The following is a 142811-nucleotide window of genomic DNA, read 5'->3' on the forward strand; positions in this document are numbered from 1 at the left end:
GGGGCGGAGGAGTTGGCAGGCACCAAGGGTATGTGTCAGAGAGCACTATAGTGCTCACATGTACTACATTGTGGACGCCAGCACTAAAGAGGTCAGGAATATACCATTACTAGAACAGGGATTCTCAAACCTTTCTATCCTGTGAACCCATGTGAGAGGACTGAAAATTACTGAGACCCACAAAATGGTAATGAAAGGACAAGGCTAGTCACAAAATGGTGGCACGTGGAGGCAGAATTTGGCATAGTCAGTTGGTAATTACAGTTATTTTCCAGTCATATTTCTCACTGTAAAATACTAAATTCTTTGCCGCAGCACTTCGCTTATGACAAGGAGTTCCATTGTTCAGCTTTTCTCAAGCCAAGTACCAGGCATTAGTTCTGCAAGCGTTATGATAGCATCCCAGTTTTAGGCATAAAGTTGGCATTTGAAAGATTTGAATAGATCTATTTTCCCTCCCACCATATTTCATATTCCTACCCAGTTGCTGTCATTTCTCCTCCCCTACCCCTTTCTTACCCTATTCCCACCCCAGTCTGTCAGCTTATTTCATCCATGCGACTTTTTACATTCAGTTCTTCCTCCTATAACAGCTTTCCTCCATGACGTTTTAAATTTATTACATAATTATTATCCTATTGATATTTTTTTCTCATTCTTTCCTTCAACGCTTCCTTTGACACCTCCAAGGCTGAAGACCTCTCTTCCTGAAATACTGCCTCTTGGCCACCTTTAGCATGTGAGGAATTTCTGGTGCTGGCTGGCATTCATTCAACCAACCAAAAGGCTAGGCATAGGCAAGGAGTGGGGCAGGCGAGTGGAAGCGGTACTGGGTGGGTTGTGGCACTGTAGTGCGCTGAGGCCATCCTTTGAGAAGCACTGCTCAAGAGAGAGTTTGGGCTAACTGTGCCTCACGTCCTAGTGGGGTGTTCATCATAAGTGCACACAAAAGCCATGCCTATGTACGTCATTCATGCCGATTAGAAAGCAGAGATCAATGGTGTTGAAGTCTGTTCCTTTGTTAGCATGCTGGTTCAGGAGGTATATGATCTTTGATACCAAAATATGCCATGTTAAAGTCCACGGCAACTATTTGGCTGATTATTTCCAGAGAAAGCCTAGCACGGTACAAGCAGAATTCCTCCTCCTACAAAGAACAGGAGGAGGAGGAGGATCAGAACATCACCCCCAATCCATGAAGTACAATACCAGGAAACAACTCCACTTATCAGAGGACAGAGGGCAGAGGCAGACCGTAAAACTCTCCCAAGACACTCTGTTACCTTTGTATACAAAAGTATGCATTTTTCCACTTTCCTTTGAAACACCAGTACTTCCTCTCACAAATAACTTGTGCATTTTATTTTCACTTAATATGGTAAACACATTATGAAAACAAAAAAATAAAAAATTCCTTCCAGTAGCACCTTAGAGACCATCTAAGTTTGTCATAGGTATGAGCTTTCATGTGCATGCACACTTCTTCAGATACACTGAAACAGAAGTCACCAGACCCTTATGTATAGTCAGAGGGTGGGGAGGGGTATTACTCAGAAGGGTGGTGGGAATGGGTGATTGGCTGATAGGAGTAGTAAACAGGTTTGACAACTGTTAACGATTGTTAATGACTGATTTATATGTTTATATATATGATACGGTATATATACAAGATACAGTGTAAGATTCCCATCTGATTTGAACACAAAACCAATTTTAAAGTTCAAGCTATTTTTTAAAAAATGCCATCCTAGAGCCCTCCAGATGTTTTGAACCACAACTCCCATCAGGTGTGCTGGCTAGGACTGTGTGATGTCCTGGTTGGGCATTTGACTATGCCTGGAGAGTGCCATGTTGGAATCCCCACTTAGTCCGGCATTTCATTGGGTTGTCTTAGGCCAGTGACTACCTCAGAGGGTTGCATTGATAAAAGTGGAGGAGGGGGAAAGACCTCCATATACCACCCTGAGCTCATTAAAAGAAAGATTTTCCACCCTGGGCTCATTTGAGAGGAAGGGCAGGATATAAATTTAACTAATAACAATATATTCATTTACTAGTTGGAACATAACTGTTACATCATGGAATAATGTGGTTCAGGACTTTAGCTATTCCATTTCATTGTCCCTGCCCCTCCCCATTTTTTGCTCCAACAACAAGTCAGCATTCTGTGTCCAGGTTCCAACTTTAGGCTTGTTGTTTGTACTTTTGCAAACTTTGGGGTAGCCCTCAGCTTGCCCATACCTCACCTTTTGCACTGTGGGTGGTGTCATTTTGGATATACTGTATAAGCAATGATACCCAAAGCTTGAACAATAGAAATGCATAGCATCATCTGTATGAGCCATAATGATGGCACAAAGGGGGGGGGTGTAGTAGGAGAGCAGCAAAGGGACGGCCAGTTTGAGTCCTGTTTCATGTCAGGTCCCACCTTCCATGCTACTACAGCGAAACAGCTGCTATAAGTAAATACACACCATAGAGCAGAGGTAGTCAGCAAGACGCCTTTCTGATGCTGTTGGATTTCACCTCCCATCAGCCCCAACTAGTATGGGCAATTTTGAGGGATGATGAGACCTGAAGTCTTTCAACACCTGGAGGGCACCATACTGGCTGCTCCATCCATATTGGAAATGAATAACCTATGACTATGAGTTATCTATAAGCTGCCTTGAGTCCTGTCAGGGGAAAAGGTGGGGTATAAAACAACAACAACAACAACAACAACAACAACAACAACAACAACAACAACAACAACAACAAACAGTTCCTAGGAGTTTAGTCTTGGCCACACTGAAAGACAGGAGATAGTAGATGTGGGGAACCTGTGACCCTCTAAATGTTGCTGAACCTCAACTCCCATCTGCCCCAGTAAGCATGACCAATGCTCAGGGATCATTGGAGTTGTAGTCCAGCAACATCTGGACAGCCAAAGATTCCTTGCAGCCAGGATACAGACTTATTCAATAGACAACCCTTACCCAGATTCAGGAGTATAACCCACAGCAAGGAAGCAGCTTACATGGGAAGAACATTGTCATGAGCTATTATCACTCTACCCCCATGTCTTTGGAGCAAGGAGCATATGTGAGAGTTTGTACTAATAATCAGATGCTGCATCACCAAATGCTTCATTTGAATAAACAGCCAACAGCTGGTGGAGGGGGTGGGGAAGAAGGCCAAATGAAGAATCGTCTTCTTAGGCTCTCTTACAGATAAATATTTTTTCACTGGAGGAAGTTTGTTTACAGACCAATGTACAGGCAATGAAACAGCATTTCCGTGGAACTTGGGTGCATGCAGAAGATATTTCAGCATGTAATAGTAAGGAAGCAGCAATATATTGCAGGACTTGCAAGTGCTTTCTGCAGAAGGGAGGTGGCAGGCCCAGGGCATAATCCAAGTCAAAAGTCCAGTTAGTGAATACTGAGAAAGAGAGACCAAGGCAGAGTGTGTCTCTTCTTGCGAAGGGGCCTGTTGTCGTCTGCTGATTGCAGCCTCCAGTTGTGGGTCCTTGGCAGCTGGAGTGCTTCTCTGGGACAAGGAGGTCCTCCAAATGTGTCTCTGTGGTGATTGCTAGCATGTCCGGCATATGGCAGTGGAAGATGTGTTGCAATGTCACACATAGCAGTTCCCAGAGTACAAGGTTACATACAATAATAAAAGAAAATATGACATTTTAGATAAGTGGGGAAGGGTGGGGGTAAGAAGCAAGTTGTTTTCTAGGCTTTGTGTTGCTTGGTCCAAAGTTGATAATTTGAATTTGTGACTGGAAAGCAGCGGTATGTCCCAGAATATTTCTGTGAGTGGTGGCTGCTCATTTTCTGGAGGTATCTGAGCTGTCTGGGTTGTCATCGCTCTCAGGTCTCCAATAGATCTTGGCATCCACCTGTGGGGAAACTCACTGGGCTTGTTGGTAGCATGGTATTGCCTCTGGCCCTAACACCATTGGAGGAAGGCCAAGAAGCTGGGGCTTCCCACTCATGGAGGAGGAGGAGGGGGGACCTGTTTGTGGCTCACCTACTTTGGGTATAGTGGAGTGAGCCTGTGGTGGCTCCCCTCTTCTGGGTTAGGAGGGCAGGCTGTTTATTCAGAGTCTTCATGGTCTCTCCCCACAGTGATTGTGGGGGATAAACCATTTGTGGTTCCTCCCATTCTAGGGTTAGAGGGGCGAGCCAGCAGCTCGTACTGATGGTGGCCTGTAATGTGTTTGATGTATATGTCTCAGAACAACCAGTTGGCGACTGATATCATCAGCTTGGTATAGCGTTTGCACACATCACAAGCTAACAATACAGGCTCCTTGTCAGGGTCCCAGCCTCCAGAGTATGGGAATGTTGGGGGTGGCAGGAGAGGATATATTGATTATTAATATCCTTCCTAACCTTATGGTTTCTATATTTGGATATTTAATCTTAAAACTAGCAATTATTAGAATTGGATGGGCTATTTTTATTAATGTGAGCAGATGTTGTTTCTTTTTCTTTCCAATAAATTTGCTATATATGAAACTCAAAACCGAGGTACACAGCAAAGAAAGAGAGAGGAGAGGAGAAAGCTCAAGGGAGAGTTCTACTGCAGCTTCCTGTATTGGATGGGTGAGTTTTGTCTTAATTACTACTGCATTCCCTTCTTCAATAGATGTGTCACCCAGTGCAGACTTCATGGGGAGCTAGTCTGAAGCATGCACAATGGAAAAGCAGCCTCTCTCAAGTACACATCCACCAGCCCTCTAACCTTAATGAGCGTCATGTCACCAGACTTATCAAGGTGCACCTGCTACCCCTCACTCATTATAAATCTCATCTCCCAAGATGTGCAGAGGCAAAGGTTTGCCACAATACCATACAGAGGCAAAGGTTTGCCACAATACCATACAGACTACAAGTAGGCCCTCCAGCAGCAATGACCAACAGCAATGAGTGCTGGGGGAAAGGTTGCCACTTTTTTTGTTTTTGTTTCAGCAGGCAATAAATTTAAATAAAACTCCACTATGCACTGTTGTTCTTTGAATCCTGCCCTGTTCCCATAAAACCAGACCGGGAGAGGGCAAAGTAGGTGCTTGCTCCAGGCTGCAATCAGATGCTTGCCATAAAATGGTTTAGAAGTTGAGTGTATGCCAATAGCACATTAGAAGCAAGAATATAAGAGCACACCTTTAAAGGCACCTACACTCCACTTCTAGGAGGCACAGGCTTTCCAAAACACATGCTTAGATTTCTGCTGTATACTGTATCGAGTTCTCTCTCTATACTATATTTTTGTACAAAAAATTGTCATCATGCTGCAGTTCACAGGGCTGCCAACAGACGGCCATGCCAGCTGCAGCGTGACAACAGAGCAGCGAGCAGCGTGGATGGCAGACAGCCCAGGCAAGCTGCTGAGGAAGGAGCAATGTTCAAAGGAGGGTAGAAGGCGGTCCAGAGAGCAGTTTACTCTCTGAGCCCCCCACTTGCATTGAACATTACTGGAGCAACATTCAAGGGAGGGGTGGGGGCAGTGGTTTGGAAAACTGCTCTCTGAAGTGCCCAACTGTTTGTTAAACAGTTTAATGGGGGGGGGAGGTTGGCCAAGCTGTGATGGGCAGGGTAGGTGTGGGTTGGGCAGGTGTAACAGGAAGAGGTTTCCAGGAGTGGGAGCAAGGGGGTGGGGCATTGGCGTAACCAGGGTTTTTGTTAGCGGGGGGGGGGCTAGGCCTTTTGTTAGGGGGGGCATAACCTCAGTTTGCTATGTATTTTTATTGATTTGTGGGGGCAGCTGCCCCTCCCTGCCTCACCTGGGCTACGCCCATGGGTGGAAGATGGCAAGGGGAGCAAGAAGAGACAGCAGCCCCTAGCTTGATAAAAATTAGGTACTGATTGATTGTAAGACAATCTCTAAGCGGTTTGCAAAAACATAAAACATGGAACATGGATTAAAAACAACAACAACAGGTATAGAATAACCAATCTTTGCTAGAGTATAAATATGGACAGTTTGGAAATCTATCTACATTGATATCTCACTTAGATAATGTAACCATACTTTCTTCTTCCAACTCTCTATTCTTACTTCTGCCACAAGTTCATTTATAAAATTCTCTGGTTCTTATGGGTCATTCACCTAACACAGGCAAGCTCCTTGTCTCCGCTTGTTTTATTGTCTGCTTCCACGAAGCTCGAACTCTGGAGAGTTTCTGCCTTTACAGCAGGGGTGGGGCACCTGTGACCTTCTGGCTGTTGCAACACTACAACTCCCATCAGCCCTAGCCAGCCAGTGTGGCCAATGGTTGGCAGTGATGGGAGCTTTAGTCCCCTAACAACAGACTCCCTACCCATTCCTGTGTTGCATATTCGCACCAACCATTTCAACAACGCACATACCATAGTCACTCCAAGAAAGCTACTCCGAAAAGATGAGATGAGCAACCACTAGCTTCTTTCCCAGATCACAGTATGCTAATTTACTGTGCCCTCTGACAACAAAGTGAATGCCTTGCTTTCCAATCTCTAAAGGCCGTCACATTCCTGTTTCTGAACAGGTACTTGCATGCCCTTCACGCAAAGTATTTGGCTGGAGCGTCCCTTTTCTAATTGTCTTAAAGAAGCCCTCTCTCAGTTGATTCAGCCCCAGAAGTGCCTCTTAAGGGAACCTAATTTCTCCCTAATCCAAACTCTCCAGACTGAAGTGGCAGATGGGCCTACAAAGGTCACACATACACATGTGCCTAAAAACTGGGGAGGGGGAGGTCTTAAGCTAGTGGCTTCTTCTCTGCTAACAACGAATCAGCCCATTAGTAGGCCAGGGAGGCAGCTTAGTCCTCTTCATTTTTTCCTTATAGTAAATACATTTCATTGTTTCCCCCCCACCCCAACATAGCACCAACTATTCCACATGGTATGCAAGAGTCAGCTTGGCCGCTGCCAAGACCTTCAAAGCTAGGAATGTGCTTACACAGAAGCACAGCACACATCCCAAGAATAGGGGAGGATTAAAGGAAAGGGAGCAGAGAGGTGTTCTCTGCGCCCCTGTTGCCCTGCCTGCTAAGCACAAGGCTCCAACATACCATTTAATATGCAATTTTTAGAATGAAGTGCCCTTGGCTGATCATTGTTCTTTGAGGTTGAAAACTTCACTTGCTTTAATTGTTGCGGACTGGCCAGGTTTCAGTTATTCCCCCCCCCCTCCCCAAAGTATTTACATAAGATGGCATGTGTTAATGCTGCTGCAGCACAGAACCACAAACCACAGAAAAATCTGTTATAAGAATTTTGAGGTCATATATATATATATATATATATATATATATATATATATATATATATATATATAATAATTGTTCATAAAACATGTACATGAATGTACAGAAACATGTCTGAAGCAGCACAGGAAAACAGGCCTGACTGACACCATTTTGACTCTCTCTGACCAGGTGTTCCTCTGCAAGGAAGAAGTGGGGTGGGGGGAACCTTCTCATTGTCTCAGGAATTAAAGTGATAATCCCTGGCATCCTGATACCTGACTGCCAGACAAAAGGGTGTGATTAACTTGGCTGGGAAACAGGGAAATGTAAATATCTCTCAATTTTGTTGATTAGGTTTTGGGGGCAGGGGGCAGGGTCCAGGATGCTCAGATTACTGCCACCAGACCTCCCCGTTCATGATGTGCCTATGATGAATCTAGGGAGGGGGGGTCTTGGGCTACACCCCTTCTGTGACATATGGATGATGCTTCTGGGGGGTGGGCTGAAACCAATTTCAAATCTCTTTTTAAGGGCAAGACATCTTTGTTTGGGGTTCCTTCCTTGTTCTCCTGTGTGAGAGGAAGGACCCTGTTGCAACAGCGAAAATAAAGGCTTTGCTTCTCAAACTTCTCTGGTTGGCCTCTGTTATATTCTCCAACCGATGGAGAACCCAATAAGGGAATAAAGGCAGATTTTTGCCTATATCAAATCTAAAGAAGAAGTACCGGTATTTGCTGTGCAGTGTGTGGGGGGTGGGGAGAGACCTCTGTTTTTAAACTGTAGGGAATACAGATCCCCCTGAAACAAGTGCCTTCATCCTGCACCTTCCAAGGCAGGGGTAGCTCAAGCACCGTCTGGCAATCCATGACTCTTTACACTCGGTGGCTGACCCCCTGCTTAGCAGGGGGTTGGACTGGATGGCCCTTGTGGTCTCTTCCAACTCTATGATTCTATATATGCACCTGAGGATCTCTCTGCATTCAACTGTTATAAGCAAAAATATGCACTTATTCCCTTATGGAGTACACAAGAGCCCTTATTGGGTTCTCCATCGGTCGGAAAATATAACAGAGGCCAACCAGAGAATTTTGAGAAGCAAAGCCTTTCTTTTTGCTGTTGCAACAGGGTCCTTCCCCTCACGCAGGAGAACAAGGAAGGAACCCCAAACAAAGGTGTTGTTATAAAATCATATTTGGGGGGAACAGGACACCATTATTAATGAACAGAGAGGGGTGACTGAATTTGACAGCTGCAATACCCAGAATCCTGTTCAACGCCATCCTCCCCGTCTCCGCTCTGCTTCAAAGACCCTCACCCCTCCCGCTTGGACTCAACCCTGCCTTAAGGAAAGCTTAAGGATCAGCATATGCACACATTTCCACATGACTAGTAACTTGGGAGCCATAATTCCCTGTCAATGGTATCTCATTCACAATGGAAGACTCCTCTGAACAAAAGACAGTGATCAACTCTTACGAAAATGTTAATTTCTCTTTGTGTTTAGGAATTCACACCTGGGAGGGGTGATAGGAGGACTAGGAGAGGTGTCAAAAGTGCTCAGGTTTCTACCTTGAACCCTCCTTTTTTGTGAGGTATTGATTACATAGCTGTGATGTAGGAATGATGTATTGGGGGTGTTTCTTGGTGATGGGAAAACTGATAAAAGTGGAGGTTCTCTTTTGTTCTGGGTTCCTTCCTTGTTCTCCTGCGTGAGGGGAAGGACCCTGTTGCAACAGCAAATAAAGGCTTTGCTTCTCAAACTTCTCTGGTTGGCCTCTGTTATATATTCTCCGACCAATGCAGAACCCAATAAGGCTCTTGTGTACCCCATAAGGGAATAAGAGCAGATTTTTGCTTAGAACAGTGTCCTGCCCTTAAATAGAAATTTGAAATTGGTTTCAGCCCACCCCCCAAAAGCATCACCCATACGTCACAGAAGGGGTCAAAATAAAAATAAAAAATCCTTCCAGTAGCACCTTAGAGAGCAACAAAGTTTGTCGTAGGTATGAGCTTTCGTGTGCATAGTCAGAGGGTGGCGGGGGTGTGTGTGTGATGGGAATGGGTGATGGGCTGATAATCTCAGGAACAACCCAGACATTATAATTAAAGAGGCGGACAAGGGTGGAGCTGTCGTCATCATGAACAAAACTGATTACATCCAGGAGGCTCACAGACAACTTTCCTTTCACATGAAATTGGACTCAGACCCCACACAAGAATACAAAAAAGAAATGAACAAGATTTTAAAGGCGCTACCCCCACACATCCAAGAACAGATCCTCACAAACACACCAGCGGAACCTCAACCAGGAACTTTCTATCTTCTACCTAAAATACACAAACCAGGAAATCCAGGACGCCCCATCATCTCAGGTATTGGCACTATTACAGTGGGTGTTTCTGGCTATATGGACTCTGTTCTGAAACCATATGCCATCAGTGCTGCAGAGCTACGTACGTGACACTACAGATTTTCTGAGGAAAATACAATATTTGAACAATCTTCCTAACAACACTATACTAGCCACTATGGATGTGGAATCTCTGTATACCAACATCCCACACAACGATGGTTTACAAGCCATAAGGAACACCATTTCAGACAAAATCACAGCGGACTTTGCTACCAAACTCTGCCATTTTGTCCTTACCCACAACCACTTCAGATTTGGTGATGACCTGTTCCTCCAGATCAGCGGCACAGCAATGGGCACCCGCATGGCCCCACAGTATGCCAACATCTTCATGGTGGATTTAGAACGTTTCCTAAACTCCTACCCACTCAAATCTCTCTTGTACCTGCGATACATTGACGATATTTTTATTATCTGGACACATGGTCAACAGACCCTGGACACCTTCCACCAGATATTCAATGAATTTCACCCCACCATCAACCTAACAATGAACCAATCTATGCAAGAAATACACTTTTTGGACACAACTATAAAAATACAGGATGGTCGTATAGGCACCACCCTATACCGAAAACCAACTGACCGACAAACATATCTACATGCTTCTAGCTACCATCCCAAACATACCAAACAATCCATTGTATACAGCCAGGCCCTACATTACAGCCGCATCTATTCCAACTCTACAGACCTCTACAGACCTAAGAGATCTACAGCAAACCTTTTTAGAACTAAAATATCCACCCGATGAAGTTAAACAACAGATCAACAGAGCCAGACTGATACCCAGAGACAACTTGCTTCAAGACAGACCCAAAAGAGAAAATAACAGAACACCACTAGTAATCACATACAGCTCCCAAGCTAAAACAGTACAGCACATCATCAGAGATCTACAACCTCTCCTAGACAATGACAGTTCTCTTTCTCAAGCTCTGGGAGGAAGACCTTTCATTCTTATCTCATTATACATGATCAAGCTTTCTTTAGCACCTCAGCCCTTGCTTTTTCCTGCAAGACCAATTGCAGTCATTAACAGTCCTTAACAGTCTGGAGTCATCAACAGGTTTACCACTCCTATCAGTTGGTCTCTAAGGTGCTACTGGAAGGATTTTTTATTTTTGACTGCGTCAGACCAACACGGCTACCTACCTGTAACTAGTCACAGAAGGGGTGTAGCCCAAGACCGCCCTCCCTAAATTCATCATAGATACATCATGAAAGGGGAGGTCTGGTGGCAGTAATCTGAGCATCCTGGACCCTGCCCCCAAAACCTAATCAAGTAAAAAAAAAGAGAGATATTTACATTTCCCTGTTTCCCAGCCAAGTTTGTTGTTGTTTAGTCGTTTAGTCGTGTCCGACTCTTCGTGACCCCATGGACCAGAGCACGCCAGGCACTCCTGTCCTGCACTGCCTCCTGCAGTTTGGTCAAACTCATGTTCGTAGCTTCGAGAACACTGTCCAACCATCTTGTCCTCTGTCGTCCCCTTCTCCTAGTGCCCTCAATCTTTCCCAACAGCAGGGTCTTTTCCAAGGATTCTTCTCTTCTCATGAGGTGGCCAAAGTATTGGAGCCTCAGCTTTACGATCTGTCCTTCCAGGGAGCACTCAGGACTGATTTTCTTAAGAATGGATAGGTTTGATCTTCTTGCAGTCCATGGGACTCTCAAGAGTCTCCTCCAGCACCATAATTCAAAAGCATCAATTCTTCGGCGATCAGCCTTCTTTATGGTCCAGCTCTCACTTCCATACATCACTACTGGGAAAACCATAGCTTTAACTATAGGGACCTTTGTCGGCAAGGTGATGTCTCTGCTTTTTAAGATGCTGTCTAGGTTTGTAATTGCTTTTCTCCCAAGAAGCAGGCGTCTTTTAATTTCGTGACTGCTGTCACCATCTGCAGTGATCAAGGAGCCCAAGAAGGTGAAATCTCTCACTGCCTCCATTTCTTCCCCTTCTATTTGCCAAGTTTATCACACCCTTTTGTCTGGCACTCAGGTATCAGGATCCAGGGATTATCACTTTAATTCCTGAGACAATGAGAAGGTTTTCCCCACCCCCCTTCTTCCTTGCAGAGGAACACCTGGTCAGAGAGAGTCAAAATGGTGTCAGTCAGGCCTGTCTTCCTGTGCTGCTTCAGACGTGTGCCAATACATTCAAGTACATGTTTATGAACAATTATAATATTTATAACCTTAAAATTCTTACAACACAACTGTGAAATAGATTATGAGGGTTAGTGCTGGATTGGGAGCCCCAAGAGTTAGCATAAGGACAGGGGGACAGAGTTGAAAATGCTTTTGAAACAAATGGGTATGGGGAGGAGAGAACAGAGCTAGAGAATTGGTGGCCCTCCAGATATTGCTGCTGAACCACAAAACCCCAGCACCCCTGAGCATTGGCCATGCTGGCTGTGGCTGGAGTTGAGATTCAAGCTGTCAACTTAATTAATTAATTCATATTGTTATTGTGCGCAGGTGCGCAGCCTGGGAGTCATTTTGGACTCACAGCTGTCCATGGAGGCGCAGGTCAATTCTGTGTCCAGGGCGGCTGTCTACCAGCTCCATCTGGTACGCAGGCTGAGACCCTACCTGCCTGCAGACTGTCTAGCCAGAGTGGTGCATGCTCTAGTTATCTCCCGCTTGGACTACTGCAATGCGCTCTACGTGGGGCTACCTTTGAAGGTGACTCGGAAACTACAACTAATCCATAATGCAGCAGCTAGACTGGTGACTGGGAGCGGCCGCCGAAAGATCTACATTGGCTCCCAGTATGTTTCCGAGCACAATTTAAAGTGTTGGTGCTGAACTTTAAAGCCCTAAATGGCCTCGGTCCAGTATACCTGAAGGAGCGTCTTCACCTCCATCATTCTGCCCGGACACTGAGGTCCAGCACCGAGGGCCTTCTGGTGGTTCCCTCGCTGCGAGAAGCCAAGTTGCAGGGAACTAGACAGAGGGCCTTCTCTTTTTTTTATATAATATTTTTTATTAAGTTTTTCAGAATACAGAAAAAACAAAAAAAGAACAAAAAAGCATTACAGAAAAAGATAAAAAATACAAAACTGAAGAAAAGGAAAAATACAGAATAAAAAGAAAAACATCTGACAAATTCTTTGGATATTAACATTGCATATGTGGACCCCCTCGAGATCCCTTCCTCTGTGGTTCTTAATCACATATCTACTTTAGCAAATTCTAACCCATTTTAATCACCTCGTATAATCTAGTTTTAATTCTCAATTTCACATATTCAACTTTTCCACAGTTTATTTACAACCTAATTCTGCTCTTAATATATCACTTTTGCATATTTTGTTAAATATAACAAAGTATTTCCATTCTTCCTCCACTGCTTCCTCTCCCCGGTTGCGGATTCTCCCGGTCATCTCAGCCAATTCCATAAACTCCATCATCTTCATCTGCCAATCGTCGATCGTTGGTAATGTTGGTAGTTTCCAGTTCTTTGCAAATAAAATTCTTGCTGCCGTCGTTGCATACATAAAAAAAGACACATTTTTCTTTGGTATCTCATTTCCAATGATGCCCACTAGGAATGCTTCTGGTTTTTTAACAAATGTGTTTTTCAACACGTTCTTGAGTTCATTATAAATCTTATTCCAGAAGTCACTTACTAGTGGACATGTCCACCACATGTGGTAAAAGGAACCTTCTTCTTTCTTACATCTCCAACATTTATTATCATGGTTACAGGTAGGTAGCCGTGTTGGTCTGGGTCAATGTGGGGATGGGGAGGGGAGGGGAGGGGGGATCACTCAGAAGGGTGGTGATCCCCCCTCCCCTCCCCATCCCCACCCCCTCCCCACCCCTTCTCTACATAAGTGCCTGGGGACTCCTATTTCACTGTATCTGAAGAAGTGTGCATGCACACGAAAGCTCATACCAAAATAAAAACTTAGTTGGTCTTTAAGGTGCTACTGAAGGAATTTTTTTATTTATTATCATGGTTGTGATAAATCTTAGCCAATTTTACTGGTGTAAGATACCATCTATACATAATCTTCATTATATTTTCCCTTAATAGACTACACGCAGTAAATTTAATATTTTCATGCCACAGTTTTTCCCAATCCTTTATCATAATATTATGTCCCACATCCTTTGCCCACAAAAGGCAGAGGGCCTTCTCGGTGGTGGCGCCTGCCCTTTGGAACGCCCTCCCAACAGATGTCAAAAAGGAAAACAACTACCAGACTTTTAGAAGACATCTGAAGGCAGCCCTGTTCAGGGAGGCTTTTAATGTTTAATAGATTATTGTGTTTTATTTTTCTGTTGTAAGCCGCCCAGAGTGGTTGGGGAGACCCGGCCAGATGGGCAGGGTATAAAAAATTAATTATTATTATTATTATTATTATTATTATTATTATTATTATTATTATATGGATTTGTTTTCTGCATCTATTGACATTATGATTCTTTTCAATTGTTCTTAATTTGTTTTTTTTATTTGTTTTTTGTTATCGTTCCATGTTGTGAGCTACTCTGAGCACCACTGTGGATAAGTGACAGACAACCAATGATGATGAACACCTGGAGGGGCATAGGTTCCTCACCGTCAATTTAGATAATCAGTTTCCGGTGCACCTTGACACAATTACTATGGAAATTTTAGAAAGAACATGGGGCTAAGGAAGGCAGCGCTGCTTTTCTGTGGTCAACAGAGCACCCAGTGTGGCAGGAAGGTCATTAACATTCAAGTTGGGTATTTGGAAAGCCCCAGATTTCTTGTTGGCTCTGAAGTTTACTGAATAGCTTTGAGAAAGCCACTCTAAATCTAACTTGCTTTAGTTTCCACAGCCTGTATGAGTTTTAAAAAAGCTTTGCGCTTTTCGGTGGGAGGGCAGGATGCCAATATAGCAAACAAAGCAGACTCATTCATCACTCAACTAGGAAGGAGTTTGTTTTTGCAGTGTTCCATTTGCTTTCCTCAAGCAGCCAGCCTCCTAGCAGAAGGCTTAGAATGAGGTTAACCTGAGCCATTGTAGAACAATGGTAAGTGGGTATTGGGTGAGGAAGAATTAGCTTTGCACCCGGGCCAGCATTTAAGCCACTTTACTCAAGTCAAGAGTCAGGTGGAGAACTTGAGGAATAGTAAAGATTGAGTAAAAGGTCTGCTCTCTTGCCCTCTATGGCACCTGAATGAGCCAGGTCTGTACTCCAATCAAAGTCTTGAATCAAAAAGGACAGGCTAGATTTGTGTGACAGGAAATTTGAGAAACCCCACTGGGAATTTACACCAGCAGTAGCCATCTTCACCTGCCCCCAGGGGTCATCTGCCATCTCCCCAGCTCTCAGAAAGGGGCCATACTGGTAACCTGGCAAGCATGACCTGTGCTCTGATTGGTTGGGGGTGGGGAAAGCCCACTTAACCCAACTGTTATAAAATCATATTGGGGGGGGGGGGTTGCAGGACACCATTATTAATGAACAGAGAGGGGTGACAGAATTTGACAGCTGCAATACCCAGAATCCTGTTCAATGCCATCTTCCCTGTCTCCCCACCCCTCCCGCTAGGACGTGACCCTGCCTGAAGGAAGGTTTAAGGATCTGCATATGCACAATAGTTAGCATAAACTCACACATTTCCCCTCTCCACCTCCCCTCCACCCAGAACAAAACAATGTTTCCAGAAGAAGGGGGGGGGAACCGCCCAAATCCAAAGTGACACTTTTCTACTCAAGTTAATAATACAGCCTATTATATGTTCTCTTACCATGAAATCTCTATCCACTGCCTCTGTATTAGAATTGCTAGTATCTCTCTGTATTAGAATTGCTGTTTTATATCTTAGAACTGTATATGTCAGGACTGCTACCTTTTAATTAGAAATCCCTGTAATAGGTATGTTTTCCAGGTATATTTTCTGTATGAACCCTGTATGATCCCAACCCACCTGAACCTTGCCCTACTACCACCCTATACCCATTCAAGGACACACGGACAATAGAGGGATTAGCTGGAACAACTTTATTCAAATAAAATGCCATCCTCAACGTAGCCCACCCTTCCATGGCCTGGAGGAAAACACCTGCCGGGCGGACTTCCACCCCACGGAAATCGCCAGGAACTGCCCCACCTCTGCACCCATCTCGACTGATTGCCCCTCCTGCCAAACAACAGGGAGCACCATCAGCGACAGGAGAAGAGCAATTGACATCCCGCCATCTGAAAGAAAAAGTCATCTCCGATCGCCACCCATCCTCCTTGTCCTTCCCCTCCCTCCCAGTCCAGGGATTTTCACGCAGGGACAGGAGGGCATAAAAAGGGGCTTCACCATTTCCCGGGGTTCCTTCCTTCTTTCCAGAGGCAGGGACCCTACAGCTGTAGCTTTGCATTCTGCAATAAAGGGATCAGTTTGTTTTTCCTGACAGCATCGTGTGGTCTCTGTCATTTTCCCGGCGGAGCTGAACTTAGTGCAAATTTTGGAGCTTCCGACCCGCGTCTGTCCTTCTTAAAAGGCAACGCATTTTGGGGTACATTTTTTCATAACACAATGTAGGTGGAAAACCCCTTAAAATGGGCTGTGGATATGCAGTTTTCACCCCACACCAACCATCAGAAAACCACCTGTGCTGGGTTGCTCAAGAGATTAAAAGCCCATTTGTAAATAGCAAGGTTAGGTTAGACAGATTTGAACCAACAGGTTCAATTTATTTTCTAGATCTTGCTTTGTCTATCTGCCTTCCTTTTCATCTTATATATACAGTCGTACCTCGGGTTACGACCACCTCGGTTTGTGAACAGTTCGGGTTACGAACTGCGCAAACCCAGAAGTGTTTTCGCTGCGCAGAAGCGGCACGCGCGCGGCCGCGCGATCTGCGCATGCGAAAATCGCGCTTTGCGCATGCGCAAAATGGCTGCGCCCATCGCGTTCGGGTTACGAACTGCGATCCGGAACGGATCGCGTTCGTAACTCGAGGTATTACTGTATAAAAATGTAAAAATCGTGAAATTCCGTTTGACACTTTTCTCTGTAACCGCTTGACCGATCGTCCTGAAATTTTGACACAATGATCCAGGCCACTCCTAGAGCGTTGTTGGGGGCAAAAATCCCTCAAATCGCACACCTGCCCAGGTGCAGACCTGCTTTTCCACCAAGTCAAACAGCGCCCTCAAGTGGCGTAGTACCCTCCTCCACCCCCTCCCTTCCTGTGAAATCTAAGCCACACCCACAAACCAAATGACATCAGCATCAACCAAGCAAATCAAACCTCCAAAGCGGCCATTATCACACCACTAGGCTTTTCTTTTATGTAGGCCCCTGACAGGCCGGGGGGGGGGGAACCCACAGCAAACCAAGGCTTCCACTAGGGTTTTCTTTTATGTAGGCCCCTTACAGGCGGCGGGGGGGAACCACCACTAGGCTTTTCTTTTATGTAGGCCCCTGACAGGCCGGGGGGGGGAACCCACAGCAAACCAAGGCTTCCACTAGGGTTTTCTTTTATGTAGGCCCCTTACAGGCAGGGGGGGGGGGAAACCACCACTAGGCTTTTCTTTTATGTAGGCCCCTGACAGGCCGGGGGGGAACCCACAGCAAACCAAGGCTTCCACTAGGGTTTTCTTTTATGTAGGCCCCTTACAGGCGGGGGGGGGCATAGCTGCCAAGTATCCCGTATCCACCGGGAAAACCCCTTTTTTCTTACCGTTTCCCGGCGGTCTCCCGTTTAGCGGAAAATCCCGGTATTGTCCCTTAAATCGGGATACTTGGCAGCTATGCAGTGGAGGAGAATGCAAGTGTTACCCGGCCATTTTTCTGGTGCCGCTTGCCCTTCTATGGGCACCAGAAAATGGCGCCGGCGCCGCCGGAAGTCGCTTCCGCGCATGACCGGAAGTTGCGTGACGCGACTTCCGGTGGCACTTTGCCCTTCTATGGGCATCAGAAAATGGCGGCGCCGGAAGTCGCTTTACGTGTTTCCGGTCATGCGCGGAAGCGACTTCCGGCGCTGGCGCCGCCATTTTCTGGTGCCCATAGAAGGGCGAAGCGCCACCGGAAGTTGCATCACGCAACTTCCGGTCATGCGCGCGCTGCCGATCCCGGATATTTACGACCCGGACTTGGCAGGTATGGGGGGGGGGAACCACCACTAGGCTTTTCTTTTATGTAGGCCCCTGACAGGTCGGGGGGTAACCCACAGCAAACCAAGGCTTCCACTAGGGTTTTCTTTTATGTAGGCCCCTTACAGGCGGGGGGGGGGAACCACCACTAGGCTTTTCTTTTATGTAGGCCCCTGACAGGCTGGGGGGGGGAACCCACAGCAAACCAAGGCTCCCACTAGGGTTTTCTTTTATGTAGGCCCCTTATTACAATTCTGTGGATTATACCTAGAATCTGATTGCTTCTCACATGGACAACTATATGTTGCATACTCAAGAGTCGGCAAACCAGATAATCTCTACATCTTCACAACAAATGGAACAACTAAAAATATTGTCTACCCACAAGTAGTAGCACATTAAAAAAAATTAAACAAACCCAACCCATAAACTATCAGTTCCTTCTCCAATGGTGGGGGCCAAGGTATGGAGATACATGGGGGAGGGGCCAACACTCCCCAGGGACAACAGAGGAAAGGCTATCCTACCGAAACACAGGAATGAGCCGGGGTGGAGGGAGGAGGGGCAGGATACGTCATGGATCGGGACAGGATTGGGGGGGGGATCACAGGAAAAAACCACAGCAACGCGTGGCCGGGTCAGCTAGTTCTTCATAAAAATGCACATAATGTGGCTGTGGGGTCTAAAGGGTGTTTATATGAGGGGTTTTTTTTGTAATCTCCCACATGCCTAGTTGCTGAGTGCATACTACTGGGATTGAAAATGTGGGATTTCACAGGGGAAAGAAGGAATTGCACTGAACACCAAGGTGGGGAAGGCAACTAGATGCCAACTCTGCTGTTCCTGATGAATTGAGAGAGATCTGAGAAATGCAGGGTGTGCCGACTCAAGCTACCTTTGGCAGCAATTGCTTTGACCTCCTAGACCAGGCATCCCCAAACTGCGGCCCTCCAGATGTTTTGGCCTACAACTCCCATGATCCCTAGCTAACAGGACCAGTGGTCGGGGAAGATGGGAATTGTAGTCCAAAACATCTGGAGGGCCGAAGTTTGGGGATGCCTGTCCTAGACTTCACTCCACATAGTTGTCAAGATTTACCAGGAAGTGTAGTGGTAGTAATTGCTGGATAGTTTTGGCATTGGCACTGGCTTCCTTTGCAAGGCTATTGTGAAAGGATGTACAAAGCAGGGTCCTAGCCCCCCGCTTCTGTTAAACTTAGTAAGGTGGTGGTGTTGTTTTTGGTAAAGATATAAAAAGAGGTTCTGGCTCTCAAGGCACTGGGTGTGTCCCCCACCCAGGCCTCCTCCCTAGCAGCTGGCCTTTTTGCAATGCCGTCACAGAATCCACAAAAACCTCAATTATTGCGATATAACTGCCTCTGCTTCAGTCCCTTGTTAGTGTAGGACTGCTGATCAAGGCACGCTTTGTTCTTCGGAACGCAGGTCAGCTAACTGGTCATGCAACATACCCCAGTCATTTCTGTGCTCCAGGGCACCCTGGAAGAAGAACAGATCACTGTTGCCAGTAATGTCCCTGGACTGATTCTGGAAGAAACTAGGCTCTCAGCTAGCTTGGCATGCATGGAAAGGATCAGAACCACCATGAAAAAAGAGGAACAAGGGGAGATGAAACTGGGGACGGAGATTGCATAATTTCCCTGGTCTGCTCAGCACAGCGTCCCCTACACGTCTCCTCAGATTTCAGCCACCTAGTAGAAGGGGAGCCCCCAAAGAAGGGGGCAGCAAGCCTTGACAGATTAACATGCCTCTGTAGAAGGTTTCATCAATGACTATGGAAACATAATTTAAAAATTCATTCAGTAGCACCTTAAAGACCAACTAGGTTTTTATTTTGGTATGAGCTTTCGTGTGCATGCACACTTCTTCAGATAGTTACTCGAGGTCTCCTGGGGACACAAAGATCACCACCAGACTTGCTGAAACACTCCCAATGTTGTTTCTGGAGTACCAGGCAAAACTGTAGACCCTGCACTTTAATCTCCCTGCACTCCCCAGAGTCTAAAACTGAAGCACTTTTATTAGACCAGTGTTTCTCAAACTCGGGTTTCCACTTGGTGTTCGACTACAACTCCCATCATCCCTAGCTAGCAGGACCAGTGGTCACAGTGTTAGAAACTGAGTTATGAAAGCTAGGAGCTAAATGGCACCTTAAGCCTAGGTTATTGGTGCAACAACAGAATGCCTAGATGCACTTTTTTATAACAAGAATATAAAGCTGAAAATATATGAACTGCAGCTAAAATATTATCGTTTTCAACATGGTCTAGTCCTTCCCTGGCCCATCCCCCTAATATTCTTAAGAGGGTCTCTTCTCCAGTCTTCAGAGAATAGCTAGAAGTGGAGGCACAGAAAAAGATCCTCCTTTCCTTCCACTCTGCAGTTTTAATCTGAAATCTTAGGAACAGTACTGCACCCAAAGCTCAGAAACTACTCGCACTAATGAAACTCCCTGTTGCAAAATGTGCCTAAAAGGCTGGGAGTTTCAAACACTGGTCAGGGATGATGGGATTTTTATTCCAGCAAAAGTGGAGAGCTAAGTTTGAGAACCCCTGTTAGACTGTGAAGCCACAGCCCACCTTAAAGCTCAGTATTTTCCTACGTGGCGCAATTCTCAGAAGAACAGCAGCATCAGTTACTTGCAAAATCGAAGCCAATTAGGAATTTGCATCATCTCAGCAAGGGAGAACCAAAAGAAGTTAATAAAACGATTTTTATTAAACACCAAAAAATAAAAGTTTCACAGTTAAAATTGTCCCAGGGAAGACAGTAGCTTCCAGTGTGTCATACCCTGAGTGCCAAAATATCTCCACATCCACAAAGTGTAGGAGAGAGTTCTCATATCCTTGTGCCCATAGCTAAGGCAACCCTTAGGAATGTTCTACCAGCACAGGGACAGATTGCAGCATATTCATCTGGTCAGTCTGGAAAGTGAGGCCTACATAGCTAAGCAAAGAAGGTCAGATAATTTCCCAGGATCTTCAGTGAGAGTGCCAGGCCAGTACCTGGATCCTGGGAACAGTCAAGTTTTGTGTAGAATCCAGGAGAGTTAGGATCTCCAGTAGCTGCTACCCAAGAGAAAGTGACGCGTGTGCATGGAACGGCTGTGGAAAGTTTTGTTTTGGCTTTGAGGCCACCCTGAAGCTTCTTCCAGTCTAACAGGAAGTAATATGTGGTCAGTCTGCGGCTGGCTCACCTCTTGGCCCTGCAGGAAGTGACCTACACAGCCACCAAGAGGCCTTGCAACTGACCAGGATTCTGTACTGTCAAAACAGAAGACAGATGCAAGCTTTCCGGTTACAGTTCCCAGATGCCGTTGGGATTTCCAACAGCCGCGAAGTTCAAAATGGTGTCATGCACCACATTCTAGGAAGTGGCTCAAAAAAGAACTTGTCCTTCCAATCCAACAGGGACAGAAACATATTAGTCAGAGCTTCTTTGGTTCAGTCCAACACCTCAAGCACAGTCTTCTGGAGAGCAATGGAGAACATCTCTTCCCAGGGCACACGCAGCCATTCTACCAGATCAGCCAGCAGGTCTGGACATTCTGTTCGCAAATGCCAACTGCTCTCCACCTTCAGGACCTGCAGAGGAAGAAGGCACAGTTCAGATGATCAGGGAATGGGCAAATCCAGCAGTAAGCCCGTGGACTGAATTCAGCTTGCAGTACAGTACTAAGTATTGCTAGGTCTGAGTTATACCTCCTGACCAAGCAGAACTGCCCTTCCTTCCTCAGACCAGAGATGGTCACCTGCCTTTGCAAGGAGCCAGTCAATTTAGCTACGAGCAAGAGCGCAGTCCTGCAATAATGCTCACCTTTCCCAAGGAAGCATTTACCCCCTTCCATACAAGCATTTTAGTATCCTGGAAAGAAGCGCTGATGCTGTTACTTGTACCTCATCGTAAAGTTGCAGCTTCATGTCACAAGGGGAGAAACGGTAAAGTATAACACCACAGATGCTGCTGATTGGTTCACTCCCTTTCAGCCGGGAGCATTTCTTTGCCTGCTTCTCAGCGCCAGTGTCGGAGGCAGCAGAGGGTGGGATGTTTTGCCACTGGTGATCTTCTTCCACCAGGAAGATTTTTTTACGGGTGCTGAGCACAGTCACAGGAAAGGCAGAAGCCCCTGGGAAAAAAAGAGGTTGGGCAGTCAGCTTATGCAACAGAGTTATATCAAGCCACAGAAGGGGCTTGTTGAGGCTAAAAATGACTCCAGGAAAAGCACATCCATACCTTGAATGAGGTATGCTAACAGGTAGAAGAAGGGTCTGGCCAAGCCATGTGCAGCTTCTCTTGCTAGGTCCTTTTCAATAAATGGCCTACAACACAGACACAACATGATTGAGGCAAGTCCTCCACCAAATTCACTTTCCATTGTTGCTCCTATCCTAGCCAACCACTATACCTCGCCTGCATAACTTACAACTTCCCACTTTGTGTCCTTGTCACACCAGCACCACCTGTAGGCTAAAACCTCATTTACACTGTACAATGGCAATAGGAATCTTACCACAATGGATGCTGTGGATTCATTTCCTCCACAGTAACTTCTGGGATTTTCCTCCTGATTTTGGCCGGCAATTCCTGTGTGAGATCTGGAGAGGACATTGAGGGAAGTTATTATGCAATTGTGATACTTGGGCGGTTTCAAGGTAAATTTCCAGGGCAAAGGTCTAAGCCAGCAAGGGCCAATTCTCAAGACTAAATTTTGCTGTGTCAGTGAAGAGAGCGTCCTCCTTCACATAGGGCTTGGATGGGTGGGTGGGAAACCATAGCTCACACAGCAGCAAGCAGGGAGAAGTCAAGTAGCTAGTGTTGGCTCTCTAAGACCATCTGAGCAAAGGCTACAAGGCAGTTAAGCCAAACCCAAAATAAGAGGAATTCTATTGTACCACATTGCATTCGCCTCTAGTCAAAAGGCTTAGCGGAACTGCACTAACCACAGCACTTGTTTGGGATTCAAACCACCATTTTTCTGGTTACTTTTATTCCCTGTCAGCGCAGAGACAAGATCAGGGAAGCTTGTACAAATGCACACATAGCCCCATATATCCTCTTACATGTCAGGCACTGGAGGAATCTTCTGCAGTGACTCTGGTTGCGAAGCAGCAGGTTATAGGAGGCGCAGGGATTCGCAAACTCCATATGCAAGCTTTGATGGCACAGTCCCACCTCCAGGCAAGAGAGGTGAGACAGGCAGTGACTGTCCCCCTTCTTCAGCCAAGCAGATGGCTGTCCCCTGGTGCAGAAGAACCAAATGTGTCAAGTCAACGCAAGGTAGGGCCCACCTTATCCAGCAAGCTCAAGAAGGGTTGTTTTTTTTGGCAGAGACTAACACTAAGAAGGGATAAGAGTTTTCTCAGTCAGGAGCACAGCGCTCAGGAGAGGAGCACGTTTTGGGTGAATGAATATCCCAGGTTAAATCCCAGGAATCTCTAGCTGAAGCTTTCCAGGAAACAGGCGATGGGGGAAGACCTCTGCCTGGGACCTCAAATGCCCATTTCCTAGTTAGGGACCCAGATAACATGGGTTGAAGGCGTTATATGATTTTAATAGAGGTCTTTCTTTATTTGGGAGGCTCTCTTTGCTCTAGCCATATCAAGTGGATGTCAAGACAGGAAACAGAACACAAATGAGAACTGCTCCAATAATAGCCTGTCTCACCTAATCCGTCCTGTAATCTCCAGCATGTGGAACTGGGTGTCTGAAGCCACCAGGAGGACCAAGAATTCCCCAGGTCGGCCATTCTTCACAACAGCCACCTAGAACATGGCAGAAGGCAGGATCTTATGAGCCTCAGGAAAAAGCACCAACCTACATGACTGTCAATGCCTAAGTTAAATACAAATGTGTTCCCACCCACCTTAAATGGTCAGTATTGCAGAAAGCTGCCTTTCTTACCTTCAGAAAGCACTTGAACTCCTCCACCCTGTCAAAGACCTCCATGTCCAAATAAAGCTTGAGCCGATGATCCACAGAGGAGAAGTCCTGCATGCCCATAATACTGTGGGTGGCTGAGGGGGCAACAGAGTTTTTAAAAAGAAGAAAAAAATTGGTTGAGCATTTTAACTCTGCAACCAGGTAGTCATTGGTGCCCGTATCAAGCTAGAGCTATTACCGCAGCCAGACTGGGTTTATTTCAATCACAAGGTCATACCTGAATCAGGCACAGAGTTTAGAATCCATCAAAATAGGGATTGTTAGGCCCATCTCTTTTGAAGGCAATCCTCCCTCTGCTAGACTGTGTTTATCATCTGACTAGGTCCCAAGCTAGATAGATCAATGGAAATGTGGACCACATGCCCTTCTGTGCCATGTAGCTTTCACCCAGACAATATTATGGTCTATGAAACTCAGCTCTAATAGAAAGCCTCTCATGGCTCTTCTACAGTTGAAGTAGGGAAAAGGCACAGATTAGAACCAGGATGGAAAACCTGTGCTGTTAGGAGCACAACCTCTGACCATTGGCCATGCTGAGATATGATAGCCAAATATCGAAAGGGCTGTCACATGGAAGATGGAGCAAGCTTGTTTTCTCCAGCACTGGAGGGGATGACCTGAATCAATGGATTCAAGTTACAAGAAAGGATATTCTAACTAAACATCAGGAAGAACAGTGGTACATACTACTATGAGAGGTGGTGGACTCTCCTTCCTTGGAGGTTTATAAGCAGAGGTTGGATGGCCCTCTGTCAAGGATGCTTTAGTTGAGATTCCTGCATTGCAGGGGGTTGGACTAGATGACCCTAGGGATCCGTTCCAACTCTACAATTCTGTGATTCTATGATAGACAAGTTCAGGGTCACTGATGCTCCTACACAGAGATGGGAGTAAGTTGGCAGCAATGGAGGTTGTTTGGCAGCACCCCACCCCAAAGAGCTCCATCCCCAGCCACTCAACTTATGCAGGCCTGAATTAAAGCAATCTGCCTGCTGTCACCTTCCTTTGGCACTACCAATCCAAATGCAGTCACCACTAAACCTTTAGCAGACATTTACACAGACATTAGCAAGCCACCTGCTCTTAGCTGCATTCAAATTGCAGCTAAAAATGAAACATTTCAAATAAATAGACACACAGTGCTCTTAACAATCAGCAGGTGGAGCTCCTGCTTCACTTCTGCAGGAAAAACACAACAACACTATAGGAATACCAGCCTGGGCAGTGTGGCAGGAGTTAAGGCAGTTTCAAGGATATGATCTAAGGTTAATATGGAGTCTTGGGGCAGAAGATGACATTTCTTTTAGTATACCTCTACCCACTCTGTGCAGAATTCAGCGCTCCCTTTTGCAGACCCACTCCTACCAGGTTGCCAGCACTCACGGGGGCTCAGATTCCAGTGTTCCTCCTGCTCCGAGCTCAGGGAGAGCTGGGAAGGGGTGGGCCCAGGGGAAGGGCCATACTGATAGCTCCCCAACAGGCCCCCGCCATTGGTATCCGTGTGGCTGAGGAAGGAGGAGCGGCCCCTGGAGCTCAAGCCACTCTTGCTGCCACTGCCGTCCACCCCTTCCGAACTGCGGGAGCTGGAATGGGCAGCGCTGCCTTGGTCACTGCTCAGCTGGGTACTGGAGCCAGTTCCCGTTTCAGAGGTAGTCTCTTCGCCAGTGTAGAACTTTCCAGACTCAACCTCCTGCTGGCTTTCCCCAGGAAGCAATGGAGTGCTGGAACGCCCCTCGCAGGGCAAGAGGACCACATGGTCGCTGGAGCAGCTGGGGCAGATGGTGGGCTCACTGAGAGCAGTGGCACCTGAAGAGGAAGAAGAGGAACATAGCAGAACCTGGTCTGGGAGCCGCAGTCCTAGTTGCAAACTAATCAAGCACCAGGCTCTACTCTCAGGGACCCAAAGTCTAACATGTTAGTACCCCTGGCCGCCCTGCCTTCTCCTTAAGGGAGTTTCCATGTTCATCCCTTGATGCTCTGGTCTTGCTGGCTAATTATTCATCTCTCATAATCAACCTCGAAAAAATTAACTAAAGCAAAAGTTGAATACTACATCAATGCATTTCCCCATGCCAAAGGAATTCATCCAAATAGCTAAGACAATGACCTATGGTCAAATAACACAACACTCTCACAAAGATGGAAAGCTAACTAGAAAAAAAAATCAATATAATTCATAGCATTATAGAGAAATTTAACAGCTGGGCAGCAAAAGTCCTACCATAGAAACATGCAGATGTAGCAGAGGACTAAACACATCTAGGAAGAAGGCAAAGTAGCTGCAGTAGCCAATTTACTCATTCAAAGGCTCCAAATCCCCTAGACACAGGTTCAGAAAGTGATGTGACAACCAAGTCCCAAAGAGAGCCCAGCCTACTAATCCATTTTAGATCTCTCTTCTTCAAGGGAGAACAAATCACATTATAAGTGGTCAACCACAGTGTTTTCACATGCCAATGAGTGCTTTGAACTTATACGGCTTTAGCACAACCCAGTAGGTATGACCCCCATTTTGCAAATAGGGATATACCCTGTTCATCCCATACCTTGTTCAGAGAAAGCTGAAGTGTCTATAGTGGAGCCTGGATTCTGCCGTCCAAGTGACAAGCATCCAGCAAATTCCTGTTTGCATTTTAGACACTGGAGCTTTGAACTTCCCTCAGCCTTCTTCCAGTTTTCCTCCAGGGTGGGTTCCAGCAGCCGGAGCAAATCCTTTAAAAAAGAGAGAGAGCAAGAAGTGGGCAGAACAGCTGCAGAAGAATGCGAGGGCAGCTGAGATACCACTACCTCCCTTTACACCAGAGTGAATATCACAACTAGCACCTTTCTTAGCCTTGGACAGAGAGGGCGGGAGGCCAGGAACACCAGAGGAAGCACCACACTTCTCTCCAAGCTGACTAGCAGCTGATTTAGGACAGATAAGGTGAAATGCAAAATTTATAGAATTTGTTGCCACAAGATGCGGTGGCTCAGAAGACTTTAAAAGGGGATTAGACCTTTCGTTCCTGAATTTGTCCAACTCAAGTGGCTATTAGTCTTGGCAGCATTTTGAAACTCAGGGTTTGGAAGCCATATGTCACGGAATGCCAGTATCTGGGGAGCAGGAAATGATCATCAACTTCCATGCCCTGCATTTGGGTTTCCCACACTCATCTGGTGGCGACTGAGGGAAACAGGATGGTAGACTAGATGGGACCATTGACCTGTTCAGACAGGGCTGCTCTTGTGTCCTTAGGAGTCAAGCTGACCCCACCTCAGAGACAACACCCCCTCTAAATTTGGGAAGCTAAGGTTCTGCAGGGGCACCCTCCCCTTCCACTCCAATCTGAGCTGTGTCCAAGCACCTCCTCACCTACCTGCACACACAGCTCAGGGTTGTTATCCAACACTACGTATCGGCGCTTCCGACGGTCCTTGCGGATATAGCTGAAGTGCAGTGTGAGAACAGGAAACACCCGCTCAAGGTCCTGCCAGGAAGAGATAGGTTTCTGGTCAGAACAAGCTTCCCCAATGAAAAGAAACCTGCCCTGCTCGCACTCTCTTCACAAGCACTGCAATGGAGACCGCTTTGTGCTGCCCCTTTAACTTGGACCAACCGGCAACTGCAGCCACTTGCTGATCCTAGCACAGGTTGTGTGCCTCTGCATTAGGAGTTCCTCGAAAACCTCTCTGGCAAGGTAACCCAATAATTTGCATCCTCCCTGTTCTGTTAGCCAATGGGGGAGGGGAGAGACAAGGAAGAGCTACAAAGGACACTGAACTGCTCACCTGCTGCTGCTACTAGTCATGACTATGATCTACCTCCACAGTTGGGAGGCTTCTGAATACCAGTTGCTGGAAACCACAGGAGAGGAGAGATAACTAGCAACTAAATGGCCTCAGTCCAGTATACCTGAAGAAGCGTCTCCACCCCCATCATTCTGCCCGGACACTGAGGTCCAGTACCGAGGGCCTTCTGGCGGTTCCCTCAATGCGAGAAGCCAAGTTGCAGGGAACCAGGCAAAGGGCCTTCTCGGTAGTGACGCCCGCCCTGTGGAACGCCCTCCTATCAGATGTCAAAGAGAAAAACAGCTACCAGATTTTTAGAAGACATCTGAAGGCAGCCCTGTTTAGGGAAGCTTTTAATGTTTAATCAATTATTTTATTTTATTTTCCTGCAGGGCCGTCTCAAGCATGTTGGGCGCCCTGGCGCCGTGGTGCGGAGATCGCTCCAGCGCCCCCGCCCTGGTGGGCGGGCACAGCGTGCAGCACGGCTTCCGTGCCGGCCCCGCGCCACCCAGCCTACCCCTAGAGCCAGCCCTGGTTTTCTGTTGGAAGCCGCCCAGAGTGGCTAGGGAAACCCAGCCAGATGGGCGGGGTATAAATAAATTCTTATTCTTATTCTTAACAACTTGTTTGCTCCAGGTGGGGAGGAGGGAAGGTTTATCAAGACGCTGAATTCTGCAACCAATGTCAGGCTATGTTTGCATGGCTGAAACCAATTATGGAATGTAAAACAGCTGTAGTGAAGTGAATATAGGGAACCCACTATACCTCAGAATGCCTCCTTTGAAGAAACTGACAGAGCACTGCCAGGTACTGGTGCTCCTATTTCTGTATGATCTGAAGGCAACCAAGCAGGCCCAAGCTACCACAAAACCTTAGATGCTTAAAAACAAGGCTGAGACTGTCGTTCATTAAGTTGTTGGGAAATAAGAAGAAAGCTGGACCCAGGGCCAGCAGCTAGTGAGAGAAAGGACTGGTTTTGTCTGGAGCTTTCAAATTTCTGCAGCCTTAAATGCAGAAACTGTGCAAAATGTGCAAAACCAGCTTCCGCTCACCCAGCTGTAATGTGATCATGTGCTTTATAGTAGCAGTAGTAGTTGGGGGGGGTGTAAAGAACTGGATTTGAAGCAGTGGGTATGGACTAGAGTAAGCAACTCTGTTTCAGGGAAAGAAAAGAATGTACTAAGTTTCCTATTGACAAGAATCTTCACTTGCTTGATAGATCTGCCAAGCCTGATCGACTGCTCTACACCATATGTCACGCCCAAAATAATCTAATATGCCTATGCACTGCCTAAAGGAAAGCTCATTGGAAAGAGCCAGCTAATTCTTGCACACAATCATTAGACAATGCTATACTGGAGTTCATGGTGGTCAGTTTACTGTAAACCCTGCCCCCCACAAAAGCAACTGGAACTCACCATCCTTCTCCAGTGCATCTCTGAGGTTTCTATTTTCCGAAGACTTTTCAGCTCCAGCTTGCGCAAAACCTTGCCTTTTCTCAGCTCCACCTCCATTATGTGTCGGGAAGTGATCCGCAAAAAGATCCAGTCTGGTTCTGGGTCACAGCCATCTTCTATCTGGCTTACCAGCACAGGCTGGTAGAGCTCCACTGCCAAGATAAATGAGAGCATTAGTCCCTACCTATTTCAGCACCCAGAGTCCCAGCAACAATGAAAGTCTGCAATTCCCCCACATATTCAAAGACTGCCTACGGTAACTGCAGGGTTGCAAAGCCCACTGAAAGCAAGAGACAAGTTATGCTAATGCTTTAACTAAAGCAGGAATGAAATTGAGGGCACTGCATGATGCAAGCAAAGTAATTTTCTTGGAAGAATCTTGTCACATAATTTAGTCTGCCCTAGGGCTGTGGCTCCATGGGCTTTCACATGCCCATCATTCTCAGCCAATGATACCTCTCCGTCTGTGAGGACTTAATGTCACTCTGAACTCCTTTTGAAAAAGGAATGCTATGTGTCTTACTGTCAGGCACAGAGGGAGCCTGGATTCCCAATTTGTGTATGGTATGACGAGATTTGTCAACACTGAACAGAAAGTATTCCCCTTATGAAAGATCACAGTGAGTCAGACATTTTACACTCAAGTTTATTAAATATATGGGATCTGGTTGGTATTCAGTGGTAGAAAGTAAACACAGAGTTATGAATTGTCAACTGTTAACAAGCAAATAGCTTTCAGCACCCCAATTCAAGGTGTTATTTCGCCGCTGGCGCCACAGCAGGTGGGTGGGTGGGGAGATTCAGCTTCACAGAGAAAGAAAGGGTTTGCTCTGTAAAAGTTATCCAGAAGGTAAATAAAGGTCAAGCCCAAGCAATTTGGGATCTTCTTTTTCCATCAGTAACATGCCAAGGGCTTGCTAGCTTAGAATGGCATTACCTTTTTGCACTTTCTAGGAAGAAGAATCATTTACTTAAATTGGGGTTGGGGAAACCTGTGGCCCTCCAGATATTGTTGGCCTCCAGCACCCATCAGCCACAGCCAGCATGGTCAACAGTCAGGGCTGATGGGAGTTGGAGGCCAACAGCATCGGCAAGGTCACACATTTCCCACTGTTGATATGAATGAAGTGTACTTGTCAATGTGTATCCACACCACAAATACGGTATCACAATACCCAGATTTTGAGGCAAGACAAACTTGCATGTTTTCTTGTCATTCAACTGGTTTTTAATTTTAGGTTTTTTTGGCAACATTAGGAATTCTGCCACCACAGCTTAGGGATGTAACAGAAGCTAGGACTGAGCACATTTAGTATTAATTAAGGGGGTCCAGGCAGGGCCTCTGCACATTGAGACAGACTTGATTTTATTTATTGCTTTATTGCTTTATTTATTTATTTCTGGACTCTGCATAAAGCATTATCATGCACTGTGCTCTACTCGCACCTATGCAGAGTCCAAGGCCATTCAATAAGCTGCATATGAACAGGTTCTAGAATAGGGGCAGCCAACCTCCGCCTCATAGGCCTAATTAGGCCCAACTGGTCTCCCCATAAGGCAGTTTTATCGAAGCCACTGTCCTATATTATGTCAGATATGGGGCAGGTAAAGACACAAAAGGGGCTTGTAGGCAGTGGACAGGTGAATGGCTCCTCCTACCTATCCAATTTGGCCCACAGGCAGTGGGGGAGATCAAGATATGGCCCACATTGGCCAGCTCCGATTCTCCTTCCCTGTACTGGAGGGTTTACTGAGTCCCCCAGTTCCAACAGGAAATGGGCTACATGTGGGCATATTCACAGCTTAAGGCCTTGCAGAACACAATGCTTTAGCCAGGGATAGAACGCAAGCAAAGACATGGGCAAAGGGTATGAGACATGACAGAAGTCAGACAGGAGGGGAAAAAGAAAATATAAATACTATAGATATCTTGCACCGTGGTAGCATATTTTGAGATTTCAGCACTAACCGTATACCAGCCTAAATGCCCACTGCCTCTCACCTACCTATGGAAGTGGACAGTGAGCTATGAGCAGAAGCATTTACCTTCTGGTTTTTCCTCCTGGCCTTTATCTTCTTTAACTGGCATCTTCTCAGTTTCCACTACTGCCTGGGGGCCTTCTGCCAGGATTTCAGGCATAGGCAGCTCTGGTTCCTTTTCCTCTGCGGCCTCAGGAACTTTTTGCTCCTCCACAGAGTTCTTGCTTTGTTGGGAAGCCTCGCCTGAGCCGCCCAGATATTCTACTGTGGGGCTGCCAGAAGGGGTGATGGTTGCTGCCTGTCCATCTGCTTCCAGGTGTCGCCTGTACTGGAGCCAGCGGGTACCAAAGCGATCCCGGAAACTGTCCATGCGCTCCATCTCTGCCTGGTGCTGCCGAACTATACCTGTGGGACGACAGACAGCCTCCCAAGTTTGCAACGGTGTCTTGCACACACCCAGCCCCTGGTCACAGCCCCATTGCCATGTGCCTCACCTGCTGAGACGGGCAGGCTTCTGTACTCATGTTCAGTATCGCTGGGCTCTGAAATGCTGGCCCTACGCACTTTCACTTGCCCCTGAAGGAGAGACAAACTGTTAAGTTTAGGCTGGAAATGGCTCTCTCACATTCCTTAATGGCAGCATTACAGTACCTTAATATTATCGTTAATTGCTTCACGCCTTTGGAAAGAAGGCTTTTTTAGAAGTGTATAATTAATTGTGTTTTTGCTGAAAATCTTAAAGTGTTTTCTTGGCAACTATCCCCCCACCTTTCAAACAATGCAAAACAAAGAGTTTAGGATGCTGCACAAAGTTACTAGATTAGTGTTTCTCAAACTTGAGTCTTCAGCTGTTAGCTTGGGATGATGTGAGTTCTAGTCTAACAACAGATGGAGACCCATGTTTGAGGAGCACTGTAGATGGATATTTGAGATCTTCTTCCATACTGGACTGGTTCAGACATAATGCTGAAGGATGGGGAGCCTGCAATTCTCCAAATGTTGAACTACAGCTCCATCAGCCCCTATCTGCATGGCCAATGGTCAGAGATGATAGCTGTAGGAGTCCAACAGCATGTATAGGGCTACAGGTTCCCTCATCCCTGTGCTAAAACATAGTTTATTGTTACAAGGATGAACCTAGCCTCCCCCTGCAAGCTGCTGCACTCCCTCCTCCTCCTCTGGCATAGTCATGAGTTCCATTTTGGATAAATAATGCTGCATCATCTAACCCTGGACAATCCATGTTTAATCTAAACAATAGCCAGTGGAAACAAGTCAACCTCAAACCATGGTTAACGAAGCCGGCTCGTTTTCAATAGTCATAGTTAAGGTTATCCATAGTTTAGGGAATTAATGAAACACTGAACAGCAGTTAATCTAAGAATGGAAGCAGAAGCTTATTACCTTTGTGTGGCTGCACTGGAGTAGTAGGAGGGGGGCTTTCAAACCCTAGGGAGGCTAGCCTCATTCTTATAATGGTAAACCACATCCAAAGCATTGCTATTGTTTATGTTCCTGCAACTCCTCCTGAACAAGTTAATGTGAGTGATCACATGGTACACAAATCACCAGTAGATGAACAGTCTCCCCTCTCCTCTCCTCCCACAATTTCTGAACACTCCAAGCAGCAAGAACACCTTATTTCTTTTCCGAGGGGGTAATAGGGGTGGTCTGCTCTCTGCAGGGGACTGGCTATCACTTTGGTCTGCAGCACATGAACTTTCCAGGGCACTGCGGTCTGTCGGGGCCCTCTCTGAGACTGAGGTGAAGATTGATTGGACAGCAGCCTGATCCAGCTTTGAGAGGTGCTGAAAGAGACAGAATGAACCCAAGAGAAGTAAGAACAGTGGGTTTGAAGACTTCTCTCTTCTTTTACCCTCTACCCTCCTCTTTGAGAAGTGGCTAGCCTGTGTTGTTTTAGTAGCCTTACATGACGATACATAGCCATCCTTCAGGAGAGAGGCTTCTGGATAAGCAATAGCATCTGAGCCAACAATACCATTATTGGCTTCCCATTATTCTGAAGGATCAAGATATTCTAGATCACACTGAGGATGAGACAGTTCCCAGCAGCAAGAAGTTCTGCACCCCACCCCCTCTTCTTTCCACCACAACACCTGGAAAAGTAATACTTGTATACCCTACTCACCCTCAGGTCAAAAGCAGACAGCGGCTCTTCATCAAGAAGGAACTGTTATTAGAACAAAACATGGCAGTTAAGACACCAATAACCCCATTTCCTAGTCACTCACATAACCAATAAATCAGAAAAACCCTTTCCTACAAATGGACATGCTGTAGCAAAACAAAGCAAAACAAAAAAAATCCTTCCAGTAGCACCTTAGAGACCAACTATATTTGTCATAGGCATGAGCTTTTGTGTGCATGCACACTTCTTCAGATACGAAAGCTCATACCTATGACAAACTTAGTTGGTCTCTAAGGTGCTACTGGAAGGATTTGTTTTGTTTTGTTTTGACTACGTCAGACCAACACGGCTACCTACCTGTAACTAAATTAAACAAAGGAAAGAGTTAATAAATGTCCTTGAATGCAAATAAAACATATGAACAAATGGGCTTTCTTTACCAGGCATTAAACAGGTTAGTCAGATGGTATATCTTATTCTAATTGCCCCAGCTAAAAAAACTGCCATGTTTGCTGCAGATAGACATGAAATTCTCAGGCTCATTCCGGGTATCTTTACCAAAAGTGTGTGTGAAGTCAGGAACAGGAAATTGAGCTTCCGGGCTCAGCAAATGGCTAAATCAACATTACCCCTAGTTGGAGAGCAGGAGATGGCTTCTCTTTGTACAACAGGCCCAAGTGGTTGACACCTCCTGTGGTGGAAATGCAAGTCCTGCATCCTTTTATATGGGACTGAGTAGCCAGCGTAGCCAACAAAGATTTCTGGAGGTACAGACCCCAACTTCAGTTCACAGATGGAGAAGAACATTTTGGCAAAAAGTGGGGGGGGCAACCTTTTTTGGTACACAGTTTACATACTAGTGTGTAAACACACACACAGGGTTTGTTTCCCATACGAAAGTATTTAAATAGGAGTAGACCACAGGCCAGTGTCTACTATGCTATGCCATCTTTGCATCTGAGTTGGGGTGAACTGCAGTGCAGACCACATATACTCACATTGCTGGAGATAGATCTAGGAGACAAGTGACTTATGGTAGCAGGCCGGTGGTTCTGATGGAACCCTAAAGGATTCCCCTCCAGGTGCAGCTGTGGGGGGTGGGGTAAGGAGAAAAAGAACAGTTATGTTTCATTTAACAAAACAGCACTACTAACTGCCAGAACTTTGTCTACCTCACCATGGATGTAGCCATGATTTATGGGGGCAGAACCTCAGTTAGTTAAGTATTTATTATTGATTTACTTGATGGGGAGGCAGCTGCCCCCAGGCTATGCCCATGTACCTCACTGCCTTTCCCCTGCACTCTTGCTAGGGAAATTTGTATTCTACTTTCCAGCTTCCTTCAAGGAGTTCCTTGACCCCTTTTATCTTATAAAACAACCCTATGGAGGTAGGTGAAGCCAAGGAGATGGCAACTGGCCTGAGATTGCTTAGCCCTGAAGAGTTCACTAGAATTTGTACTCAAGTTTTCTTAGTCCTGTACCCCAACCATTATACCACACAGGTATTCAGAACAATTCCCTCCCCACAAGACAGGGAACCCATTGTAAGTTGGAGACCTACCGGTATATGTTAGGAGTGTCATAGGCATCTACTATACTTAAATAACAAGGCCTCCTTCCTCAAACAAAAGACAGTCTTAAGATGTTGTCTTACTCAATGCCCAAACCACTAAACAGACACTAATAATCTGACCACCAATCAGAACCAGTGAAGTGCCGTGGTTATAGCGTTGGGGAGAGGCCTGAGACACCAGAGTCCGAATCCCCACTCAGCCATGAAGCTCATTGAATGACCTTTGGCCAGTCACCCACAGTCAGCCTAGCCTACCTCACAGGGCTCTGGGGATGAAATGGGGAAGGGAAGAAACACGTGCATTGCCTTGGGTTCCTTGGTGGAAAGTTAGGATACAAATGCAATAAATAACCAATCAGGTTGATTGCTCACTCTTCTCAGGTTGTGTAGCGATGACAGCGGTGCCAACGCAGTGTGTTCCAGCAGCAGGTTATAGGCAATGTCCAAGTGCTGAAGGCTGGGAAGCTTTTCCACACCTATGGAAAAGGAAGTAGAGTAATGCCGGAAGAGAACCCTTCTCCCCAATACTGTGCCACCCTGTGGGCCTCCTTTCTTCAGTCTGGTACAATGCAGCATGACCTAGTTTCCAGGCTACCCCTCATATCAGTCTTACCATTAATGTTATCAAGCTGGTTGTACCGCAGGATCAAGGTCACCAGTTTAGCCTGGCTGTGCAGCCCAAGTTCAGGCATCTTGGGCAAGAGGTTATAAGCCACATTTAAATATTCCAGCTCTGTCAGCACCTGTAAAGAAAATCAGGCAGTTCTCAACATTGCTCATCCATGTTCTCGTCCTCCCTGCCACACTGAACAACCTTCAAAGTGAACCCCCAGCCCCGAGAACATGTTGTTAACGCGAGGTACACATGGCGGATCAAAAGAGCAGAACCCAACACACTCAGGCTCATGACAGCAGAAAGATTAGAGAGTTCTTGGCAGAGGGCTTCTTTCACTTAAAACTGTTCAGGAAATCTGCCAGGGCTGCACATGATCTCAACTCTGCTCTTGCTCAGACACATGTGGCACTTGGGGGGTAGGAGAGGCAGCAGCATCACAGTAGGAGGAGGAAGCCAGCACCCAAGGAGGACTGGCAGTTCTCCCAACACAGACACAGCTACCCATTTGAGAAGAACTTGCTGTTAATTGCTACTAATTTAGGTTGTATACCATTTGCATTTTTATGCTGAAGCCGCCTTCAGTTTCGAGTAGGAAGGCAGGATCCAGGCTTTACGCAGAAACAAAATCTATCATGGAAGGAACACTTGGGAACTAGAAGGCATCTATTCCAGCCCTGGCAGAGGGGAAGGCTCTGCCACATAAACAGCCCCTTCAAAGACTAGTAGTATGAAAAAAGAAAAACAAAAAAGCCAGGAGGTGGTGGAATGAGTGCACAGGGTCCAAGATTCCTACCATAAGAAGATTTATATAGCATAAATAAAACAGCCTCACGTTTTACTATAGAAACGCATTGGAAGGTGAAGCTTCCTCTCAGGCTCACAAGCATGTTTGACTTCAAGGGGGGGGGTTGCGACTCAAGTACAGTGGTACCTCAGGTTACAGACGCTTCAGGTTACAGACTCTGCTAACCCAGAAAGAACTTTGCTTCAGGATGAGAACAGAAATCGTGTGCCGGTGGCGCAGCAGCAGCGGGAGGCCCCATTAGCTAAAGTGATACCTCAGGTTAAGAACAGTTTCAGGTTAAGAATGGACCTCCAGAACGAATTAAGTTCTTAACCTGAGGTGGTTCTGTTAAACACAAAGTAGGAAATCCCCCTTCCTCTTACTACTACATCCATAGTTCTCCAATATATGTTACCAAGGCTTGAAAAGAGTCAACCCAGCAATGAAGGAAGAAGAAAGGAAGTAGTTGCTAACTGCTCATAATGGAATTCAAAAGGGTGGTATTGAGCCCTCTGCCAGATACTTACTGTTAGGTAGCACTCACAGTCCTGGATGAGATTGTGACTGATATCCAGGGCCTTCAGGGCATTCAACAATTGCTTATCAGAAACAAGAAAGAAGGGATAGGAGGTTAGTGATGGCAACTGAGTCAATCCCATAAAGCAGGCATGGCCAAACTTGGCCCTCCAGCTGTTTTGGGACTACAGCTCCCATCATCCCTAGCTAACAGGACCAGTGGTCAAGGATGATGGGAGTTGTAGTCCCAAAACAGCTGGAGGGCCAAGTTTGGCAAACACTGCCATAGAGCAAGCAGCCTCAAAACTAGGTGGCCAGTTATGGCACAGCGATCCAGAAGCCCAAGTCCTACCAGACCTACTCAGAAGGAAAAACACTAACAAGAGGACTGTCAGAATGAGAAACCCAAGCTGCCAGAAAACAATTGTACAATTGTCCTCTGTCTCAGTATTCCATTAAGAAAAATGCCATTCTCATCACCTACTACATCTCCCCCAATTCTCAATTATCCAGCATACCAGTGAATCATCCAAGGCTACAATAGAGTTGTAGCTGAAGTTGACAGTCTGTAGTTCTAGCCATGGAAGGGCAGAACTGAGGTCCCCTCCACATGCAGAGATGATCTCCTGCAGGATAAAACACAAGTTGACAAGGAAGAAGCATCTGGCCTACCATCTTATGAACTAGCCCCTGGAGCAAGGTCTAGAATAGCAGTTTCAGCTACAGCAACTAACAGATGTGCAAGCCTCCCTCGATGCCATGAAGAGCGTCAAAAGCTAATTCTTGCACCTCAAGAGCAAGCCAGCTGGCAACTCTACCTGGCTAGCATACTCCACAGGAAATTTTGAGGTATAACAACAACAACAACTTATTATTTATACCCCACCCATCTGGCTAGGCTTCCCCAGTCACTCTGGGCGGCTTCCAACAAAATATTAAAATACAGTAAACCATCAAACATTAAAAGCTTCCCTAAACAGGTTTAGGGAACAGGTTAAATCCCTAAACAGATTTAACTAGTTTTAGTTAAATCACTCCTGACCTGAGATTTAACACAGCATAGAGTTTTCAAGGGTAGAGGAGACATAAAAATCTTTGGAAGCACATTCATGCAACTGAGCAGCATGCACAGTGTGAGTCTGTGACAGCCTCCCTTGGAAACAGCTCTAGCACCTTCCCTCCTGAGGTAGAAAGCAATCAAGTTAGGCATCTTCACTCACCTTCAGAGAGTTCACACATTTGGAACAGGTTAAAGCCTCCAACTGAGAATAGACATACCGCAGGCCCCGCAGATAGTGCAAAGGAACACACTTCAGCTAAGGCAAGGGAGAAAACCGGGAGTCAGGAGAAGAGGGCAAAACACATAAAAAGTCACATAGGCCTAAGGGCTCTTCTACAGAAAAGCGCACTCATTATTTCCCCCTTGAGACATTATCCCATGCATTCCTTTCCTTAACCAAAGACTTCCCTCGCCTGGCTAAATTCAGCATGGCTAAATTCAGTCTTGATTCCTATAAAGGCGATTTCTCTAAATCAAATACTGTATTTTGATTCTAGATTTAGAAAGTCTTACTTTAGTCCAAAGTGCAGGAAAATAAAATTGCTTGGCTACTGTGAGAAACTATGGAACTCCCACTCTAATCCCACCCACCATTCTGTGCATGCTATGGACAGCACAGCTTCTCAGCCCACAGCAGCCACCAGAAATAGGCCAAGCCACCATCTAGCCCCTATTCCAGAGGCTCCTCACCTCAGCATCTGGGACTCACCTCTAAACGTCGCAAAGACTTGAAGGGGAAAATCTTCACATCAACTGGCAGAGCATAATCAGGAACATGAACAAGCTAAAGCAGGAGGAGTGGGGGAGAGTGATAATGAAGAAAGGAGTCACCCAGTAGCAACAGACGTCACCTCTACAAGTCCATTGCCCCACTCCGCAGTATGGTAAAAGGGAAAGGACCCCTGGACGGTAAGTCCAGTCAAAGGCGACTATTGAGTGCAGCACTCATCTCGCTTTTCAGGCCGAGGGAGCCAGCATTTGTCCACAGACAGCTTTCCGGGTCATGTGGCCAGCATGACTAAACTGCTTCTGGTGCAACGAACACCGTGACGGAAACCAGAGCGCATGGAAATGCTGTTTGCCTTCCTGTTGCAGCGGTACCTGTTTATCTACTTGCACTGGTATGCTTTCGAACTGCTAAGTTGGCAGAAGCTGGGACAGAGCAATGGGAGCTCACCCTGTCCTGCAGATTGGAACTGCCGACCTTCCAATCAAAAGACCAAGAGGCTCAGTGGTTTAGACCCCATTGCCACCCGCGTCCCTGCAGAATGGAGCGCCCATCCCACACCCCAAGATTCATGATGCCCAACCCACAACTTCAGAATATAACATCTCTGAAGTTAATCCCCATGCTCTACAAAAGTGGCAAATGAAGCAGTGAACAGGCACCAGGGTAATGTTCTATTATATATATAACTTTGCACCCAACACAAAAAACTACCAAAGTTCAGATACTGAGTGGCCACAGTCTGACAGCATGCCACATGCTATTTAAGGGCATGAGAAAGCAAGTCTTGTAAGGAGATTGCTTTTCTCATAGAGATTAGCCTATCTCACAGAGAACAGTGCTTAGGTAAGCAATAGAACATAAACTAGACTCGTTCTATACTTTCGTGACACTCTAAGATTGGTGATAGCTAAATGTGGTGCCCATCAGATGTTGTAGCGTAACCAATCATGATACCCTCCAGATATGAGAGTACAGCTCCTGTCACCCTTGACAACCACAGACCATGCTGGCTGGAGCTAATGAGGGCTGTCATCCACAGCATCTGCAGGACACTACTGTATATTGGCTGCTGGTGCTCTAGATTCACACTTATTCAGACCATAGACACCAACTCTCAAACGACAAGCCTTGGATATCTGAAGCTCAGGAACAATGGTTTTAAGGAGCATTGTGTTTTATGTCTAGATTTATACCCCACCTTTTATCATTTCTTTCTTTCCTTTATATACTAAAGAAGTATATCCAAGGAGACAAGAAAGAAATGGAAGGTTAGCATTCATCTACACTTCCTCCTGGATTCTCCAAACAGAAAATTGCACCTAGCAGAAGATGTGCAGCTAACAACTATTCCCCATCACACATCAGCACAAAGCCCACCCATGCCATCCCCACTCCTTGTTGCAGGGGCTTTGCCTGCTAGCAGCTGCTGCTTCAGGAGGAGTTCCAGGAGTGTTGTCCCAGAAGCTTGATGGATGCACCTGTCTCTTCCCACCCCGACCCACAATTCAGTTAACTGAATTTAACAGGAGGATCAGAATCATTCTGGCAACAGTGCAAAATAATAGATGAAGTGTCAGACTTGGAACAGGGAAGCCTAGTTTTGAGTCCCTGCTGAGCTACGTGGCTCACTAAGGGCCAAACTGGACTATATGCCAGAGAGCCGCAATCAGATGGTACATCTCTTAAAACTTTTTGTTAAAAGCAACTGCAGAAGATTGGGACCTCAGTGCTGAGGGAATAGGGTAACCTTTCCCAATTAAAATTGCCTCCAAAAGTCACTATTTGCCTATTAGAATAAAAAAGAAGCAAGGTGGGTGGGTATCTCCCAGCAGCTGCTTTATAGAAAAAGAAAATCAAGACAGCAGATTTGATCATGGATCTCTAATGTCTCTGCTTAACAATCACCCAGAATGACTGCAACAATAAAATGGAGGTAAGGAACCATATGTTGTGCTCTGAGCTCCCTGAAGGAAAAGGATTGAAAAAATAAAACACACAATCTTGTCAGCATGGTCAGAGTAAATGACAACTGATTCTCCCACATGGCCTCACCAATCTCCCTGTTCCTCATCCTCCCCAAAGTAACCCGCTACTGTTCCCTTCACTGTAGAATCACTATTATTAAACCAAATGCAACTGCAATCTAATTCACTATAACGGTGAAATTCAAGAATTGATATCAGCTAAGGATGTGGGCCTTTTGCCCAGATTGCTAACCAAAGCCCACATTAAAAATAGAACAAAGCAGGCTATTGCACTAGTAGATCACATCATAGTAGCATGTGTGAAGATAGTGAAAATCTAACCAGTAACAACAGCCACAAGGCAGAAGCTAGAGAGGTTCAAAGTCACTCTGAAGTCAAACAAATCACAGTGCAGGCTGTGCAAGGAACAAAGCGAAGCATAAAATCGCCTTTAAATACTAAGTTGATTTAAAGTGTCTCAACACAAAGGGCCCTATGGGTCACATATAAGGATGGACCTATACAGTATAATCATCTTCATCAAAATGTGTTATCTGGCAGTGTTGGGTAATTACAAACGTCAGAGTTGACACTAGATTAGGGAGGAGGAAAAGGCATGCAGATCAGATACTGTAGTGATGATAGGCTGTCACGAGGGCTTCAGATACAAATAACAGATCTGTGGTTGTATCTGGTGCGTAGGGCTAAGTAAGTCTCCCATCACTGCAAGGATTTTCACTTGCACAACAGGAGCCCTCCTTTCCCAATATGCAGGCTTTCCCCGACCCTCTGGAGCAGATGTGGCGAGGGAGGAAGAGTCCTGTTCTGCAAGTGGAAATCCTGGCACTGACAGGATGTGTTTGTTGGATACTGCCCATGGCCCCAGTGGGAATTCTATACCTGACAGATATCAATGACCCTTCTTGTTGGCTTGAGAAACATCCTACCAACAGGAACAAATCTGAGACCCTGCTCAATATACAGGCTTCATGTGTTCTCACAGACCATCTGTTGGGAATGAGACTGCACCAGCAGCTTCCATGTAGATGCTTTAAAGAACTCTCATATCCCTTTTTATATAAAAGGTTAATCTGGAACTTGGATTTTCCAAACTTCAACACAAAATATCCATCCAGGTGAAGAGATTTAATTTATTGCACTAACCCATGCAAACACCAGAGGCCTACAGCATAGATGACTAAATTGGCAAGCACATTTCAATCCATATCTGTGTGTCATTGCTGCTCTGGCTAAAAACCTCATGACCAGCAGAGCAAACATACCCAACGGAAACAACCTGAACAATGACCCTAGAGATAAAACCCAATATACACAACTCACCTTGAAGGGTAAAAGTCACAAACTAATGAAGTTGGTTACTGAGTGATACAAATCTTATTTCACAGAAGGAAGATTCTACACAGCACCAGATTCTTATTAGCATCTATTATTGACACAAATCTGACTCTGCCACATCCTTTGCCCTTCTTTCCTGCAGCAGAATATCACTTGCTAACTATTACATCATGCATTTTTCAATAATATTTATGACATTTCAATGATATTTTGTAATTATGTTTCATTTTGATGTATATTTATATATTTTGATGTTTTGTACACAATTGATTTTTGTGATTCTTAGATGTTATACTTTATATATATTGGTTAGAGAGATTTAATTTGATGTTACTTACAATGTGAAATTGATAATTAGGAGGAAGAATATATGCAATTTGTATTGCATTTCTTACATAGATTCCTTTCTGTAGGTATTTATAAACTGCTTAGAGATTTCTGTGGGCATATGAAGCAGTATGTAAATTAACTAAATAAAATAAATATATATAAACTGGCTGTCGGCTATGCAAATAAAGTTGATTGATTGATATATAAACTGGTGTGCATACTGAGTGATTATATAGAAAAGTTAGTACTATCACACACACACAAACAGAGAGAGAGCGCGCTACACTGAAGGGATGTAGGTGGTACCACGTTTGGTTGAACTGTTTTCAGACTTCCTGCCTCCTTCCAAGTCTTTGCCCTTCAGAATGCCACATATTCCATCAGAGAACAAGGAGTATACAAAGATGTTGTCCCTTCCCTCTGCTCTGCCACTAACCCCTGTGAATAAGGAGAAAGGTGGGGAACAGGAATATCCTGCACCATCAGAATAAATCTCCAAGTTCAGGAAATGGATACAAATATTCCTACTTAAATAATTGATGCAAGCAGACCTGAAATTTGTAATGCAGATCAGCTGAAGACTTCCTGTCTCCACACTTTAACTTCAGTTTATCAGCTAGATTACTTTTCATATTGCCTTACCTCTACCACTACTGTACATATCTCCTCAGTTATTTTAAGACTAAATTACTGAGCATTCTTGAACAGCAACCACAGTTCATCCCAACTCCCTCAATCTGTTTTTTGTCTGCTTGAACAGATGGCACGAATATACATTTACAGCCAAGAGGAAGCTAGTTCCTTTTCCATTCTTCCACCACCCCCTCAGCCTTATGCCAGTCAGTCCTGGCTGATTCTGCTATTGCCTACACCCTAATCTCCAGACAAAGAGTAGAGAACACTCGAAGACATTATGTGATTTTTAAAAAATGGGAATATCAGCATCTTCCATACTATTTGTTCTGGTTGGTTAAACAAACTCATCTGGAGGCAATATATTATATTTTTCTTATCAGAGCTGTACTGAATCATGCAAAACTTATTAAGCACACCACCAGGCACAAAATGCTGGAGGATACTGAAAGTATGTGCTGCTTCTGTACCAAATCACATGGCTGCCAGTATCCTAAAGAGGTAAGAATGCCAGTTTAGTGATGAACTAAGCCATAACTCAACTGGGTTTGGCATCAATTGAGAAAAAGCAAGTTTCCCAATTAAGACAGACTCTGAACAAGGAATAATGTAAAACATTAACAGCATTGGGGGTTCAGCAGAATAGTGGGGAGGGGCCATAGGTCAGCAGTCAAACTAATGTGTTGCATGTACTAAGGTGCAAGTTTGATCCTGAGCATCTCAACTTAAAAGCATCTGAGACACCATGCTTTCTGGAGCTCTTGGGGAGCTGGTGCCAGTCAGTACTGGGCTACATGGACCAATGGTCCAATTCAGGCCAAGGACAGCGCATTTTAAAAAACGATGCCTTATAATCATATTTTATTTATTTATTTTTATTTCGAATACTTTTCTGCTACCTTTCAGGACAAGTCCTCCCAATGTGACCGATGAAATAAAATACATCTAAAATAATTTTCAAAACTATCATCTGTATAAAAAAGTGAGAAATATAGCTACATCGACACCAGTATCCTCACTGCAAGATAGGCAAGAAGCATAGACCCGCTGCTCCCAGACTCCTACTTTGGCACATACCTTCAGAGAGAGCGTCTTTTGCAAGACATCAAAGAGAAACTGGGCTTGAAGGATGGCAGATGTTTCAGCAGGGTGTGAGGAGAGTGCAATGAAGCCATGGTTCTGGTTTCGTGGTAATAGGTGCTGCTCAAAGATCTGAGTGAGAATCTGCAGTGTGGAGGTGAATAAGGTCAAAGTGCTAGTACCATCCAGAATCAAGTCTCCTGAAGAAAAAGAATAATTAGCATTAATAAATCCATATGTACTCCCTACCATCACAAACCACACAAAGAAAGGTTCATAAGAACATAAGAGCCCTGCTGAATCAGACCAAAGGCCGATGTAATCCAGAGTCCTATTTACTATAGTGGTCAATGAGACACCTACAAGAAGACTACAATGACTGGAATTTAGAGGTCTGCCTGTATGTGGCACCAAATTCTGTAGTTTAACCATGTGAAGCAATACCTTGTTGATGCAGCCCTGAGTCTTCCACTGTTCAGTTTCACTGGATGACCCCAAGTTCCAGTATTACAAGAGAGGCAAATGTCTCTGTCTACACCAAGCATAATTTTGTACATCTCTAATGTGTCCTCCCCAACTTGCCTTTTTTTTCTAAACTAAAAAGCCCCGAATGTTATAACATTTCCTCATAGGCAAATTGCTCCAGCCCCCTTATTGTATGTCTGCCACCATAACTCCACAGCCTTATCACACCTATTGAATGTGAACGAAGTCCTACACGTTAAAGGTAAAGGTACCCCTGGCCGTTAGGTCAAGTCACAGACGACTCTGGGGTTGCGCGCTCATCTCGCTCTATAGGCCGAGGGAGCCGGTGTTTGTCCTCAGACAGCTTCCAGGTCATGTGGCCAGCATGACTAAGCCGCTTCTGGCGAAACCAGAGCAGCGCACAGAAACGCCGTTCACCTTCCCGCCGGAGCGGTACCTATTTATTTACTTGCACACTTTGACATGCTTTCGAACTGCTAGGTGGGCAGGAGCTGGGACCGAACAACGGGAACTCACCCCGTTGCGGGGATTCAAACCGCCAACCTTCTGATTGGCAAGCCCTAGGCTCTGTGGTTTAGACCACAATGCCACTTGTGCCCCTACTACATGTTACAGTATAGTTATTTCTGAAGTAGCTGTCTTAGTTCTGTGCTCATCGCATAATCTTTAAGTACTGGACATTCTTGACTTTCCTGAACCATCACTACCTCTCACACAGACAGAAAATTCCGGTTCAGTGGAACAATATGAAGGGCTTCCTAGACTACTCTCCTAGGCTACTCCACCCACATGCCAATGACTTGCAAATCTCCGAATACAGTTTACAATAAAAAGGAAGGACATCAATAAAGAGCTGGTTCCTAGATTGGAATTACAACCATCTTTCTTTACTTGGACAAGAGTCTTAGGACAGGCTGGAACCCTGCCCTACTAGAGTAATAACCTTGTAACCAACCACAAGAATGGAAGTATGATTTCTCTGAAGAACTTCCCTCAGTGAATACAGGTTAAAGAACATCCAGAATTTGTCCAGTAGTGGAAATTATCCAAATAAAAGTGGCAACATCAAGCACCATTTTTCACTACATACACATGCTGTGTTTTATGCACACATGTTTAAGATATTAACATGGCGCTTTACTGCGTATGTTAAAGGTATTAGCACATGCCAATGAATGCCCCCCATTTAACCTGGTATATGCAACAGGAAATTGGATTAGCTGCATTACCCACCATAAGCATGCGCTGTGAGTAAACTGATGCAGACAAACAAGATGTGAAATGGCTCTAAGGCATTACTGAATAATGTCTGTTAATAAAACTGTGGCATATTGTTTATTCCTCCTTAAAAAGCATAATCATGTCTACTGCAGTTCATCCCATGTAGTTCCTATATTACCACCAACTCTGGCCCCAAACCCAAGGTCACACCCACACCATACATTTAAACCATATGGCTTTCTTCAAAGAATCCTGGGAACCATAGCTGGAAATTCTAGCTCTGTGAGGTGTAAACTACAGTTCCAAGGATTCTTTGCAGGAAAATCATGTGCTTTATGGTGTAGATGTGACCCCAATGTATGGCCATTACATTACCACCTAGAACAAAACGAAGAGCACACTTTGATGTGGAGATGCTTCAAACCACCAGAACCTCACCAGACTCTTGCAGTAAATCGGCTAAGCTCTGGAGCATTATTTCCTTTGGTTTGCCAGGAGCCATCTGCAAACAAAAAGATGAGAATCATCACTTGGGAACCCAAGAGCCCATATCACAGTTACAAGTATCTCAAGGTGCTGCAAATAACTCACTAGTTCACCAGCCAACCAAAATTCCTGCTTAAGAGTCTGAGCCCACTGGGCATAGAGATTTTTACACTAACCTCCCAGTGCTGTGATTTTTTAGAGCCACAAGTTCTCCGGCCAACCTAGTGCAGACCCTCGCAAAGTCAGCAGCTGCGGTGCTTGCACACAGGCACGTGACAGTGACAGGAATTGCCCTTATTTCAGAAAGAGGCAGCCCTTATTCCACACAACGCCGCCCCGCCTCCGACGGTCCAAGGGGCCTTCTCGGAAGCCCACCGGAGAGAGGCGAGGCAGGGGGGGGGGAGATGACCTACCCCAAGCTGGTCACCAAACCCCAGAGACTACCCTATGGGGCAGGAAAAAGCAAGCAGCAGGTACATGATACAGGGGAGCGCCTGCCTGGAAGGAAGGCAGTAACCATAGCAACGCCCACGCAGCCTCTCGTACCAGACAACACCCCCACACACACACATATACACACACACACACACACACCACACACCCGCCCTTACCTGGAATGCCGGCGGCCGGTTTCTTACACAGCGTCCCAACCATAGACGCAAGACAAGCTCCCGAATGTTTTACTCACTTCCGCGTTACAATAGAGTATTTAAAGACATACGAGCTAGAGCGTCCTCGGCTGGCTTAATAAGAGAGCCGGTGCCGCGCCTTCAAAGCTCCGCCCTCTCTTTCTACGGCGTCGCGCTTCGCCATCTCCTTCACTAGGTTGCAGAAAGCCCTTCCTTTTAGGGAGTGCAGTGTGGCAGATCTCATGATTTATTAGCAAGCAGGGCTCCCGAAAGCAGGGATCCTACGCTTCGGAGTTGAGGAAACCTGTCGCTGCAGGTATCCTTGGACTCCAGCTCCCATCAGCCTCCGCCAGCATAGGCGACGGCCAGGGGTGGTTGGAGTTATAACCGACAACATTTGGAGAGCTGCAAGTTCTCCTTCCCCTGCTCTACGCTTTCTGGTCACACCTGTCTTTTCTTTCAATTTTATATTGAATCAGACCTCCAGCTGCAGTATCCACAGATTGAACTGGGGACCTGCTGTTGCACTTTTCCTACAGAGCCAATATAATGGTGGGAAATGATTATTTGCAGGAGTCGATGAGAAGCTGAGGGATATCGTACTTTACAATGTTTTGATGGTCAAGCTTGAATCTTGAGGCTCTCTAGTGACTACCGTAGGGGTGGGGGAACTTTGCCTCTCCAGAAGTCGCTGGACAACAACTCCCATCATTTCTGACCATTGACTATGCTGGTTGATGGGAACATCCAGAGGGCCAGAATTCCCCATTCTTCTGTGGATCACTGTGCTTCAGGTCTTAATAATGAGTACTGTGTAATAATTTATTTGAGGCAGGGTTGTTGGTAGCCTACTCAGTACCACCTTCTGTTTTCAGAAGGGCCTAAACCCTGGGAATTTTGGATCAGGACAGAAATAAATGCACAGCCATGTTTCTTGGATCTTTTGCCAGTTTCCAGAGAAGTTTTACTGAAAATTTCTTCTGTCTTTTGTTTCTGACAATCTGTGCGGAGTAGCCAGGATAGCGCCAGCACAATAGATGTGGGAGATAATACAAAAACATCCCATCCAGAAACTTAGCTGTGACTAAGGACTCATCCACACTAACTGCTCAGACCCATGTTTTCTAGGCACAGCACAAGCAGAAGTGTGGATGAGCCCTCAGCTATGTTTCTTGATAAAAATCCTTCCATTGCTCATTTGGGAATAACTCGCTGCAAAGTACAAATGTTCGGTGGAACTAAGAGTTTTAGGTACTGTAGTCACCTGCAACTCACTTAAAATTATTTAACCCACTGAGGTCAGTTAGATGACTTAACTGCTCCTACTCCATTCTAAGTACAGTTGTTTGTGAATTGTTCCAATAAGTGTGTATGTATGTATGTATGTATGTATGTATGTATAAATAAACAAATGAATAAATAAATGACCAGCTTTGGGTGTGGGAACTCCTGCTTGGTCCATAGAGCATTCAGAATATTTAACACACAAGCAAAAATTATTAATTGAACAGATCTCTCTCCTCTCTGGGAGATAAATTCTCAGTTTTCATGTCAAAGCTTTCCCTTATGAAAAAATTATAATAGGGCACCAACAGTTGCTCCTGTCATTCATGTTAACACACTTTTGAGAAAATAGTTGAAGGTCAAATAATCAGGTCTAATTTGGGTGGGAGCAGAACTACTTTTTGTGTCCTATATTATAGCGCAGGGACAAGGAATACTTTTGATGTATGGTTTATTGAGTTGACAAGATTAGCAAGCAGCTGATTGTGCATAGATCTTAAACAAACAAAAAATCATAGCATGCACCTGTGAATATATGATCTGTGTAGTGTCTCTTTATAAATAATACACTTTTAACATGGCTTCAGGTATGGCTGCTTTAAATTTTTACACACACACACACACACAGAGAGAGAGAGAATTTCCTGTCAATATATTTTTGTTCACACAACATGTGTGATAATTTATTTATTTGTTTGCTTGGTTATTCATGGGGCACCTCTCAGCTAAAGCACCCAAGGTAACTTAAAACTGGCACAAAAATTTGCACAGGAATGAAAATAGTTGAAATTTGTATAGCATTTGCAAGTATTCAAAGCACTTTTCTTGCATTGTCAGAGTTGGCCCCATCATTAAGGAGAATGAGGCAGCCTGGGTATAATGGCAGGAAATATTTTTTAATTTGTTGTTAATGTGTTATTTATTTTTCAGAGAGTGGTGCTGCTTGTGGGATTTTTTGTCTTAGACCCTATGCACCTTGACTTGGGAGGTGAGGCACATTTGCTGCTGTGCCTCAGGCACCACAAAGTCTGCCCTGCCATGCCGGCACCGCGTGATTTCTGTTCTCATCCTGAAGCAAAGTTCTTAACCCAAGGTACTATTTCTGGGTTAGCGGAGTCTGTAACCTGAAGCGTCTGTAACTCGAGGTACCACTGTAATCTCACAACAACCCTGTAAGGTACATCTGAGAAAGAGTGGCTTGCCTAAGTGAGTTCATAACAGTGCTGAGCATAGCTGCCAAGTTATCCCTTTTTTAAAGGGATTTTCCCTTATGCTGAATAGGCTTCCTCGCGAGAAAAGGGAAAACTTGGCAGCTATGGTGCTGAGATTCAAAGTGGGAGCTCTTTGATGATTTATTTATTATTACCGGTATGCTGCCCCATAACTGAAATTCTCTGGGCAGCGTGCATTTTTAAAAAAGGTTAAGATTCATGATAAACAATTTTTAGAAATACAGCTGCAATATAAAACATGGATTAAGAATTCAGTCTTTACAGTTTAAAAAGCCAAAACCTCAAAACTCATCAAGAAGCCCCAGGAGGGCTGAGTCTCTTAGCCACTGGTATTATTCTCAATTTGGTGTGTGCAATCCTTTGGAATAGCAATGCATCATGCAAGTTGGTATGTAGAGATGACATAGGAGCCAACTCCTTGGGGCTGGTGATGTCCCTTCGGTTCCCCCAATAAAATATTTGAGGGAGCTGGGGTCCCCAAAGTTGAAGGGCATTGCTGTTCAAATGGTGTGTGTGTTCTGCGTCTTGTGATCAATTATGTTGGGCAGGGCTTACCTCTCCCTACCCCAATATTTTATTTGTTGGCACCTCTGAGAGATGGAAGATTGTGTGCAGGCATCAAATCAAGTGGCTTTGCCCCAGTGCCATGCTCCTTGGGTGTGGAGGTGCCAGTGAGGCTGTCATAGCAAGGGAGGTGACTTGGCGTCCCTCCTTCCTTCCCACCATCCTGTGACTCTCCAGAATAGCCACGCGGCTCAGCTGCCTGCTGCCTGCTTCGGCGAAAAGCAGGGAGTGACTCATAGCCTGAGCGGCTCGCCACACAGAATTTTAAATAAGGGAGCCAGAGCAGCCAATGTGCAGCTCGTCTCCAAGCAGAGCCAGTAACAGCGGATGGCTGCCTGCAGGAGGAGCAGGAAGCTGCTGCTGCTGCTGCACTGAAGAGGAGGAGGCAGAGGTGGTGGTGGAGAAGAGGAGGTGTCTCAAACAGCCGCCCTACCTGAGCCACTAGCAGGGAAATGGACACATGTTGAGTGATCTCCAGCAGCAGCAGCAGGAGGGAGGGCAAGAAGAGGCCAGTCACAGCAGCGTGAATTCGGTGGACCCCTGGCTGGAGGCAGGCAGCTCTCCTTCTCATCAGCAGCGAGGTACAGTATAGCCTCTTTCCCCACCCCCACTCCTGCCTTCATTCATCCCATCCTGGTCCAGCATCCTCATGTCCCTGACATTGCCAGGTGCAGGGCAGAGAGAGAGAGTCTTCCGCAGGGAGCAAAGCTGTGGATCTCATAGCAGTACTGTTTTAGATGGGCTTGCCTTCGCCTCTCTTGTGCTTGGCACACAGGTTTGGGGCTTTCTTTCTCCGGAGTGTCAAGTCCTTGCTGCAAAAAAATTAAATAAAAGGAAATAAAGGGGGGTGAGGGCTCCCAGGGCAGCAGAGGAGACGGCAGGGTATGTGCATGCTTTGTGAGTTGTTTGGAGAGCAGAAGAAGGAAAAAGGGGAGGGGGGGCATTTCAGAACAGGCCGTGTATGTGTCTGCATTCTCACCGCCCAGCATGCCCACATTTGGGCATGCCCACAGAAGATGCCAGTGATGCTTGGGAAATCTGGAGCCTCCTGAACATGACAAGTGGCAATGCAAGCCCCCTCCCCCAGTGCAAAATCTAGTGCAATAAATCAGCAATCCTTTGATGAGAGAGAGAGAGAGAAGTAATATGAGCTGAGACTTAGCTCTAGGGAACAGGTCTCAGTTTGGGAAAATTTGAAGCAATGCAGATGAGAGTGCCTCTGAGCATGTGTAGAGTACTTCCCCTCACAAAACTCTATGCTTGTGGGATCAGTTGCCAGGGCTTCCAGGTCAGAGGGTGTGGCTGTCAGTTAGGTGCAAGCTCCAGCACTGCTCACACACATAAATTAACCACCACTGCGATCCCCCCAAAATATGCATATGCCAAAGTAGTCCTGGCATAGACATTCTCATTTGTGTGTCTGTGCTTTTGTACGTGTCATGCCTTCAGTTCAGTCCCATCTACTGCACATTATTATCTCAGTGCATGCTCTATGTCTCCAGTTGCTCATCATATTCAAAGGTTCCTTCCTCCTCAGGCAGGGGTTTGAACTTTGGGCATGCGCTAAGTGAGATTTTGAGCCCTTGTCTCCTGCTCTGTTGCGCAGGGCACTGCATCTTGTCCCTCTCTTGGTCCTCCTTTGGCGCCAACAGCCTATCATTTGGGAGTGACGTGCATCTCTCTAATCAAATCTGTCCTTTTCTTCCTCCTCTTGCTTCTCTTGTTTATTGCCATGGGTCTAACAAGGTTCAGGTATGAGCCATGCCCTGACCACGCTCAGCAGTGTATAAATACATGGCCTCAAAGCCCCCTTAGTCTGAATGTAAAAGTGGGCTCAGCTAGGCAGATAGACAAGGGAGTCCAAGTAAAATGATACTGGCTTGTATGAGAGAAAGATACATTATTGGCAAGGCTATAAAAGGTCGTAAGAATTAAGAGCTGCTTTAATCGGCAGCACCAGTGGCCCATCTGGCCTATTAACATCAGCCTTTAAAGGAAGTGTCCACAGCACATGGCTTTAATAGATTAATGTCCTTGTCAATCACTCCCAGTAAGACTTGCTGACTCTTTAACAGCTGTTTGAGCAGCAGAAATGCAGTAGGAGCAGGACTAGCGTGCAGGTACAGTGGTGGGAGGAGTTCCACTTTCTTCCAGCTTCTGGTAAAGAGAAGACAAAAGTTTCCTTGCCAACGGAGAGCATCATGCAAAAATCTGGTTGACATCACAGCCTCTGTCACTGTTTTCCTTCCTCCCCCACTTCTCTTCTGCTTCCAGCTGTTCCTAGCCATGCAGCTGCCCCTTCCCTGCCTCCTCCACTCTGGGCCGCAGTCCCACGGAATGTCTGTTTTGGGCTTTCCACAGAGCCATGTCCTGCTACTGTTACGGACATATACTTTTCTCAAGTTCCCTCCTCCGCCTTAGCCTCTCGAGCACTCCCAGTCCTAGTATGTAGCCAACAGAATGGAGTGGGCGAGGGCAAATGTCAAATGCAAATGATCCCGTTCTTGCATTGCTGCAGTCTTGAACTGCCACTCTTTTCTCTGAGTATGGTCTTGGCGGGGGAAACCCTTGTGAAGAGGATGGGGTGCATGCTCAGTCTCAATCCCTGGCATTTCCAGTTAAAATCATCAGGTAGCAGATAAAGAGGAAGTCCTCTGTTGCAAACCCTAGGAGAACTACTTGCCAGTCAGCATAAAAAATACTGGGTTAAATGGGACCGATGATCTGTCAAGTATAAGGCAACTTCATATGTCCATCTGTGATAACAGAAACGTAATTACATGGTGTGTGTTCCCTTTTATCCTCACAACCACCATTTGAAGTAGGTTGGGCTAAGAGAGAGGGAAAGTGATTCAGTCACCCAATGAGCTTCATGGTTGGATGGAAAGTCAAACTTAGACGTCCTAGGTCATTGTTGAATACTCAACCCCACAAACTATGTTTCTATTTTGGAGTCAGCCCACTTTCTCAGTCCCTTCTCATGGCATTCTGTACATTTTGAAAGGGGGAATTCTTTCATTTTTACGTTCTAAATAAATATTGTGACTCATGACTATTGAGCCTGCATGGAAAGTAACACTCTACAACCCAGAGGTCCACCAAGCATCCCTTATTCATGGCATCATAGACACATACATTAATGAATGGACGAACCCAAGCTCAGTGTTAGATAGGAGAAGGAAGATGTTTCATATGCAGAAAGTCTCCGGTTCAATTTCTGGCAACTCTGGTTAAAAGCAAAGCAAAACAAAAATAAAATGGTATGCAGGTGTTATAGGCAGATATACTTGGTGCTGCATGTGTATGTAACTTAGCTAGAATCACCTACATGCATAGGAGATCCTAATTCGTTTTTAGACAATACCAGCAGCAGTCTTAACAAGCTGCTTGCTCTGGAGGCACCTCATTTAAGTTTACAAAACTTATTTTGGGACTATTCAGGAGGAAATGTTTGTCAAGATCAGCCCAAGCCAACACAAAATACAATGAGTTGAAAGCTACAGAGGCAAATTAAAGCAAGAAATAAAGTGCATGTTTATAATTGCAATTAGCAAAAGCAGAAGATTCACTATTACAGAGGAGGGTGTTGGTCATCAAAGCTACACAATAGCTATTATCACTCAAGGAGCAGTATTTTGACATTCAGGGACAATTAGATGTTGATGCAACAGCAGGCTCCAGCTCAGTGATTGCAGAGGCATTCCTTGTCTCAGAAATCAATTACTGTCTTAATTATGGTTGGTTTTAGTCAAATTCTTAGCCCAACATTTAACAGAATTTCTGCAAGCCTGCACCAGTATGTTTCTGACACTCTTCTGTGCTGAAATGTTGTTTTCAAGAGAACTGTTTGCAATGCTTTTCCAGGAGCTCTAACTATGTAGGACTAACTGAGGTGTATTTATTGCATGTCATTATTTCCTCAATTTGTACACTAAGAGCAATCCTATACACGTCTGCTCAGAAGTAAGTCCTATTAAGCTCAATGGGACTTACTCCCAGATAAATATGTATAGCAGGGGTGGCCAACTCTGAAGAGACTGCGATCTACTCACAGAGTTAAAAACTGGCAGTGATCTACCCCCCTTTGGGGTGTTCAGGTCAAAGTTGTTAAGCTTTTTTTAGGGAGGAGGAAAGCCTGGTTTTTTTAGGGGTTCAGGTCAAAGTTGTTGAGACTTTTTAGGAAGGAAGAAGCCCCATTTGTTAGGGGTTCAGGTCAGAGTTGTTGAGCTTTTCTGAGGCGGGAAAGCCCTGTTTTGGGGGGGTGAAGGGCTAAAATGTTGAGCATTTTTTAGGGGAGCCAATGTTGTTGAGCTTCTTTGAGGGGAGCCAGTGATCTACCAGTGATCTACCACAGACATCCAGTGATCTACCGGTAGATCACGATCTACCTGTTGGACGTGCCTGGTGTATAGGATTGCAGCCTAGATCCACAAAAGCAGTTTAATGTTACCTGCAATCCTATTGCTTAGAGACTTTTGCAATTCCTGTCCCAGAGGAGAGTTTACCGGTACTTCCTCTCCCAGACAAAACAACCATTTGTATGCTTTAATGTACAGAGACATACACATCTTGAAAGCTGACCAGCACCTAAAACTGAAATGGAGCTCTTTTTAAAAAACCTAGCCAGATGGGAGGGGGGACCCTCTCATGAGTCCTATTTAAATCCAGCCAGGAAGCAATGCTATCCACAGTCTACTTTGTCAAACTATTTTGAAGAGAAGACAGAAAATCCCCAGAGGGCTATTAAGAGACCAAGTCTCTGCTCAGTGAAACCCAGTAGCTACGTAGGGCTTACGCAAACAGAGGGATTACTCAGCTATGCTTCCTTGATTAGCTATAAATTACTGCATTTTAACCCTTGCAATCCTTTTCCTTTGCTTTGCTGTTTATTATTTACAAACATCTGTTGTGTCATCTCAAGCTGTTTGCCTGTGCTCTCAAAGTCCTCTTTCTATCCCCATAAAGAGGCTTTTCCTCCACATAACCCAGTACACAGCACACTCCCCACCCCCATTTCTTTATGAGATTGGTGACTGGAATGGCACATGACTCTCCAGAGGAGGACATCATTAGACTATCATTATTATTATGCCACACGACATTCCTTTTACATCCTGACACTTAGCGGCATGCAATCTGAGCCAAGCAAGTTGTTGAGCTGTCCATAGCAATATCCAGGTCACTTTTCTGAGTGCTTATAATTCATTTAGAACTCAGTGTCTTGCATGAGGTGTCGCATGATTCTGAGCCGTGGCTCTTAACTTTCCATTAGCTCTTATTCATCACAAATATAGCTACACACCCTTGCCATTTCTCTGGTCCAGATGTCCATGTGTTCTATCCTTTCTCCACAGGTTATGCCACGCCTCAGACTTACTGGTTGCCTGCTAATGAAAGAGAAGGGTTGATATTTGCCCAAACATTGCATGACGGTCCATAGATCTTAAACCAAGATGGCTGATGGAAAAAATGCTCCTTTGGGAGGCATCTTCACTACAGTGCAGCAGGTGATTTTGAATATATATATATATATATATATATATATAATAGATTTGCTTTTCAAGCACTGGTACAACGTTTTTGCTGTGGAAAATGAGATTAGTGTACAAATTACTGCAGTTCTTTTGACTGAAGTTCTTTGGCTATGAGCCCTGCTCAGAGTCTTCTCAGTTCACACATTATTGTGGGAAAATCTATACCCTAACTGGTTCACTGGTCTCAAGAAGAAAAAGCATAACAGATTTGCACAGCCAGTGAAAACAAGTCTTATAGCACTTAAGACTAACCAAATTTATTTATATGATTCCATTTATGAATTGCTGCCCATAAATATCTCTAAGCAACTTTACCACAAATACACAGACAATAAAAACAACTTTAAACAATTCCGTTTTCTAAAAACAAAAACAATTTCACATTAAAAATTTTTCAGATCCTATACAGATTGGGATAAATTGTGACAGAGCTCTTTAAATCTTTAAGGTGTCACAAGACTTGCTTTTTCTGCAGCAGGGTTTAATCTTTGAGGTTTGGTATTCCAGAAGTGATAGCTCAAAGCATTTCCCCTCTTTAATGAGTTTTAAAAGACATTGGCTTTGATCCTGAGTTAAGTTAACTCAAGGGAGGTCATGGAATAAAAGTGTCCAGTTCCCTTACTTCTTCCTGAAGTAAACTTCACGTCACAAAAGCCTCTCCAAAGGGTGAAGGCCTGTATGAATAATGTGCAATGGGGGCACAGGAGGTTTCTGGGGAAGGGGAAAACGGACCAAAAGAGGGCAGGCCTCCACCTAATTTTGGGCAATCCCCCCTGATATGTTTTTCAGTGGGTGGGGGTAGCTGCAGGGGCAACAACAGGAAACTTTAATTCCATAGCTTTAAAAAACTTAATTCTCTTGAGATCCAAGCTCTCCTATTTTTAATATATATTTGTGGACTGGGCTTTCCTAGTGATGTTCAAGAGAACAGAAAAAGCCTCTGTCTGTCTACAGATTGGTTGCATAGGATCAACTTTTTCTATATGGATCAGTGATACTAATCAGCCAGTCATTTTGCAATATTATAGAATATATCAGTATAGCACTATTTATGATATGGTGCTTTACAAAGAATGAGAGGGCAATGTGACATAGATTTGTTGCTAATATGACGTAATAACCCATAGCCTTTATCAGGCTAGTGAAAGCTAGTTATCTGATAGGAATCTAGAAATACTGAATGTAAGATTTTGGAGGTGGAGTCACTCATTCTGCAACTATTGTTACAAGGTTGTCCCAGGTGATCAGGTACTCACTATATCACTGGTATTCACTACTGTATATAACAGTGTTTCTCAACCTTTTTTGGGCAAAGGCACACTTGTTTCATGAAAAAAATCACGAGGCACACCACCATTAGAAAATGTTAAAAAAATTAACTCTGTGCCTATATTGACTATATATAAAGTAATTCTCCCACGGCACACCAGGCAACATCTCACGGCACACTAGTGTGCTGCGGAACAGTGGTTGAGAAACACTGGTATATAACGTGGATCAAAAGAACCATGAACCAAATAATTGTGGACTTGAGCAACTGACTTGTGTGATTTTGTGATATTATGAAATATTCATGTCTGTAAGAAATGACCAATCTTTACTTTGTTTTCATTCTCCATGTGAAGTCCTCTGAATAAAGCCATTTAAAAATTATTATTTTTTTACATTTGGAGTGTCTATATCACAATATGTCTGCAACTTTGATTCCCTATATGGAGGGGATCTAGTAATATATTCTCTGCCCTGCACCTTAGACCAGGCTCCTTCAAGATCCACCAGAAATGATGCTTCAAAGTAATCCTTAATGTCTAAAATGATAGGTGCAGGGCTTCAGGCCTTTAAAATCCTTTATCATACTTCCTGCTGTGTAAGCTCAGCTGTGATCACTCCATGTTGAGTGAAATGTGCTTCCTTCACAACCTTGCAGGTACTCTTTAAATGCACCAGGAATTAGTCCTGTAGCTGAAAGCAAATTCCAGGGCTGAGCCCTGTCTCAAATTAAGCCCTTTCCAGGAGCAATGGCAGCACTGTATATATACAGAGGCACAGTAGCACAGATATTGTAGCTTTTCTCGACTGCTTATCTAGGGGTGGGTGTTGGGAGCTGTTCATCGGTTTTACTTCCTATTCTGGTTCAGCAAGGACCTGTCACTGCTGGGCCTACTGTGTTGCCATGGTGACCGAGGAGTCCACAACAGCCTGGCACCAGCATTTCAGGCTAAATTGACAGGAATTCTTTTTCTTTTAACCAGTGTCTGCAGCTGAGGATTGGTAAAGGGTAAAACTGACAGAGTTCATAGCTGCAGGATTGAACTGTGGCGCTTGGAAAAGGCACAGGAAGGACTGAAATGGATCCAGAAAGAAAGGGGAGGTATCCAGAGCTGTACAGTAAAGTGGCCATAACAGATATTCCAAAGTGGAGAGCATGGCATAGGGTCAGAGCCTGTGGTAAAGACTCAGGATAGAAGAAGGCAAGATGGAAGAAAAAGACCAGAGGATTAGATGGGAGGGGAGGGAGACTGGGATTACACAGATGTGCTCTGCAGGCAACCAATAGGAAACATCAGACAACTGTGACATGGGCTAGCCAATATTGGATCTCTAGATCCAAGCCTTTGTCGTGTATTTCCTGTTCTACCTGTCTCCTGAGGTGAATCGCCATTTATTCAATCTCTTTTTGGCTTTGCTCCTCCCGCCCCTCAAATAAAGTGGAGACCAAGGGATCTTCTCCTTTCTGGAATGCAGGAGGGGATGAGAAAGAACTCGACAGTTAAAATATCAGATTGTGAGAGACACTGATCATAGAGGAGTGGAGAGAGAACAAGAGGAGAGAGGATAAAGGATGGTCTTGAACGGATGGATTTGGACACTGTCTGTTGTTCACCTTCTGGATATCTAAAATTGTACAGTGCACACGACAATAAACTTCACAGTCCCAATCTGGGGAAGAAGGCAGACAGGATTAGGAAGGCAAGTTCGATTTAAATGGATATCTGGGTGGACAACCCTACCAAGTATTTTGCTTTCTGTTGTTTTGAGGGCTCTTGTGACCCCATCGTTGTGAAATGTTAATGTGGGTAGTATTGGGGAAGTAGACTGGGAACAGGGAAAAGGGGTTAGCATTTTTCTATGCCTCTCTGTATTAAGAGACTGTTTTCAGGCACTGTGTGATTGATCAGTTCTGTGGATTTCTATGCAGGATGGTGAGGATGCTGAGACGGCCTTTCCTGGCACGGAGGATGAGGAGGATTTGGACAAGACCTTGGCTATCAAACGGTTCGGAGACTTGATCAGCAAGTCTGTGCTAAGAGACCAGGAGAAGCTAGGTCGCAGCTACAGCGAGAGCGACTTTGAATGTACGTATGTCTTATAAACAAACTGGCCACAGCTTACAATCAGAGCACAGACCAAGCACAGCCTTCAGGTAGGAACCATCTTTAATGATATGGAAGGCCTGCTTACAATAGCCTATTTTTGGGTTGCCATATTTCAAAAAGTGAAAATCCGGACACAAGTTGTTGGGCTTTTTTTTTGCAATATCGCGCCCCCCCCCAAAAAATTGCGTTTTGGAGCTTTTTTTAAAAAAATATATCTGGATTTCCCCAGGAATTGTAACCGATTTATGAATGTTCTGCCCGGCTGCTATTTTCGGCAGATGAAACCTGGGTATGTCCGGGAAATTCCGGACGTATGGCAGCCCAGTATGTGTAAAACATTTATGGTCTTTCCATACCATCAAGCTGGGAAGTACTAGAGTTTACCCAATCCAACTAGAACTGAAACAAATGGAAATGATATTTTAAGAAGTGAACTTTAGATTCTGCTTTTCAAAAAGTTATTCTCAACTTTTGCAACATTGTTTGGAGAATTTGGTGAAACAAGTGTGTATATGTCAGTAGTAACATTTCAGTGGCATAACTCAACATTTTCAAACTGAAATCTGATATCTAGGGAGGAAAGGATTCACAAATAAAAGTTTCAATTATTTGACTTCAAAAAATGCCATTAATTCCAAATATAGACAATATATCATATTGATGAGTTACTGTACAAATTATCCATTTGTCTCTCTGACTGGTGGCAATTGATTTTGAGTAGCTAATATCCCCTCATTCTCCCCTTAAGTTTATTGTGAACTTTCACTACAAAACCTTATTGGAGGTTGCTTCATGGAAGCCAAACTGGCTATAGACAAGCAGCTTTTTCTGTTGCTGCCTAGAATTTATCAAAGAAATTAGTCTCACATATTCATCCAGCTATCCCAGATATCAGGCTTCAACCAAATTATTAACTTTGTTTATTTCTGTACTGTTAGGAAAAATAGAGGGGGGCAATGGGAGATGACAAAGTTTCTTTGTGCTTGCAGGTGAGGCATATTTTCCTTGTTCATCTATCCTGAGAGAGAAAGGAAGCAGCAGCATCTTTTTTTTTCTTGTGTAGAGGGTACTGTGAATACACTTATTCACAGTATACGGTAATATTTTTAGAACAAGGAGGCTGACCTGGAAGCACTCTCGCTGGTTTCATTCTGAATGTAACTTTCCATTCCATAGCTGACTTCTTAAGATTTTTTTTTTTGCAAGTTTGAGGTGGAAGTTTGCCAGTGTGATTTGCTACTAGATACATGCAATATCATCAAGAACCCACCCCCCACCCCAAAAGTAGTTTTGTACTTAAAAATATAAGTACCGATAATGAGGCGATCAATCTTATACACATATACAAAAATGTAAAAGGTCCATGTTTGTGTTTCATGACCTTTCTCCAAAACCGCTTGACTGATTGAGTTAAAATTTGGACACAACGTTCCATTGCAATATGTGAGTGTTTCCATAAACTTAGATTACACAGATGTGACACCTGTCACAGGTAAAAACATGGATTTGTTAAAAAATAGCTCCCTCCAGTGGACAGCAAAGGAACAGATGCCATTTCTGTACTGGCGCCACACCCCACCCGCCCCCTCCTCCTCCTACCTCACCACCACCTGCCCCCTACTCCTACTCCTCCTACCTCACCAGGCCGGTCCAGAGCCAGGCTGGGCCCACAGCTCCCCTCCGCCGCCTCCACCGACGGCAGGAGAGACAGGCCTGGTCCTGCCGCCATGCCGGGCCCCAATCCCACATCCACCATCACAGACGCCGCCTCCACAGCCAGGCCGGACCCACAAGTCCCCTCCGTCAACTCCACCGACGGCAGGAGAGACAGGCCCAGTCCCACTGCCAGACCATGCCCCGAAACCACCTCCACCACGGGGGAAATGGGAGACCCTCTCCAACATTACCTACAGGTACCCCCCCTACCCCCTCACCCACCAGGATCCATTGCCCTGATGGATGACCTGTATCAGGAGAGGGGCAGGTGGATTGTGACCTTGTTACCCTTACTTTTTCTCTCAGTGACCTTTGATACAATTGACCATGATATCCTCCTGGATTGACTGAGTGGGGTGGACATTGGAGGCACTGTACTACAGTTGTGCTGTTCCTACCTGTGTGGTTGAGTCCAAAGAGCAACACTGGGGGGTGCACTTCAAGCCCCTGACACTTGTGCTGCGGTGTTCCACATTGTTTCCAATGTTATTTAACATCTATATGAAGCTGCTAGGAAGCTTAGGGCAAAAAAACCCCTAGATAAACTAGTTATCAACTGCAAAGGGGACTTGGAGATTTGTACATTTTGTATGAGAACTACCTTTAATTTATATAACAAAGAATTTTAGTTGATTTGACTATGGTTTTACTGTATATGTAGTGACTGTTGGTGTTTTTGGATGCTGCCATGGCCTTTGGCTAGTGCAATAAAAGTTTATGAAATTTATATGAAGCCGTTGGGAGCAGTCATTTGGAGTTTTGGAGCATGTCGCCATCAGTACCCTGATGACACACAGCTCTTTCTCCATAGTATCTGAAACAGGAGAGGGCATGCAAGCCCTGGTAGACTGGACGATGGTCAATGAAATGCGTTTGAATCCTGGGAAGTTGGAGGCCATGTGGGTGGGTGGTTCCTCCTGTGTGTGTAAGATAAGCCAATGATTTTCATAGTACATATCATTCCTTCCTCATTTCCCACCAATTAAACATTTCTGACCAACATTTATTCTGCTTGCCCCAAAATGCTGGCTTTTGCAATTCATGATTTTCTGTTTCCAAAGACATGCTTGGTTTGTTTACAAGCAAATGACAGCCCTTGCACATGCTAACATGTTTAACTGCATGTGCAGTTTTGGTGCTGATGGGGACTAATTCTATGTTATGTTGCTAAGCTGCACAGAGCATCCTTCAGCTTCATTGCTAAATTCCAAATTAAATGCTGTCAAACTCCATCAGATCTTCGACCTCAGACATGCAGGGGTGCCTGGTAACATCCCCCAAACCAGAGTGCTCTGAGCTGTGAACTCAAAGCATTTCATTTCTATTTTAACACCGCTGTCCTTACCCTCCACAGACTAAATACTATAATATGCTATATTAAGACTCAGCCGCTTTATAGAAGTAGAGAGGAATGTGGTGTAGACAAACCTATTTTAGAATAAATCCTGAGCAAAGCTTTGATATACCTTACCCAAAAGGAATATTTATTTTAGAAGAACACAATGGTCAAATTCTTATTGTTGTTTTTTAAATTGCCCTAGGAGGTCATAATAATTGCCACAGTTCTAGATCCATTTCCAGCATGACTTACTCTCTTGGCCTAGACAGTAAAACACAAGTCTGAGCCTATGTTTGGTAGGCAGTATCTAGGTATAGTAACAGAGGTGTAGGTTAATGCTAAAGCTAAAAGAATATAGCTTAGGACACACCTTTTGTATAAGCCATGGTGTAATTTGGTATGATTGTCATAATCAAATCCATGTCATTCTAGGCCAATTGTATTGCAGTTCCCATGGAGACAGTGCTTGAGCTAATTTCCTTCAGCATCAAAGCTATAATAAACTAGCAAATAAGTAAAGCATTGAAAGGAAAAACATAAAACACAATGAAAAAAAACCACAGGAATATTGATGGAATCTGATCCATCAAGTTATGATCCATCAAGTTATTTGGGGGCTTTGCTTGGCAACATGTAGGAACTTGGGAGCAGCCGCCGAGACCACATAACACCGGTCTTGAAAGACCTACTGTGGCTCCCAGTACGTTTCTGTAAGGGGAAGAGAGTATAGAGAACCTTCCCCCCTCATCAGAAGCAGTTCCTCCCCAAGCAGCAATGGCAGCAAGGACGCTGAGGAAAGCAGTCAGGAAGTGGGGAGAGAGGGCCAGGGTTCTGGCAGCACTGGAGAGCCCCTGCTACACAGGAGGGAGGAAGAGAGAGGGGGGGAAAGGGGGGAGACGGAAAACATGGAGCGTAGACCCTTCCCTCCGGTTCTGGAATTACGCAGGAGAAGGAGGGGAAGGAGGTTTGCTGTCCCAAGACTCTTATGTTGGAGGAAGTCAAGGGGCGGTTCAGTGCCGGATTCTGCATCGGACTGAGCAGACATGTTGTATATACCCAGCTCACTGTAAATAGCCTGCACTAATAAAAACTGCTGAAAGACAAGCATGCGGAGCGTCATTACTCTAGAGTAGTCACAAGAACCTCTGACAGTTTCCGAGCACAATTCAAAGTGTTGGTGCTGACCTTTAAAGCCGTAAGCGGCCTTGGTCCAGTATACCTGAAGGAGCGTCTCCACCCCATCGTTCTGCCTGGACACTGAGGTCCGGCGCCGAGGGCCTTCTGGTGGTTCTCTCACTGCGAGAAGCAAAGCTACAGGGAACCAGGCAGAGGGCCTTCTCGTGGCACCCGCCCTGTGGAATACCCTCCCATCAGAGGTCAGAGAGATAAACAACTACCTGACATTTAGAAAATACCTAAAGGCAGCCCTGTTTATGGAAGTTTTTAATCTGTGATATTTGATGTATTTTAATGTTTGTTGGAAGCCGCCCAGAGTGGCAGAGGAAGCCCAGCCAGATGGGCGGGGTATAAATAATAAATTATTATTATTATTATTATTATTATTATTATTATTATTTATTGTAGATGTTATGGTACTTCTTTTCCATGTATGATGATGGTAGTTTAGGATGTTTTATACATGCTGGATCCTTCAGGTTGTCTTGTCACTTTTTGATGGAGGATATTAGTCAGGAGTATAGCTATGATACATAATATAATTTTTATATGATATCTGCATGTATTGATGAAAATTACAAGTATGCATTTTAACAGTCTTTGAGGAAGTTGTTGTTGTTTGGCTGTAAGAAGTTCAAGCTTCCTACTTGTGGCACACACCGTTGTTTAGACCACATAGCCTGATTAACAAACACTACTAATTCAGATCCAGAGACTATGGCTTACTGACAATAGAAATACTTTATTGTCACTGTACCACTTCTTTACAGTGAGATTAAACAAAAGGGAGACAAAGTGAATGCTAAAAAGGACTGGTAAAATTCAGGGTTGTTTCTTACTTACAGGATTAGACTGATAGACCTGGAAGCAAGATGGCAGCTTTGGATGGTGAACAGAGTTGTATGGTGCACTGTTTGAGGGAAATATCAATACTGTTTCTTGGATTGTTTTACGGACATCTGATGATTTCTTTGTATTTGGGGCTTCTCAGCAGTGCTCATTCATGTGGATGCTTCCACTATCACAGTCATGAACTCTACTGCATTATTTTACAAGGCAGGTCTGACTTTGGACAACTAACTACATCAGGGAGAGTAGTACTCCAGAGAGTACTACTCCACAGCTGAGCCCAGGAACAAGAACAATCAAGATTCTTCTTTCACAAAGCATCTCTTCTTTATAAGCATGGCTTCACTCTGAAGGCAGCCCCCTCATCAGTATCAGACCACGTCTAAGGGGAAAACAACATATTACACATAAATGTGGGCAATGACACAATGGTGTCATTTAAAAGAAAAAGAAAAACAAGTTGTTGTTTTTTAATGAAAAAGAGGCTGCAGATTTGATAGAGTTGATGAGGAGGAGAGGGTATTTTTTAAAATCTTTCCCTCCTGCTGTCTTCCCCTGATTCGTTTATCTTTTTACCCCATGGGGGGAAAAGCAGCTTAATTGGAAAACGGCTAGTGGGAAAGGATTAAGCACCCTTTTCTCACCACTCCTCCAGTCAAATTTGTGACTTCCTGGGGATGGTTTTTCATCAATAATAAAATGATTATGACTTTGTGATTTGTGTGTAAAGTGTAATTTGCCTGGTAGAAAGTTGAGCATCCTAGACAAAACATTAAAGCTAATTCCTATTGCTTCCTTAAAAGATATTCTGGAACTCTTCTGAGCCCTGCAGCCATTTCTCATACATTTTGCTTTGGTTTGATAGGACTACTGTGGCCACGAGCCCTACTTTACAGAGAAGAGTTCTCTATTTGAAGGGCTATCCGGTAAAACTCCAGTTTAAGGATAAATAACTATGGGAATGGAGAGCAGGGGCCTTGAAGTTGCCCATCACCAGTTAACACCTGCTCAGCAGACTGCAAGCATGCAGTTCACCTTGCCCAAGTCTTCCCACTATGGTGAAATCTATTGTACTTCTGTTTAAATGATACCGGTAGCCTCAGGTGTCGCTATGATAGTCATTCTGTGCCCACCCGCAAATAATTTATCTCTACATATAAATCTGTTCCCTCTTCTCTTTTGGGTGATATGTTTCCTCTTTTTTTGACAATGTGTAAGTGGCTACCCTAGATGAAGCAGTGAAATCCGCACACCCAGGACTAGTTGGAGTCCCTGCCTCTTCACTGTGCCAGTAAGCTGTAGTTTCTAGAGTCCATTGACCGGCTGCTGCTACTTACTCAGTGAAGTGAAATTAGTTGTTTTTGTCCCTTTATATAGCATTCATCTGTTGCTTTAGCAAAAGTCTTGCCCTAGGCTGCCACCTACAGCCATGTTGTGGTAAAGCTGATCCTGACTCAATTTTCTTCTTTTTCTTAAAATAGATCCTGGTAATGCTTAATGGTTGAGATAGAGTTACAGAGTTTTGCAAAGTTAGATTGAGGGGAAATACTGAATCCAAGCAGGATCGAGTGGCTTTCTGATAATTGCAGTTTACTGATGTATGCCTGATTTCATTTTCAAATCGCTTTCCATGTTAAAGACTGAGAATGGCTAATCTGTGAGGTCCACTGCTTAAATAGGATATTATATTTGGTGGGAACACACATGCACACACACACTTTACTGAAGAAAACTGGAAATGCTGTATCATGGAGGCAACAGGAACTGAGTTTGGGCTCAGGACAGATAAAATATGCAATTCTGAGATATTTTTGGGGTGCCTTAGGGGTTGTTAGACTTCTCTTAGAAAGGGACGCGGGAGCGCTGTGGTCTAAACCACTGAGCCTCTTGGGCTTGCCAATCGGAAGGTCAGCGGTTTGAATCTGTGTGATGGTGGTGAGCTCCCATTGCTCTGTCCCATCTTCTGCCAACCTTGCAGTTCGAAAGCACACCAGTGTAAGTAGATAAATAGGTACTGCTGTAGTGGGAAGGTAAACAGCTGTTTCCGTGTGCTCTGGCACTCATCACGGTGTCCTGTGCACTAGTAGCGGTTTAGTCATGCTGGCCACATAACCCGGAAAGCTGTCTATGGACAAATGCCAGCATGGGCATAGCCAAGGGGGGCAGCTGTCTTCCCTAGATCAAGTAAAACAATCAAAATAGTTAACGAACTGATGAATCACATTGGTTCTGCCCCCACTAACAAAGGTCCTGCACCCCTAACAAAGTCCTGCCCTCCCTAACAAAAATCCTGTCTACACCCATGAATGCCAGCTCTCTCGGCTTGAAAAATGAGATGAGCGCCGCACCGCATAGTCACCTTTGACTGGACTTAACCGTCCAGGGGTCCTTTACCTTTGCCTTTACCTCTTAGAAAGTTTAAAGCCATATGAAGCTGATGATGTAGTTTCTTTCTTACAGTGACTGAGAAAGAAATGCCTGTGTTGCTGGAGGGGGGCATTGCTCAGTGGTAAAGCACATGCTTTGCATACACTAGGTCCCATATTCAATCCTCAGCATCTCCAGCCAGATCTGCAGAGTCACTGCCAGTCAATATAGATAGTACTGAGCTAGATGGACCAGTGGTCTGACTCAGTATAAAGCAGCTTCCTGAGTTCTTTGCGTGTGTTGCAGTGGGAATCCTAGCAGGGACAAGAAAAGGTTGCTAAAATGGAGTGTAGGTCTTTTCTGTCTTTTCTTCCCCAATCCCCATCCTGCAGGATGATTTCCTGCCCTCTCTTCATGATGCAATCCCTCCCTCTGTTTCTTTCCCACAGTCCATCGCCAGACATCCCACCACATTCATCACCCCCTCTCCACCCACCTGCCTCTCCCCTACAAGAAGAGACTTCCCCACTCTGACAGAAAGAAGAAGAAAAAGAAAAAACCTAGAAAGACCTCTGTACCTCCCTCTGATGTCACCCCCACCATCCAGGAGGTGGAGGAAGAGGAAGAAGAGGAGGAGGAAGAAGAGGAAGCAGAATCTGAAGGGGAGGAGGTTCTAGAGAAGGATGCCTCGGCAGAGTCTGACCTTGAAGCCTCTCCCAAAGGAGAGTCTCATGGCAAACCAAAAGCAGGGCTGGCAGAAGGAAGCATTGAGGTGAGAGATTTCCTGCTCACGCAGCAACAAGGGCCATTGGCTTGGAGATGCATATACAAGAATTAGGTACGGTGGAAACAAGGTTGAAAGATTTCCAGTACCCCCTGTGTTACGATGAGGCAGTGCAGATATTTTGTAGTGCTGGCTGACCCAACCATTAGTCAAAGTGTGGGTGTTACCTCAGGCAGCTGGTTTTTAGCATCATGAAAAGATAGCAAAGTATTAGTTATTTCATGTATTATTGTGTATTTATTTATTTATAGAGGAGGTGGTTTTGACCTTTTCTGTTTCAGACGCCAAAAGAACTTGGCCAGCCTTGACTTGGGTATGTGTGTGTCCCATTTGTTGTTCTGCCATAGGCAGCAAGTTTTTTGGGGCCAGCCCTGATTGTATGTGATTGTGTGCATATGCATTATCTGTTAAAGACTGGTGGAATAATCACATACAGTGGTACCTTGATTTAAGAACAGCTTAGTTTATGAAGAACTTGGATTAAGAACGCGGAAGTAGGTGTTTTGGTTTGTGAACTTTGCCTTGGAATAAGAACATGTTTCGCTTCCCGTTGAGTGTGTTCCATTTGTAAATTGAGTCCCCTGCTGCTATGGGAAAACACGCCTTGGTTTAAGAACACTTTGGTTTAAGAACAGACTTCCAGAATGGATTAAGTTCATAAACCAAGGTACCACTGTAGTATGAAACAGCTGGATAGAATGAAGCATATGGAAATTTTTTGGCGTAGATGGCAGTTTTCCAAATGATAAACACTCACAGCCTTCCTTCTTTTTGTCAGTCTTAGCCAGGGCAATAGGAGTTGCATTTCTCTGGCTTCCTGACTGCTGTGCCAGATAGGCTCTTTGCTTTGCTTCATTACAGTTTATCATTGGGAGTGATGAAGAGGAGGAGGAGGAGAAAGCCTGTGGCAGCCCATGCCCTTTGCCATTTCATGTGGCAGAGGAATGCAGTCACCTCTCTCCACTCCCTTATCTCTCCGATCTGCTGCCAGAGAAGGGACCTATTTCTTCCAAAAGGTAAGCGAGCTCAGGTCTTTACATGGTTTGGGCTTCAGATGGGATGCAGATGTTGTGGGTAGTGAAAGAAAGGTGCTTGTATGTACCCAATTCATGACCAAAATATTATTCTGAAGACCCAAACATAGATGGGACTGGGCTTAATTTGAGTCATATGTAATCCAAGTTTAGTTCTAGAACCTATTTCCAATTTTCAAGTTCAGTCCTGGAATTTGTAAATTGCTAGGTGGCTCTTTCTTTTCATAACTGAGAAACAGGTGTGATGCTTCTGGGCTTGAATAAGGGAGGTATAAGCTCAAATCTCTGCTTTGCCTTGAAGCCTTCTGGGTGACCTTGGCCCATCTCAGATTGTCCTATCACTGAGGGTATGTTGTGAGGATATTATGCAATAACCCCTATGTACAGTGCCCTGAGCTCTTTGAAGAACATGTTACAAATGTGATTGTTAACAATCATCACAACAGGCCCTCATGCACCTGAGATTAGAGGTCAGTTTTCCCAGGCAGAAGACCTGCTTTCCAAGCAAGCTTAAGCAGTGAGCAGCTTTGGTTTTTAGAAGTGCAATTCTTAAAAAGGAACATGAGAGCTACCAGCTCTGATGTAACAAGATACTCCATCAATTGGATGGAGAGGGTTCGTTTGCAGGTTTCATCCTTCCCGCTAGGAAATAGCTTGTTTCTGCTGAGGCAACATTCTCCCTTGCTTCCAGGATTGTTTAGGAGAGATCAAAAGTACGTAGCCAGTCTCATTCCCTGGCTCGTCTCCCTTCTAGGAACAACTTTTCCTATTGTAATGCCTGTGCCAACATTACACCCTCTGTTGCTGGTCTCCACAGTTTCCCTGGATATAAAGATAACAGAGTTTGGGACAAGCGCAAACTTTGGAGTCAGGTGCCAAGTGGGCAACGGGCAAGCTACGACCTGAAGGAGAGGGTGTGTATCGGCAGCATGACCGCCATGGAGAGTGCCACCTACCAGCGAATTCCCACAGATGAAGCTGAGGCTCAGATGCTGGCTTCTGCTGACCTTGATGATATGAAAAGTGAGGTTCTGATTGGGTCCCTGGTGATGGGGGTGGGGGTGATAGTGATGGTGTCTGTCTGCCAATATTCTCTCCTAGTGCAGCACTGAATGAATATGGGAGGCTTATAAATGCATAAATATTGCTATGCTGCATAGAACAATAGCCCTTTGTACTAAAAGTCGGCAATTAGATTGCGCAGTAGCTTTCACAAGAAAGATACAATGAAGGTATATGTACCTTTTGTTTATCCCTCATATATTAAGTACTTAGATGGATACCGCCTCTAAAAGAGGTTGTGTTTTTGGCTATCACAGCATGCTCATTTATATTAATGGCTATTATAATATCTTCTAGCAATTCCTTAGGCTTCCATAGGTTAATTATGCATTGTGTGAAGAACAGGTTCTTTGTTTGTCTTTAAGCCTACTGTTTCTCTGTATTGATCAATAACCACAAGCTTTTGCATTTGCGAAGATTTATGGTCCAATCCTCCACATATTTACTCAGAAATAAGCCTCTGAGTTCAATGGGACTTAAGTAACTCTTAAGCAAATATGCATAGGATTGTAAGCAGAGAATAATTGTTCCTGTTTTCTCTGTCCGCCCCAGTCATGATTCTGCCAACCACTGTTTGTACCTCCTCTGACCACCTTTTTTTATGAAGAGGTAAAAACCTAACTTGTTCCCTAGACCCCAATGGATCCCTCTACTCTCTGAGATCAGCACAAAGAAGTCCTACTTGCACCTACTCTGGTGTCAAATTGTTTACCCAAGCCACACAAAAATAATTCCTCTTGAGCTACTGTAAGAACTGCCTCCATTTTCCAGGCAGAAATAGGCACACAAAATAGCAACCCTGCTGGATCAGACCAAAGGCCTATGTTGTCCAGCATCCTGTTTTTCACAGGGATGAACGAGATGCCATTGCCTATGGAAGACCCACAAAAGCCCTTTCCCACTGTTCTCCAGTAAATGGCATTCAGAGGCATGCTGCCTTTGCTTCAGAAGGTAGTATGTGTAGCCATCATGACTAGCAGCCTCCATGAATTTGTCTAAATAATTTTTAAAGCTTGTCCAAATTGGTGGCCATTCCCACAGCTTGTGGTAGCAAATTCCATATGTGATGATGTGTGAATAAGTAATTCGTTTTGTCTGTCTGGAATCCCCCACCATTCAGTTTCTTTGGATGATCTCTAGGCAATAGCAGACAGTGTGGTTGGGCAGTGATGCTCACCTGACCTCGCAACAGCTGAGTTACTGCTGCTAAATGGGAAAGGAGGGGAGTGGGGGAGCAGTAGGAGATTCAGTATAGTGCAAACATACTGACAGGAGTGGCAGATTAGCTCCATCAGTAGATTTGTGCTTTGCCGGACTTCCCACTGCCTCTCCCCCTCCTTCCTGGTAAGCAGTAGGGACTCAGCTATTGGGAGGTCAGGCAATAGACTCAGCTATTGGGAGGTCAGGCCACCCTGCCATGCCTTCCACTACTGCCCCCAAGTTCAAATATTACTGGTATATGAAATTATATGACATATTCCTTTTGAATATGTCAAAAATATCCTAAATGTTGCTGTAAGTCATTAGATAGTCTCAGTGTATAAACACTGCCTTAAAGGTTTATTTAAAGTGTACAATGACTTTACTGAAATGAAAACAACAACAACAACAACTTATTATTTATACCCCGCCCATCTGGCTGGGTTTCCCCAGCCACTCTGGGTGGCTTCCAACAGACATTAAAAAGCTTCCCTAAACAGGGCTGCCTTCAGATGTCTCCTAAAAGTCTGGTAGTTGTTTATCTCTTTGACATCTGGTGGGAGGGCATACCACAGGGTGGGTGCCACTACCAAGAAGGCCCTCTGCCTGGTTCCCTGTAGCTTGGCTTCTCGTAGCGAGGAAACCGCCAGAAGGCCCTCAGCGCTGGACCTCAGTGTCCGGGCAGAATGATGGAGGTGGAGATGCTCCTTCAGGTATACTAGACCGAGGCTATTTAGGGCTTTAAAGGTCAGCACCAACACTTTGAATTGTGCTCGGAAACGTACTGGGAGCCAATGTAAGTCTTTTAAGACCGGTGTTACGTGGTCTTGGCGGCCGCTCCCAGTCACTAGTCTAGCCCCCGCATTCTGGATTAATTTCAGTTTCTGGGTCACCTTCAAAGGTAGCCCCACATAAAGCGCATTGCAGTAGTCCAAGCGGGAGATAACCAGAGCATGCACCACTCTGGCAAGACAGTCTGCGGGCAGGTAGGGTCTCAGCCTATGTACCAGATGGAGCTGGTAAACAGCTGCCCTGGACACAGAATTGACCTGCGCCTCCATGGACAGCTATCCCAGGCTGCGCACCTGGTCCTTCAGGGGCACAGTTACCTCATTCAGGATCAGGGAGTCCTCCACACCTGCCCGACTCCTATCCCCCAAGAACAGTACTTCTGTCTTGTCAGGATTCAACCTCAATCTGTTAAGGTGGGAGAGTCTGGAATAGAGGTAAGAAAAAGAACTGTGCTGAAATAAAATAATGGGAACTTAGCTTATATTTTGAAATTAACTCGTAGGATACCTTTGTGAGGCTTAAATAAATTTGTGCTGAAAATCTATGATATGAATGTAAAACCTAGTTCTTCTTCGGTGATGTATCTCATGTTAACAACATTCGTATGTAACACAAATGCCACATGGAATGAGTAAGTGGCAGGGAAGCAGGAGAGCAAGATCTGGTAAAGTCTCTTGACAAATTATTCAGGCATGGAAGGGAAAAACTAGAACTTGCAAGGAAAACACAGAATTCTCAAAATAACAGTAATGTGGGGAGGGGGGACATTTGCGGGGGAGAATCAGCAGGCAGGGTGGGAGTGTGTAGCCTTCCACCTGCTGATTCTCCCCTGGAAGTGTCCTTCCCTTGGACTGATGAATTCCCTTCCCTGGAGCTAAAAACTGGAAACTGGAAACTAGCCTAATTGGAGGGGGGGATAGCTACGTAGGGGCATTTTCAGAGGATAATCAGCAGGAAAGGGATGGTTTGAACACTGCTTTCTTCCACCCACAGATCCTTCTCTGTGAGTGCCAAGCACTGCCATTACCTCTGCAAAGGTGAAGTTGGGTGCTTGCTTTTGACAACATAACCTCTAGTGTGGCCCAAAGCCAGGAAGGAAGCAGACTGAAATAGGTTGTGTGGGAAGATTGATGGATATGAATCATCTGACTTAAGCCTACAGGCATCTATCTGTGACTGCTTGTAAAGTGAACCTTACGTTAGTACCACGCTATACCCTAGTTTGCAATCAGTGAGAGATTTGTGCCCAGTGCAAATAGCATCTTTAGAAAAGGGATTTTTCTCAGGACCACAGCAGAGAAGCAAATGGTTAAATTTCCTCTCAGGGCTGGATGGGATAATCATTACATGTTAAATGCAAAGACACATTTAGCGTCATGTGTAGTTTTGCCCTTACACAGGTAGTGCAGTGTGTCACGCTCCCAACTTTATCTCCCCAAAATCAAGTGTTTAGAACCCCTTCCGCATTTCCTCTCCACTCTGGGAATATTTTCCCCTTCCTTCCCCCTCCTCTCCTGTCCCCATATTAAACATGGTTTTGCATTATTGTGTGCTGACACAAATCATAGCTAAATCAAACAAGGTTCCCTTATAACTCTTGTTTACAAATCCACTTCCTTTTCAGGATTTGATTCCTGCATAATATCCTGTTCATACCAGAGTGAGGTGGGTCAATGGCAATGGAAAGTAGTTCTGTAATATCTGCTGTATCCTCTTGCCAGCCCAAAACTACCAGGGCAAATAATTTCTGAGTTGTTTCTTTCAACAATACTTTAAGGAAACACCACTGTAATCACTAGGGCCACAAAAATGCATGTTCAGTGTCTACATGGAACTTTGCCATTCATTCTTCAGCTTAGTTCACACCTACACTCCCAACACTGAATTCAGAATCCACTGGTGAGGATTCTCTGGGCCTTAGTGCACTAGAGAAAAAGTCTTGAAATACTTAGCTTCCTTTCTACCTCTGGCCAGTGACCCACAGTCTAGATGTGGTCTTCTGTTGCCAAGGGCTCAGTTTTGATTTATGAGTTTATGTCTTAAGATGCTGTCCATCCATAATTGACTGGATGGAATTCTAAGATGGTCAGGCAGGCCCTGTATCTTCCCAGGGCTTTTATTTTCCCTACTGACTTTCTTGGCTCAGAGTTATCAGCAAACTTTTGTCTTCTGAGAGATCTATGCATTTTATCTCCTGAAGGGAGCGGCCACATTCGATCCAGTTTCCTGCTCAGAGGGTTTAGTGTTGTTGCAATTGCTGAAAAGTTTCAAAGCCATTAGGATTCAGTTTATGTACATGTACATGTACGGGCTGTGCTCTATGGCATGTCCCTCCCCATATGCTGGTTCTTTCTATGTGAGAGCACAGAATAGACGTCATGGAAATGCCAGCTCTGAGCCCCAGGACACAGAAAAGCCAATAGGCTGCTTTCCAGGCTTCAGTGGGAGGAGACACCAAAAGAGTATAAGGGGGCACAACAGGCAGTGCCACAAGCCAAGGAACCTCTTCCAGCAGCACATGTATTGGATCTCCTACAGCAAACTTCCTGCTGAGCTGTGGCAGCAAGCAAGGATACATATATGCTCCCTTTGACTCCAAGCAAGCTGGGGAAGTCTTTACACTTTTCACTTGCCTAGATGATGTATACTGGCATTTCCTCTCAAATCCTGTCAGAAGAAATCCTGAATACTGGACCTAGCAGCTTCCTGGATTGTGTGCTGCCTGAAGAGCTTCAGTCAGAAAAAGGGTCCACCTGCTAAGTCCTGCTCCTTGCCAATGTTGTGATTGTCACATGCCCCTCGACTCCCACCTTCTTAAGGACATAGCAATGGCTGTTCCAGACAGAGAGGATGCAGTGAAGGAGACAGGAGTAGGAGACAGCTCGGAAGTAGGGATAGCCATCTGTGTCCATAACTCTTTTGGCTATGAGGACTTTGAGGAGTTTGCACTCAACTTTGAAGACTATGACCTATGGGAGGCCATCCAGAACCACTTGGGCTATCCTAACTTGGACCCCACCCGTAAGTACCTGCTGAAACTTATACGCGGACATATGCACATTCCCTCACACAACCTGATCTCAACTTTGCTTAGAGTCTAGTCTTGATTGGGTGACCAGGTTCAAAAGAGGCCAGGACCTTTAATTAATTTAAAAAGATTGTGCAGACAATCTCATCCCTGTGTGACAATTAGCAAAAAAAGAAAGAAAAAGAATTCCTTCTACAGAATTATTAAAGGTACAGGAATGTTGTCCTTCGTTGCATCTGGTCACTCTGGGTACATATAGAGCACAGGGAAATTATACCTTGCCCTATCCCGTAAACATACTTTCAGGCATTTGTGTTATTTTGGCATGGAGTCTATCTGTACAAATCTACATGAAACAAACACATAAAAACTAAACCAAACCAAATCAGGGTTGGCATGGGATGTTACATTCACAAGAAGAAATCATAAATCTGTTTTTCCTGATATATGAGCATAATGTTATAACATATATTATAAAGTGCAACGTATGCTGATTCTACTTAAGACACACAGTGAAACATACATCTTGTAATCCTACTCATATGCACTAAAACCATATTGTGTCACAGAAAACCCTGGGTCTTAATATATCACCCAGGAGTTCCTATTATTAGTGCTGGACAGAACCACATAGTGTACTTGCTAGAATTGAGTCAGCTCAGGCTGAGAAGCAGAGTGGGGGCTTGCAGTGTTTATTTAGCCAAAGACTTTCCTTTGGGGCCCACAGCCTCCCAGGTCAATTTCCATCACGAATACATAGTGAGAGAAATAAGTGAGCAGCTCTGATCTTGGGATGTAAAGGAGGAATGTTTTCTACGCTGCTCATTGGAGTTCTGGCTGATCTAGAGCATGTCTAAATCCTACAATTTAAAGCTGCTATCGGCCCTTTTTGGGGGGCGGAATATAGGCACCATACATGTACTTTCCCCGTGTGGTGCTAGTGGCAGAAGGGTTTAAAACAGCACTGGGGGAAGAGAGTTAAATCTCCTTTCCCCCACAACTGCTGCAATCAGAATTGCAGCTACCAAATGCCATTTAATATTTTTTTAAGAAGGCAGGAGATCTTATTATGGATCTCTCACATCAGATCTGTTTGTTCTTGAAGCACCAAACTCAACTTCTGTCTGCACTGCTCAGTCCCTCTCCAAGGGGATGTCAAGCATGGGAGGGGGACACAGATGTATGTGACTGACATGTGAGTAGGCTAATATTATTCTCTATGTTTATAATGCAGTCAAACAATCACACCTGACATGCTTTATACATTTTACACAAGTACACGAGTCATACACCCGAATCGCACATATATTTGCCCTCAGATGTTATTTCTGTCTCCAGATGAACTGTACAACTTGCCTGTAGAAATTATGAGCACTACATATAATATGACCCCAGAATAGCAGCTCCAAGCAGCTAGAGTGCATTAGTATTGATGAGCACTTATTGGTTTTTGTCACTCTTGTGTAGCTGTAAATGGGATGATGTGGTATCCAGCTGTCAACAGGCCTCAAATCAGGCGCACAGCCAGTGGGAGGAAAAACCCTCCAGCAATGTATAGATTTTGTTTATATTTAATTTACAGTGCAATTTGTATATGTCTACTCAGAAGGAAGCTTCCTTAAGTTCAATGGAACTTACACTGAGGTAAGCATGCATAGAATTGCAGTGTTAGTGACCCAGATTCCCAAGGTGTCAGGCTGTAAAATGGTCCTTCCCATGAGAATGTGGAACAGGGGAGTGAATCCTAGCATTGCAGAGGAGACTGAGAGGAAATATGATGACCATCTTCAAATATCTAAAGGACTGTCACGTGGAACAAGCTTGCTTTCTCCTGCTCCAGAGGCTAGGACCTGAACCAATCAATTCAAATTACAAGAAAGGAGACACAACATCAGGAAGAGCTTTCTGACAGTGAAACAGACTCCCATGAGAGGTGGTGGACTCTCCTTCCTTGGAAGTTTTTATGCAGAGGTTGGATGGCCATCTGTCATGGATGCTTTGGTTGAGATTCCTGCATTGCAGGCCGTTGGGACGACATGACCCTTGGGGTCCCTTCCAACTCTATGATTCTATGATTCTACTGCATGTCATACTCCCAAGATTTATTAAAAGCAGGTGAAGAATAGAAAGAGGGCATGGATGGCTGAACTATCCTGAGAACACTTGGGCAATACTGTCCAGAAGTGCTATATTGCTCATAATTTATGCTACCTTTCAGTAATTCCACTGCTGTTGGGAAAAAATGAGAACCCCTGAACAGTTGCCCTTGGCATGAACCATTAACTTAATCAACCCCTCTCGGCTGTTTTCTGAGAGAGACCACATCACAGCTCCCATTTTAGGTCAGAGAAGCCCTCAACTATAGCATTTGAACCGATGGCATGAGAATGTCTGTCCTGGTGTTAGCTCCCAAGGCCTGTCTAGACATTGGCAGACACTACCTTAAACACTGCCTGCTTTTTGATGTGGGAGAACAGGAAGGCAGAAAAAAGTTGCTTTTTAATTTGTTCATAAATGATCTGGAATGAAGAGTGAGCAGTGTGGTGACACCAAATTGTCCAGGGTGGTAAAAGCAAGAAGGAGTTGTGAGGAGCTCCAAAAGCTCCACACTGGACATGGGTAAAATAGCAAATGAGGCTTAGTTTCAGCAAGTGTCAAGTGATGAACATTAGTCTATTTCCCCCACCCTAACTTCTAGGGTCTGAACTGACAGTGACTAACCAGAAAAGAGATCCCGAGGTCACGGTGCAGAGCTCAATTAAAATGGCAACCCAATGTGCAGCAGCTGGAAAAAAGGCAATTCCATGTTAGAGATCATTAGGAAAGAGATTGAAAATGAAACTTCCAGTTTGATAATGCTGTTACAATACTCTGTGGTGTAACTGCATCTGGAGTTCTGTATACTCTAGTCACCTCACCTCAAAAAAGGATGTTATAGAGCTGCAAAAAGAGCAGAAAAAGATAACCAAATGATCAAGGAGGGGGGAGCAGTGATGAAGAACTCCCTTTAGAGGAGAGGTTACATTTGAGGCCTTTTAGTTGGAGAAAAGGTAAGTAATTGGGAACATGATAGAGGTATAGTCATGGTGAGGAGAAGGTAGATGCAGAAAAGTTTTTCTCTCCATCTCAAAGTACTGCAAATGAGGCTAAATGTGGGGAGGTTCTTCACATAGCTATCCTGTGGAGTTTGCTGCCATCCAATATAAAGACAGCCAGCAACTTGGACAGGGGTTTAGGCAAATTAATGATGAGGCTATAAGTGGCTACTAGTTATGATCGCTGTGTGCTGTCTTCAGTATCGGCATGCCTTTCAGTACCATTTGCTGGAGAACGTGAGGTGAGAGAGCTCATGTTGTACTTGTGGGTTTCCCATAGGCATCTGGCAGCCCCCCTGAGAGCAGGATGCTGGATTAGGTGGGCCTTTGGTCTCATCCTGCAGGGCTTTTGCATTCTTAACCTTTGATAGATTATGCCCTATTTATTTATGTGATGGAACCACAAAGCAAAACAGAATAAAGTTTGCTCTCTAACATCTCATCTTGTGAAACCAAGTTCAGCCTTGTGTATTCTAAACTATGCAGTTATATGAATGATTTTGTCACTATGTGATAATATGCAAATAGAACACATATGTATGTGAATATTTAGTTCTTCTAAAATTTGGACTGTTTTCCAAAAACATGCTGATCAGAGGGGGCAAATTATAATATTCAAAAGCATGACAATCAGATGTCAAGATGTTTGTTGTGGGGAGAGTCAGCCTGGTATAGTGTTGGACTAGGACTAGGACTAGGACAACCCAGGTTCAAATGCCAACTCAGCTACAAAGCTCACTAGGTGACCATGGGGCAGTCACACGCTGCCTTATCTGCCTCACAAGGTTGTGGTGAGGATAAAATGGGAGCAGGAGAATACTGTGTACTGCCAGAGCTTCTTGGAGGAGATGATGATAAAAAATGTAATGGATAAAATAATAAAGAGTGTGCCTATATAGCTGTGATACAATAAAATTCCCTTCCTATACTGTCTCGTACAAAGCCCTGAAAACCCTTCTCCCCACTCCCTCACAGCCACAGATAAGCACATTATGTGCCCCCACTGCCTTGACATTGTTCCTGCAGCTCCCAGAAAACAAACAGCAGCAACAAATTGTAGCTGAGCAGAGGTTTTGCCATGCTTCATGAAGTATATCATAGTAGTCATCTGTGTCTCTCTTGAGATAGAGATCTATTGCATAAGCACCTGCACCTGCTCAAGAAGAGTGTTCAGGAACAAATGTGTGGGAATAAAAGCTTCTGTTTCCTGGCTGTGTTGCAGACTGCTTCACAGTCAGAATGTAGAGCAAGACAAGGACAGAGAGGGGCCATTGCTCAGTGTTGGGCATTTGTTTTGCATGCAGAAAACCCCAGGTTCAGCATCCAGCATCTCCTGTTAGAAGCATCTTGGGTATAAGGGCTGGAGAGCTGCTGTCTTTTGGAGTAAACAGTACTGATCAAGAGAGATCAATGGCCTGGCTCCTTGTGGGACATTTTCATAGCTACCTTGAGACCACAGCAATCCTGAAAAGAGAAGGGCTGTGTATGCTCTACTTTAAAAAGGAAACATAACACCCCTGGTCCATGCCCAGGTTATCCAAGCTATGCACTAAGAAAAGCTCAATTCTGTGTTTTGTATAAATTAAGCAAATTAGAATGAATAGGCTCATTTTTCATATTTTTTCCTGCTTCTTATAGACATGCTGGGGAAGGAAGGAGCTATGCAGAATGCTGCCTCCATGCCCCAGCCTGAGCAAGCAGAAATTCTGCTCATCCCTCTTCTGACTGCTAAGTTTTCACCTAGTATTGCTTACCCATCTCAGGGCTAGAAACATGGGGCTGAAAGCTGAGCTGCTCAGATTTCTGACTATGCTCTCATGGTTGTAGTCATGGCATACATACTACTGCTTGCCCTTGCTCCTGCCCTGCCTTTTTTCTAGGCCACCGTTTTGAAGATAATCCAGGAGTAAGAAGACATCTGGTTAAGAAACCCTCCCGGAGTCAGACTACCAGAAGCAGCAAGAAGTCTTTGACTTCACAGTCTGTCAAAAAAAAGAAGAAGAAGAAGAAGCTTGACAGGAAACCCCACGAGGTAATGGCCCTGCCTTGTGGAGACCTCACAATCTGCAGGCAAAATTGGCAGCTTCAATCAGGCGCTGGCCATGTTGCCTGTTGGTGAATTGTTTCCCACAGAGGCAGTAATCATAGTCATTATAAGACTGTGTGACCCAAAAGTGGGGCTGAAGCAGTGTCTACAGAGTTCATGGCAAGTAGGTAAGTATAGGTAAGTAGTCTTATCCTAATCTGTGCTCTTTGGGTCTCCCTTGATACAAGATGCCCTATTTTGAGAGGGGAAATGGCTGGCCTGGAAGGGGAAACTAAGGGCTCATCCACATTTTCCCTGAGTAATTTTCCCTGAGGGAAAGCAGAAGTGTGGATGAGCCCTAAATCTTTAGTGACAGTTGAGATGATATGAATCTAGACCTCCTCCAGTTATATTCTTTGTGTACTCTTTGCCCACAGGCTATATCAGATCCACAGGATGAAGGCAGGCATATATTTCCTCTGAAGTTCTCTCATAGCAGATCTTAAGCATTCTGTCATCAACAGGGATCTCTGGTGCTAAGAGGACAGAGCTAAAGAGCACCACCCCATGACAGCAATAGGTGCTAGGTAGGCTATTCTCATGAAAGAACTTGGACAGAGGAAGCAACTGCAGTTCAGTTCCCTTTCTTTCCTCTGACAGGTATTTGTGGAGTTGAATGAATTAGTGGTGGAGAAGAACCAGGACATGCACTGGAAGGAGACAGCGCGCTGGATCAAATTTGAGGAAGATGTGGAGGAGGACACAGCACGATGGGGGAAGCCTCATGTGGCTTCACTGTCCTTTCGCAGCCTTCTGGAGCTCAGGAAGACTATTGCCCATGGTGAGTAATCAAGGTGGGGCTGGGCTTTTGTCCTGAGATGTATGTTGACAAGACCTTGATAAAAGCTACCGTATATCCCAACCTGCAAACAAAAGACACAAATCAACAAGATCTCTCATGATTCAGACTCTCTCAAGGGAAAGAGAGAGAATGGTAGACAATTGTGGGTTGTCTTCTGATTGCCAGGATATCTTTTCCATCATTCATGGCAGCCTGGTCCTGCAGCTGAATGTGCAACACTGAAGTCTTGGGCTAAGAAGGAGGCCACCAAAAAGGTTTGCTTTTTCTCACAAGAGGTTCGGATCCAATTGAAGATTTAGGGCAGGATTCAACTAAGTTGTTGCGTGCAAAGAATGAGGTCCACTCGCACAATGGGACTTCCCTCCTCTTGCTCCTGTGCACTCCCTATGCCCCCTAAATCTGCTCTGGATGGTTGAGGGAGCCCCTAGAACAGGTTTAGGATGTGGGGTGGGAAGGTGAGGGGGGAAGTCCTGTTGAGGGAGAAATACCCCTGGGAGATTCTGAGGAGATTAAGTGATGTGTGAAATCCCATGCAGTGGGGTACAGATACATTTTTGTGAGTGAGCAACATAATGCCCTGAGTCATTGAGATACTGTTATTGCTGTCAGAAGCAAAGTGGTATGAGCTAAAATTTCCTTTGCACAGGAAAAATGATAGGAGACAACAGTCTGAGATACTTTGTGCCTGGGAAATCTCTTCAATGATCTTAAATGACCTAAACCTATTGGTCTTCCTGATCCCAGGAGCTGTTCTGTTGGACCTGGAGCAAACAACATTACCTGGCATTGCTCACCTGGTGGTAGAGACCATGATAATATCAGACCAGATCAAGGCCGAAGACAGAGCCAATGTCCTCAGGGCCCTGCTGCTCAAGCACAGGTAAGTAATGTGCTGGCATTAGAAAGACCGCAGGTTGGGCTTTGAGTGGCAGGGTCACAGCTGCTGAATGTTAAGGGAAAGTGAACAGTGGCATGATACATAAAAGACTGCACAAAAAGGCCAGGAATGGCAAGAGGGAGTTGGGTGAGAACAAGATAATTTTTCAGTGTGGAGATGATGAGGTTCCTGAGGTCCTCTTAGGAACTAGACATACATAAAGATGTTGGCTGTCTTGGGGCAGTGAAATGGATATCTCTAAGTGAAGTTGTGAGCTCATAGCTTAAGATATATATGGGCAGGGAGACCAGGACTTTGGGGTATATAAAAGTCAGGAAAATGGGGGTAGGGAAGCAGGGAAATAGATGAGCAGGGATTTGTTGCTGTGGACACAACAGGAATAAATGATGTGAAAGGTATATTTTCATTTTGGTCAAGCTCTGAGCTGCAATAAACTTTAGCAAAGAAAGTTGGCCACTGTCCTGTACTTCCTTTAACATCTGCATTATTTCTTCAGCCACCCTAATGATGAAAAGGAGGTATTCTTTCCCCGGAACCATTCCAACTCCAGCATGAACTCTATGGTAGGAAACCACCATCACCACCACAACCATGCAGTTGACACATGCATGCCATTGATGGGGGAAGAGCGCATTGAGATGACAGAGCCCAGAATCCATGACCCTGATTATAGAGAGGTGAGTGAGGAACAGGCATGGAGAGCTGAATTGTTCTGAAAAGTACCATATTTTTCTGTGTATAACATGCCCCCATGTATAAGATGCTCCCTATTTTGGGGGACTTAAAATTAAGAAAATGGGGGGGGGAAGATTGCCCCTGTGTATAAGACTACCCCCCTTTAAACATTTTTTAAAGTTTTTTTTTTTTAAAAAAAAAACCCTAGTCTTATGCACAGAAAAGTACAGTAAGTAGAGTGAAATCTGTGTGTGAGTTAAAGAAAACACTGAGACCTTCATTACTAACTGGGCCTTACTAAGAAATAATGAATTACAAGCAAGGTGCAGAGATTTCAATGTTTTCCACAGCTTACTTTATTTCTGCTGGTCACAGGGAAGGAACAAGGAAAAGTAAGATAAATGGCACTGGTCAAGAGGTGGGGGGAAATAGTTGTGGGAGTCATTGGCCTAAAGGCTTAGGAACTCTCTGAATTTTCTTCATTTTTATTACGATGTATATATATCACTTGATTGTAAAAAAAAAACAACTTCAAAGCAAGCAAGCAAGTGAATGAATGAATGTTATGATATGCCAAAACAATCAATTTCTAAATTTGCCTTAAATGAGCATTTAGAATCACAGAGAGCAGCAGGAAAACTATTGGACTTCAGCAACCAGAATGCAGCCTGCCTTTTTATGGTCCTTTCATTTAGAGAGCGAAGTGGTGCTCCAACAGTGTGGGGAGTAAATGTTTTCATAGGGAGCCCTGGCTAATGAGAACCTTTGTTGTTGAGACAGAAAAACATGCACCTTCACAGCTCTGAGGGACATCGTGGCAAATATCTCAAGCTGATGGAGAAGATTCCCGATGATGCAGAAGCCACTGTAGTGCTTGTTGGTAAGGAGACCTGGGCCAAAATCTAGTATTGAGGCCTTGATGAGGTCTCATCAGGAGACCTGTGATTTTAACAACAGTAACATTCTTCCTTTTGCTGGCATTGTCTCATGAGGAGTTCAGGGGTTCGGTGCTGCTGCTGTACTGGCGGTGCAGCCATCTTAACCTACACACTCCCAGGCCAAGTGGGGGGGAGGGGTTCAAACCCCACCATGGGCTAAGAGAAATAATATGGCTTCACTCACCTTTCATATGCCTGGCTGAAAACTGTCTTGGCAAAGGCAAAAAATGTATTGCCTAGCATATTTGAAGCGTTCTGCTGCAAAAGTAGGGAATAGGGCAGTAACCTCAAACTCTGTGTGCTCAGATATTGCGTCCTGTGCTACTCACACTGCCCACTGTTAGCAGGTGTGTAGAGAGGGCACTGCCAGGTGGAACTTGCAGCTAAGGGCTCATCCACACCTCTGTCTGCCCCACCACTTTCTTCTGGGAAAACCCACAGTTTACCTCCAAATTGGACCAAAAAGAAATTGGGTTTTCTGTAGACTGCTATTTGTTCCAGTTCAGCCATAAAAAGCATATTTTCCAGGGGAAAGCTGTGGGTCAAATACAAAACCACTTGCAACCATGCCTAGAAATCATGGGAGAAACCATGCCTAGAAATCATGGGAGAAGGGGAAGTGTGGACAAGTCCTAAATGTGTTCATATGTGTCATTTTGCCAAGACTCCCTAAACCTGGAGCATGCTTCCTGATCTCAGAAGCTTGTTGCTTCCACACTGATCATCATGGTCTTATGCTTCCCTTCCTGAAAGGTTGTGTTCAGTTCCTTGAGCAACCAACGATGGCTTTTGTCCGTTTGAATGAGGCTGTGTTCTTGGAATCAGTCCTGGAAGTCCCAATTCCTGTTCGCTTCATCTTTGTCTTGCTGGGGCCAAGCCAGTCCAACATGGACTACCATGAGATCGGACGTTCCATCTCAACTCTCATGTCAGACAAGGTGAGGAGGAGCTGAGTGTTGGTTCAGGCTGGAGAAGACACGAGAAGGGTAGCAGCAAGGGTGCTGAAAGATGCATTAGAAAGGGAACATCATGAAGACGCAGCACAATGCCAAGGGAGCACAAGTCAGGAAGGGTTTGTAGACTTGTTCTATGCCTAGAAAACACAGGTCTGAGTGGTTTTCTGCTTGTTATGCTCCTTTCCCAGGGAAAACCCACTCTTTAGTGCTAAACTAGAGCAAATGTCAATCAGGAGAACACCCAAATTGCTATTTGCTCTGATTGAGTAGTTTTCTGGAGGGCGGGGAGGGCAGGGAAGCAGCAGGACAAAAGGAAGCATAGATAAGCATGGTGGGGGTAGGTTGGGAGGCAGGGGGTGTTTGCTCCTATCTGGCACCACCTTTGTCAGGCAATTGATCCAGTAATTCTGCACCACAGACTGCTCTGTGTATGAACCCTCTTCCCTTTGCCTCCAGCCATTTTCCTCCTTTGGTTGAATATTCTGCTAATGATTTATGCATGCCCACACACCCCCTGACTTGCCAGCATGGGGGATGTGGGGAACTGTAAATATGGATGGGCTATGCAGTCTGCACAGAGGAAGGAATGCTCCCTTGGGAAAACTTCTGATGCACATTAAAGCATAGAACCCAGGGAAGAGGAATGTGTTGGGTGGACATGCCCTTTCAGATGCCCCAAATAGCTCAACTGGTGCATTCCTTCACCATGCTGTCCAAACACACTCTTCTAAGTGTGAAGGCTCTTCCCCACTTGCTAGAAGTTGTTTTTATTTGCTCTGAAATACTCTGTCCTGAATTGGTTTCTGAAGAAGGTATGCTAGCAAACTGACCATAGCAATTTCCTTAAAAAAAAACAAACCAATGTTTTTACAATTTTTAATTTTACAGTACATCCCACTGTTCAAGGGTGGAATAGGTGCAAGTCAAATACATTCAACAATATTGCACACTTGGATAAATCATTAGTAAGGGAATAGAAGGGAAATTGTATACTTTTGTGCGTAGACAACCAAGAAAAAATACATGGATATCCACTGAATAAAAAATTCATTAGATTTAGTGAACAGCAAAATAGACATAAAATAGTGATGATGATATGCCAGGACAGGAATCAAATGAACAGGGATAAGTGGAGCATATGCTGTTGCCATGACACTGGATTAATACAGCTGTCAATCTGAGAAGAGAGTTATAGGGTCCTTTGATGATACTGAGATAATATTGGCTTTGAAAGTAGATTGATGAGCTCGTCTTGGGTCCGAGACAGCATCACCAAGCAATGTTATACTGGAGGACAGAGGATAAGTGATGGGCTGCTCTTTGCCTGACTGACCATCTTCCCTTGTTGGCTGACAGCATTTCCATGAAGCTGCTTACATGGCAGATGACCGCCAAGACCTGCTCAATGCCATCAATGAGTTCCTCGACTGTAGCATTGTCATCCCTCCATCAGAAGTGGAAGGGAAGGATTTGCTCAAGTCAATTGCCACCTTCCAGAAAGAGCTGCTGAGGAAGAGGAAAGAGCGGGACCAGAAGAAGTCCACTAAAGAAGGGAATGTTCAGGAAGCCAAAGGTCTCTTCTCTCCTTGCCTTTTGTACCTTACTATTCTGCTTCATGGCCTGGGTAGGGTGGGTGAGGAAGGATTAGCACAGTTCATGTCTTGCCTCTGCATCAGCTCAAAAGAGACACAGCACAGTTTAGTTGATGCTGAGGGAGGGGGGACTTTCTGAAAGTTGGAGTAGGCAGGTATGAGGAACTGAGTCCGCCCTGTCTAGGGATGCTGGAGGCTGGCACTGGGTGTGAGGTATCTTGCGTCTATTTCCCTCTCCCTTCCCCTCACCCCCACCATGCTGTTCATGTCTTTCCAGAGATCTGTGAGGTAAAAGCTGAGGAGGAGGAAGGCGGCGAGGAGGAGGATGACCCTCTGAAGCGCACTGGCATTGTCTTTGGTGGTTTGGTGCGGGACATAAAGCGCAGGTACCCCAAGTATCTGAGTGACCTCAAAGATGCCCTGCACAGCCAGTGCCTCGCAGCTGTGCTATTCATCTACTTCGCTGCTCTCTCCCCCGCCATCACCTTTGGGGGACTGCTAGGTAACGAGTCCACCCTCCTCTTCCTTCCTCACCTCAGCTCCCCTGTCCCACCCTAGTTCCTTGCTCAAGCTGGTTCCTGTTCAGCTAGGCTGCCCAAGAGATTGAGCACATTAGTTCAATTTTTGCCTGTGCTTACACTGGCTAAGTGGCTGGGATTGGTTCATCTGTGCCTGTGCCCTTGCTAGGCAAGTGGGTGGGCTCAGTTGGCTCTTGCTATGTTCAGATGGGTTTGGCTCTGTCCCATTGCACTCTTGCCTGGCTCTGGGGCTTTCCAGTCTATGCATGTTCCTTTCTTGTTCTCTATGGTAACAATAAAAGCATTCTTCTACTCTTAATAGTCACTCCCCAATATTGCTAATTTGCACACAACCCAGAGTCCTACATTGGATGGGCAGAGGCCTGTGTAGGACAGGAGAGGGTCTGAACAAATCTCTGCAGAGAAACATCAGTAAGGGTCAAGATGGCCTCCTGCAAGCCACCAAAATGTTGGGGGCCAAGGCTTGCACATGGCATTGCTCTCATATCCCTGAAAGCAAATAACAGTGCACAGACACTAGCCCTTAACTATTGGGGTTAGGAGAAAGAATTTGTTTAATGGTGAGAAGAATTGTCCCTTTGTTATTGAACAGATTGGGGGTATCTTAAGCCCAATTACCCACAACCCATTCTTCTATACGTGTTCATGGGCGCCAATGTATTTATTACTTCTTAAGCACTTGATGCTACAATATTGCTAAAGCAAAGTAGGTCTGATTTTGATTAGTTGCTGGATGGGACACTCTGCTTGCGAACTCTATGTATGCTGCCTTAAGTTCCATTATGGAAGAAAGGTGGGATATAAATGTAAAGAAATAAATGATTTTTAAAGGTGTCATATAATATAAAAAATAATAATAACTGTAGGTAAAGGTAAAGGGACCCCTGACCATTAGGTCCAGTCGTGACCGACTCTGGGGTTGCGGAGCTCATCTCACGTTATTGGCCGAGGGAGCCAGCATACAGCTTCCAGGTCATGTGACCAGCATGACAAAGCCGCTTCTGGCAAAGAAGAGCAGCACACGGAAATGCCATTTACCTTCCCGCTGTAGCGGTACCTATTTATCTACTTGCACTTTGACGCGCTTTTGAACTGCTATGTTGGCAGGAGCTGAGACCAAACAATGGGAGCACACCCCGTCGCGGGGATTCGAACTGCCAACCTTCTGATTGGCAAGCCCACAGCACTACCCACATCCCATAATAACTGTAACAGAGTCATATATCCATTGGCTTACATTCTGCACTTTCCTCTCATATTAGAGGTAGATCCAGACATCAGTTTACCCTGTTCCAACAGGGTGGGTACCATTCTCCCTAGGACACTTACTCTTCAGAAAACTGTGTTCCTTTCCCCCCATGTTTATGGGTAGGGACCAGTGCAAACACTCCCAAGAAGGTAACTGAAATAAGCAGAGGATTCAAAATCTCTGCAGCTAGAATATATCTCACATCACTTGCTGGACTCTCTAACAAGGGTGCATTTCTGTACAGGAAATTATCTGTTAGAATGTAATATGAGGGAATTTGTTCATGTTGAGGTTCCTTGGCCTAACTGTTCCACCAAACAGTAGCATATCCGTGCATGGAGGGACTCATTGGCAGTGGCAATTGAGAGAAAGGGCTATGAGTTTTCTCCTGTGGTGAGCCCCACCCACCAGGGGGAGCTGGGCACATGTTTCTGTCTGCCACTCTGCAGTTTGTCCCAGAGACATTGCTCTTTCTCTACAGGTGAGAAGACAGAAGGTCTCATGGGCGTTTCGGAGTTGATCATCTCCACCTCAGTGCTGGGCATACTCTTTTCTCTGCTGAGTGCCCAGCCTCTCCTTGTCATTGGCTTCTCAGGGCCCCTGCTGGTCTTTGAAGAAGCTTTTTACAAGGTACCTGTAAACTGGTGTCTTCCTTGGTTCTACATTGCCACTTTCACATGCAGATGTCCCACATACCGCATGCTGCTGTGCACTGCTTATGAAGTGCCCATATAGGACACTATAAGACTTAAATCTGGCCTAATTCACACATTACTTGAGTGGCGAGGGTGTCACCAAAATCCCAAATGACATGGGGGCAGAACTGTGTGCGAAACTGTTTTTGTTAACTTATTTTCACCTATATGGATGGGGCTTTAACTACCTCAGTGGAATCACCTGAAAATGAGAGGTTTGTGCTCCCAGCTCCATGGGAGTCACTGTACACAAATGGATTTATTTCCTGCTTACATGCTGATCCCACACTGCTTAGGTAATATCATAATTTAGTGACTTCAAGGCTGGAATTGACTCCATGCTGAGAGGTGACTCCTCTCAAATAATCCCCATCATCTTCTGCACCCTCTCAAATAATCACAATAACCTTCTTCAGCCTGCGAATAGGGCTATTTGGTTTATTAAACAACATTATCCTTGTTGAGGATATGCTATGCCCATACCAGAGAGCGCCACTGCACAGGATAGGAGCATGTGCTCTCAATTTAATGATACAGGATGCATGCATTGCTTTAACCAAGGAGGCCCAACTGCCTCAATCTGCCATGGTGGGCTGAAAGAGTAGTTATTGGCCAACACTGCTGCTATTTCTGTTGCTTTGGGCATTTCTGATCTTTGCTTGCATGGGAATTTGCCCACAGAGTGTCCCTGAGTTACTTCAAGAGGGTTTGGCAATTATGGTGGGGCAAGACTCGAGCACAAATTTCAAAAGTGTTTGGTGATGGGTATGCAGTACAGTGTTTATGGTGAATAATAGTCAAATGTGCCTCAAAATAGCCTGGTAACATTTTGGTAGCACAAGACACTGGATGCTGATGACCATGTAACTGAACAGAGAATGAAGCCTGATGATTTCCTTTTCTTGCTGGGTTGTTTGGCACCTCCCCTCCATCAAACCAGGAGGGGTTTATAATGCCTCAACTGCAGGCTTGCATACTTCCCAGAGGGGTTGCACTAAAGCTCTATTTGTGTTGCCCTCCTGGGACTGCAAACACAGTGAGCTTGTCAAATACGTGCCAGTCTGCAAAATTTAGCAGGCCACATGTTGTGCAGACTTGCTCTTCAAAATGAGCCAAGGTACAAAGACTAGAAGGGAAACATGCTGAAGTCAGTTCCCTTATTTCTGTCACCTCTGTTTCTTTTTTTGGCAGTTCTGCCAGAGCCAGGGCATCGAGTATCTGACAGGCCGGGTGTGGATTGGCCTCTGGCTTATTGTCTTCATTTTCATCATTGTGGCCGCTGAGGGCAGCTTCCTGGTGCGATACATCTCCCCCTTTACCCAGGAGATCTTTGCCTTCCTCATCTCCCTCATCTTTATTTATGAAACATTCTACAAACTTTACAAGGTGAGCTTTGGATCTGGATCTGCCTGGCTGACCTGCTGGTATCAACTCTGTGCCAGCATTATGAGACAAACTGTGGGTTATTGATGACTTCTCGCACACCACCCTTGAGTAGGAAGATTTACAACTCTTCCGTCTTTCATGGGTGTCTGTAAGTGTCCTCTTTTCTGACACTATATTCGCAGGTATTTACAGAGCACCCACTACTGAGGTTCTACCCACCAAATTTTCCAAGAGATCTAAATGGCAGCACATTGCCTCCCGATTCCATGGCTCTTGACACTCAGATGCAGCCCAACACTGCCCTGCTGTCCCTCATCCTCATGTTGGGAACCTTCTTCATTGCCTTCTTCATGCGCAAGTTTAAGAACAGCCGTTTCCTAGGAGGAAAGGTGAGGCTCCTTCCTAGGAGGAAAGGTGAGGCTAAGGTCTAAGGTAGCAAGAAGTGTGGTGGTGTTTCCCCATACACATTTTGGTGGGGCACCTAGTCTTTCCATTCTACATGTTCAGTGAAGCAGGGTTTTTTTTCCTGTGCTAAGAGCAATAATAGGTGGAAATATTGTTTTGATCCCCTTCCATGGATAGCTTTTTATAGAGAGAGCTCTAGTCAATACCACGGAGGCCAAAGGTACAGTACTTCCCCCAGGATGCTGAAGTTCAACCACAGAAATGCAGAGCCTCAGCTGGCCACTCCACAGGGCACCTTTCCTCAACAAAGTGCTCTTCAGATGTTTTGGACTCCAACTCTTACCAGCCTTGGGCTCCATGGCTAACGGTAAGAGATATTGGTAGTTCTAGCCCAAAGCATATGGAGGGCACCAGGTTGGGGAAGGCTGCTCTGGGGCATGCCCAAATGTTATCCAGATACCATTTTGAATCTGGCTGGCATCCCCATATGATTGACATATAAGGTGACCAGGGACTGGCAGTGTAGAGGTGGAGAGAAGGGTCAGACATCTTAGCATCATCTTTAAGAACTTTATTCTACTATACCAAACCTCATCACCAAGCATTTTCAGGCAGAGTCATATTCTTTGTGCAATGGTGAGAAATTCTTCAGTGGATGAAAGACCAAATAGGGTCTTTTGGGCTCAGCGCCCGGCAACATCTCCAGCATGCCCTGTGCTTACTTTCATCTTGGTCTGTAGGCCCGGCGAATCATTGGAGATTTTGGAATCCCTATCTCCATCCTGGTCATGGTTCTGGTGGACTACACCATCACTGATACATATACCCAGGTAGGTACTGCCTGTTCCAACTCTTCACCACCCAGCGGGTATGAGGGACATGTGTTTTTCGATGAGTTTGGACTTTAATCTGAGACTTCCATTGTCTATGTGGGTGCCAGCATCTGTGTCTTCTCAATCAGTGTAAATTTCACATGAAAGCAAGACTTCTAAACAGGAAACAAATCCAGTTCAGGCCATTCTGTGAGTTACATTATTGAATGTGTCCCTGTTACCTCTAGCTGGATCGTCTGTGGAATGTATGGTCACCTAAAGACAGAATGCATGTCTAGCTGGGCTTCCGAATAGTGTCAGATGCTATATTGGCCTAGGGTGTTCAGGTTGGCTGTGGTGGCTGTGCTGAGAGAGGCATACATGTCTTTTATGTGCATACAAGCTGTAGTTTAGAATTGCTATCTACAACTGGTAGTTTTATCATGTTAGGCTGGGATTCCTTCTAATCTGCAGTAACTTCAAAATGGGGTTGTGTTTAGGACCATCAGTCTTTGTTGAGGACCACCAAGAAAAGATGCAAAATCTGCCATGTGAAAACTCTTGTGATCCCTGATCAGTGTTCTAAACTAGAAATAGAGCAAGGGAAGTGGGATATTACAAAGCAATGCGGATGTTTTGCATCCCAGCCACAGTTCCCCTGTGTGACTGCACAGCCCATCATTATATACATATAGAGAAGTAGAGCCCACTGCAGACAGTGCACAGGTGAATGCAAGCTCAGTGAATGCATCTGAGACCCATTAAGACATACACCCATACGCCAGTACAGGCATGTCCAATTAACGTGACTTTGACATAGATGCCAAAATAGAACAGCACATTCCAAGCTTTCTGTGCCATTCCTAATGGAACTGGGACCTACTGGTGAAGGGTGGGTAATAAAGTTCTTGTTGATTATGATATCTATTCCATGCAGAAAACAAGACTGATGTCTTTTCCTCCATGTTTTATGCTGTCACCACAGAAGCTGAATGTTCCCTCAGTGCTGTCAGTCACAACCCCCAACAAGCGTGGCTGGTTCATCCATCCCTTAGGAAGCAACCAGGTGTTTCCCATGTGGATGATGTTTGCTTCTGCCATCCCTGCACTTCTGGTCTTCATCCTTATCTTTATGGAAACCCAGATCACCACGTAAGTGCCAGGCCTCCACACTGGGGGCCAGCTCATTTTGTACCTATCACCCTGTAGAAATGCTAAATAAAGGTAAAGGTAAAGGGACCCCTGACCATTAGGTCCAGTCGTGACCGACTCTGGGGTTGCAGCGCTCATCTTGTGTTATTGGCTGAGGGAGCCGGCGTATAGCTTTCAGGTCATGTGGCCAGCATGACAAAGCCACTTCTGGCGAACCAGAGCAACACACGGAAATGCCGTTTACCTTCCCACTGTAGCAATACCTATTTATCTACTTGCACTTTGACATGCTTTTGAACTGCTAGGTTGGCAGGAGCTGGGACTGAGCAGCAGGAGCTCACCCCGTCGCAGGGATTCAAACCGCCAACCTTCTGATCGGCAAGCCCTAGGCTCTGTGGTTTAACCCACAGTGCCACCTGGGTGGCTAAGTAAAATTAAATAATTGCAGCAGCTATAATTGGAATTGGTGTTGGGTGGGAAGAGAATTCAGAATCAAGGGGATGCACAGAGGTACCCCTTCTGAGAGGATGTGACAACAGGCTACTAATTTCATTTGTCCTTGCTGTCTACATTGAATAAGGGAATACTGTTTCCATAGCTCCCAGGAGGTCTTTTCTATAGTGTGATGCATGTTATTTGTCTTGTATGCTCCCTTTGCTGACCACATGCCTTGATTCTTCCAAGTCTCCCAATTTGAAAGAGCTGCTGCAAAAATAATAACAATAAATTCAAAATACCGTGTGCCACTGCTCCCCTTGCTGGAGCAAAAATCTGTTACATTGGTCACTGAAACTCATGTTTGTTCTGTCCCCCCTCCCTTCCTATCTCCTTTGCAGCCTTATTGTCAGCAAGAAGGAGCGGAAGTTGATAAAGGGATCGGGCTTCCACCTTGATTTGCTGCTCATTGGTACAATGGGAGGGCTCTGTGCCCTTTTTGGGCTGCCTTGGCTCACAGCTGCCACGGTCCGCTCAGTCACCCATGTCAACGCCCTCACAGTCATGAGCAAGGCCATTGCACCTGGTGAGAAGCCAAAGATTGAGGAAGTGAAGGAGCAGCGTGTGACAGGAGTGCTCATCGCTGGCCTTGTTGGTGAGGTCCATACAGAGAAGCTTGTTTTCTGAGGTGGTTGTGTGCATCTTAGATCATTTGAGCAACCTGAATTTGTTCTGCAGGCATTCATTCCCCTGTGTTGTAGTGACACTCTCTTCTTGTGGCATACTGTGGTGGTGGTGGGGTGGAGCTTGTGGGAACATGGCTCTGTGAAGCTAGTGGATACATACAGCAAATCTCCTTGTTCTTTCTAATCATAGTTCTGTGTCTCTATATAAGCACCAGGCCTATTCAGTATATATCCAGGGGTGTACATGTGTGTCAATGTCAGGCATTGCCCCATGTTCTGATCGTGAAGTATGGGTGTACCTGTGTGTAGAAAGAGAATGCAACACTGTATCCTGCTCTTCAGGCCTGTCCATCGTGATGGGGAATGTCCTACGCAAGATCCCATTGGCTGTGCTGTTTGGGATTTTCCTATATATGGGTGTGACGTCACTGACTGGCATCCAGCTCTATGAGCGGCTCCTCCTTATCTTCATGCCATCCAAGCACCACCCTGATCATGTCTATGTTGTCAAGGTAGGTGCACTGGGGGAGTGGGGAGTGGTGAAAGGGGTGGCAAGTTCAGTGGGTGGCAAGTTGAGATGGGCCTGTAAATAAAGATGGGGAAAGACATGCAGCGGCTGGCTTGACTGGCATGGGGAGGAAACCACTTACTGAGTGGTACCAGCACAGCTTTATGAGAGATAACCCTTCCATAGAAGGGAATGGAGTATTACACTGAAGGTCTGGTACTTTGTCAAGTGCTAAAAAATAGAGCTGCCCAAAGAAGGTGCATCATCTGGCTGGCTTACCTTTAGGTGAAGACCTGGAGAATGAACCTGTTCACATGCATCCAGCTAGCCTGCATTGTGCTGCTGTGGGTGGTGAAATCCACTGTGGCATCGCTGGCTTTCCCATTTGTCCTGATCATGACAGTCCCCCTGCGACGATTCCTGCTGCCACGTTTCTTCCATGAGAGAGAACTCAAAGCGGTAAGCAAATGCCATTGCCTGTTATGGGAGTCCCAGTCCTTATTCAGCCATTGGTCTAAAGTGTATGCATCAGATTGGTTAAATGGTCAATATCATATCATAACTAAAAAACTTTTCATGGCATCATGATATAATGTTTGAAGCTGGAGAACAATACTGTCCTGCAGTACTGTATTGGAGAACCAGTTTGGGGGGGCACACATTGTGAATTTTCCCAGAGACAACCCAAACCTGCCTGTAGACTCACTGTGCTCTGAGGTCTCTACTCTGAAAAAGATGGCCTTGGACCACCTTGTATTTGAATGGCTGCTTAACTCTTTTCTTCTGTCCTTCCCTCCCACTTGCAGCTGGATTCCGAGGATGCAGAACCAAACTTTGATGAAGATGGGCAGGATGAGTACAATGAGCTTCACATGCCTGTGTGAGAAGTTGGCATGTGTCTACTGGCCCTGGTACTCCCTTGGCTTCATGGGATAAGCCTTCTTTCCTTGAGCTTTCCTTGAACAACCACCAACCCGAAGTGGCTTTGAAATGATTGTGGGCCTGGACCAACTGGCAGCTGTGTCATAGCCCTTCAAGGAAGCTCCAGGCCACAAAGGAAGTTTGGGCCAAGCAGCGCAAGAGATGCTGCCTTCTGGACAGACACAGAGTATTGGGCCAGCACCACCACCCCCGATTTCCCCCAAGCAGAGCTTGCTGGTGTTTGTGCTGTGCCATGCGTAGGCCAGAGTAGGTACCTTAGCCAGCTCTCATTAGCCTCCTCCCCTCAGAAGAGAAGTAGACTGCACTGTTTTGCTAAGGGGAGAACAGCAGCAGGCCGGCAAAGGAAAAGAGCAGCTAGGTCCTGCCAAAAATGCCAAGCCTGATAGCATTCAGGCAGAGCCAACAGATTCCTGGGGTGGGAGATTTCACATGCACCAACTGGTCTCTCCATGCGAAACCATTGCTATTCAGTCCCATGACTGTGCCCATGAACATTCAACAGCCTGTGGTCCACCTGCCATTCTGTATGATGTCCTTAGCTAAGATTTCCTGCCCACAGAAGACTCTCAACCTCTTCCATTTGAGGAATGGCAGTGATGATTGCTGAAGCCAGTAAACTGCTGGGTGAGTGAGCAAGGGCCTTATGCACCCTGATTTGCTCTGCAAGTATAATGCAGGTACTTGTGCAATATCCATGTGCACATGCGTCTGCTTGTGCACGGTGATGTGCCTGTTCTCACCATCTCTCAGGACAGCCGTAAAGGTTGCCCAGAGTGTAGACAGTGATTTGTGAAGTAGATCTCCACCCCTCAGACAGGAAAAGGAAGTGCGGGTAAAACTTGCCAACATAACCTGGAGACCAGGAAACAGCTAACCTAATGATTGAATGAAGACTATGATCATCTCACGGTCAGGAAATCATCACACAGATTTGACACCACTCTTGTGGCTCACTGCCCTCTTCAGGCCCAGTGGAAAACAGGAACTCCCAACATAGTGTAGTAGGCAAGCGGCAAAAAGCCACACCAGGTATAAACACTGGCACCTTGGCCTTTGCCTGATCACATAACAGAACCTCTTACCTATTGTACTAGACTTTGTGCTTCAGACTACAACTCCTTCAGTATTTCCAGCTTCATCTTGTTTCTTGCTGTAGCCTCTTCCTCACAGCTCCTGCTATATTCTCCATCCTCTGCGCAGCTATTGCATTTCTCACCTTGTTCTTGCCGTGTAGTGGCCCCAGCTTAAGCAAGATTCACTACCAGATCCAAGTCTCCAGGAGGCCACCCCCTAGCCTGGCCTTGGCAACTGGAATGGGGATGGCTCTGAGGAAGGTTGAGGTACTCTGTCACTGTGGCATTGAGCCATTGCATTGTATGAGCCCTCTGTAGCAGTTGGGGCTTTTCTTCATTCATCCCTTGACGTTTCCAAGTTGATGGCTCCCCATTCCTGGCTCCTCCTCAGCCCCTCACAACCACTCCCCCAACACCATCATCAGCTGCTTTCTTGTACTCTTAAAACCTGCTATTTTCATATTTCCCTTCAGCTGCCATATAAAGAAAATTCAGATTATTGTGATAGGACTAAATTGCAGAGATATATGCATTTGTTTCAGTCACCGAATCTGATTTTTAGAAACAGAATACTGTGCTCCCTTGTACTTCATTGGTGAATGTCGTGTATCTAGTCCTGGGCACTACACAGGTGGTGTGTTCCTTGCGGTTGAGCACATGCACAAACACCATCAGTGCAAGGTTTCAAAGATCTGCTCTCCCACTGGGCCATCACATGGGGACTCTACACTGTGATGTCCTGTAGCTAAATCTGTTCTGTTAGATTACGTATATGGAATAATGGGCTGTGCAAATGTGCCAGCTGTGACTCCTGCCGTGGCCACTCATAAAACCATGAGGCTTAAGAGTTTGGCTCATGGAACTACTCCGGGCCGTTGCTTGCTCCCTGTCTATAAAATGGAGGCTGTCCCTCCCCACCTACCTCAGGGGCTGCCTGCTGATGGCTGGATAGTTATGAGGCCATGTTTTCCTCTACTCATTCCCAGCTGGCTGCCAGCCTGCCCCACCCATAGACAGTGACCTCCATTGTGCCCTGCATAGCCAGGATTAGGAAACTTGAACTGTTGGGGGCAAAGTCCCTGGTACTCTGCCTGTGCATTACGACTCCTCTGAATGTAATAGGAATGGATATGCACCAATAAACCCTTCACTGGAGCATTGCGCCTGGGTTCTTGATCTGCGCACCAGAAACAGACAACTCAGGAATAGCCACTGAAGCAGGATCATAGGAACAAACTGGAGTATGGTAGCCCCTTCCTAGCATGACATAGATGCATGTATTCTTAACATAAGGCAACATCATTTGTCAATATGCTGGTCTGAGGCTTCAGAAACCTGAGAGATTCCAGCAATAAGGCCGTGTGGAGGCATAGCTTGCTAACTAGGTCTGTTTCTAGAAAATGCACATCCCTGTGCATACATTCCTGTTGCTGGAATCTCTCATGTTTCTGAAGCCTCTGTCAAGCATATTAACAAATTGACGTTTGGCTGGCAGTGTCTCTTCAAGGTCTATCAAGCTCATGATATTGAGGCAAAAACTAACATCAAATCATCCCTCCGCTTAAATTGCACATTTAAAGGTGGATTTTCCTTTACATTGCATAGAGAGGCATGTAACAAAGGAAAACAGCCTGCTTGTAAGGAAAGAGAGGGGAAGCACACATCTGGAACCCTGCAAGTGTGTTTTGTGGAGCAGCGTGAAAGCAGGAGGTCCAGCAGAAAAGAAGTGGGCAAGGGAAGGGTAAAGAGCCCCTTCTGAACTGCTTCTCCACTCCAAATCATCCTTTCTCAAAGCTGCTTTCCCCTAACAGAAGTAGCCACTCTAGCTTTGTTAAATATGGTTGTAAAGTGCAGTTCCACTCTAAACAAGGAGCTTTTCACAGCCTTCATGAATGCCTGCAGGAATAACATTCTGTAGGCAATTTCCCTCCAAACACCTGGGCTGTGCCAGGAATGGCCCTTCTCTGATGCCTTCTCAGAAGGAATGAATTCTGGTGAAAATCGAGGCTTTCTCAGATGACCTTGGTAGCAGAGGCTGGTCAAAGAGGTCTCAGGCTATCATCAAGGGAAAATTTAATAACATACAGTTGTACCATGGCTCCCAAATGCCTTGGGAGTTGAACGTTCCAGATCCTGAACGATCGAAAACAGGGAGTGTCCCAGTTACAGGTAGGTAGCCGTGTTGGTCTGAGTCGAAGCAAAATAAAAAAATTCCTTCAGTAGCACCTTAAAGACCAACTAAGTTTATATTTTGGTATGAGCTTTCGTGTGCATGCACACTTCTTCAGATACACTAGAAACAGAAGTGTCAGACCCTATATATATACAGAGGGTGGTGGGGGTGGGTGGGAATGGGAGATGGGCTGATGGGAGTGGTAAACCTGTAGATGGGTGTTAATGGCTGCTGATGGCTGCAATTAGTCCTGGGCTGAGGTGCTAAAGAAAGCTTGATCATGCATAATGAGATAAGAATCCGATATCTCTATTCATCCCAGGTGCTTCCATGGTTTTAAGCTTGGTAATGATTTCCAATTCAGCAACTTCCCTTTCCAGTCTGTTCCTGAAATTTCTCTGTAATAAAACAGCTGCTTTGAGATCTTGTATAGAATGTCCTGGGAGATTGAAGTGTTCTCCTACTGGTTTTTCAGTCTTATGGTTCCTGATGTCAGATTTATGTCCATTTATCCTTTGGCGTAGGGTTTGGCCTGTTTGTCCAATATAGAGAGCTGAAGGGCACCGTTGGCATTTGATGGCATACACAATGTTAGAAGATGAGCAATTAAATAGTCCTGAGATGGTATGTTGGATGTTGTTGGGGCCAGTAATGATGTTGTCCGGGTGTATGTGGCAGCAAAGTTGGCATCTGGGTTTATTGCAGGCTCTGGTACCAGTGTCCATGTTAAGTCTGGTGGTTGTATTATTGTGGGTGAGGAGTTGTTTAAGATTGGGTGGCTGTCTGTAGGCAATGAAAGGTCTTCCTCCCAGAGCTTGAGAAAGGGAGCTGTCATTGTCCAGGAGAGGCTGTAGATCTCTGATGATGCGTTGTACTGTTTTAACTTGGGAGCTGTATGTGATGACTAGTGGTGTTCTGTTATTTTCTTTTTTGGGTCTGTCTTGCAGCAGGTTCTCCCTAGGTATCAGTCTGGCTCTGTTGATCTGTTGTTTAACTTCATCAGGTGGATATTTTAGTTCTAAAAAGGTTTGCTGTAGATCTCTTAGGTGAGATTCTCTGTCTGTAGAGTTGGAACAGATACGGTTGTAACGTAGGGCCTGGCTGTATACGATGGATTGTTTGGTATGTTTGGGATGGTAGCTAGAAGCATGTAGATATGTTTGTCGGTCAGTTGGTTTTCTGTATAAGGTGGTGTCTATACGTCCATCCTGTATTTTTATAGTAGTGTCCAAAAAATGTATTTCTTGCATAGATTGGTTCATTGTTAGGTTGATGGTGGGGTGAAAGTCATTGAATGTCTGGTGGAAGGTTTCCAGGGTCTGTTGTCCATGTGTCCAGATAATAAAAATATCTTTTGGAATTCTTTTGGAATTCTTTTCCAAAATTCTTTTGGAAGTCGAACATCCGATGGGGCTTCCAATTGGCTGCAGGAGCTTCCTGCAGCCAATCAGAAGCCATGCTTTGGAAGTCAAACATTTCAGAAGTCGAAAGGACTTCTGGAACGGATTCTGTTCAACTTCCAAGGTACGACTGTATTTGTTTTAAAGTTATAACACCACTTTGCATGTATATGGTGCTTTTTCAAGTTATCAAAGCCTTTCCCATACATTACATTGTTACCACAGCCTTGTAAGATGTCAATAGGGACGCTAGGGCTTGCCAAGCAGAAGGTCGGCGGTTCAAATCCCTGCAATGGGGTGAGCTCTCGTTGTTCGGTCCCAGCTCCTGCCCACCTAGCAGTTCGAAAGCACGTCAAAGTGCAAGTAGATAAATAGGTACCGCGACAGTGGGAAGGTGAACAGCGTTTCCATGCACTTCTCTGGTTCGCCAGAAGTGGCTTAGTCATGCTTGCCACAAGCTCCGGAAGCTGTCTGCGGACAAACGCCGAATCCCTCGGCCTATAGAGCGAGATAAGCGCGCAACCCCAGAGTCGTCCGCAACTGGACCTAACGGTCACGGGTACTTTTACCTTAAGATGTCAATAATACCACCTCCATAGTATAGACTGGAAGCTGTAGGTAAGCTGTGGCTCTCCAGACCACTAATGAGGAACCTGTGGCCTTCTACAACTACAACTTCCACCATCCCTAACCATTGGCCATGCTGGCTGGGGTTAATGAGAGTTGGAGTCCAACAACATCTGGAGAGCCACTTGTTTCCCCCATCCCTGGACTTGCCTGAAGCTACATCCTGTTACTTGGGTGGGATTTGAACCAGGGTTTTCTCTGGTCAAATTCTCAGCTACTGCGCATCAGAACTCTCATTTATTGTACAGTAATGGCAAGGTCTAATTGCAACAGAAAGGGTGGTAGCCTTCTCAGGGTAGTAAAAAGCACTTCTGGCCTCCACCACACTCTTAAACGAGTTCAAGGTGCAGCAGTAGCTGCAGGAGCACCCCAGGTCACAAACTTGAGTAGCCAGCGGTGGCTGAACTCCATCAGCAACATGTGTCCCCGTTTCCCCCCATCATGCAGTCCACTGACTATCATGACTTCAAGTCATGATTGATTTCATCACCACCACAGACTGGTTCTCATTTGGAATTTGGTCAGCTTCCCCACCCAGATTCTGGTTCCTGTTTTGCTTCCCTTTACTTTATCGGAAAACTTCTTGGTGGCTGATACTCTGGGGAAATACTTGTCACCAAGTTCTAGTTCTGTTTTATAAACAGCTGCATGCGCCGAGTGTATGGAAACCCAGACAAGTGAACAAGGAATACGCCATGTTGAGCTACTAACAGTCTCTGTGTGTGTGTGTTAAAAACAGCATCTCAGCAAAATATACACATTGTGTACTCGCTACACTACAGTGGAACAAGGTCCTGTGCTGTGCAAGCAAGAGCTATCCAAACCCATACAGAAGCTAGCAATTCTCACTTGCATCCTACCTTGCACAACTGTAGCTATTACTAGAAACTGGAATTAAAGCTGCTGCTACTAGATGCTAGACTAGAGGATGGGTTTGGGAAGGGTGTTCTTTGCAGGTTATGGACATTCCAGGGGCAACAACAGATCTACCTGAACAGTTTTCACCAACAAAAGAGACACCATGCCGAATTGTTTTATTTAGCAATCAATATATATAACCTACCCCATCCCAAACTAGAACACCAACTGGTGTAAAAAAATATATATGTTAAAAATCCAAACTCTCTACCACATGTTGTTGGATTCCCAACTCTGACTCTCAAAGCCAATGATTAGTAATGATGGGTGCTGGGAGTCTTCTGGAGGGCTGCAGATTTCCCACCCTTGCTCTACCAGCTTAAATCACGCCTCCCCAAGCTACCTCATTCAAAAAGGCTTCACAGTGCTTCCAAATAACTGTTCAAGCTTTGGTTTCACTGACTCTGCAACAAGACAGAGTTCCATAATTGTTGTGCAACCTTTAGGTATGTTGGCCCCAAGTCATTTAGAACGTTACAGGTTAAAACTAACAGCCCAAATTGCGCCCAGACGATCACAGAAAGCCGTTACCAATGTTAGAGCAGTGGTTTAAAATGCTCCCTGTGACAGGAGATGGATCACTGTGTCTCACACTGAATGGAGCTTCTGGATAGTCATGAATGGCAGCCCAAAGTAAAATACATTGCAGTGATCAACCTAACGAAAGCTAGGCTTGGGGTGGTATATATTAAGTGATGCACCCAGAGGCAAGTCGACCTTCATTTGAGAGGCAGGCAACCAAGCAGAAGGGAGAGTCTCTGTTTCATTGGCACGCTGAAGATCCAGGGGAACCTCTTCCCTACCCTGCAATAGCTGTGCAAGCCCCTGGCAGCGTTCCTGCAGCTGGAAGAAAGATAAAAGGACACACATTTCATCTCTCAAAGGGGACTGAATTTTTCCATCCTTTGTCCCAAGATTGCTATTCTCCCTTTTGAATCCCTGCGTTCATCGCCCTTTGGTTCCACCCGAGACCCAGTTCCATGCAGCCACAGGCCCACCACCTTCCAGCTGCAAAGGATCTAGCCCACTCTGTTTCTGGGCTGGCAGCATACTGCCCACCTTTGGGTCCCACAATCGGTTAACTTCCTAGCTTCTTACTGTATTTATTGGTCGCATAAGGACTGGCCTGACCTCCAACTCTAGCAGCCAGTCACCTTGCAGGATGCTCTTGCGGTATTCTTCCAGCCTCAGCTGCCTCCCCAAGGCATCCAGCTCACAGAGAACAGCCTGGCGCTGTGGGCAGGGCACACTCAAATGTTCTTTCTCCAGTTGCTGCTCAAGGGCTTCCAGTTCCCTTTCCTTAGCCACCTGGTGATGCCGCAGGTTGGAAATACTCTGGTTTACCTCCTGAATCTCTGCTTCCAAGCTCAGAGAACGTTCCTCCCGCCACAGCAGGGACATGAGTTCCCCACGGATCTCGTGCAGCTCGTTCCTTCCCTGGCTGGCACTTGTCAGGCAGGTGCCCCTCTCGTTGCTGCACCTGCTGCTGCTGGCTTTCGGTGGCAGCCAAAACTCCAAGCAATCATGTTGGGCTTGAGGTAACCCAGGTTGGCAAAGGGAACTGTTGTACCCATGGTGTTCCGAGCTGTCTGCAGCCAGTCCTTTGCCTCTCTTGGTTGAGCCTAGATCTGAGGGCACTGGGCGGGTGCCGTGGCTGCTGGCATGGCGCTCCACCCACAGCCTGGCAAGCTGGGCAGTAGCCAAGCCCTTGTGAAAGAGGTCAGGAACCAACCTCAGGACCTTCCCAAAGGGACAGGCATTGCCAAAGCCCTGCACATCAAGCCAGCTTTGGGGGCTGAAAAACTGCGCATCAATTGTGTCCCCTTTCAGGAGCAAAGCCCATTTTCTCCTGACAGAGAACAACTGCTTGGCTGTGCGTGCAACGGATGCTGGGGCATGAAGGCCATGTCCTCTCCTGTGTCCAAAGGTCAATGCATCAAGCGAGTCATCATTAACGTACAGGTTTTCACACAATGGAAACACAACCTTGGTGTCAAACGACCCTTTCAAGGAGCCCAGGTACCGCACATAGGAGACAAACCAGGAGATGTAACTGGCAATGTCACACTTATCACAGCCAGCTGTGATCCTCACTCTATCCTGTCCATCCTGCTCCCTGGACTCAACAAGCTGTTCCAGCTGTTCGAGGCTCTGGATATCTGCAGCAGGGGACAGCAGCAGCAACACATTGTAAAGGGTGTCAATGTCAAAAGCTTGCTGGCAGCTTCTTATGTGTTCCTCAAAGGACTGGATCTGATCTTGCAGAGCAGTATACAGGGCTTCCATCGATGCCATTAGCAGCCTGAGAAAGTAGAATGGGGAAAGGTTAAGTAAGTTGTGAAAAGCAACTCGGCAGGCAAAGCTTTCCCTGTCACTGCAGTTGTTAAAGACACAGGATTGTGATCAGAAGAAAGCAACCCTCAAAATAGAGGTGTGTAAACAGTGGAGTCAAACGGCAACGAAATGCAAAAAAATTGCAGCCTGTGACAATTCACTATTTACAAAATCTCTTCATACCTTTGTGCAGATCCACTTAATACCAACTAAGGACAACACCTCAAGCATCTGATATGGTGGGCCCTGGGCCACCAAAATTCAGTGCTTCTGTTGCTCTTGTTTTCCACTGGAAGCTATAACCCTCATGTTAGAGTGACAATGCAACCAGAGTAAGTATTGAGACACAAAGGTGTCTGTGGTCCAAAGAGGTGCCACCCCCACCCCCCCTGTATGAAAAGTATACCCAGTTCCCCCTTATCTCAAACTCCTCCACGGCCCCCAACACTCTCTGCAGTTGGGAACTTACCTCCTCCAGGAACAGCAATCGCCTGCAGAAAGAAGAACCAGGTTATGTCTCACTGCACAGAGGGACAAATAAACACCCTTTGCCATGGACACAACATGTTCGGACACGCTTTCAGCAGTGCAACAGGGGAACTCAGTCCTTACAACTTTAGCTGTAATCAGTGGGGCAAAACCTGCAGTTGGCATAAGCCAGCCACGCTAGCAAGGGAGTACTTGTAATAAGGGAAATTCCTGTGCCACAACTAACAGGGTCAAAGGACCGGATGCCAAGGAAGACAATGCTCCTTTAGCATTAAAAGTGAGCTTTTCCTCATCCCTGTGGAACAAGCCGAACATGTACTCCTAAGGCAGCAGTGCCACACAGAAACTTACTTCTTTTCTTTACCTAGTGACCCTGTTGCCAAGGTCTGCTTTCCCTGGTCAGAATGGATGTAAAAAAAAAAAAGGTAAAGAAGCCCTGGATGGTTAAGTGCAGTCAAAAGAGACTATGGGGTGCAGCGCTCATCTCGCTTCAGGCTGAGGGAGCTGGCCTCTGTCCACAGACAGCTTTTTTACGGAAATTTCCTAAACTGGAATCTTTTCTCCACAACACGCATCTGAATAGCCTACACCTGTCCTTTTCTCATTTCACTTCCACTGCCCCCCCCCCCCGCTGCCTTGGACCCCACGTCATCTTCCTTTTGCCTAGTGCTTAAAAAAAAGTCACCTGGAGAGAGAGAAATGTTCAGGTTTAGAAGACGGACATGCAAATGAAGAAATGTTCCCCTGGCGGTTGGTAACAGGGAAGTGATCAGATGCCTGGATTTCTGGAAAAAAAAGAGGAACTGCTCTCTCTGTGTTAGAATCAACATCCTAGCACAGCGACACAGCAGAGGCCCTGTGGAATGAGGATTTGTTGCCTTCTTGGAGAAACGAGAGGGAAGGCAGGGGGCCTTAGCCAGGAAGAACCACCAGAGCAGGCTCTCTGGCAAAATATGCACATAGTGTGTTCTTTGGGAGAGACACCGTCCAGGGACAGTGAAGGGTCTTGTGCTGATTAGTGCTTATAGCAGGGGTGGGGAAACCTTTCCAACCCAAGGGACACATTACTTCACACGCAACCATTTTTCTACAGTGGGCTTCATTCCAGCCGCACAAATGTTAGAGGGCTCAACACACACACACACACACACACACACACACACACACACACACACACACACACCAGGCACAGCTCCCATCCTGCATCTATGTAAGCAAGAGGTTTGGGCACAGTTCGAAGACACATGCCAGCCAGGCAAAAGCACACGGGGAGGAGGGCATGGTAGAGGGGAGAGGTGAGCAGGGTGGCCTGAGGAAAGTTCCAAGGGTTTGAAGGTCTGCGTTTGACTCCTGGGCCTGAGTTTCTTCACCCTTAGTCTTTTTAGGTGGGCATCATAAAAGTTGTGGTAAGGATCCCTGTTTCTCTAGCATAAGCACTGGATCCCTAATTGAGAACCAGGATCCTTTTTCTCCCCCATCCCAATTTGTGTAACATCTTTCCTGATTAAGAGTTCTGCAGAGTGCAGACCTCAAAACTTGCCATGATTTTGTGGCCTTTGGGTTGATCCCCCAAAGAGGAACTGTCCAGCTGTGGATTTTGGATTGTGCTTATGAACCAAAACAGCTACCTTTATTTTTATGTACTTCTTGTGAATTTCCCTAGGAGGCAGCAGAGTGCCAGAGCTGGCTCTAGTAGCATAATCTTGGGAAAAGATGCAGGCCTGGATGAGGGGCAGGGGGAGTGTTTAGGTAACTTGCAATTACCCTACACACGCACTGAGGAATATAATGTTTATTTCACTTTGGTGGTTCTTAAGTGTCACAAGGAACCACATTATCTCTTACCTTTAGTGACTGGAAAATCCTCTTTTTAGCACAGTGCTGCCAATTTATGAAGCATGGCGCAGGGCCAGGCAATAACTAGTTAATTCCACACCATGATTCCAAGAAGGTGAATGGGCACTTTACTATTTAGTATAAATAATGGGCAATCTCCACGCAGGCAGTATGAGGCTTCAAAAGCAGTTTGCCCATTGATCCTTCCATCCTAGGGCTTACTGTGCTTCAGAGCTGCTGTTAGTGGGGTGGGGGTGGGGGTAAACAGCAACTACAATGCAGGGAGGCCAATGAAGGAGATGGTTGCGAAATGTCCCAGGTGAAATGAAGATGTTGCAGAAGCACAAAAGATGTATAGCCCTGGCCAAGAAAGGCACTACAAATTACTGAAAAGGTGGTGGTGATTTCAGCTGGATGTCCTGCCTAACCTTCTGCAGTGAAAGTGCGTTCTGACAGCCCAGGAATGGAAAACATGTGGCCCTCCAGATGTTGTTGGAGTCTCAGCTCACTTCAGCCCTGCTGTAGTCCAGGGGTGGGGAACCTTAGGCCTGCAAGATAGTGCTGGACTACAACTCCCATCATTCCTTGCTCAACAACATTCGTAGGGCCACAGGTTCCTCATCCCTGCTAGTTGTAGGAAGGACAGAAATGTTTCCTAGGTCAACCCAAACTATTTATTCTGCAACTGCAATTGCAACAAGAATGTGGTATCTACTCCATGCACAAACACACACACTATGCATGACCCACATCAGCCATTACATCACCAACTCATTTCTGCTTCCCTTTCTGAGTATGAACTTATGCAGCCAAACAACAATGCCAAGCCAGGAAGAGTTAATATGTACCAGAGACAGACACATTTAATCCAAGCTGGCTTGAAGAGGTGGAAAATATGCCAAACTTTGGGAGATACATTGCTTCATAAAGAATACAATTTCAGCAGTGCATATTTTATTTATTTTTTTGCCACTTGTAAACCTGGTTCCTCTCTATGCACCCTAAGCCAAATATTAGCATATGGTGAAACTGGAGAATCTTTTCCAATAGACCTTCTGCATACTGAGTTTACAGGGACACAAGCAGATGTTCAGCCCCGCTAGGTAAAAGCAAGGATAACCCGGAAGTGTGTGTTCTGGTTTTTGAACGATTTTCAGAAGCCAAATGTCCAAAGCGGCTTCCAATTGGCTGCAGGAGCCACACTTTGGTTTCTGAACGTTTTGGAAGTCGAACAGATTTGAACAGATTCCGTTTGACTTCCAAGGTATGACCGTATATTTAAAATAATATTAGGAACAAGCTGAAGTATATCACCTCATAATGAAGGGTGTGCAACTGAAGCACGTTCTCACCAAAGCTCATCAGCCATCACAAATGGAAACTGGAAGGAACAAAACCCCATCACCCCGTCCTACGCCCAAACCAAAAGAGTAAAGGCTTAGCATTCCACACAACCGAGGAGACCACACTTTCTTCCACACCCCTCCTCCAATAAGGGGAAGTGTGTACAAGATATTTCCTCAAACAGTCGTATGATTAGCAAAACTTCTCATAAAAATGGGGGGCGGAGGAGTAATTAATCACCCTGTGCGAACAAAGCACGTTTGCAGCTTGTGGATTGCTAAGTGAAACGATTGTGAACTGAGGATGGTCTGGGATAGGGGATCAAATCCACATTTCGTTTGGACGATTTTGGACGGGACAAGCTTATAACTATGGAGACAGGTGATGGCACTAAGCAGCAGTTTCTCTTCCCTATAAAGTTAACATTTAAAGTTAACATTTAATAATAAACAAGCAAACCATGGTCTAATGTCATCATTAACATTGCTGCTGCTGCTGTTTTTATTGCTGTGGTTGAAGTTAGAGCTCCTTAAGAGTTAGGAGGGTCCTAGAGATACCAGGGTCTAAATGATATCCACTTAGGCCAGACCACATCTACTACAAAGTCAGCAGCCACTGCCCAAGCTATTGGAAGAGGCAGCTATTGCATTGCATTGTCCTTGCCTGTTCTCGGCTTGCAGTCAGAGACATTTTACAGTACATTCGGAATGTCAGCCACTGGGCAGCTTTGACTGGGATAGCAATGCCCTTTAGGCAACCCCCTTCTCTTCTGGTGGGAGCAGGTGTTACAGGTCCCCAGTGTGATCCTGTGAAAGCCTCTCACACCCCCTTAATCTCATTCCACCGGAGCAAGGGCACAGCTGGTGTGAACACGATCCTATCTCAAGGGAGCCAGGCCTAATTCCTACAAAAGCAACACAGAGAGGGGGCAGAAACAAGTCCAGAAAAGGTCACCGATTGAAAATGCAGAAGACCAGAGCTGAGCAATGCCCAAGCCTCTCTCTCTCTTCCAGCACTGTCAGAGCAATGCAGCACACGTTTGTAGCCAGACAATGTGTCCAGTAATGTTGACATGTGTTTTAATCTGGTTTTTAGCATACTTTTAAGTTCATTATTTTTGAATGTTCTTAACGTAGTTGTTTCTAACTGGGTTTGGTTTTTTTAAAAAAACCCTAATAATTTTATTATTTTATTTTTATTTTTGGAAATCTCTTTGAGGTTATATTGCAATGAAGCAGTGTAGACATCCTGTGAAATAAAAAGACAATAGTTTCCAACTGGTTTTTGTTGAACCCAACACATTTTTATTGCTTTTATTCATAAGAAGAGCACTACCCTGTTTCTCCGAAAATAAGACGTAGCCATAAAATAAGCTGTAGCAGGATTTTTTTTTTTTACCATTCAAGGAATATAAGCCGTACCCTGAAAATGTACAAAAGCAAACCAGCAAATCACAGAAGTCTCTAGCATAAGCAACAGTTGTTACAGGAACATCAGCAGAGGACTGCAGAACCGTTCTGGTTGTGAAATTATCTCTTTTGTGCATAGGCATTCCTTCACATTCATTTCTACCACAAACACACGTTCCTGGGGCAGATAAGAAAGATTTGCAGGATCTGTTTATCCTGAGGTCCAAATCTGAAGATTGGCTAGAGACTATCTCATGACACACATTCAGGGAGGTGTCCTTTGAGCAAGCAGAGTGCACATTCACAACCCACCATGAAGAGTGGACACATTGCAACAAGTAGCAACAGTTAAATAAAACCTCTCTTGCACAACAAATCCACTCCCTCCTGCTTGCCCTGGCAAAGAAAAAAGTCAAATTTTTGAGGGGTAAGAAAAGAGACAGAAAACTACACTGGAAAAGCAAAAGATAGCAGCACCTTGACGGCAACATCGTATAACCTTCACACAACTCTTATGGAAGCAAATCAGGCAGATTGCCCAATGTACGCTTGGTCTGGAAGAAACCAGAATTCATCTTCACATTGGAGATTTATGAGCTGACACATTTTAATAGCCATGCAAGCCGATCAACATGAATACAGTAAGCCTGAAACTTGCATGCATTTAACTTGTGTGCATTCAGCTTTACGTGCATGGAGGGAAAGTTGAATAAATAAGAAAGGGGAACAGAAAAGGGAGGGGTTCTGGGAAAAAAATGTATTTGGCAATCCCCACCCATCATTGAACCCAATGGGTTTTGACTACAGTATACCCAGTCCCCAGAATGTAACACCTGTGTAAGTTGTGGGCCTATCGTAAAATATTAACCTCCCCAAACTTCCTTTCCCTGCATTAGTTTCCACGCGCGGCTCTTGAGGGAAACAACTGAGTGTTGGGTTCATATCAACCCATTTCTCAATACAAGAAATATGTTGGGCGATGAACAAGCCCAACAACTGCAGTCGATTAATAAAATATTGAAGCAAATCTTACTCAAAGTAACACGACTGCCATGGAATATGTCTGAGATTATGACAAGGATGGGGAACTAGATGTTGCTGGATTTCAGCTCTCATGTCCTCAGCTAGCATCGCCAAACGCCAGAAATGATGAGAAATGTGGCCTAGCAGCACCTGCAGTGTTGTAAGTTCCATGTCTCTGGATTGTGAGATGACTCAGATAAGTTGTATTCCTTTGCTACAGCTGTGCACGCAAAGATCTATCTTATTTGTGCAGAGCTGTAGAGCAACAGCTGCAAAGCAAAACTATATGCCGCAGATGTTAACCATCCAGAGGACAATTCTGAGGAGTCACCTCAACTAAAGTAACCACAATTACGTGCATTGCTAAGCGCTAAAAGATCAAAACCTAAACCCAAAGGAAATTCAATCCACTCTTATGCATCATTACCATGCAAGGCTAGATAACCTCCTGATTTGCTGAGACAGGCGAGAAACACACAAAAATGAGTTCCCCACCACAGCTAACTAAGGCAGATTCATCAAAGCATACATTCCGGAGGGGTATCCCTGTTAAGTCTTCTGGTAGCAAAAACAGCAAAGCGTTTTGTGTCACCTTAAAGCCTTATCGTGGCATAAGATTTCATGGGTTAGAGAGTTCATAGCTGATGTGGGCTTTAGTCCAAAAAAGCTTAAGCCACAATAAATCTACAATCTTCTAGATGCCACAAGACTCTTGGTTGTTCTTTCATAACAGTACAGATGTGGACTATAGGAGTTACAATCGGAAACCATTAGGAAAAACTGGAAGAATCGTGATCGGATATAGGGATTTGTAAATATAGCTATGGGCATGGAAAGAGTTGGTATTTTTCATTTATCTCAGACTTCATATACATTTTGCAAAATCTGAGTGAAACAGTACTGAACTTAGTTACATAAAAATATTATCACTATGCTCAGGATGTCAGACTGCAGAGGCCTTGGGTTCAAATCCCCACTCAACCATGAAGCTTACTGAATGGCCTTATGCCAAACCTACCTGTCAGGGTTGTTGTGAGGATAAAATGGAAACGGGGACAACTATGTAAGCCACCTGGAATTCCTTGGAAATCTGGGAAATATATGCAAGAAACCAACAAAACAAACCATAGGAGAAAGTGTATGACTTGGTTAGTGTGCCAAAAAGAAAGAAAGAAAAATAGGCAGAGGGATAAATCTTTTGTTCAGAGATCTCCAAAGTTAGGAATTTCAAGATTGGACAACTTCTCCCAAGGACCAGAAAAGGAGGTCTGCAGTTCAAAGGGCACAGCACCTCCCATGGATGCAAAAGGTCCCAGGTTCAGTTGCCAGCACCTCCAGATAGGCCTGGGGACAGCTCGGCTGAAATCCCTGAAAGCTGCTGCCAGTTGGTGCAGACAACATTGAGGTAGATGGAATAATGGCACGACTCGCTACAAAACCATTCCCTATGTTCTGATTGAAAGGAGATACGGGAGAGCTAGCAAAAATCGGGAGAGCCTCACATTGTGATACTAAAATGATCCCAGACTGGGAATAGGATGAACAATCTACCTAGAGGCAATCATAGAATAGTAGAATTGTGCATCTGGGGAGATCCCACCCCAAATATGGCGCATGAAGCCATCATGAGTAAGGTAGGTGTCGCCCGCAGGCAGAAGCTCCTGTCTATTTATATTTTGATAAAGCAGGTCTGACTCATATGGAGCTAGTGACATCATTGAATTGAAGTTGTTCATTCAGGGCATGTCTCATCTGCTGGCAAGCTTACACACCTTGAGATATGGGTTGGCTATGCACAGACATGGTACCCATTTCCTGCTGCAGCCCCCAGCAGAATGGGAAATTCCCTCTCGGCTGCTTCCTGCTAAGGGGGAGGGAGCATAGGTGCTGTCCTATGGTGGGGGATTGCAGGGGTGTGTGCATTTGGATTGAGATGCAAAAAGTCCATGAGTGCCTCTCAGTGATCCAGAGCAGGCAAATCCCTCTTCTCTTCTCTCCTCTCCTCTCCCTTGCCTCCCCCTCCCCTTCTTGAATGACCTCATCTAAGGAGCTGCAGCAGGGAGGCAGGAAATGGGCGCTCACCAGACCCTCCTTTGATGTGCTGATAGGTCTGTGTCAGTGACCAGGCGCATCTCCAGGCCCTTGCCAATCCCAGGCAGACAGGATGGCTCCCTCCCTGCAACAGGAGAGCATCCTAGATAGGGATCGCACACTTGTCATTCAAAATGCTTGATAAGGAGGGGGCTCCCAGAAGGAAGAAAAAGCTAACCTAGGCAGGAATTGGGAAATAATGACACAGGATCCAACAGAGTCCTGGATGATCCTGCCTCTTGCCCAAAGCCCAGCTGTTAACCTCTCCCAGCTTTGTCAGTTCTTCAGTCTCCTCTGCATCCGATTTCTACTCTCTGAGGCTTAGGTTTCCCATCCCTGGCTCTTGATGGTGCATCTAGCTGCCCTCCTCCCCGCCATGCCATCCCTGAGCTCTTTCCCCCATCGTCGTCCCTCCCTCCATTTTATTTGCTTCAAATCTCTCCTCAAAACCCACCTATTTATTAGAACTCTGGCAGAACCATGGGCAACACCAGGGGGGGGGGAAGCACCTCCCCCCCAAAAAGGAGCTCACCCTCCAATTTGTAGACTGTTATTAACATACACTGATATATTTCTTTCAGAGTTCTTAATATGTGGAACACAACTCACCCACATACCATAGAAATATATTTTGCCCCTTCTATTCCCACCCATCCGCCCATTTTTTTCTGGTGCCACCACAGGGCGCAACTCCTTCGCTGGCATACCCTACTATAACTCTGTAATTTAAGCCTAAACACAACTAACTGAAACAATCACTTATTGCTTTCCTAATCACTGTCCCCCCCCCTTCCCAGCTTTCCTTTTCTTGGCCATTTCCTTGCTTCCTAGCAGATCCACAGCACCCATTCAAAGCACATTCAATGCACATGAGTTCCTGCAAAGAATCCTGGGAGCTGTAGCTTCCTCCTCACAATTCCCAGTGCCCTTAATTTTTAGATTGTAAGCCCCTGAAAGCAGGGACCTTCCCTCTTATGCTCAGTAAGGCATCACACGCCCTGATGTGCTATGTGTCTGATTTTCATAATGATTCAGTGATGAAAGTTCCAGTCACAGGAAAAGAGTCAAGAGGAACAGAATGAGTTTCAGTGTTTCAGGTTACAGTGGAAATGGCCTTGGATGGGAGCCACTATTTTGCCACCAGGCACTTAGACTGAGGTCCTCTTGGCTACCTCTAGTTGTGGCTTTGTGGCTGCCCTTCATGGAGGAAGTGGGAATCGCCTCATCAATGACTGTAACACTCCAGTTCTTTCACTATGGTGTGCCCCACCCTCTCATTCATGGGCATTTGGCACTTGAAGGAAATATCAAGGGGGTAAACAGCCCATTTTTCTCTTTACAGACCAGAAGAGAGATAAAGAGAGAGGGGAGGGATAATGTTTCCCTTTTTGGGTTTTGTAGTTTATGTCCTTATCCATCTAAAGCTGCAATCTGACATACTACGAGCCTCTGCACCTAGCGCAGATTCCAGATAGAAGTCTCAGCTCTGTGGAATGAGGGACAAAGGGAACAGGATGTTTCCGTTCTTTTCCAGAGCTGGCAAAGCAAGTGACAGGAATCCCAGCAGCAGTGTTTTCTGTTCACTCCTTTGGCACACAAACCTCTCCATACCTGCTGAAAGACATCTGTGCCAGAGCCTCATTCCTGGCGTTCTGAGGAACTGCATCACAGTCTGGAGGGTTTTTCTGGAAGCAAAACTCCTCTGAAATAACTAGAATCATGTGCCAAATTTTGCAGCCAGATCCTAAACTAACTATGCTCTCAATCCAAGGGACCCAATAGAAATTTACACCTCTCAAAGACGCCTTTCTTATCACTGCAGACATAGAGAGTTATTTGAAGAACTGGTGTTCAAAAGGTTGTGGCACTTACGTAGCTCTTTCTGAAGAACTGACCCACTGGGGTCAGAGTGAGTGCTCAGGGATGCTGCCAGACAGGACTACTGTAATTCTATGAGACTTCCTAGCATTCATCATGCATCACCATGAGTGTTAACAGAGGCGCACTGGTGGAATCTCCAGTATCTCATGTGCACTCTCATCTGATTGCACAAAGCCACTCTGTTCTCATCTACACAAATATATAGCCTGGAGTCAGTATTGCTCTAATATAACATTTGTTCTCCTATTTTGCTGTATGCTGGGGGTGGGAAACCGTGGCTCTCCAGATGTTCTTGGACAGCAACTTTCATCATCTCTGCCACTGCCCATGTTGGCTGGGACTGATGGGAGAAGGGAGCCCAACATTTGGAGGGCCACTGTTTTGTTATCCCTCCAGCATATGTAAATATCTTTATTCTGTTGCGGAACCTATTTTCTCAATAAAATGTGTGTTTGTTTTTTAAACAAAACAAATCTTGGCATTCTGCATTCCATTTTGGGAAATTTCTACATTTACCTTCCATGTTGCTGGCAATTCCTTTTTGGATTTACTCCAACCAAAGTACCGGTAGAGACTACATGGGAGCCTGAAAAGGAAGTACTTCAAGGTAGCAATTCCTCCTGGGTAAAAGAGCTGAATTATATGATAGGTGCCACATGGGTTAATCCACTTGGACTGCAAATGATCGGCATTGGACTTCTCGACAACCTAAGAAGAGCATGTTGGATTGGTCTAGGGGCCCATCTAGTTCAGCATCCTCTTCTCACAGTGGCCAACCAGATGCCTATGGAAAAGCTGCAAGCAGGACCAGAAACACAGAACACTCCCCCCTCCTGTGATTTCCAGCAATTGGTATTCAGAAGCATACTGCCTCTGACCATGGAGGTGGAATGAGGAATCAGGCTTAGTAGGCATTGACAGCTTTATCATCTTAAGAATTTGTCTAACCCTCATTTATACCCATCCAAGTCTGTGGTGATCACTGACTCTTGTGGGTGCAAATTCCATCATTGAACTATATGTTGTTTGAAGAAGTACTTTATTTTGGATGTCCAGAATCTTCCAACATTCAGCTTCACTGGATGTCCCCAAACACCAGCTGGTGAGAGCATGGTGCTGATAATGCCAAGGTTGCAGCTTTGATTCCCGTATGGGACAGCTGCATATTCATTCCTGCAATGCAGGGGGTTGGACGAGCTGGTTCTTAGGGTCCCTTCCAACTCGACAGTTCTATGATTCTAGTGTTATGAGAGATGGGAGAAAAACTTTCTCCACATTAGGCATAATTCTATACACTTTTCTCATGCTGCTTTTCATGTGGCGTGTCAGTGTCATGTATAGTGTGAGTTGTACTTGTTGCTCACAAACATTACCTTGAGGAACCATCCATCCATCTTCATCTCATATACAAAGAACAACTGACACATATAAGGGATGAAATAAGTAAGACAGAGGTTACAGAAAGGGAAAGCATTACCATTTCCCACTGGGTATTGTGAATGTCTCCTTTTAGGTCACTAGAGAGGCCGCCTTGAACTGGAGGACTCCTGCCGCAAATTTCCCCGCAGAGACCCTAAAACCCCACTAATGGGTTTACCACATGACTAGCGGCTATGGACAATCACTTCCCGGCTCTGATACAGACACCAAGGAGCAAGCTTTGCATCTCTTTTCATCCTTTCTTTCACCAGAACAAAAAGGAGTTCTTGTGGCAGATACATTTTGGCAGGCGCTTTTCATGGACTTGCAACCCACTCATCAGGTACACGAAGCGCCCATCTTGCTCAACACAACCACCCAAACATGAGTTGCAACACTGAGTCAATTAATAGATTAATTGGTTTAAAATATGGGGAGGAAATTTGTACATGTTTTCAAACAGCCAGTACTTTAAAAAAGATTGTGGTGTAAATGCCTGCTGTATTTTTGAAAAGGATGCCCCACGCGGGTAGCAGCTACAAACAATGGGTGCCTTGCAAAAATCAGAATGTTTTTCTTCTTATAGGCAAACATATTCAGTTGAAATTGATGAACGTATTGCTTAACTAAACAAAACTCAAAATGATTAATCAAATCAGTCTCCTTTAACATGCAACAGCTGCAATATAGAGGCAAACCTCTCTCTGAGTTATGGCATATTGTTGGTGTTTCAATGCCTACCGAAAACTCTTTTATTCCCCGAAACCTTTGTTGGCAATTATTATCCGTCTGTTTTTAATCTTTTTGCATTGGATTACTAGTAACTATAATTGTTGTTATTACAATACAGGTTGTGGTTTTGTGGTAGTTTTTATATTCTGCTGTACACTGCTTTGTGATTTTTAAATAAAAAGGGGTATAAAAACATTTTTTAATAAATGCATACTAATGCATACACACATATACAGTATGTCCCAACTGTTCCTAATTATAAGGGTCAGTCCTTTTTTTATAGTCCCCACCCCCAATAAAGAACAATCTTTATTTTATCCCTTTTTTGTCTTTGGGAGATGCCTACTTAAACATTTGGTAACTAGTGTGAGCTGACTCCCTTATAATAAATAATAATAACAACAATAACAACAACAATACTCTGGGCCTTGCCCATTTTTCATGGTCCCACTTCTTCCCTTGCTGACTTCCAGATATTTTGGACTACAACTCCCAGCATCCCTCTTCACTGGCCATGCTGGCAGGAACTAATTGGAGTTGTAGTCCCCCCCAAAAAATAAAATAAAAAATCAGGCAGGTGGGGAAGAGTGTCCCAGGGCCTCTATTCCATTTCTGAGTGGGTGGGTGATTGTTTCTTCTTTTCTAAGAGCACATGCATGCACTTGAACACTATGCCGCCATGCGGTGCACAACCTGTCATTTCACACACTACATCTGCTGGTGGATATTTTAAACGCTGAAAACATACTGAAGGGCAATTAACACACATACCCCACATATATTTAACCAAAATATTAGAATCCTCTTGTATTGAAATCAGTGGAGACAAGCTGTTGCAGAATGAAGAAATACAACAGGCACATACCCTCCAACATTTCTCCATTGAAAATAGGGACGTCCCTTTCCATAATTATAATTTTACTATTTATCATCCATACATATTACTGGTTTGCCCCAGCCACTCTGGGCAGCTTCCAACATATATAAAAACATAATAAAACATTAAACATTAAAAAATACTTCCCTATGCAGGATTGCCTTCAGACGGCTTGGGGGCTGGATAATTCCATACCCTCCAACATTTCTCCAGCAAAAATAGGGACACCTAAGGAAAAGTGGGACATTGCAGGATCAAATCAGGAACAGGGTCGGCTTCTCTAAATCAGGGATGTTCCTTGAAAATAGGGGCACTTGGAGGGTCTACAGAGCTCACAACAGTGTGTAACAGGTACAACGAACCTGTGGCCTTCCAGGTATTTTTGGAGACTATAATCCCTGGTTTTTGCCTAGGCTGACAGAGACTAAATAAGAGAACTAGAGAACCCTATCAGACACCTTAAGATCCTTGGGAGGAAATACAGTAACAGAATCAGAGTTGGAAGGGATCACGAGGGTCATCTAGTCCAACCCCCCGCAATGCAGGAATCTTTTGCTTGAACCCACGACCCTGAGATTAAGAGCCTCGTGCTCATGTATGATACAAATGTGAAAATAAATAAAAATTACCAGCCTGCGCGTCGCTATGTCCAACTTAGCACTTCAGAATCACCCATGGAACATATACTCGGCGCTAAGCACGAACAAGAGAGCTTCTGAGCAAGTGCAAAGTGCTTTCCCGCTATCCACAAGGGGGCAGGCCTTCCAGGCCAGCGTTCCTCGGAGTGACCTCCCTGAGCCCTCCGCGCCTGGAGGCGGGCGGAGGCGAAGGTGGGGCAACTGGCCGGCGCTGGCGCGAAGCAGGCGCCACCCAAGGCGCTCTCGGGCTCCAATCAGGCGTCGGGGCGGAGCCGAGGTTGGAGCCGGCCACTGGGCTCGCTTTGCCTGCGGGATGCTCGTGCTGCGGCTCTTGCTACCGAGCGCGCCGGGGAGGCGCTGAAGATTTGGAGCGAGGGCGCTGCCGCCGCCGCCTCACCAGGCCAGGTGGACGCCTATGAGGGAGAAGCGCCACCGCCTTTGGAATCGGCGTTGCCTTCGGAGCAGATGGACCCCCAGCTGCAGGAGGTGAGAGCGCGGCGGGGACGAGCCTGAGGGCACAGTCCCGCCCCCTCCAAGCTTCTAGTCCCTGGACACTAGGACTCTTCTTCTCTTGCCTTTGCGCCCCTCGCCTTCCTTCAGGCGCGGCGGCGGGCGCGCGGGATGGCTTTCCACCCGGCCAAAGAGGAGGAGACGCCCCCCGGTCCCCAGGCGCCCCTGCTAGGCTCGGCTGGGCTGCCGTCAAACGGCTGAGCGAGACTGCCCGGGCGGGGTGGGTGTGGGTGTGCCGGGGGTCGGGTATCGTTTTGATCTGTGGCGGAGGGTCGAGGCTGAGGCCCCCTATAGATCCAAGGAGCAGTGGGGGGCTTCTCTGCCCATGAAAGGTGAAGGAGGGGCACCTCGTTTCTCTCACCATCCTCACACTTAACCCTGGCATTGGGAAGAAGAGGGAGGGGGGAAGCTGCAGGGTCTCCAGCGGAAAACAGAACCGGGTCCGGTGGGGACCTTTTGGGAGCAAGGGGTGATGATTCGTTTGTTAGACCGGGGCTATGCTTGTCAAGCTTCGCTGGAGCAGGAGTTTCCTTCTGGGGCGTGAGACAATCTGGTTGCTGTGGGTGATCCTTAAAACTGGCCCCGAGAATCTCCCACCCTTCAGCTAGTCTGTACAGTCTATTGGTGTCCAAGCCTCTCCAGTGATGACAAGGGAGGCTTTGAACCTTGACTTGTTGGGATCCAGGGGGCAGATTTGGCACATCTGATTTCCTCCTTTGCTTCTGTGAGGATGGGTGCCTCCTACTGTGTGTGAATGAGTAATATACCCCAACAGACGCATTAAATCCACAACTCATTCTGAAATGGATGAGCCATTTGGGGATTTTATGTCTGTCTGTGTTACTAATTCGAGCGCTGGATTTTTGCTATGCTCATGTAGCATCTCTGGGGAGAGGAGATGACAGGGTGCTCCCTTGATTGAAAGTGGCACTCAGCTGCAGTTGTGTGTGGGTTTTTTGTTTTGGGTTTTTTAAAGCAAAAACAGTCACCTTACCCTCCTCCAAATGAGCAAATTTGGGCTCTGTGCCCAAGGAATTCCCGTCAATACAGTTGAAGAGGGCTGGTGTGTGTGCGCATGTGCACATGCATATTTCCACATGTCCTTATTCAGGATGCTGGACACAGGCACCACCAGAAAAAGAAATACCGGGGAGGGGAGGGGAAAAGGGAGAGCAAAGCAGGTAAATTTTTTAGTCATGAATAGTCTTGCCTCTTGATTTCTGAAAGAGAAATAACTGTACATTTCACATTAACAGTCTCCAATATTTCCTCCAAAGTCAGTCTTGTTGACTTTGATGGAGTAAACTTTCAAGTTTTAGGAATCCATACTTATTTCATGTGCCAGTTTGTTATTCAATTATAATTTATACAGTACTGTATGTGAAAGGTAAAGGTAAAGGTAAAGGGACCCCTGACCATTAGGTCCAGTCGTGACCGACTCTGGGGTTGCGCGCTCATCTCGCGTTATTGGCCAAGGGAGCCGGCGTACAGCTTCCAGGTCATGTGGCCAGCATGACAAAGCCGCTTCTGGCAAACCAGAGCAGCACATGGAAACGCCGTTTACCTTCCCGCTGTAGCGGTTCCTATTTATCTACTTGCATTTTGACGTGCTTTCGAACTGCTAGGTTGGCAGGAGCTGGGACCAAGCAACGGGAGCTCACCCCGTCACAGGGATTCGAACCGCCGACCTTCTGATCAGCAAACCCTAGGCTCAGTGGTTTAACCACAGCGCCACCTGGGTCCGTATGTGAAAGGACCTTTTCTTTAAGTAACCACCAGGGGTCCAGCAACAGTTTGTGTATGTTAGATGAGGGGGGGTGAAGTTATTTGTCTGGAAAACACTTGCTGCCTCACTTGGCCTCTACTATTGCCTATGTGTATTTGAGCTTGGACTTTGTAACCCAGAACACTTACTCTAAGTGCCATTGGTGGCTGCTGCTAAGTCATACCAGGGGCAACTTGGCCTGTTGCAGCCTGCCTTCAGGAGATGGAACCCAAAGCCCTAGTTTTTCCCTGACCATTGTAACCTGTATACCCCTCTCTTCGCTGCAGCTGCACAGACACCTGGCAGGTATCTTGTTAATGCAGCAATGGGCTACTGCTGTGCAAGCAAGAGTGCCTTCTTACTCAGGCCTAGAAGTGCCCAAGGAAACTAAGGGCTGACAGTGGCCTTGATGTGAACAGTGATGCTGCGTGCTGCACGGTTGTCGCTGCCCTTTCCTGAAGCAGCACCAGATGACTGAGCAGTAAATGGCTAGCCATGGCAGTCCTAATTCTGTTTTACAGGACCAGAGTGCGGAAGAGTTGTGTGGGAGCACAGCTAAGCTGTGGCTTGGACTGGGGGGTTGACAGTCTTTGGGCCACTTTGGCCTTTGGCTTTCCCCTTGACTGATGCTAGAGGTTTTCCCACCCTCTGTTAGTTTCTGGGCCATTAAGCTCAGTGTCTGAGCTGTCCAGGCACTAAGGGAGCAGGAACAGATAATGGGTTTAAGGGGCTCCATCTTGCCCCCACCCTCTCTTTGTTTTCTTTATCTGAACAGATGTTTTTATGGATTCCACCCTCCTTTCCCCTCCTCACACAGCAGGCTGTGTCTGCTGCTCCCTCCCCCAATTCTCCTTGCACAGAATGTGGCAGGGAGCTGCTGTTGCACCCTTTAACTGATTAACCTAATGCTGTGCAGAGCGTCTGGTGCCTGGCTGTAATTGTAGGGAACCCCATTAGCTCGCAAAGGAGCATCTTGCCCCCTCAACCCTCTGCGCCCCAGCCAGTATGGAAAGGACTTGAAATGCAGGCAGAACAAAGTATCAGCCCTCCTTTTACATCCCTGACAGTTCTTTGCAGCCCTTCACCCTAACACACACACAGACACACAGACACACACTGCTCAGTAGAAGAATGGCTCTATAGGGCAGACATTGCAGGGAACAGGGCTTTTCTCAATAGTCTTCAAGCATAGTTGCAGGTACCTCCAGTGGGTAGTCAAGTAGCCAAAAAGGATCTGCATAGGAAGATAGAAAACTGTCTTATTCTGAGTCAGACCATTGGTCCATCTAGCTCAGTAATGTCTCCAATGACTGGCAATGGGTCTCCAGGATTTCAGATAGGAGGACATTGCCAGTCCTCCCTGGTGACCTGGGATCTTCTACATGCAAAGCAGCGTGTAGCTGCCCTTGGCTGGAATGCCTAAGTTTATGATTCTTTTTTATTAAAAAAAATACAGAAGGGCACTCTAGACCTGGTTAGAGGCACTTTCCAAATTATTTATTTATGCATCTATTTTTACATTATCCAAGAGCTACGCTTGTTACTGGAACAGATTCTGGCAGCCCAGCACAAATGCCAGACACAGCAACCAACAGGCTAAGTTTGCTCCTTTGCTTTTAAATTATAGCCTACTTTTCTGTTGAACAACTTTCCCTGCATGTCTGTGGGCAGGAAGTGGGTGACACAGAGGATGTGATTCTCTGTCTTGTCTGCCTTTTTGGACTGTGGCTCTTTGGGATGAGTAGGGAGGTCTGGGTCAAGCTCTGAGAAGCTGATTCTCTTTCGACATCCATTTCTGGTTTGAGCGGCTCATCCAAAGCGGTGAGTAAAATCAAACCTAAATACAGGCATCTGCAATTTTTAAAATATAACTAAACAGAAGGGTGGGGGGAAAGAAGAGCAGAAACAGAAATGAGGCATAGCAGACCAAACAACAACTACTGTAATCCTCTTCTGAAGTCCTCTAAAACACAAGAGTTTGTGCTTCCACAATGATGGAAGGTCAGGAAAGAGGTGGGCATCTCCCCCTCCTCACCTCCACTGGGGAAGAGGGCTCCCAAGGCCTGTTGGGTGTGCAGTGGCTGAAAAGGTGTCATGTTATCTACCTAACCTTCAAAGATGCCCCTCAACAGTGAGAGCAGATAGCCTTATATGGAGGAAGATTAGAGAGGGATACAAATCCCAAAGGAAATGCTTCCTTTGGTTAGGGAGAGGGAGGAGGAGAGCATGTACAAAGTCAAGACTGAGAAAAGCAATTTGGTGGATGGATGGAGGCTGAGATGAGGAAGTCGACTGTGGCAAGAGGGACAGAGTGTGAACTGAGTGGGATATGTGGGCATGGGACTGCTCATATTTGCTTGCCCTCTTGCCCAGCTGGCTGCCACTTCTGTGCTTGGCATGATAACTTGGCTTCAAGCAGTAGCTCCGTACTGTGTCTTGCGTTTATGAAACAAAACCAAACCACACAGCAACACTCAGAATGGGCTCAATGGCTTGAAGGGCATCCCCTGTGGTGTTGTGGAAGTCCTGGGTGGCACAGAGCCCATTGTGCCTTTTAGTGCCTCTGCATGTACGGTGGGCAGGCTGCCCTGCTTTCTGGAGAAGCCTGCCAGCAGGCCCGGGCACTTCCCTTTGCAGGCTGAAAACCAGAGCAAACGTTTGAATGGCTGCTTTGATCTCCCTTCCCCCTCTGATCATGGAGAAGCCAAATCTTCCAGGGTCTAGTCATCCTGATCTGGACATATAGCCAGAAGCACAGCTCAGCAAGGGAGAGGTAGAGGTGGAATGCAGGAAGGAAGATGGCTGCAGCTCTGTGCCAGGAGGAAAGTGGCTTGCAATCCCAATGAAAACACCTGCACAGCTGGATGTGTGTGTGTGTGAGAGAACCGGGTGGTCGGGGAGAGAAAATGGTGGCATGGGGTGTCCAAAGGGAGTTGTGACTATGACAGTGTTTTCCCTGTACAGTGGTACCTTGTGTTACAAACACTTCGGGTTACAGACTCCGCTAACCCAGAAGTAGTACCTCTGGCTAAGAACTTTACCCAGCGCCGTCTTAAGCGCCCCTGTCGCCATGGTGCGCCTGATCTCTCCGGCGCCCTTCCACCCCGTTTCCCAGTGCGGCGGGCGGGTGGGCACGGCGCTGCTGTGCGGCGGGCGGGCGGGCAGGCACAGCGCGATCTCTCCGGCGCCCTCCCGTCCCGTTTCCCAGCGCGGTGGGCAGGTGGGCGCCCTGCGCAGCGGACCGGCAGACCGGCCGGCCAGCGGGCGGGCGCAGCTCGTGGCACCCTCCTGGCGGGCCGGCGCCATGGTGCCCTGCGCCACCGGGGGTCTACGTAGAGCCGGGCCTGACTTTACCTCAGGATGAGAACAGAAATCGTGTGGTAGCGACGTGGCAGCAGCAGGAGGCCCCATTAGCTAAAGTGGTACCTCAGGTTAAGAACGGTTTCAGGTTAAGAACGGACCTCCAGAATGAATTAAGTTTGTAACCAGAGGTACCACTGTATATCTGTGGGCAGGAAGTGGGTGACCACAGAGGATGTGGTCTGCCTCTTGCTCTCTGCCTTTTTTGTGCCAGGGCTTTTTTGGGATGAATGGCACAGAGGCCTGAGAAGAGGCCTGAGAAGTTGCTCCTCTGCTCTCGTCATCCATTTCTGGTCTGGATGCTTTGTCTAAATGTTCCAAAACTTTTTGCCTCGCTTAGCTCTCTGAGGAGTTAGGTGGCTGCATTTTTCCTTACGCCATCATCTTCCCAATTGACTATTGTTTGGTTGAGAAGATGGTGGAGCCACAGAGGATGGAACAACCTGTGTCTAAAACCCCTTTGTTGACTCCTTTGGCTCCCAAACAAGTAGCTTGCCACCATAGAAGGGAATAAAGCATGTTCAGCATAAGTGAAGGTTGGATTATTGTAGATGGGGCATGTTTGACCAGGGAGAGGTTGCCTCACTGCTCTCTTCCTGAAAGACAGGGGTGATTGATTGATTGATTGATTGTGTGTGTGTTAGGGGTAGGAGATGTAGTACCCTCCAGATGTTTTGGTCTATGACTCTCATCAGCCTTAGCCAGCATGGTCATGGATGATGGGAGTTGTAGTCTAGCAACATTTTGAGGGCACCACACAACCCTGCTGAAATCTGGAGGCGAGTGTGGCACTGACTGCCTTTATCTGACTGGCCATTTTTTGATGTAAGAGTGCTGAACCAGATGCTGGTCTGATCTCACAAGACTAATTATTTTTTGTTCGCTTATTACAACCCAGTCCTTTCTTCCAGAGAGTATAGGGTTTTCCGTTTTATACTAACAACAACCCTGGAAGGTAAACTAGACTAAGAGAGAGAGAGTGATAGGCCCAAGGTCACCCTGTGCAGTTCATGGCTGAGAACCTCCTTGGTCTTAGCCAGCACTAACCAGTATATCTCACTAGAACTGAATTGTTATGTTCAAGACACACACCTTTCTGGATATATGGCAGGGAAGATAACATGGGCCAGAAACAAAAGCCTCAGGAGTGGTGATCAAAGAGGTTCCCTATGGGAACTTGAAGGATATTAAAGGTGATAAGGAGGCATACAGTGTGATTGGCTGAGCAATTGAACTTGCCTTCAGAAGTTGGTGTACAATCTAATGTACAATCTAAGGCTGAGTGCTATTGCGCTCAGGTCCTGCTTTCAGGCTCCTTTAGCTGGCTGCTGTATATGCAGGATATATGGAGTAGATAGGCCAGTGGCCTAATCCTGCAGGGATCTTCTTGTGTTCCTATTTCACACGTGTGTGTTTTTCACTTGTGTGCAACATCAACATTTTCCTGTGTAAAATGCCCCTTGTGGTTCATAAGAGAGCTTTCATATTGTCAGACACCAGCTCGATACACAAATTGGCAAGTTAATGAGTGTTGAGTATTTGGCTGGGGAGAAAGAGAAGTGAATCAGCTCCTAAGAATTTCTAACTCCTTCCCCACCCCCTTTTAAAGATACCAGTGTGTCATTCATTGTAAGGCTACTTAACCATTCTGAAAAAATAAGTTTCCAATTAAATAATAATAATAATAATAATAATAATAATAATAATAATAATAATAATTTATTATTTATACCCCGCCCAACTGGCTGGGTTTCCCCAGCCACTCTGGGCGGCTTAGGGCTGCCTTCAGATGTCTTCTAAAAATCTGGTAGCTGTTTTTTCTTTGACATCTGATGGGAGGGTGTTCCACAGGGCGGGCGCCACCACCGAGAAGGCCCTCTGCCTGGTTCCCTGAAACTTGGCTTCTTGCAACGAGGGAACCACCAGAAGGCCCTCGGTACTGGACCTCAGTGTCCGGGCAGAACAATGGGGGTGAAATATCACTTCAAGAACACGGGGTAGGTGTTGGGAATGCTTTTTTAAAAAAATGTAAGGTGCTGTTGCATTCCATTGCTTTCTATGCCACCTCTGTCTATTAACACTCGGGTTAATTGCAAGGTGGGGTAGTACGTTTAGTTATTACACTGTGAATCCAACACCATCACATTAGCAGTAAACAATTAGCAAATATAGTGGACTGCAGTTTTTGTTAGGAAGAAACAACTAGCAGCCCAGGATCTCACACTGGCCTCCATAGCATCTGATCCCTGGGATGTCCTCTCATTATTATGCACTTTCGCAGCCCCTCTTTCTGAGGCAAACCAACTGAAGCCTTGTCCACAGCTTGCGTCTTCTCACCTTCAGAGGCTCTTCCAGAGTTCATGCAAACACAACTGAGATGCTGAGTTGCATAAGGGAGAGAATTTTAGCAGAGTTTCTGTGGCTGTTCATGACAAAAAGGGATATAAATAACGAGCCTTTTGCTAGTGACTTGGACTAAGATGCTGATGTTCATCAGGAGGAGACATGAGAAGATCATAAGTAGAGCTTGCTTGCTGGATCAGGCCAATGGCCCATCTAGTCCAGCACCCTGTTCTCGCAGTGGCTAACCAGGCTGCCTGATAGTTTTTCCAGAGCCTGCTCACCCTGGCAGGGAGAGGGTTAATAAACCCTTGTCTGTGTTTTGACATGTAAGTGAACCCATATTTTAAAAAAGTAATAGCTGATCATGAATCTAGGTCCCTTGTTTGTTCCTATCCCCTACCTAATCACCCACACACCGATGTACATTTGGATTTTTTAAAACCTTGGAGGCTGGGATGGGTAGGTTTCTGTCCAACATCTACTGCTTTCATTTCCTTTGGATTTATTTTCCCCCATTATAGAGAGCTCCAGTGCTTGAATTTTGTCAAGGTCATTCTTGAATTTCATTTGTGTCCTCTTCCAGCATTTGTGATTCCCTGGGGGACAAGAGGGAGAATGAACCTTGCATCTAATCTTAGGCAAGGGAGAAAGGAGGATCCAACAAATCATGAACCTGTTTGGTCCCAGCCTTTTTGCTAGAATGAATCGTAAAACCATCCGTCTTGAGGACGGAGCTGATGTCACCCTGGAGGGTAACGTTATGGTGTTTAAAACAACAGCAGCCAGCACAGCTCTGATGAGGATGGAGGATGCTTCATGCCAACCGGCCAACCGGCATGCGCTCCCTCCTCTTTCGAAAATGTGACTGGCCTGATCTATGCGAGGAGATGGGGGAGGGATGCAGTTTGCAAATGCACCTTGTCTTTCAGTAAAGCACTTTGGCACAGCTCCATGCGATGTGCTCATGCAGAAGCTCAGAAATGTGTGGCTGCCTCACAGCAGCTCCACCAAGCCCACGTTTACCTCTATAACCCAGCTCCCTGCTAATGCTTATCATTCTAATAGTCTCCTATAAAAATAACAGCTGGAACATTCACCCAAATCTTATTTTGTTGTGCCCAGAGCATCCTAGTATGGAGAGAGAGAGAGAGAGAGAGAGAGAGAGAGAGAGAGAGAGAGAGAGAGAGAGAGAGAGAGAGAGAGAGAGAGAGAGAGAACTCTTGGAATGATGAACGTCCCATAAGATCAAAGTCAAAATGCTACTCTTTGATTGTAACAGAAATGGAGGAAAATGTGTAGTGCATGACTGGTTCATAGCCACAAAGAAAGAGAGTGGAACGGGGCACTGGGTGGGATTTAAAGAACACTTGCGCCATTTTTAACCAGACATGTGGATTCATCGAAAGCTCCTTTGACATGCCAGTGTTGCAAAAGAAAGTAGGTGTTCAGCCTCTTCATCAGAAGGTGAAGGTTCTAGAAGCACAAACAATAAAACATTAAATAATAAAATTCCAGAGAGCTGTTTTTTGAGAATTTGATAGTTTTCCATAGAAACACATGCCATTTTTGGATCCAGATATCTGTTTTCACTTCAATCAGTGCAATGCCAGTGACACACACTGTTCTGCTTTTTCTGATTTTGCCCCACTTCTATTCTACTAGCTGTTTGTACGGCTGAGAAAGGTTCAGATACAATTCTTTTTGGCAAGCGTGGAAAAAAGAAGCAGCAGTTTAAGCTGAACGAAACTGGAATAAAAGACCTATAAGTCTGAAGTGGGCAAAAATAATTCTGTCACATCTGCAATGGGATCTGAGTCTGACCCAAATCTGAAAAACATTCATTTTAAAAAAGGGAGAAAGGAAGGGGGGCACTGAACAGACTATTGATTAAACTGCTGACCTTCTTTCACTTGTGTGTTAACAAAGGAAACTAGTAGTGAATAGATGTTTTAAGAAATATAAAGCTAGGAAGCCCTGTAGTTCTAATACTCTATTGGCTTTGAAGCAAAAAAGCAGCTGTTAAACATTTCCAACGTTTAGGAAAAAAAACACCCTCATCCTTCAGACATGGCCAGGTGAGCTGGTTGGTGCAAAACTCTGATGTTGGCGATGTGTTCAATGGATTGCCCAAAGACATGAATTCACCTGCCACAGATCAGTGGATGCAGCAGTCTCACCCAACTCAGGCAATGCCTTATGGTGACTTGCTATGCACAGTTCTAGGAAAAGGCTGTGGCAGATGCGCCATTGACTCCAGCACTAACCTTGTAGGGTAGCCTGGAAGCAACAGGGTGCCACGTCCTATTTCTCTCTCTGTTAGCTACCACCCACACATGCGCCCATTTATTTTATTTTATTTATTACATTTATATACCACCTTTATCTTCAGGAGCTGAAGGTGGTGTACATGGTTCTCCTCCTCCCCATTTCACCCTCGCAACAACCCTGTGAGGGGGGTTAGGCTAAGAGATGGTGACTGTCCCAAGGCCACCCAATAAGCTTCATGGCCGAGTGGGGATTTGAACTCTGGCCCTTGACCCCTGTGAGTTCTGACTGACAGACGACTTCGTCCAGTCAATAGGAGGAGTGGCACACAGCCAGGAAAATGGCCAAGGGTCTAGATTGAAGATGAAGCAAGCAAGGTGGCTACAGCAGGGCTGACCAGGTGTTAGACATCAACCTTTCCTCTGAGTGTCTATTGGGGAGTTGGTGGGAGTGGCCTGAACCTTTCCACCAAAGGGAGGGTGCTGGGCAGTATGCCTTTGCCTTCATCCTGGATTGTCTGTACCAGGGGATGTTGTTCTACTGAACAGGACATTGATCAAATACCCAGTTTCAGACAACTCCCTATATTCTGAAGATTGACATTTCTGCAAGAGCTTGCAGGATGAGGTATTTGAACAAAATGGAAAGAGTTTGGGTCACAGAATACAAATTTAACAGGTGTCTATATAATGACCCAAGTTCACACATGCATGGCATTCTAGTCACTTAATTATTTAATGCTTGTAGTACTGTTCCTTTGACCAGCCTGTGAAGTTTGAGTTTGTATATTAGGGCATTTGGATTGCAACTGCAAACCCCACCCATTCAGTTGGTTGCATGACTACATTATTTGTACACATGTAGGGTTTATGTGCATGATGAGGGATCCCATAAAAAAGCAACCAATCAAATGGATTCAGGGTGAGGGAGAGATTCCCCCCCCCAATCCTATTCTCTCTCCCTGTTCTCCCCAATTTATTCTATCCTGATTGGTCATGTGGACAGTGCTATTTGTTTAAACTGGTTTGTGCTTCAAGTTGTACAGTATATACATGCTGCCTGTACTGTTTGATGCCTGTAACGACTTATTCATGCATGCAGGCCACCAGCTGATGTAGAGATAATCACACAACGAACATTCATGTGTCAACTATTCTTAAAACGGACATGGTTCGATATTGACACAGTTCATTATTCAAAGACACAATCAACAGTTGGGAGAGCATCTGATGGGCCAGGAGAGAGCTGTCATTTGTGCCTGTGTAGATGGAAGCAAATATCTGTACATTCTCCTCATTTTCAGTGATGGAACAACTGCTTGGTGTAGCTCAGCGTAGGAATTAGAATAAATTATACATATTAGAATTCTACCAAAGGGCCTTTGAAAGTAGCATCAAGCACCGGGTGTCTTAATACCTTGCTGCTGAGTAGTCTCCACAGTCATGATCATCAAGGAAGTCTGGATGATCGTGGAAGGAATTTCAGCCTCCCTTACCAGACCTTTGAGTACAGTACAGTAAGCTGAATTCTCACCTCTTCTATATTATGGAGAGGTAATGCGGAAGAAAAGTTCAGAGGGAGTCATCAGTGTGGAGATGAGGACTCCTTTCCAAACAGGCTACCTCTTGCAATCCACTCATCAGAGAATTTGTGTGTATGTAAGAAGATGGCAATGGTTTTACTTTGATTTTGTTGATGCTGAGCCCATGCGACATGCTGTCACTGTAGATAACAGTGAGGAGTGCATTTGCACGTTAATTGCTGTGAGGTGACTGAATAGATGTTGCTCTGTGTTTTCTTTTTTTGAGAGAGAGCAAAGCAATTGCAGAGTTTGTGTGGAAGCAGAGTGGAATTTAATGTCAAAGGTAACCCTGAACGCTCACTCTTCAGCAAAAAAACCTCCCTAGTTTCTTTGCTCCAGCAAACCTTGTTTCTTTGATGCACGATGAACATGCAGTGTTGCTCAGCAAGGTGCAAACACTTGGTGGATCTGGGCAGAAGGGTGATACGGGAGCTCACCTGCAGCGCTTTAAGATCCCAGAAACGGGAACACTAAGCAATTTCCCATATTGCCATTTGTGGGAAGAGCAGCTGCAGCTGCTACTACAGTTGAGGACACTTTTGAACCAGTGGACCAGGGCGCTGGAAATTAGATTAGTTTAAAGGCATTGCTTGATTCCTGTTCCCTGGGCGGTGAGTCTCCAGCCAGATCTCGCTGCCTGTGACCTTGCATGGATTTGCAAGCTAAGCACAGCTGAGGAGAGTGGGTGGGTCTCTGTGCTGCAGGGAAGACCTCCAAGAAAGGAAGGGAGGTGTCAGCTGATTCACCCTGACCTGCAGCCACTGATGGCGCAGCCTGAGTTTGAGTTTCTCATCTCCCTTGTTATTTCCTTGCTGCTTGCTGACAGGGCAGCATCCCTTTTTTCATATCAATTGCTCTTTTAGGCAGGTATGTTGTCTCATTCTTGACTTTTTTAAAAAAAATAATAATGAAGAAGGTATGTCACCTCACGATTTGTTAGTCTTGCAAACTGGGAATTGCTGCAGTCCCCTGCAACCCACCTTTCTCTGCCGTGAAAAAAATGACACTGACAGAGAGGAGCAGGATAATTTGTACTTGGTTTCCCTACTGTCCCATAAACCTAGTTTATGCATGGCAGTATCACATATATAATTACAATTGGGTGTATATAGTGTGAGCAGAACTAGTAGGTTCCACTTAAAAGATGTAAAGGGATAAAGTCTACCAGGTAAATGCTGGAAAAAAGAGTATCAGAACATGTCAGGCTAACAGGTGGAGCTAACATTTTTAAAAATACGGAAAATAAAAATGAATGTGAAACTGAAGATAATCATGAATAAGCATACAGGTATTGACTATTGCTCTGCCATCATCATGAATTCAGTGTCTCTTATGAATGCCAACTTAGTATCTGTTTCAGCACAAGTCTTATTCTTAGGCTAAAAACAAGTAGCTGTCATCCACAAACAAAAAATAGTGCAGTCATTTACCATAAGTCAGTTCTAACTATTGTACGCTCTTGTATCCCCCTCTCTCAAAGCAACTCTAGAGAGCCATAGCAGAAGATTTTTCGACACAATAAAACATTGAAGTGGTTATGAAATGCAGTATTCATACAATAGAAGTGCCAAGCAAATGGATAAAAGCTGTATACTGTATTCATTACCGCTTTTTCTTCTGCAGGGTTCAAAATGTGTTTGCAAGGGCACCCTTTTATTGCAAAACCGACCACTTAAGAAGTCTCCTAAGCATTATTGCCTTGAAGCTTATACAGTGGTGCTTCAATTTACGAATTTAATCTGTTCTGAAGGAACCTTTGTAAGTCGAAAAATTCATAAGTCAAAATACGCCATTGGAAATGCGATTTCCCATAGGAATGCATTGAAAACAAAAAAATTCGTAAGTCGAAGCAACCCTATCTAAAACCGCCGCAGTTTTTTTCCGGATGTCGAGACATCCGTAAGCGCGCGGCCATTACCCCCATTCATAAGTCAAAAAATTCAGTTGCCGAGTCATTCGTAAGTCGAGGTACCACTGTATTAAGTTTCTAGCTAGCCCTTACTTTTGGAGCGCTTCATCTCCTGCTGATTTGCCTCCTACCTCTATATCCCTTCTTTCCATTTTGCAAAAGCTCATCATCCTGGCCAACCTGCTTCCTCTGGTCAACTCCTGATTGGTAGTTCACTCTTAACTGTTTTGAATGGTGCGTCTGAGCCAGTTCCTAGGTAGGACAGTAGGGAGCATTCTAAAGGCTGAAGACAAGCTCTGATTTGTATGGAGAGAGGCAACAGGTCTCCAGCCTAAGAGGGAAGGCATGCTTGTTGAGGTTTAGAAATGGTGTTACTAGCAAAGGGGAAGGTGTTGGCTCTTCTGGTGGGGAAGACCAGAAAGCAAGACGATGATGGTGATGATGATGGTGGTGGTGGTGGTGGGTGTGAGATCAGGCTGTGGAAGCGCAATGGTGTTCGAGAAGTATAAACTAAAGTCCCCATCTATGATCCTTGTGGTGTGGCCTCCCTTTCTGAAAGCCATTATTGATTCCCTCCTCTCCAAACCTTCCTTGGGGACTGATCAGATAACCTTTTTTTCTCTTGTGGGTATAGTGGATGCTCTTCCCCCTGGCAGTGCTCTTACTCCTGCTTCCATTAGCTAATTTCTGTTTATATGTATCCATCACTTATTCATGATCCATTGGATCAATCAGAAGATGCATTTGTTGAAACCTGATTCAAGCCTCATGTGGAGACTGTAGGCCTCCCCCAATGCTGAGGCCAGGAGGATAGGTTAGTTTTTTGATAAAATGTCTTGTAATGTGGCCATCAAACCACAGGGCAGGAACTTGTTCTTGGCCAACTGTAGTGGTTCAAAAAGCTCTTTCTCCCCAAGAGATGCACCATAATGCCCAGGGTGTTGGACTTCTACTAACAAAGACAGCAGGACAGGGATCTATCCCCTGCTTCAGATAGTGTACCCCCAGGTGAGTCTTTCACTGTACATCTTCTACTATGGGTGAACCATAGTCGAGAGAAGGACCACCATTCACTTGTAAAGCACACAGAAGGTCCCACATTTAATTCTTGGTGTTTCTGGTTAAAATAATTGAGCAGCAGATAATGGGTTCTGCCTGAGCTCTGGAGAGCCTCTGCTAGCCATGTTAGCCAAGACTGCCAAGACTGAGTGACTCCACACTGTATCCTGATTTGTCATCTTATTGTTGTGACTTAACGCATCTCAACAGATAAAAAAGCACAGCACTTACCATTGAAATGTGATACAAAAAAGCACACAGAGAGTTCCATCACCTCTCGAGTCACAGGCCAGAAACCAAATTGAAGGCCGCTGTGTTTTTTTTGATGAAAAATCCCAACATTCCCCACCCTTTTCATCTTCTGGTGTTTCAGCTTTTCAAGTACACTGCATAATGGGCATAAGCTGACACATTTTTAGCTCTTGAGTCAGGATCCTATGAAACTCCGGAATTTTGCAAGACGCTGAGGTGTCTTCAGGAGAAAGGTTCCTCTGGTACATCTTGTCATGCAGCTCATCTGCAACCAAGAACAAACATGAGCTAAATCACCATGGAGAGGCATAAAGGAAGCAGGCTCCCTGCATTCATTGCCATAGCTTGCATTGTAGCATCTTGGCTCTCGACCAGCCCCACACCCAGGCTGCCCTTCTGCTGATAACCACAGCAGCTTTGCAATCAATCCTTCCTCTGTAGGTTTCCCATAAACCACCTTGCCTCATGCTGAAATCTCTTTAGAGGTGGTGCAGAGCTAGACATGATTTGAATGTTGATATTCATCAAACTGGATATTAAATCTCTTTTGCTAGACACTTTTTAAAAGACAAAAATGCTGTAAAGATATTCATATGTAGGTCATACTCTCTCCCTATAACATTTCTGTGAAGCCACACAATTTGGTAGCGACGAGGAGTGGAAAAATGGAGGGGTTGCCTAACCTCTTCACTGATTTACTGCATCTGTGCTCCAAGCTGCCCTTGTGAGTTGCATTTTCTCCTGCGGGGTTGCAGAACATATTGCTCAGTGCTTTTTTCCCTTAAAAAATGTTTAGGGGTACTCTCATTTTCCTACTCATATTGAAATACTGCCCCTCAATGAAGCCAAACTTGTTTAGGGGTATGGGTACCCTTGCGTCGTCACCCCCCCCCCCAGAAAAAAAAACACTGATTGCTACATTGTATTATTGCAAAACTGTTAAAATTCACTGAATACCCTTTAGAAGTAAGAATTTGCTTGTTCTGGTTTTGCACACTTGGTTTAAATCAATATTTCCTGCTACTGTAACTCTAGTCATGTCTGACCTCGGAGGGAAGAGCAAAAGTCCCAGCTCCGATGCGTGAACTGTTTCATAGGGGGACATTTGCTGCTTTTATTAGTAGCAAATTAGGAAACACGTTTCTGAGTGTGTATATCAAGTGGTATCTTTTGGAGGTCAGGGAAAGCCCTCAATTTGGTTTCACACACACACACCCGCCCCAGTTTGGCCTTGTTTCCCATTTCTGCTCAATTTCCTCATTTCAAGAAGATGGTAAAATATATGCCATTTAAAAGGAGGATCTGGGACAAGTATTTAGTGGATACTTGTCTGTGTTCACAGAGCTCTTCCCTCCTAAACCTGGTCGATCCTCACCTGTCCTTGGCCAAGCAGGGTCCTGTGTTTCCTATGGGAAGGTGTACTGTATTGAACTGGTGGTGCTCCGCTGCAACCAGCAGCCATTTCTACAATTGTCACAGCACCTTCCCCAGTCACTGTGTGAACGTAAGAATCGTTGCTGACTACCTACACACTGCCGGTTTTGTTATCTGTTTCTCCACACAAATGTCTGCCTGAGGATCATCAAAGCCGCATGTAGGAAGATGGTGGTGAGGGAAGTATTTTTTAAATATTGCAGCTGGATCCCACCTCCTGCCAAGAAGGTAATAGTGGCCTTTTCACCTCACATGAGACCCTGTGAAGTACATTGGGAGGGAAACAATGTAGGGGCAGTTACAGGTAGGTAGCCGTGTTGGTCTAGCGTAGTCGAAACAAAATAAAAAAAATTCCTTCCAGTAGCACCTTAGAGACCAACTAAGTTTGTCATTGGTATGAGCTTTCGTGTGCATGGTATTTGAAGAAGTGTGCATGCACACGAAAGCTCATACCAATGACAAACTCAGTTGGTCTCTAAGGTGCTACTGGAAGGATTTTTTTAATTTTGTTTCGAATGTAGGGGCAGTTGAAGGTGGAGTGGGGATTTGAATTTGCATTTCCTACACTAGCCAAAGGTCACAGCTGTGTAAGAGATGTGATTGGGAGAGAGGAAGGGCTGCATGTGGGGATGGGAGAGGTCTCATTTAGGTCTCATTTTAAGTCAAATCTGTCTGCATTTTATGAAATGATACACAGACTGAAGCACAGCTATCCTTTGAAATTCACACTTATCCAAATGTTGCTATGAAGTTTCCCAACTGAACAATGTTTACAAAAATGCAGGTATGAAGGGAATGTGTACGTGGGTAGGTTCTCCTATTCATTTATTAGTTTTCATTGGCAGTGGGAGTTTGGTGGGTCCTGGGAAGACCTGATATATGTAGACTGCAGCAACGGGAGTAACTGAAGCCCTGTTTACTGACTAGGTCTCAGCATTCATCACATGTGTGGGCCTGTCTGCAGTGGGCCTGCAGGTGTATGCTTGAAGGTGCATTGGAGGCATGTATAATGGGTGGGGTACAGGGCCTGGCCCCCAAATCTCCCCCTTCTTGCATTAATTGAACATGGGAGCTACACTTCTGGACATTAAAGTCAGCCAGTAAAGTTTCACACACTATATTTTCACAGCTTGCTACAGAAATGTAAACAAAAAAGAAAAACCCACCACAAGGCACCATGTTCACTGTGATCATGCAGTTGGCTCCTCCACACCAGTCATGGCTAACTGGTGCAGTCATTCAGAGATGCCCATGTGTGAACCAGCCCACAGGCTTCATTTCTGGAAGGGAGTCTGCTTCCGCTGATGGTTGAGGGCAACTGCAGGAAGCAACATTAGGGGTAGATATGCTCACGAGTGAACAGATAAGTGTGGTCAGGTGTAGAGCGTATGGCTTAAATCCTGCTATGATTGGTTGCAGGGAACACGTGTGTGGCTGCAGGAGCAGGACCGGCTGCAGCCCTGCACAGTTGGCTCTTGTGTCGATGGATCCGTGCTCTTCACTTCAGACTATGGCGAGGTAAGTGAAATGGGAACGCAGCATTTTCATGAGCCACCAAAGGAAACCCTTCCAGGTCATTCCCTTGCACATTTGGGGTAAAGAAAAGCTGATGGCTCAGGAGAATCTCTCCCCCCCCCCCCCGGGCCATAAGGCACCTTTAAGGTTGCCAAGTTACAAAGAAAAAACCTTCTTTGCATTCCTCCCTAGGAGGCTTTGGCAGGTATGATTTTCTTAAGGCTTTGTCCTCCTTTTCTTAAGGCTTGCAAATTGGTTTTTCCTTGAATTATCTCTCCTTGTTGACATTGCCACAAAGCACTTAGATGCTCAGGAGAGGCGTCTGCAAAAGCCAGACAAACTGAAGGCTTTGGAAGCAGCTGTATGCAAGCAATTCACACCTCTTAGCATTTCTAAAAGTGGCTGCCTCTGAAATTGGTGATAATCCCTGTAGTGATGTGGAGTCCACCTCCACCCCCCTTTCTCCTATAATCTCTTTGGTTTATGTAAGGAAGGGAGATTGGCACCTTTTTCAGACCCTCCCTACCATATAAAACAAAATGACTTCATGAAGATCAGTTATTTTTATAGTGTTACTTCCAACTATTGGGGCCTGTTAACAGAGTGGCAGAAGGGTGGGGTTTCTTCCAAGCCATTAGCTATCAAACTTTCCAGGTGACGAAAATTTGTATTCTGATTCCCCTTCTGATATAGGTAACTATAAAAGGTAAAGGGGCCCCTGACCATCAGGTCCAGTCGTGTCCGACTCTGGGGTTGCGGCGCTCATCTCGCTCTATAGGCCGAGGGAGCCGGCGTTTGTCCGCAGAAAGCTTCCGGGTCATGTGGCCAGCATGACAAAGCTGCTTCTGGCGAACCAGAGCAGCGCACGGAAACGCTGTTTACCTTCCCGCCAGAGCGGTCCCTATTTATCTACTTGCACTTTGATGTGCTTTCGAACTGCTAGGTGGGCAGGAGCTGGGACCGAGCAACAGGAGCTTACCCCGTTGCAGGGATTCGAACCGCCGACCTTCTGATCAGCAAGCCCTAGACTCTGTGATTTAACTCACAGCGCCACCTGGGTTCCACTATAGGTAACTATAGATATAGATAATTGGTATACACCTAAAAGTGCAAAGTGTGAGCCCAGTGGTGAGTCCAGATGTGTTCACTGAGAGGACTCATTCATCGAATCCTGCTCAATGTGTATAAATCATGTAGGATGGCATTCAGCTTAAGTTTTACTCAAGAGTAGACTTGTTGAAATGAAAGGACCGAACTTAGTCATGCCTAGTAATTTCAGTGGCACTACTCTTGAGTAAAACTTGGTTGACTACCACCCATGGTTTTATTTTATTTCTTATTGTAGAAATAAAAGTTTAAAATAGATGCGAAAGGACAAGGTAAATACAGGAGAGGGGTTGACCCATCCCATTTCCTGTTCCTTATACCTCTCTACACTTTAGTCTCTTTTCAGCCTCTGGAACTGAACTGGGAACAGTGAAAAATGGTTGGGGGGAATGAACAGAGGGGATGTTAAGACATGGGAGAGGAGAGGGTTCAGTGCCCCTCCCCCTTGCATTCCTTTTACTGTCGAGCCCACCCACTTAATAATAATAATAATAATAATAATAATAATAATAATAATATATTATTTATACCCTGCCCACCTGGCTGGGTTTCCCCAGCCACTAAATAAACAGGGCAAGAAACATGCCGGCCATCATTGCATTTTGTTCAGCCCGAAGGCACAGAAGAGAGTCAACTGGATCAACTGCCGGGAGTTACAGCCCCCAACAGAATCCTGCATCTCTACATGCACCATCTTTTCCTTCCCTCCAGGTGTTCTGCTACCCGTGGGCCTCTGTGCCCAGAGAGAAAGTCCTGCCGATGCATCGGTCGAGTATGGAGGGGGTGGAGGACATGTCCCTGCTGGGGGACCTGCACGAAGCGGCCATTTTGCTCAATCTGCACCAACGCTACCAGCAGGACCACATCTATGTGAGTGTCCAAAGCAGGCAGATTCTTTGCTAGCCCACCCACAGGTTGCCAGAGCAGAAGCGGTCTGAAATGAAAGCTCAGCTGCACGACTGTTCTTTACCCCATCCCACCCAATTTGGAGGTCTCTTAACCATGGCTTGGACAGGAATCCGTGTCTCCTCCTGGTTGTGCTGAATCCAGTTAGTATTCCTGGGTCACTTTGCACACATTTGGAACACAGCATCACAAGGGGATTTTATGCTGAGTATAAGGCACAGCTAAGGCCCTGTCTACACATGCAGATTTTCGGGTGTGTGTGTGTATATGTATAATAGACTATACCATTTCAGATTGCAGGTGGGGAGTGATACACACACACACACACACACACACACACACACACACACACACCCGTATATAAATATGGGAGTGCTGTTTTTAATGTTTCCCTATAGTAAAAAGAAAAGTTTGGAAAAAGACCCACCCAAAATTAGCACACCAGTTTTTACCCTAGCCTGTTTTGTAGGCACTAGTTTTCTACTTGCAATGGGCATTTTTACAAAAGGGAGAATTCAAAAAATGCTATCCCATCATCTGCATTCCAGAGTGATATACTCTGTTTTGCCATTTCGGAAACTACCTCGTTCTATTGAATGCCTAGTCTAGGCTTGAGTGTCCAGGAGTAGCTACTGGGCTACCGCAGATGAGAAATGCAGTCATGTTTTGCCATGCCATCAGTGGTTGGTTCTCTTTGCAAGAGGATTCTCAGCAGCTGGCATTGAAGATGCTCCAGGTGTTTCTTCCTGGAGGTTTCCTAGGTTGAATGACGGACATGTGCACCAGAGGCAGTAAACGTCTCTTTCATCCCACTTCAGGAGCCGTGCAGCGAGATGCAGGGGGCTTGGTGCCATTTATGGTGTTTGCGTGATTACCTGGGACCGTGAGAAGGGCCATGAGGCATGCTCCTCCTTCTTTCTTACCTGTGTGCAAGCCCGTTCAAATTCTGATATTGAAATGTGGATCTTAGGCTGTGTTGCATAGCAACAGTTACTAAGGCAACAGGACCGTATGCATCTTGTATTCCAGTAAATGATCAATTAAGTGACCTGATTTCTGGGAAGCATCTTCTCCATTTTGGGCAGACAAGGAAGTTGCAAAGTCTGTTTTGCATAGTAATGAATCTTTGCTGTCTTCTGATGGACATGCCTTCTCTTTCTGCTCTCTTGACCCAGGTCTATCTCCATCCTGCAACCTCTCAAGTGTTCCCTGTTTAAACAGCTCTTTACTGCCCAGACCTTAACAATCGGATCTTACCCTCTTGAACATCCCTTTGACAACTGCCTACCTTAATTTCCTCAGTTTGCTACTTCTTCCCTCCCTCCCCCATCTCTCTTTTTGCTGTAGGGAAATAGAATAATAATGATAATAATTAGCATTTACATATATGTTTAAATGATCAGAGAGTATTTTGCAGACACTGTATTGGGGCCATCCTAGAACTTGTATGAGACGCAGCGTTGTGGCTGCTCCTGCTCTCTGTTTCTTGTAATATCTAAGACAGATAGTACGTGACACGATGTCATTGCACTGTTCATTTCCCCATCCCTGCCAAGCAGCGATGCGAGGTACAGGCAGCACACAACACACACACACACACACACACACACACACACACAGCAATGATACCCCCACCATACGTGGTTTATGTTGGATTTTTCCAAGGAGGGGAGAGTGTGAAGAGACTCAGAAGCAGTAGCTCAGAGTCTCTTGTAAAATCTGGTTTCAGTAATTCAGTGACAACCCTGTACATTCAGTGTTATTATCCCCATTTTGTAGATGGTGGGCTGAGAGAAGATTTAGGCAGGAGGATGTATGCCTGTGGATACTTTTTTAAAATCCCAGGAGGCGCTTAAAGATTTATTGTGAGAGACAGTAAGTCCTGACACATTTCAGACCCATAGTTCTACCTTGGGGCAAAAGAGATTATAGAAAATTAAACTGATCTTTTCTTTTTTAAAAAAATAAAAAACCCTTCATTTTGCTGTAATTCATTTTCCCTCAGAAATGGGGCTACACTCTGAAATGCGAAAGACTTACTGGTTACCAGAGTAAACCAGAGTTTAGTGTGGCAAGTTGCAATGAGCTTTCAGTATGTGCACACACACACACACACACACCCCGGCAGCATAGCCAAGAGGAGGGAATTGGAAGCTTTAGCTTCTGTTTTCAGTTAGCCACAGTTTTAGTGTGTCGTCTATACCCCATGATTAACTATGGTTTGTTGAAACAAGCCAGCTTCATTTGAAATTGTGTTTCAAACAAAGCATATTTAAAATTAAGCACACTTTGCTAGGTTCAGATGTCATAGCAAGTTGCAGTTAATTTAATCAAGAATTGAAAGCTTCTTGATGGCCTCTTGTGACAGTGCCAGAGGAGGAACAGGAGAGGGGTGCACAAGAAGGAAGCTAGCCTTGTTCCCACAATGCTAAACTATATTTTTTGACATCAAAACGAGGCCAGCTCCTGCCGTGCGACTGAAAAACAAGACACCAATTGCCTTTAGTGTTATGTCATGGTTTGCCTCCCTCAAACAAACCATGAGCCAAGAACAAACCTTGGTTAGAGTTCATTGCTTATTTGGAGTGAGGCAAATCAGAAGCCTGGATTTGGATGTAACATTGGCTTAGCTCTCAGCAGCATTGCAGCAGGAGGAGATGAAGTAGATTTTCTCAATGTGCTCCAGCATTGTTGCTTGTTTAATGAACCAGGCCGAGTGACTTAAAGACTACTGAGCAGTCCCCACCACCACCATGAAACATAACCACCAGCTCCCCAGCTTGCTTGCTTTTTTCAAGAAGAGTACATCTCTAGCATCTTGTAGAACCTGACATATGAGGCAACATGTACAGGCACTGTTCTTGTTTTCTGAGAAACTATCCTGCTTCCTCCTTTCAGCGTTTTTCTTTGCCCACCCAACTCCCAGAAACATCCCGGCAGACTCCCATTCAGCCAAGCCTGCACAGTAGTGCCCTGCTTCTTCAAAGCATGCTCAAGGAAAGAAAGGAACGGGAGAGAGGCCAGCCAAGGATGATTCCCTTCCTAATCCTTACAAAGATGAGGCTTCCCATCAGCCCAAGGCCATGACTTGTCAAGAAATTCTTAAGAATCCCATAGAGGTTTCCTTGCCACGTGAGCACTATAGTATTGTCCATCTAATGTCCCATCTCCAGTTGTGGTCATCTCCACCTCTGAGGAAGGGTATGGGGGGAGCACTAAATAGGAGGAAAACATTCTTCCTCCACCCTGGTAGGCTCCAATGAAACTTCAGGTACATCATTTAGCATCCCTAAAATGTCCTTAGCTCCATAAAAAAAAAACTAATAAAAAATTCTTCATTGCTGAAGGCCCCCTAGGGAGATTCTTCCCAAATATGAATTCTTCTGACCATTAGAATGCATCCTGCATTTTGTTGAATGGGCAGCTTATATAATAGTTTCTTCTTGTTCTCAGTAATGTCCTGTACCCTAAATTAGCATGACTCCCTCTACATTAATAGCTACCTCCCTCCAATTATTTTTAGAGAGCTGTAATGTACCCTCTTAGCTTCCCTTTTTTTCTTTTCTTTTCTCGGCTGGGCTGAAGAGGCTCAGTCCTTTTAAGCCTTCTTTCAAGACCTGGCCTCCACTTAAAACCATTGATTTCTGTCCTGTGAATGATGGATCCTTCCCACCCTCAGGTATATAATAGCCTTTGGTGTTCCTTATCCTCTCCAGAAGGATATCAGTGAGCCCAAAGTAGGTCTGAGGGCCAAACTGTGCGATAGGTGGGAGATTTGTGATTGTTGATCTTACAAGATCTGTGCTTGTGTCTCTTTTTGAAAGGCCTCTGGCTGGCCTGAACACAAATGGAACCATCTGTAATAATATGGCGATTCATGTAGATATTTGCAAGAAGGTGACTGAAACAAACCACCCTGTATGGAGCTTATTAGCATATATGAGCAGTGTCAGATTTTATGGGTTCAAAGTGCCCAGAGGGAGGTAGAATGTTGCCCTCTTGTGGCAAACGGTGAGTGGCGGCTCTTACAAATGCGTACAAATGTATGGAGTTGGTCCCTAGCAGCTCACTAAAACCGCTTGTTTATTTTGCTGTTCATCCCACATTATTCTCCAGACAAACATCGGCTCCATCTTGGTCTCTGTGAATCCCTACAAGCCCATCACTGGATTGTATGATGCTGAAGCCATTGACCTGTACCGCCAGCACTGTCTGGGTGAGCTGCCACCCCACATCTTTGCCACAGCCAGCGAGTGCTACAGCTGCCTGTGGAGGCGACATGACAGCCAATGCGTCCTCATCAGGTGAGGGAGGCACTTTGGATCAGGAGGGAAGATGAATCAAAGCACTCCCCCCCCCTCCCCATAGCATATAGTTAAACAATGGAGGATGTAGTGATGGCCACCATCTTTAAAAGGGATCGGGCAAATTCACAGAGGATAAGGCTCTCAGTGTCGTACCTCCATTCTTGAAGGCCGTATGCCTCTGAATACCAGTTGTTGAACCAGGGTGGACAGCTGGCCTGCTGCACCAGGGCTATCCTTATCTTTTTATGCTCATTGCAGCAAACATCTCCCCAACCATTAGTCGGGATTTTTTTTTTGGGGGGGGGTGCCATTCTTTATGACCTGCCATTGAGGCTGGCATTCCCTCTGTTGGTGCTGTCCTGAGCAGATTGTTTTTGGCTGTCCATTTAACAGTGGCGAAAGTGGAGCTGGAAAGACAGAGAGCACCAAGCTGCTGCTGAAGTTCCTATCAGCCATGAGCCAGACCTCACTGGGCGGCCCTGCGTCAGAGAAGAGCACACATGTGGAGGAGGCCATCATGGAGAGCAGGTACAAGCCCACACAGCACAGGGCTGGCTTGAGTGTACGATTTGGAGGTGTCTCCTCTCAGGGGAGCCATGGGCAAGGGGTTGGACTGGCACTGCAGCTTCCCAACTATCTGCCTTCTAGATTTGGCCTGCAAACTTCAGCTAGGGGGCTGTATTGCATAGAGAGAGTCCAGCAAAAGTCCTTATTCCTTGGGATATTTCCGCACTTGATATGGAGAATCCATCTGCCTGACTTTTTCCAGGTACCCTTCAGAGGTCAGAGGTCTGTGCTGCTTTGAACCAGGGGAGCAAAGACGGGAAATCGATAATGCCTGCCATGCTCATTCCTGGTGGCTGTTTCCACGTCCATTTCCTCAGGTGTCCGACATGTATAAGTGGGACTGCTTGGGGCACTAAGAAAAGCAGGGTTGTGCAGCATGCATAAGCTGCATTAATTGAAAATGTTTGCATGTATTTGGTTGATTCTGCTTCTGCTGCTCAAGGGGGAGGAGCAAGTTGCAGTAAACACAGACTTTGGAAATATCAAGTCTGTCATTGCAGACATGAGGGCTAGAAACATGAAAGGTTGTGTTTTTTGGAGGGTGTGGTTGTTTTTGTTAAGAGAGAGCTCAGTTCCTCAAAATTTGAAAGGTCTCCACAGTAAACTTATGCCTAGAGTTAAAGAAAGTGCATAGTCTACCCTTATTATACACCCCAAACATCACTACTAATATTCTTCCTTCCTACCTTCCTTCCTAGCCCAGTACTGGAGGCTTTTGGAAATGCCAAGACAGTCTACAACAACAATTCTAGCCGCTTTGGCAAGTTCATCCAGCTGCACTTTTCCCAGCATGGGCATATCCAGGGTGGGAGAGTCACTGACTGTATCCTTCTTTTTCGTGGTTTTATCACTGATTACCTTAGCGCACACCCAAGGCCAAGCGGAACTGGTGAGTTGGTTATTTCTCCAAAGCTGTCTTAGCAGGGTATAATCATGTCAGGCAAGGGGACATTCCTCCCTATTTTTCCAGCTCATTTCCAATTCTTGTTGAGTTTTCCTTTGCAAAAAAGGGTAGCTCTCTAAACATTTAGAATCCAGGAGCGAAACAATCCTGGCCCATATAAGCTGGAGACACTGTTCTTTGCAGCCAGATTCCCATGTCATTGACAGATTCTTTGCCAGACATTGGGAAGTCTTTCTAGGAGTCATCGTACCATTGCTTCCTCCTTAACTCATTGCTCAGATTTATTGGAGAAGGTAAGTAAAGTTTTTTTTGTTTTGTTTTTTAAAAATTATTCAATTTTGAGATACAATAAGAATAAAGATAGAAAAAAAATGAAAAAATAAAAATAAATAACAGGACATTAAGAAATTAAACAATTATCAAACATTAATAACATAAAATAATCATCAAAACAAAACAGAACATAGGAACATAAAGGATAGCCCCCCTTACCCCCCCCACCTTGTGATACCTTCCAGCCTTTTCTCTATTCCGGTTTCTGTTTCCAAATTCTTTTGTATACCTTTTTTCTCGTTCTCTTCCATTACTGTTTACATTTTCTTGAGCCCTTCACCTATCTGCTAAGATATCGACATTTTCTACAATTTTTGCTTTGTATTCGTTAAATTTTTCCCAATCCTTATCAATTTTCTGTTGTAATATCCCATTGGCTTCTCCTAATTTCCTCTCCATGTTCTGATATCTTATCATTTTAGTTTGCTAATCCTCTATTTTTAAAATTAAATCATTTTTCCATTTTTTTGTGATAAGAAGTCTTGCGGGTGCAGTTGCATACATTACTAGACATCTGTCTTTTTCCTCAATTTCCCCACTTAACATTCCCAGCAAGAACATTTCTTGAACTTTTTTAAACGAGCATTTCATAATTTTTTTCATCTCTATATAAATCTTTTCCCAATTTTTTTTTATTACTTTGCAGTGCCACCATATATGAATGTATGAGCCCACCTCCTCATGACACCTCCAACATTTATGATCACTCCCTTTATATATTTTCGCCAACTTCGCTGGGGTCAGATGCCACCTATA

The 142811-nt window shown here is 45.3% G+C and overlaps 4 protein-coding genes across 13 annotated transcripts; 2 read left to right on the top strand and 2 right to left on the bottom strand.

Moving 5' to 3' along the window:
* Positions 1 to 20423: 20423 nt before the first annotated feature.
* Positions 20424 to 46607, bottom strand: STK11IP (serine/threonine kinase 11 interacting protein). 4 transcript variants are annotated; one of them, XM_035126543.3, is made up of 25 exons: positions 46467 to 46607; positions 45808 to 45871; positions 43660 to 43862; positions 38279 to 38353; positions 37730 to 37825; positions 37028 to 37135; positions 36521 to 36592; positions 35207 to 35336; positions 34966 to 35069; positions 34017 to 34106; positions 33019 to 33060; positions 32507 to 32677; positions 31364 to 31445; positions 30936 to 31274; positions 28851 to 29041; positions 27021 to 27131; positions 26211 to 26376; positions 25048 to 25470; positions 23626 to 23738; positions 23389 to 23486; positions 22785 to 22963; positions 22235 to 22319; positions 21958 to 22043; positions 21621 to 21850; positions 20424 to 21308 (listed from the first exon to the last, which is right to left on the bottom strand). In XM_035126543.3, exons 2-25 carry the CDS (start codon positions 45869 to 45871, stop codon positions 21168 to 21170), a joined length of 3399 nt encoding a protein of 1132 aa, XP_034982434.3. In that variant the 5' UTR covers positions 46467 to 46607; the 3' UTR covers positions 20424 to 21167. The 4 variants fall into 4 exon arrangements, 3 of the variants coding, with proteins under 3 accessions (XP_034982434.3, XP_088519327.1, XP_060133908.2); XM_088663201.1 differs by lacking the exon at positions 46467 to 46607 and adding an exon at positions 46269 to 46292; XM_060277925.2 differs by lacking the exon at positions 46467 to 46607 and adding an exon at positions 46032 to 46157.
* A 3327-nt stretch (positions 46608 to 49934) lies between these two features.
* On the top strand, positions 49935 to 95901 carry SLC4A3 (solute carrier family 4 member 3). Its single transcript, XM_035126521.3, has 23 exons — positions 49935 to 50145; positions 54919 to 55071; positions 58298 to 58454; positions 66372 to 66694; positions 67568 to 67722; positions 68558 to 68763; positions 78798 to 78949; positions 79604 to 79784; positions 80550 to 80685; positions 81200 to 81380; positions 82159 to 82258; positions 83070 to 83254; positions 84629 to 84845; positions 85142 to 85366; positions 87134 to 87282; positions 88539 to 88733; positions 88916 to 89122; positions 89879 to 89968; positions 90936 to 91102; positions 91939 to 92192; positions 92566 to 92735; positions 93017 to 93190; positions 93538 to 95901. Exons 2-23 carry the CDS (start codon positions 55018 to 55020, stop codon positions 93613 to 93615), a joined length of 3756 nt encoding a protein of 1251 aa, XP_034982412.3. The 5' UTR covers positions 49935 to 50145; positions 54919 to 55017; the 3' UTR covers positions 93616 to 95901.
* Positions 95902 to 99963: 4062 nt separating this feature from the next.
* Positions 99964 to 116125, bottom strand: LOC118090610 (uncharacterized). Of its 7 annotated transcripts, none has more exons than XM_060277919.2 (3): positions 115929 to 116125; positions 100963 to 102166; positions 99964 to 100707 (listed from the first exon to the last, which is right to left on the bottom strand). In XM_060277919.2, exons 2-3 carry the CDS (start codon positions 102157 to 102159, stop codon positions 100522 to 100524), a joined length of 1383 nt encoding a protein of 460 aa, XP_060133902.2. In that variant the 5' UTR covers positions 102160 to 102166; positions 115929 to 116125; the 3' UTR covers positions 99964 to 100521. The 7 variants fall into 7 exon arrangements, with proteins under 7 accessions (XP_060133902.2, XP_088519404.1, XP_034982401.3 ...); XM_088663278.1 differs by having other exon boundaries at positions 101019 to 102166; positions 115929 to 116109; XM_035126510.3 differs by lacking the exon at positions 115929 to 116125 and adding an exon at positions 102668 to 102800 and having other exon boundaries at positions 101019 to 102166.
* On the top strand, positions 116112 to 142585 carry LOC148687557 (unconventional myosin-X-like). Its single transcript, XM_088663316.1, has 6 exons — positions 116112 to 116423; positions 133836 to 133934; positions 135750 to 135908; positions 140061 to 140248; positions 140645 to 140779; positions 141517 to 142585. Exons 1-6 carry the CDS (start codon positions 116403 to 116405, stop codon positions 141737 to 141739), a joined length of 825 nt encoding a protein of 274 aa, XP_088519442.1. The 5' UTR covers positions 116112 to 116402; the 3' UTR covers positions 141740 to 142585.
* The last annotated feature ends 226 nt before the right edge of the window (positions 142586 to 142811 follow it).

The sequence above is a fragment of the Zootoca vivipara genome, chromosome 1 (genome assembly GCF_965207765.1).
Source record: "Zootoca vivipara chromosome 1, rZooViv2.hap1.1, whole genome shotgun sequence".
NCBI classification, from domain to species: domain Eukaryota; kingdom Metazoa; phylum Chordata; class Lepidosauria; order Squamata; family Lacertidae; genus Zootoca; species Zootoca vivipara.

Excerpts from the sequence above, each read along its gene's own strand:
- LOC118090610 (XM_060277914.2), bottom strand. The coding sequence starts at position 102,753 with ATGGCAAAGGGTGTTTATTTGTCCCTCTGTGCAGTGAGACATAACCTG. Across the intron at positions 102,167-102,667 it reads GATTGCTGTTCCTGGAGGAG|GCTGCTAATGGCATCGATGG; the intron begins GTAAGTTCCCAA and ends CTACTTTCTCAG. Across the intron at positions 100,708-100,962 it reads TTATGCGACCAATAAATACA|CTGCAGGAACGCTGCCAGGG; the intron begins GTAAGAAGCTAG and ends TCTTTCTTCCAG.
- STK11IP (XM_035126543.3), bottom strand. The coding sequence starts at position 45,871 with ATGGCTCCTGGCAAACCAAAGGAAATAATGCTCCAGAGCTTAGCCGAT. Across the intron at positions 38,354-43,659 it reads AAAAGACGCTCTCTCTGAAG|CTTGTTCATGTTCCTGATTA; the intron begins GTATGTGCCAAA and ends CTCCTGCTTTAG. Across the intron at positions 31,275-31,363 it reads AAGCCTGCCCGTCTCAGCAG|GTATAGTTCGGCAGCACCAG; the intron begins GTGAGGCACATG and ends GTCGTCCCACAG.
- LOC148687557 (XM_088663316.1), top strand. The coding sequence starts at position 116,403 with ATGGACCCCCAGCTGCAGGAG. Across the intron at positions 116,424-133,835 it reads TGGACCCCCAGCTGCAGGAG|GGAACACGTGTGTGGCTGCA; the intron begins GTGAGAGCGCGG and ends GATTGGTTGCAG. Across the intron at positions 140,780-141,516 it reads GAGGCCATCATGGAGAGCAG|CCCAGTACTGGAGGCTTTTG; the intron begins GTACAAGCCCAC and ends CTTCCTTCCTAG.
- SLC4A3 (XM_035126521.3), top strand. The coding sequence starts at position 55,018 with ATGGCTGATGGAAAAAATGCTCCTTTGGGAGGCATCTTCACTACAGTG. Across the intron at positions 58,455-66,371 it reads CAGCGAGAGCGACTTTGAAT|TCCATCGCCAGACATCCCAC; the intron begins GTACGTATGTCT and ends TCTTTCCCACAG. Across the intron at positions 78,950-79,603 it reads TTGACAGGAAACCCCACGAG|GTATTTGTGGAGTTGAATGA; the intron begins GTAATGGCCCTG and ends TTCCTCTGACAG.